This window comes from Nilaparvata lugens, chromosome 1 (assembly GCF_014356525.2).
Source record: "Nilaparvata lugens isolate BPH chromosome 1, ASM1435652v1, whole genome shotgun sequence".
Classification (NCBI taxonomy): Eukaryota; Metazoa; Arthropoda; class Insecta; order Hemiptera; family Delphacidae; genus Nilaparvata; species Nilaparvata lugens.
Genome location: NC_052504.1, coordinates 13,930,632 through 14,074,810, shown reverse-complemented (window position 1 = coordinate 14,074,810; position 144,179 = coordinate 13,930,632). Strand labels below are relative to the sequence as shown.

The following is a 144,179-nucleotide window of genomic DNA, read 5'->3' as shown; positions in this document are numbered from 1 at the left end:
TGAATAGCTATCCATGGTATAAATTTGAAGAAAATCGTTAGAGCCGTTTTTGAGAAAATCGTGAAAAACATGGTTTTTTAGTAATTATCCTCCTTTTTTTCCGCCATCTTGAATTGAATTTCTTATTGTCGGATCCTCATGGTATAAGGACCTTAAGTTTAAAATTTCAAGTCAATTGGTTAATTAGGAATGGAGTTATCGTGTTCACAGACATACACACACACAGACCAACACCCAAAAATCATGTTTTTGGACTCAGGGGACCTTGAAACGTATAGAAAACTTGAAATTGGGGTACCTTATTTTTTTTGGAAAGCAATACTTTCCTTACCTATGGTAGTAGGGAAAGGAAAGTTGAAAAACTAATGTATCATCCCTTTTATAATCATTTAATTTTGCAAAATAGCACTTTATGAAAAGCATAAAAGGCTTTCGTCCAAATGTGCTACTCTACCAATTTAAAATTAAAACATTCGAAATGTATGTTGTGATCTATGTTATTATAGTCTACTTTCACTAGATTACAAATCACTCTAAAACAAAGTTGAACTATTGTTTACTTTTATATTTTATGATACTAACTGATTGTTACACAGTGAATGATGTTCATAAGTAACTTCAACTATAAAAAATCGGTTTGATTCAGAACAGAGGTAAATTAGCTACTTGAAAAATTCCCTTGATTTCTAATGCAACTATTCATACTCGTCCGGCCGGGCTGGGTGGGAATGGTTCCATTAGAACTTATAGGAATACTAGGACACGTACACTGATACTGATATGATATGTGGAGATCCAGCCTTACAGTCTTGAATGATACTAATACTATTCGTTAAGATATAACGTAGATATAACTTAATAACATAGAATTTAATTAAATATAATGAAGGGGAAAATGACATATTTCATACCATGTTATTAGGTTTTTGTTTGCATTCGAAATCATGACTCTTTAATTTATATCAATCCAAGGTTTATAGCGATAATCTCTCGACTACTTTTCAATGTTTTTTCACCCTTTCATTCATTGAAACAAGAGAGATACGGTAACAAATAAGAGATAAGTATATCCAATAGCGCGGTCCACGTTATAATGGCATTATTTGATTAGCATTGGCTATAAGCTATTCTTTTTCAAGCTCAAATAATTATCTATTGATGATTGCAGTTTTAAGCCCTTCTTAGTCAAATTTAAAATATATTTATTAAAGTTCAAGTTTGACTTGAAATCAATGTTTAATTCTACATATTCAGACAGGGGCGGTCTGGCTCAGCTGGGGGCCCTCGGCTTTGGCTGATTGTGGGTCCACCACTGACGAGTCTGGGGGGTCTGGAATACCCCCTAGCAAGAGTAGGGGGGGGTCGCGGGTGCCCATCCCCAGAAAATTTTATATAAATTGATGCCTAATAACTGATTTTTACACAGTTTTGGAGTATATAATATGTCTAAAAATGAGTGGTACTTGGTAGCTTATTTTCAAAAAATTTATTTATTTTTATGAGAAAATACTTTTTTCAAATTGCAATTGGGAGTAACTAAAATTGAACTAGGTTTGATAATAGAAACAAAATTTTTAATGTATAGTTAAACAGATTTATTAGTACAATTAAAATTATTAAACGTGTTTGGAATACAACATGAAAATTCTAAATATAGCCAAAAAAGGGGGGCGCGACAGTCGAGACCGACGACATTCGAGGCCTACGATCGTAGATGACTGTTTTACAGTCCTCTACGGTCGGTCGTAGGCCTCGACTGTCGGGAGTGTACGAAAATTAGAGTGGCCTCAACTGTCGCCTAATGCAGGCGACATTTGAGGCCACTTTTTCAGGAGTCCTCTACCGTCGCTAGCCTCGACTGTCGGGCCTGTACAAAATTTAGAGACTTGCTTGCAGCAGGCGACAGTTGAGGACACATCCTACTGCGATTCCAGACAAAATACATTTTATAATGATTTAGTTTTTTGAGATTTTATATTTAGATTTTATAATGATTTAGTTTTTATGAGAAAAGCTCAATGTATATATAGATCAAGAAAATGTTAAATGTGAATGTGTAAAATTGATAAAAGTTATTGATTTGTAACAGGATATTGATTCATAGAATAATATCCTACATCTATCATGAACTGAGAATTTGACATCAAAGTATCAAAAAGGTATTTACGAGTTTGAAAATTTCGTTTTTTATGATGAAGCAACTAAGGTTTATTTACAGTTGTAAAGTTGCAATACTTATTCATAATATGGAAGGAATAATGGGTTATTATTCAATTGCTGGTAAATCCATACAAATTAAATGATAATATTCTTTTGGTGCTGTCTACCATTCTGGAGAGCCTAGCGCAGGCGACAGTTGAGGCCTCTTTTTCAGGAGTCCTCTACGGTCTCTCGACTGTCGGGAGTGTACAGAAATTAGAGTGGCCTCAACTGTCGCCTAACGCAGGGCGACATTTGAGGCCTCTTTTTCAGGAGTCCTCTGCCGTCGCAGGTCTCGACTGTCGGGGCTGTACAAAACTTAGAGTGGCCTCAACTGTCGCCTAACGCAGGCGACATTTGAGGCCACTTTTTCAGGAGTCCTCTACCGTCGCTGGCCTCGAATGTCGCCGGTGTCTACCGTCGCTGGTCTCTTCTGTCGTTTGCCTCGTTTGACATCGACCCCAAAAAAGGATAAAAATTGAACTCATTTGAACATAATTATCAAATTTTACATTGATGTCAATGACTGTTAAGATTACACAGAATGGAAAAATTACACTAAAAGTGCTTTAGACATTTCTTGGCTAGATTTGGCGAGCTCGTCAAAAATATGGTCTTTGACAACAGTGTGAAATAAATCCCTCTTAACGGTCATTAATGGTTGAAGCCAGGTCCTGTCTGTGCTTCACTCTCAAATGCGTTTTCAGCTTAGAAAAAACTCGCGCGCATGTAACTTGTGTGCATGAAATTGTCAATATAAATTTGTAGGCCACAAGTTAACATGCACTGCTCGCAATTTTGCCATCGTCACAATTTTAAGCTTCGTCAGGAGAAGCTTCCTCTGACTCGGAGTCTAATGTAAGATCTGATTCTTCTAGCTTTTTTTGGAATGTCATCTTTATCCTTGGTGTTAGCTCCATTTAAAAACTTAACTAAAGATAACTTATTAACTTAACTTTTAATTTATTCCTACTTTGGCCAGTTTAGGGATAGCGCAAAGTACGTCTGCAGGAAAACTGTCAAGTGTTTTCATTTCTTTAAACTTTTTTCGGAGTAAGCTAGAAACAGTCTCAAAATATCTTGGTTCGGAAGAAATCGTTCTTTAATACTAACCAAGGCACAATTCATAAGATGAAAATATGATAATGTATTGTTTGGTAATGAGATTCGGTTACACTTTTCATGGTTTATGCGCACAAAAGCCTTTGCTTTGGTTGCTCAGAATTGAATATCTTTTTGTTACCTTGTAGTCCAGTCAACGAAAGATTATAGAGGGAAAAGTTTGGAACACAATTTTCAACTCCACAGCTCTTTTAAGGATAGCAAGCAGAGGATTGACATATCAAAAGTCCTCACCCATAACCCCTGTGCTAAAGGGGTGGGGGTGGTTTGAAAGTACCATTTTTTCATTTTCCCCATATATCTCGGAAACTATGCATCTTATAAACATTTGTATTCTGTGCAAACTTGAAGTTTACAAAATTACAAACAAGTTTTGTCCTTTACATTTTTTCCATATCTCTCATAGTTTCTGAGATATCCGCTCTTGAAGGTGAGACATATTTGAAAAACACTTCTGTCTCCATTTTTTTCATAATTTCGGCCTTATAATTTTTGAACGATTAATGAAACAATTTATTTCTGATTATAAGCTGATAGAGCATCAAATTATCTCCAATTTGATGTATATTTTAACTATTTTACGCATTTCCCTATGACTGTTGCAGCAGTTTTAGTGTTGAGAGTGAAATTTTCTGTTCAGCAACAATAGATCAGTTAACAATGAAATTTGGAGGGAATGTTTGGAACACAATTTTCGACTTTGCAACTTTGTTGACACTAGTTTGGATGTAAGCATATAAAAATCCCAACCCCTACATCATGTGCTGAAGGGATGAGGGTGGTTTGAAAGTTGCATTTTCTACTTATTACTTACATGCTTACCTATATCTTGGAAAAAAAGTGTTCTATTGACATAATCAACTACATAATAATAAAGCTTAATAAATTTCCTAAAAGTTTTATTTGGTGGAGGTTTTCGATGAATGTTAAAACTCAATTTGCATCATCCTTGATTTTTGAACTTAGCGCGTTGCCAGTATAGCCAACGTTTGGCAGATTTAGTCTGCATTGTTTTCAATATTTGTATCTTTGTAATAATTTCAATTTGTTGTCTAGTATTATTTGATTAATTTCAAATTTGTCCTTTTTCACTTGCTTTTGAATAATATTTGTGTTTTGTATCTCTATTCTTGCATTTCTCACTTGCGGAAATCGTTGTAGGTAGGTTTTGCTCCACTCGGCTTGCCGTGGCGCTGGTGTGCTGCTTCTTTGTTTCAACTTGATTCCAAAATGTAAAAATTGGCCAACTCTTGTTTTCAATTTTCGAATTTGAATTTATTCCAGCTGAATATTCAATACTTTCATGTTTCATTGGCATATTTGCGATAAATATTGGCCTAATTCAATCAAACAACTTGTATGTCTTCACGGATTGTGTTTGAATCTCAAACTTCTGGTAGGTGTAACCTCACTTTCCATTTGAACACGCTTTTCTGAACTCAATTTTTAGAATTTAGTTTAAAGCTCTTTCCAATTTTACATCCCAGGTAGCACACCTACGTGTTTCCAACGTTGAAATTTGGTTGTTGAGGTTGAATAACCGTTAGCGGTTGAATTTTTCAACGTTTTAAATGCAACGTTGTTTTCAACGGTTGATCTATCGTTGAAAACACGTTGAAAACGAGCTTCCAATTCCACCACTCACAGCGCTACAGTAGTCCTTACACAAAAACGGATCTATCAACGACGATCGACTGATCAACGCCATTCTTGTTTGAATTCTCATCACGTTGATGAAAGCTGTGAACTCTTTTAGAAGAGTCTACCTATTCCACTTTGACTTGGTAAGTTTATTTAATTTATTATTCTTATTTAAAAGATGAGATTGTTTGGTGATTTATTGTCTAAACTTCAAAACAAATATTGTGTGTTGAACATATAATTATGTTTACGTTTGAGGTTAGGGTTAGGTAAGTTATATTATGTTTTAAATTAGAGGGCTCTAATTTAATATAATTATTAAAATTAATATAATACAATAAGCTTGGTTTTAAGTATTTTACATGTAGCCTACTACTTAACTTCCAATAAATTACTATTACTTTGATTCCTCCACAAATATTTTCATTATGCTATCTATGTATTGTTTTTGTCACAGGACTGCTTGTGTTGAGAAATTCCATCGAACTTAATATAATAACACTGAACTTAATATAATATAAATCACTTAACATCAAAGTGATTGCTTTTAACAAGTTCAGTAATTAACTCGGTGATCCAAGAAATTGAAAACGGGTGTCCGGAGTTCAGCTCATAAATATTAACATTTTCCAAATATTGTCATTCCATGGTGACGAAATTTAGCTTTAACTTGTTCATTTTAAAATTAAATTTTCAATTAATTTATGCATGTTTACAACCCATATATGTCAAGGATATTTTTGATTAATTTCATTGTGATTTTAAACTTTTGGTCTAGGTTTACAAAATTTAGTAGGCCAATAAAAAATGGTTGAAATATCGGGATACAACTGTTTTTTTCATAAAACTAAGTATGTACCTACAGTAACTATTAAATTTTACTCATAAATCTAAAAAATAAATTTTATATAGAGCCTTATTTGTTTACTTCTATAGGCCTAATGAAAGAGGAGTATTTCAAGTTAAAATTCGTCTATGCTACAAAATTTGGAAACCCAATATTCTTACTTTATTCTTAGTTCTTTTGAATATTTGAACGAACAGCTGGCGTGACTTTCTTGTCTGACTATTGTATAGTAATGGACTATTTTTATCTAAAAAACAGTCATCACCTCGCACATTATTAGATGTGCACTTGAGAAAAATTTCTGTACTTGTTGTTAAAAGCAATTCCCTTTTAACCATGCAACATCTGTATCAAATAATAACTCCATGTGGTGGCAAAATTTCATCTGCCTTCATATTATAGAATTTCTTATTAAAATATATATTACCTTATGTTTCAGATTCTATCAAAAAATCTTGTGGGTCGACTGTGGGCATTGAGACCCAAATTGAAGACGCTATTAAGGATTGGCTAAAATATGCGACAGTCAGAGTATTTTCAGTGGAGATAAAAACAATCTAATTTCGTCGGTAATTAAAAAGTATTATGAAATGAAAGTGGAAAGTTATTTTGAAAGTCCCTTTCTATTGAAACACTGTAATAAAATATTTGTTTCTCTATTGCATAAATCACAAACTATCATCATACCTGAAAACTAAAATGTAGGCGGGTTTATATGATGCCAATTGACAAGACAATAATATTGTCATCTGAAATTTATAGCTGGTGTAAAGTATCAATTGAATCTTTTAATTCTAGAACCATCATCTAGGCATAGCTAAATAAAAACTCATTGACAATTATTATTGTTCTGCCAATTGGCATAGTTTAAACCTGGCATAAATGTCAAGTAAAAATTTAGATGATCTATATTATTTGCTAGAAAGAATTGAGCTATTTTTGCTCGCCACAGATAAAATTATCATACTAAAAATTCAAGATTTTTAAACAACTGCTGAATTCTTGAAATAATGGTTTTAATTTATGTTTCTTACAGACATAAAATGTTTTTGAGCTTGGCAGAGTATATTAAATTACCATGGTAATTTGGTTGTAACCATCTTAGTTCTTTAAACAACCTTTCATCATACTATTTTTGTGGATCAAAATTGAAGTAATATGGAAATAGAAAGAAAAATAAAAATCTCAGTATCCTTTTTGAATCATTCAAATAATGATTAATAATAGTGATTAAATAATTCAAAAAGGATACTGAGATTTTCATTTTCCTTTCTATTTCTATAAAAAGTAGCCCTATACAGAAAAGAGATGAAGTAATATGGTTTTTATTGTGTGTTTTTAATGTCAACTTACCAATGTACCGCATTGCAGGGTAATATTTCTGTTACATGAAATCATATGTAAATAAATGGAAATATGATTTCGTATTTTCATCTCTTTTCAAATGATTTTAGAAATATTGCCATGTAATTGATAAGGTACCGGTTCATAAGTATGGCTAATTCAACGTCTATTTATAGTTGAAAATAATGGTTGTCACAACGTGCTTTCAACGTCTATTTATGGTTGAAAATAATGGTTGTCTCGACGTGCTTTCAACGTCTATTTATAGTTGAAAATAATGGTTGTTACAATGTTTTTTCAACTATTATTCAACGTTGAAAATAATGTGGAAACGGCGGACATTTTCTCGTGTTTTCAACGTTGAATTTAAACGTCTTTTCAACGTTAAGGTATTACGTGTTTCTAACGTTATTTCAACGTTTCTGTGCTACCTGGGATTGTTCATCTATTTCAATCTTTTTTAAAAAATGTCAATTTAGTATTTTGATTCCATTGCATTTCTGCAAAATTCCAAGATCATCAAGATTGCTTGATGTTTCTACAAATCTTTATTTCATATTCTTGTTTTCAAACTCTTTGTACTCTGAACTCTGTGTAGTTCAGAGCGCTGTTGCTACAGTCAACATATTTTCTTACCGTACGGTATTTTCTTTTCCTCTGTCCACAGTTTGGATTTTGGGAAACTCAATCAATCTCTCTACATCTCTCGAATCAATCTGCTACCGAATCTGTTCTACAATTCTACCTACGATCGAATCTACCGATAAAGGTCTGCAGTCTCTATTGACAGTCGAAATTGCATCCACTTTGGGGTTCCATATACCCTCCCACTCACTTGGTCGACTGTGCAATTTAGCATTCCACTTTGGGGTTACGTATACCCTCCCACTCTCTGGCCGGTATGGTGATGATGATTTCCATTGCCGGAGCATTTCTTACAAATGCCTACAATCTTCGACAGCTTTCAACATCCTCAAGATACTCAGGTTGAGTAATTGTATATTCATCATAAATTTGTAATATCATCCATTCCTTTTCATTCATTTATCTATTTTCATTCATTCATTATCATTCATACTGCTATTGTTCATTTACTTATATAGATTTATCTTACTTATGAGCTGTGCCTACAAAGGCAATCAAAGAGTTTGTCATTTCAGGACATTGAATAATATTCAAAATTTTGAATACAAAATCATTTTATTTTTTTGAATATTGTTTCTTTACAATTCGTTTCTTTACGTTTCTTTACAATTTGAAAGTCTTTACAATTGGCATCACATTCAACTTATGTATTTTGAAACTTACATCACAATTAATTCAACAATAAAAATAACAATTATTCACTACTTGATTTTGCAATTATTCGCATTACCTATTGTTTTGGTAGGACGAGTTGTATTCAGGACTCAGCCTACCTGGTCCTCTATTAATTTTGCTACCAGAAAAGTTATTTTGATAGATATCAGGCGCATATTTATCAATAAATCTTATACTTTTTGAGATATTTATGTTCTAAAGTAATGCATTTTCGAAAAAGCAGTTTTTTACATTTTTCACTCTTTCAAGCATTATAACTTTTCAACAATTAATGAAACAAGAATGTGCCAATCACGAGATTGTAGAGCATTAAATTATCTTCAATTTCATGTATAATTTGACTATTTCATGCATTCCCATACGATTGTTGGAGCAGTTTTAACATGAAATTGCAGCTAATTTAAAAAGCTGTGATACACCAATCTGAATTTCAAAACAACAGAAATTAAGTTATTTGGTAGGTATTCTATTCCAAAATTTCTTTAAAAAATAATAGAAAAATAGAAATCCTATTAAAAATAAAAAAATTAAATGGAAATAGTTCTGAAATAACCTTTCCATTAATTCTGAAATAACCTTATTTTTACCGGTATGAGTAGGTCTAACCTATACATGTAGGATAACTGAAGCATTGATGGTTAGTTATCAACTTTTTACTTTCCTTGCCCTATTACCATAGGTAAGGAAAGTATTGCTTTCCAAAAAAAAATTAAGGTACCCCAATTTCTAAATTTCTATACGTTTCAAGGTCCCCTGAGTCCAAAAAAGTCGTTTTTGGGTATTGGTCTGTATGTGTGTGTGTGTGTGTGTATGAGTGTATGTGCATCTGTGTACATGATATCTCATCTCCCAAATAACGGAATGACTTGAAATTTGGAACTTGAGGTCCTTTCACTATAAGGATCCGACACGAACAATTTCGATCAAATGCAATTCAAGATGGCGGCTAAAATGGCGAAAATGTTGTCAAAAACAGGGTTTTTCGTGATTTTCTCGGGCTCCAACGATTTTGATCAAATTCATACCTAAAATAGTCATCGATAAGCTCCAGTGTAAGAGGAGGTCGAACATTTTCAATTGAGGTATTGTTCCAATTTTCAATATGCCTCCTAAAGGCAAACGAAACAGCCTTCTCACTGTGAGAAGTGGCATCATTAAAAATCTATCTTGGCTTTATACTGAATATTCCAATTTTAAAATCAATGATGAAAATGATTTTCAAAAACTACTAGCAGTCAAAACTAAATTGCTCAACTTTGAGCAGCGTTATGAAGAGATAAGCCTGGAATTTGATTCAGATGACATTGATGACAATGAACATCGAATTGTCACAGAAAAAATTTTAATGTTAATTGCTAATGTAAATACAATTTTGAAAAATTATGATTCACAGCAGCAAGTTGCTACATTTCAAGCACCGGCAATGGAACATCAGTCACCAAACTCCTCTCCAGTTCCCAAATCACCGGGGTCTGTAGATCATAATAGTGTAATCAACACAAATCAATCGCCATCTGCTTCAGTGACTGCTAATAATGTCAATTCTCTGCCTTTGCAACCCACTATGCCTATTTATCAAGGTCTACAATTACCAATGGTACCGTTACCAGAATTTTCAGGTTCCTTTGATTCATGGCTTGAATTCCGTGATACCTTTTCCAATATGGTTATTGAAAACCAAACTTTGGCTCCAGCTACAAAGCTGTATTATTTGCGCAAAGCTCTCAGTGGTGAAGCCCTTGCACGCATTCAGAATATTCCTCCAGGGAATGGAAACTTTGAGCTTGCATGGAATCTGCTTACACAGAGGTACAATAACCCCAGATTAATTGCAAGTACCCACATTCAAGGTATTGAATCACCCCCAGCACTCAAGAAAAATTGTTCCAAATCTCTTAGAGCTTTCATTGATCACTGTAAATGTCACATTAATGCTTTAGAAGCGCTCAAATTGGATGTTCAAATTAAAGATTTACTTTACATGCAAAAAATTACTTCTCAACTTGACTCTAACATCTTGCACAAATGGGAAAAACGCATTGAAATAAATGAAATCCCTACTATGGATAAACTGTGGGAATTTCTTGAAAATCAATGTAAGGTAATGGATGCTATTTCATCTCATAGCCCCTCAAATCCACCAACTAATCAAAAGGTTTTTACTCAAGCTACTTCAAATGCACCCAATATTAGGCAAAATACTCGTCCTTTTGCTCAAAATAATACTCTGAATAATTTTCAGCCATCAGTATCCTGTCAATTTTGCAATGATCGATCTCATGGGATTTTCAAATGTGTCAATTTTTCAAAGATTCCCATCAATCAACGTTATGATGCAATCAAAAGGAAAGGGTTGTGTTTCAATTGCCTTAATCCTTACACTGACAATCACAACTGCTCTTCAAAGAGATGCCAAAAATGTGATAAGCGACATCACACTGTTCTACATGATTCCTTTACTAGCAATTCAGGAGGTAAGAATGTTGTTTCTAATGTGATTCAGTCTCAGAATGAGTGCACCGTTTCTAGTGCCCATTCATCTTCAGCATCAAATTCAGTTAGTTCACAATCTGATAATTCAGAAACAACAGTTGTTTCACATGCTGCTTCATCCATCATTTCTAATAATAAGTCATCAGTTCAAGTATTACCTACCGCAGAGGTTCTGGTTGTTAGTTCAAATGGTGAATTAATTGCATATAATGCTTTAATGGACACAGGAAGTGATTGTTCACTCATCACTCAAGAGTTGGCTGATAGATTAGCTCTTCCTTCTCGTAATGTAACTAATCTGATTAATGGAGTGTCCAGTATGCAAGCCAAATCTACAGTTGTTCACTCAGTACCTATTAATAAAATCATCTGATCATACTTGGTCAACGCAACAAGAATGTATTGTTGTTGAGAAATTTGCCTCATGTATTCCTCGTGTCACAATTGATCTTAACTATTACAAGATTCCAAGCAATATTCGACTTGCAGATCCAAATTTTCATAAATCTAAGAAAATTGATATCCTATTGGGTATTGACGTTTATGCCGCAATCATGACTGGCAATCAAATTATTGTGTCACCTGATGTTCCAATCCTACAAAATACAAAACTTGGCTGGATTGTTTTTGGCTCTTGTCAATTACCTAAATCAGTGTCACTCAAAAAATCATCTAATCAATTTGTTACCAATTTTGTCTCCACAGCTGAAGTCTCCAATCAGTTGGAAATCTTCTGGAAGCTGGAAGAAGTCTCTTCAGTTATTCCTGTCTCTCCTGAGTGTGCTAGGGTTGAAGCACACTACAAAGAAAATACCATCAGGCATGAAGATGGTCGTTTCCAAGTGTCCTTACCTCGCAAGGATTCATTTGCCACCCTTGGTCATTCAAGGACTCAAGCTATGAAACGTTTCCATTCATTGGAAAAAAGATTTCTTAAAGAACCTGAGCTCAAACCTCAATATGTTGAATTTATGCAGGAATATGAAGATTTAGGTCACATGCACCCTGTACCGCCACCAGCCCCTGAGGAACAAGTCTATTATATTCCACATCACGCTGTCTTCAAGCCCAACTCCACTACAACCAAAACAAGAGTTGTGTTTGATGCTAGCGCCAAAACATCAACCGGAATTTCTCTCAATGATGTTATCTTCAAGGGTCCTGTTGTTCAGTCAGACCTTTTTGACATTGTCCTACGATTTCGTATGCGACCATTTGCTTTCATCGTGGACATAACTAAAATGTACTGCCAAATTCTTTTAGATCCTTCTGATCGTAATTTGCATCGTATTTTTTGGAGAGATGATACTTCAAAACCTCTTCAAGAATACCAATTGGCCACAGTTACTTATGGGACAGCTTGTGCATCTTATCTCAGCACTAGAACCTTGAATTTACTTGCTGAACTTGAATCAACACCTGATTCTCCATTGTATCATTCAATTCATCAAGAATTTTATGTTGATGACCTAATCTCTGGTGCATCTACATTGGAACAAGCCATGGAATTGTCACATCAATTGCTCACCACTTTGAATAAAGGATGTTTTGAATTAAGGAAGTGGATGTCCAATTCCCCTGAGTTACTGAATTCACTACCATCCAATTTGCTAGAAACTTCCATTGTTAAACCAATTTCAGATCCTGATAATGGAATAACCAAAGCTCTAGGTTTACTGTGGAATTCCAATTCTGATAGTCTATCCATCTGTTCTAACATTGATAAAATTTCTGAAAAGACTTCATTCACAAAGTGTGAGTTTCTGTCAGTTATTGCTTCAACTTTTGATCCACTTGGAATCATTAGTCCCATCATAATCCTTACCATAGGTAAGGAAAGTATTGCTTTCCAAAAAAAATTAAGGTACCCCAATTTCTAAATTTCTATATGTTTCAAGGTCCCCTGAGTCCAAGAAAGTCGTTTTTGGGTATTGGTCTGTATGTGTATGTGTGTGTGTGTGTGTGTGTGTGTGTGTGTGTGGTGTGTGTGTGTGTGTGTGTGTGGTGTGTGTGTGTGTGTGTGTGGTGTGTGTGTGTGGTGTGTGTGTGTGTATGAGTGTATGAGCGTCTGTGTACACAATATCTCATCTCCCAAATAACGGAATGACTTGAAATTTGGAACTTGAGGTCCTTTCACTATAAGGATCCGACACGAACAATTACGATCAAATGCAATTCAAGATGGCGGCTAAAATGGCGAAAATGTTGTCAAAAACAGGGTTTTTCGTGATTTTCTCGGGCTCCAACGATTTTGATCAAATTCATACCTAAAATAGTCATCGATAAGCTCCATCAACTGCCACGAGTCCCATATCTGTAAAAATTTCAGGAGCTCTGCCCCATCAATGCAGATAGATTCCCAATTATCAGGATTCAGATACAATTGAAACAAAAAAAAAGTGGAGTAGATTGAGCATGAAAATCTCTACAATTAATGTTCAGTAACATTTTCACCTAAAATTGAAAATAAGCTTTAAATTCGAGAAAATGTGATTATTCAATTGCTAATTATTGTTGATTCTATTAAATGATTCACTATGAAGAGATAGCAGACCTCGTGTGTCTCCAGCGTTATTGCCTTGTCACCAGCTGGCTCAAATCTTTGAATAGTAGACTTGAGATGCGCAGGAACACTAGCGTCAGGTGTTCAATTTTCATAACGCAAGGAAAGTTGTGTGAGTGCGCCACACCAGATTTTTAAATGTCATTTCAAGTATTTTAATTTGTGTTTCTCATATGGTATCTGTTTTGTTGTATGATAGAAAAGGACAACAACAGTATTGTCAATCCTTCACTGCCATTATAACGTGGACCTCACTATAGTAATCTCATACCACTGGTGGGCGTGGCCCATCGTCTACTTTTGAGCTCAGTTTGCCAAGCGTCTGCAGCAACGAGCTAAAATATAGTAAACTATAGAGTGGCTGAGTGGCCGCTGTTCCTGTTACAAATTGAACATGGGCTTCCATGACAGAGAGAGGCAAGAAGTGGCGGAAAAGTTGAATGGCCCTATTGATATAATGGGAACTTGCATAAAATGCAAGGCACAAATTAGTTATATTTAATAAATACTACATTGAATTTTTATCGAGCATTTCAAATATATGTATTACAGTTGTTTTGCATCCATAAAATTAACTGTTTGAAATGCTTTACTTGAAGCCTTGGTGAAATTAATGTAGCCTAAGTTACAGTGTTAATGCTGCTTAGCCGTACAAGTGCTCTAATAAGTTGAAATGCCATACCGTAACTGCAAAATTATTATTTTAGAGATTTGATTATTTTTTATGTTATTTTGAGTAAGGAAATCAAAAAAGTAGTTTATGAAGACATTTCTTTGATATCAGCCTACAGTACTTATCCACATAACTCTAAGTTCATAACAAGAAGGCAAAATATGATAGTCAAAAAAAATAACAAACTAAGGCCGGTATTGGATGGTAATATTTCTGTCATATGCAGATCATATGAAATAAGTTGTATGAAATCATATTTTTTCATATCATAGAACTAATCTAGAACTAACATAGAGCTATTATCACAGAATAAGCATACATAGTGCTTCTTTCCTCTGGGCTATTATGATCATGTTAGGCCGGTTTTGTTTAATGTTAGGCCGGTAATAGTTCTATGATATGAAAAAATATGATTTTGTACAACTTATTTCATATGATCTGCATATGACAGAAATATTACCGTCTAATACCGGCCTTAGTTTGTTATTTTTTTGACTATCATACTTTCCCTTCTTGTTTTGAACTTAGAGCTAATGTAAATAAGTACAGTAAGCTGGTATCAAAGAAACGTCTTCATAAACTAGTTTTTTTGAATTCCCTACTCAAAATAGCATAAAAGATAATCCAATTTTCTAAAATCATAATTTTGCAGTTACGGTATGGCATTTTTCAACTTAAAGCACTTGTACGGCTAAGCAGTATTAACACTGTAACTTAAGCTACATTAATTTCACCAAGGCTTCAAGTAAAGCAATTCTAACAATTAATTTTACGGATGCATAACAACTGTAATACATATATTTAAAATGCTCAATAAAAATTCAATGTAGTATTTATTAAATATAACTGATTTGCACCTTGTCTTCTAAGCCTTGTACACACGTCCGTACAGATTCGCGCGAACAAACGTATGTACACATGCCTCGGCATTCACTTAACATCCTTGTGGACGCGTTCCACGTATGCCTCGGCATTCAAAAAGCTATCTGATTTGCAGACGACACGAACACATGGCAGTGAACTCTATACTACATTGTTAGTATAGAGTTCACTGAGACATGGTAGATGTAAACTTTCCACATCATGACAACAATGGCATCATTCCATCATTGAAGATAATTATAACAAAATGCAGCTGTATCATTTATTTCAACGACTTGTATAATAAAATCGAAAATAAAACTTAACAAACTATGTTGGTGGGTTGAACGATTGTAGGTTGAAGTAAGGAAATAAATTGCAACATGACATAAGATATGAGATTGTCAATTCAAACTCTATTAGGATGTCAAAACATCATTTTGTTAATTTATACTGAATTTAATTCAACTGGTTATCCAAACAAATGATACCATCATGAGGGAAGCAATAACTTTACAAGAACGATTGACCCTAACTTTGAGATTCTTGGCATTAGGCGATTCATTTGTTGATTTCCAATATCTATTCTGAATCTCAAAAAAATTCTACAATAATTCCAGAAGTTTTGATGACCTAATCAAAGCAGTTAACATGTCCTACAAAATTGACAGTCTTCCTTAACGAAATTAGTGATAAATTGAATCAAATACTGAATTTCTGCCCATTTTAAACTAACTCTGCTCATACACATGACAAAACAAGATTCTCCGAAAGATTAGCTTCAAGATTTACCTTTAAGGGATACTAGTTATGACGCCATCAATGTTTACGTTTTGCCTCACCCTTATAGCAAAATCGCGTCCACACGTACATTCAATGCTCGCCCGAGGCGCCTTTGAGCACGCCAAAATACCGACAGGGTTACGGTTCGCCCACATGCCTCAGCGAACAGTGTCCAGACGTGCGAATGCAAGCCCATACACGTATGCTCACCCGAGGCAAACGTACGTGTGTAGTGTACACCGTTTTATGCAAGTTTCATTATATCAATAGGGCCATTCAAATTTTCCGCCGCTTCTTGCCTCTCTCTGTCATGGCTGCCCATGTTCAATTCGTAACAGGAATAGCGGCCACTCAGCCACTCTATAGTTCACTATATTTTAGCTCGTTGGTGTGTACTGGTGTGTGACGTCATCTTGTGGCACAACTTTGGTATTTCATTATTATTTATATTTTTGTCTACATTATTTAAGTTACTAAACGTCATGCTAATGTTTAACCACAAACTTTACTAAGTCTTATTTTCAATTAAAATGGTTATTTCGTGTGCTGCATATAATTGTACTGAAAGGTACAGAAAAGGAAGTGGGATTTCATTTCATTCGTAAGTTTTTACTCGGTTGTTTTGGATGACTATTAGTTACCTATTTGTGACTATTATGTAGGCTATTTTACCATGCATGCCTTAATAATAAATTACATCTTACCAATACCTCCAATATCCTATAAAAAATTAAAAATCTCAATTGATATCCTCATGTCTTGTTTAGTCTACCGGTACGCTGTTAACAGAACATAAATATATTAAATTTGACGACTTTTATGTTGTACATTGCTATGTTGACAGAGGACCAATGAATTAGAAGTGTTGGCTACTAAATGGCTTTTACAATATTCATATTTAATAGATCATTGAATCTAATAAATTTATAGGTTAGGTGCTCCAACCAAGCGTCTGGAGAAGCAGCTTCGCTTTGTCTCAGATACAGAGTAACGGCCAGCAACAGTCACAGTTATCACATAGTTATTCAAAAGTATTCTTTGAGTATCTATAGTGAGGTCCACGTTATAATGGCAGTGTGTGATTTGCAATGGTGTTGCTATCCTTGTGTATCATTTAACATAGCAAATGGCGCTATCTCTTTCACGCATTGCAAGGTTGCCACATTGTTTATCAACAATGTAGAAATTCAACTAATTGACAAAGCAATTGCTTTAAAATCCAAAGTATTGAATGTGAAAGGGTTAGAGGTTAGGTTTTTTCAAGTTATATTTAATAATGAATGACGGCTCCAGTTACGGTGCTCGGTAACCATCATCACAAAGAACGTTACATTCAAAGTACTGACTGAATGGAACGGGAAAAAACCGTTACTAACGCATGCGCGATACGGTGCTGTCTGAGACTGAGAGTGGTTTGTTCTGGAGATGCCCGATCAAGCGTTTTGACACGCCTGCTTATAGCCGCGCGTCTCGAGTCGCCTCTAATGAATTGCACCTTAAGCTACCCATTGAAACATCATTATTGGCTGCACATTAGTATATCAGCCGATGAATCCAGCATTGCTATGCTTCTAATATACAGAGTGGTGCAGAGAAAACGCATGTTTTTTGAACTTCTATTACTCGACGACGTAAGGGGGTAATGCCCTGGAACAAATGTTGTCATTTACCCATGTTAGCAGACGGCCCCTACCATGTCATTTCAGTCGCTATGGAGCGTTGGAACGTACAACATCGTGTGTTTGCGGTCGAGCAGTTTTTCTTTTTAGAATCAATGAATCTGTAGTCACAGTGCAACATCTTTTCTGTCAATATTTTAGAGTTGGATGTCGAAGTGCAGTGCCTGATCGAAATACTGTACTCTGATTGTTTGCAGCGTTTAGAAGTACTGGTTATGTGATGAAAAAGAAATCACCTGGTCTTCCCTGTTTAGTTCGTATTCCGGAAAATGTAGATCGAGTCAGAATATTGATGGAAAAGACGTTGCACTGTGACTACAGATTCACTGTTTCTAAAAAAGAAACTGCTCAACAGTTATCACTCGATGATGTACTTTCCAATGCTCCATAGTGACTGAAAAGGCATAGTATGAGCCGTCTGCTAACATTGGTTCCAGGTCAATACCCCCTCCTGTCGCCGGGGACTAGCGGTTCAAAAAATTGCGTTTTCTCTGCACCACTATGTATATGAGGAGGTCACGATGAGTTCAATCAAGAATGACATAATATACTATAGACAAGACACCCACGTTTTAAGCAAAACATTTCCACTTTTTTGAAATATTAAAAAAAAAACATTGAAAATACATCTTTGAAACTGATTTCATTGGATTTCTCATCACATTTTACACAGGCCCATGTTTCTACTATATAACTCGTGTTATCAAACCCGATGTTATATTGCTTCTGAATATGTGGTCCCAAAACTCCCAAATTTAAAATATCAGAAGTTACCAGCACATATCTATTCTCTTTTGCTTGTTGTTCCTAGTTAGTATCAGTCATACATAAAAACTAACCCATAAAAATAACTACAAAATAACAATTGTAGTACGCGATATAATTCACATTTTTACAATATTTTGTGTAGAATAAATTTCTTGATACTTTCTTATACTGAATACTCAATTTCAGATTTCCAAATGATGCTGTCCTCAGAAAGAAATGGATTGTGGCAATGCGCAGGGATGGTTTCAATCCGTCCAAAGTAACTAAAATCTGTTCAAACCATTTTACATCAGATTGCTTCTCGTGAAATTAATCACGGTTGAAATTTAACCGGCTGTTGTGCAACTGGGACAAAGACAGACACATTCATAAGGCACTGTTCACCTTTTCTAGTATTTTCTATTCTGTATCGTATTTGATTCAACAATATAAAGTGTTCAATAAAGATCATTGAAATAATTCTTCTGAGAGTTCTTATTCTTTCAAAAATACACAACAGAACTCTTGAATCAAGTCAAATAATTACTAAGCTGAACAAGTATGACCAAAGCTTACTGAGCCTGGGCCAAGACCAAATCTCTCCTAACTAAGCTTTTTCTAATCTGAGATTTTCCTAACCTAAGCTTTTCCTAAAATATGCTTCACCTAACTTGAGTTTTTCCCAACCTAAGCTTTTCCTAACCTAAGCTTTCACTAACCAAAGCTTTCCCTAACTAAAGCTTTTCCTAACCTAAGCTTCACCTAACCTTAGCTTCTCCTAACCTTAGCTTCTCCTAACCTAAGCTTTCCCTAACACTTGACTTTTTCCTGACCTAAGCTTCTCCTAACCTTTGCTTCTCCTAACCTAAGTTTCTCCTAACTCAAAGCTTTTCCTAACCTAAGCTTTCACTAACCAAAGCTTTCCCTAACCCAAGCTTTTCCTAACCTAAGCTTTACCTAACGTTAGCTTCTCCTAACCTAAGTTTTACCTAACCCAAGCTTTATCTAACCTTAACTTTTCCCAACCAAAGCTTTTCCCAACCTAAGCTTTTCCTTACCAGAGCTTTTTCCCAACATAAGCTTTTCCTAACCTTAGCTTCTCCTAACCTAAGTTCCTCCTAACTCAAAGGTTTTCCTCAACTAAGCCTTCACTAACCAAAGCTTTTCCCAACCTAAGCTTTTACAAACCAAAGCTTTCCCTAACTAAAGCTTTTCCTAACCTAAGCTTCCTCTAACCCAATCTTTTCCTAACCCAACAGTTTCCTGAACTAAGTTTCTCCTAACCCAAGCTTCTCCTAACCTAAGTTTCTCCTAACTCAAAGCTTTTCCTAACCTAAGCTTTCACTAACCAAAGCTTTCTCTAATCAAAGCTTTTCCTTTCCTGAGCTTCCACTAACCAAAGCTTTTCCTAACCTAAGCTTTACTTAACCTTAGATTCTCCTAACGTAAGCTTCTCCTAACCTAATCTTCCCCCAATTTTAACTTTTCCTAACCAAAGCTTTTCCTAACTCATGCTTTTCCCAACCTAAGCTTTTCCTAACCTAAGCTTTTCCTAACCTTAGCTTCACCTAACCTAAGTTTCTCTTAACTCAAAGCTTTTCCTCACCTAAGCTTTCACTAACCAAAGCTTTTCCTAACCTAAGCTTTACTCAACCTTAGATTCTCCCAAACTTAGCTTCTCCTAACCTAAGCTTTCCTAACCAAAGCTTTTCCCAAACCTAAGCTTATTCCTCACCCAAGCTTTTCTCAACCTAAGCTTTTCCTAACCAAAGCTTTTCCTAACTTTAGCTTCTCCTAACCTGAGCTTTTCCTAACATAGGCTTTCCCTAACCTTAGATTTTCTCAACCTTAGCTTTTCCTAACCAATTTTTCCCCAAACTAAGCTTTCCCCAACTTGTGCTTTTCTTAACCTAAGCATTTCCTAATCGAAGCTTTCCCCAACCAAAGCTTTTTCTAACCTAAGTTTCTCCTAACCTAAGCTTTTCCCAACCTAAGATTTTCTCAACCTAAGTGTTTCTAAGCTAAGACTTCCTAACCAAATCCTTTCTATGCAAAATCTTTCCAACCCAACCTCCCCTAACCAAAACTCTCCTAAACTAACCTTTTTCAACCCAAACCTTTGTAACCTGAGTTTTTTATTATCCCCAACCTAACAAAGCCTAACTCAAACTAACAAATGCAGTCCAGCCCAACCATTGAGCTCCCCTCTAACCAAGCATTTTCCAACCTAATATAACAAAGCCTTACCAGATAAAGACTGAGCAACCCTCAGACTTGCTCAGTCTTCATCACTTAAGGTTTGATAGTCACATCAAACTTTGGTAGGTAGGGTTTCATCAATATCGTTAGATACAGGAAAAAATGTGGCCAGCAGTAATGGTTAGCTCCATTTAAAAATATTCTCAACATTTTTCAGGCAAACAACCGGCACATTTTTGATATTTTCCAGATTTCCTATCAACTTCATCAATAGCATTAAATACAGGAGAAAATGTGGTCAGCATTATTGGTTAGCTCTTTGATGGATTAGAATATTTTTTTTCAAATTTGATACATTTGAGTTCTAATTAAAATGATTTTTTCCCAAAATTGGAATTTTTGAAAAAATTGAAGATAGTGAAAATTATAACTGGAACCGTTTTAATCATAAGTTAGCCTGTGGTACTTTTCTGTAAGTTGTATAATTCTGAATGATTGGATAAATAAATAAAATTTAATTATTAATACCCAAATGAGACTTCATAAATTTAGTTGCTTCACCCATTAGGGTTACCAATTTTTTCAAAAAAAAAGTATTCCAATTATGGGAAAAAATGTAGATCAAATTATAATTTAAATATATCAAATTGAAGTTTGTAAAACAATAACAATAAAATAAATATTGAACTCTTGAATCATTAATCAACAAGTTGAAATCAGAATCTTCCTTATCGAGCAATTTCAAAACCGATGACAACTCTATTTAGCATGCTTCAAATTTGTGACCTCTAGAGAATATAGCAGCAACTCCATAACTCTACAACTCTATGGTGCTAGTAAAACATGATAGGATTATAGGTTGGACAAAATTCAAAATTTGCTGTTAATATTAATAACATTAAATTTCATTGATTAGAATTGTTATTCAGTTACCAACACGTATTTTTTCTTCTTCTTTCATTAAAAAAATTGCGTCTTATAATATCTTTAATAATAGTTGATACAAATCATTGTATTTAGAATAGCCCTTTCTTCAGAATAAGGTTCGTTTTGGGCAAAATTCTAGCCGGCATGCTCCCCCTGTTATCTCAGTTATTATTGAAGATATCGACTCAAATTTTTTTTTAATAAAAGAGGAGGAAAAAATAAAGCGTGCTAGCCTATTTTTATACAATTTAGTTAGATTTTAATATTAGAAATAGCTGTTTCAAAACTAACCTTATTTTGAAGAATGGACGATTCTAAATATATTATTATCTCAACTATTTTTGAAGGTATCAACTCAATTTTTTTTTGATGAAAGAAGAAGGAAAAATAGGTGTTGCTTCTATGAATTTTATTTTGAAAGACTTTTTAAAACATTAAAAAAAAAACAGTTTGAATTTCTGAAGTGAGACTCAACAATGAAGAATGATGTTATGTAAACAATGAAGAATGAACTGTGATTAATGAAGCCAATAGCACAGCTGACTCATATTTTAGGCCGAATTAAAGATTTCAAAATAAGCGATTGCTCGAATGAATGTTCGCATCAATTCAACTTCTTCGAAAGTGATTGAAGAGGTAACTACAGGCAAGCATGGACATTGGAATACAATATAATTGATTAATCGATGAATTAAATAGAAATTAGATATTATTCTGGGGAGTTTTTCATTAAATTAACATTAACTTTCTAAAGCTGACCCTGAAACAGAACAGAAATTGGTAATTTTTGGTTTATGTGACTAACAATAATTGTATCTCACAATAAATTGTATCTCAACTATTTTTTAAGATATCAATCAATTTTTTTTAAATTGAAGAGGAAGAAAAAATAGGTGTCGGTAATATAAATTCTATCCTAAAATACTAATTTAAACATTAAAAAACAATTAGGTTCTGGTCAATTTATGTCAGGTTCAAGTCATTTATATTTATAGTAATTAAGATGTTGAATAGAACAATTGAACATTGAGATAGGATTCAAGAGTTAAGATAAAGAGATTTTTCAATAGTGGAGACTCTTTGAGTATGGAAAGAACTATAATGTTAAGAACTAGGAGTTGAAGAAGTGGTGGACAATGTACAAACCTTTACTCTTAATCACATTTTCTTATGACAATGATACATTTTAATTGAATGAACTTGTTATATATATATTTGAACTACCGCCTAAACAGAGTAGTCAACATAAAATATTGCACAGAAATGAAGAAAACACTGATTCAATTTATTACTAACAACATTTATTTTACATGAATATGATATGAATATTACAAACATTTGCATTATAATCTAAATTATTATCCATTGTACATTTCTACACTACAACATTCAAAAAGATCAGACAGGCATTGAATTTGAAACACAAAGACAGACACATTCATAAGGCACTGTTCACCTGTTCTAGTATTTTCTATTCTGTATCGTATTCGACTTAACAATAATATAAAGTGTTCAATAATGATCATTGAAATAATTCTACTGAGAGTTCTTATTCTTTCAAAAATACACAACAGAACTCTTGAATCAAGTCAAATAATTACTAACCTGAACAAGTATAACCAAAGCTTACTGAGCCTGGGCCAAGAACAGATCTCTCCTAAACTAAACTTTTTCTAATCTGAGATTTTCCTAAAATTAGCTTCACCTAACTAGAGTTTTTCCCAACCTAAAGCTTTTCCTAACCTAAGCTTTAACTAACCAAAGCTTTTCCTAACATAAGCTTTACCTAACCTTAGCTTCTCCTAACCTTAGCTTCTTCTAACCTAAGCTTTCCCTAACACTTGACTTTTTCCTGACCTAAGCTTATCCTAACCTTTGCTTCTCCTAACCTAAGTTTTTCCCAACTCAAAGCTTTCCCTAACCTAAAGCTTTTCCTAACCTAAGCTTTCACTAACCAAAGCTTTCCCCAACCCTAGCTTTTCCTAACCTAAGCTTTACCTAACGTTAGCTTCTCCTAACCTAAGTTTTACCTAACCCAAGCTTTACCTAACCTTAACTTTTCCCAACCAAAGCTTTTCCCAACCTAAGCTTTTCCTAACCTGAGCTTTTTCCCAACCTAAGCTTTTCCTAACCTTAGCTTCTCCTTACCTAAGTTTCTCCTAACTCAAGGATTTCCTCAACTAAGCCTTCACTAACCAAAGCTTTCCCCAACCAAAGCTTTTCCCAACCTAAGCTTTCACAAACCAAAGCTTTTGCTAACTAAAGCTTTTCCTAACCTGAGCTTCCTCTAACCTAATCTTTTCCTAACCCAACAGTTTCCTAACCTAAGTTTCTCTCAACCCAAGCTTCTCCTAACCTAAGTTTCTCCTAACTCAAAGCTTTTCCTAACCTAAGCTTTCACTAACCAAAGCTTTCCCTAATCAAAGCTTTTCCAACCTAAGCTTTTCCTAACCTGAGCTTTCACTAACCAAGCTTTCCCTAACCTAAGCTTTTCCTAACCTAAGCTTTACCTAACCTTAGATTCTCCTAACCTAAGCTTCTCCTAACCTGAGGTTTCCCCAATTTTAACTTTTCCCAACCAAAGCTTTTCCTAACCCATGCTTTTCTCAACCTAAGCTTTTCCTAACCTAAGCTTTTCCTAACCTACCTAACCTACCTAACCTAACCTAACCTAAGATTTTCCTAACCTAACCTAACCTAACCTACCTAAGCTTTTCCTACCTAACCTAACCCAACCTAACTAACCTACCTAACCTAACTAAGCTTTTCCTAACCTACCTAACCTAACCTTACCTAACCTAACCCAACCTAACCTAACCTAACCTAACCTAAGCTTTTCCTAACCTAACCTAACCTAACCTAAGCTTTTCCTAACCTAACCTAACCTAACCTAACCTAACCTAACCTAACCTAACCTAACCTAAGCTTTTCCCAACCTAACCTAACTAACCTAACCCACCTAACCTAACCTAACCTAAGCTTTTCCTAACCTAACCTTACCTAACCTAACCTAACCTAAGCTTTTCCTAACCTAACCTACCTAACCTACCTAACCTAACCTACCTAACCTACCTAAGCTTTTCCTAACCTAACCTAACCCAACCTAACCTAACCTAACCTAAGCTTTTCCTAACCTAACCTAACCCAACCTAACCTAACCTAAGCTTTTCCTAACCTAACCTAACCTAACCCAACCTAACCTAAGTTTCTCCTAACTTAAAGCTTTTCCTCACCTAAGCTTTCACTAACCAAAGCTTTCCCTAACCTAAGCTTCACTCAACCTTAGATTCTCCCAACCTTAGCTTCTCCTAACCTAAGCTTTTCCTAACCAGAGCTTTTCCAACTTAAGCTTATTCCTCACCCAAGGTTTTCTAACCTAAGCTTTCTCCAACCAAAGCTTTTCCTTACCTTAGCTTCTCCTAACCTTATCTTTTCCTAACATAGGCTTTCCCTAACCTTAGATTTTTCCAACCTTAGCTTTTCCTCACCAATTTTTCCCCAACCTAAGCTTTCCCTAACTTGTGCTTTTTTAACCTAAGCATTTCCAATCGAAGCTTTCCCCAACCAAAGCTTTTCATAACCTAAGCTTTCACAAACCAAAGCTTTTTCTAACTTAATTTTTCCCAACCCAACAGTTTCCTAGCCTAAGTATCTCCTAACCTAAGATTTTCTCAACCTAAGTGTTTCTAAGCTAATGCCTCCTAACCAAATCCTTTCTATGCAAAATCTTTCCAACCTAACCTCCCCTAACCTAACCTTTTTCAACCCAAACCTTTGTAACCTGAGTTTTTTATTATCCCCAACCCAACAAAGCCTAACTCGAACTAACAAATGCAGTCCAGCCCAACCATTGAGCTCCCCTCTAACCAAGCATTTTCCAACCTAATATAACAAAGCCTTACCAGATAAAGACTGAGCAACCCTCAGACTTGCTCAGTCTTCATCACTTAAGGTTTGATAACCTAACCCAACCTAACCTAACTAACCTAAGCTTTCCTAACCTAACCAACCTAACCTAACCTAACCTAAGCTTCTCCTAACCTAAGCTTTCCTAACCTAAGCTTTCACTAACCAAAGCTTTCCCTAACCTAAGCTTCACTCAACCTTAGATTCTTCTAACCTTAGCTTCTCCTAACCTAAGCTTTCCTAACCAGAGCTTTTCCCAACTTAAGCTTATTCCTCACCCAAGGTTTTCTTAACCTAAGCTTTCCCCAACCAAAGCTTTTCCTTACCTTAGCTTCTCCTAACCTTATCTTTTCCTAACATAGGCTTTCCCTAACCTTAGATTTTTCCAACCTTAGCTTTTCCTCACCAATTTTTCCCCAACCTAAGCTTTCCCTAACTTGTGCTTTTTTAACCTAAGCATTTCCCAATCGAAGCTTTCCCCAACCAAAGCTTTTCATAACCTAAGCTTTCACAAACCAAAGCTTTTTCTAACCTAATTTTTCCCAACCCAACAGTTTCCTAGCCTAAGTATCTCCTAACCTAAGATTTTCTCAACCTAAGTGTTTCTAAGCTAATGCCTCCTAACCAAATCCTTTCTATGCAAAATCTTTCCAACCTAACCTCCCCTAACCTAACCTTTTTCAACCCAAACCTTTGTAACCTGAGTTTTTTATTATCCCCAACCCAACAAAGCCTAACTCGAACTAACAAATGCAGTCCAGCCCAACCATTGAGCTCCCCTCTAACCAAGCATTTTCCAACCTAATATAACAAAGCCTTACCAGATAAAGACTGAGCAACCCTCAGACTTGCTCAGTCTTCATCACTTAAGGTTTGATAGTCACATCAAACTTTGGTAGGTAGGGTTTCATCAATATCGTTAGATACAGGAGAAAATGTGGTCAGCAGTAATTATGGTTAGCTCCATTTAAAAATATTCTCAACATTTTTCAGGCAAACAACTGGCACATTTTTGATATTTTCCAGATTTCCTATCAACTTCATCAATAGCATTAAATACAGAAGAAAATGTGGTCAGCAGTAATGGTTAGCTCTTTGATGGAATTAGAATTTTTATTCAAATTTGATACATTTGAGTTCTAATTCAAAATTATTTTTTTCCCAAAATTGGATTTTTTTTTGAAAAAATTGAAGATAGGTAGTGAAAATTATAACTGGAACCGTTTTAAGCATAAGTTAGCCTGTGGTACTTTTCTGTAAGTTGTATAATTCTGAATGATTGAATAAATAAATAAACTTCAATTATTAATACCTAAATGAGACTTTACAAATTTAGTACCCATTGGGGTTTCCAATTTTTTCAAAAAAAATTTGAATTGGTTTGTTTTTTCAGATTGGTTTCTACAAGGATGCAGGTTTGATGCCTAGTGAGATCGGACTCCCCGATTATGTATTAAGTATTCCAATAATGGGAAAAAATGTAGAACAAATTATAATTTAAATATATCAAATTGAAGTTTGTAAAACAATAACAATAAAAAACAATAAAATAAATATTGAACTCTTGAATCATCAATCGAACAAGTTGAAATCGGAATCTTTCTTATCGAGCAATTTCAAAAACCGATGACAACTCTATTTAGCATGCTTCAAATTTGTGACCTGTAGAGAATAGAGCAGCAACTCTATAACTCTACAACTCTATGGTGCTAGTAAAAACATGATAGTATGGCTAAGCTCTAGCCGGCCTGCTCCCCCTGCTATCTCAGTTATTATTGAAGATATCGACTCAATTTTTTTTTTAATGAAAGAGGAAGACAAAATAAAGCGCGCTAGCATATTTTTATACCATTGATTTAATTTAATATTAGAAATAGCTGTTTCAAACTAATCTTATTCTATAGAATGGACGATTCTAAATTATAATGATTTGTATCAACTATTATTAAAGATATTATGGGACTAAATTTTTTTAATGAAAGAAGAAGAAAAAAAATACGTGTCGGTAACTGAATAACAATTCTAATCAATGAAATTTAATGTTATTAATATTAACAGCAAATTTTGAATTTTGTCCAACCTATAATACTATCGGCATAAAAATATGCTAGCGCGCTTATTTTGTCTTCCTCTTTCATTAAAAAAAAAATTGAGTCGATATCTTCAATAATAACTGAGATAGCAGGGGGAGCAGGCCGGCTAGAGCTTAGCCGGCTACTAAATGGCTTTTACAATATTCATATTTAATAGATCATTAAATCTAATAAATTTATAGGTTAGGTGCTCCAACCAAGCGTCTGGAGAAGCAGCTTCTCTTTGTCTCAGATACAGAGTAACGGCCAGCAACGGTCACAGTTATCACATAGTTATTCAAAAGTATTCTTTGAGTATCTATAATGAGGTCCACGTTATAATGGCAGTGTGTGATTTGCAATGGTGTTGCTATCCTTGTGTATCATTTAACATAGCAAATGGCGCTATCTCTTTCACGCATTGCAAGGTTGCCACATCGTTTATCAACAATGTAGAAATTCAACTAATTGACAAAGCAATTGCTTTGAAATCCAAAGTATTGAATGTAAAAGGGTTAGAAATTAGGTTTTTTCAAGTTATATTTAATAATGTTTCATGAGGCTAGGTTAGGTTTTTGCTTTAAAATTGCAATATGCTAGAAGGGGCTAGGGTCCAGGTATAGTTATGTTTTTTGTTGTTTCAAAGGTGAAAGGATAGGTTAGGGGGTTAAAAGTTTGTTTTTAAATCCAAAGTATTGAATGTGAAAGGGTTAGGGGTTGGGGTTTTTCAAGTTATATTTAATAATGTTTCATGAGGCTAGGTTAGGTTTTTGTTTTAAAATTTCAATATGCTAGAAAGGGCAAGGGTACAGGTAGAATTATTGTTTTTGATATTTCAAAGGTGAAAAGATGGGTTAGGGGGTTAGGATTTTGCTTTGAAATTGCAATATGCTAGAAGGTATTACGGGTTTTTATCAAGATTTATGTTTATTAATGTTTTAAATATAAAAGGCGAGGTTAAGGGGTTGGGTTTTTGCTTTGAAATGACAATATGCTGACTTAGTTTTAGTGTTTTTTTTTTACATTAATTGAATAACAACCGTTATATTTAATTGATTATATTATTGAAAAGTACTCTTTCTTTAATTAAATGAAATGATGATAATATGTTGAATATTATATCGAATTTAATGAAAGATCATCATTGGATAATAATATCATCATCAAAATGGAATGACGGCTCCAGTTACGGTGCTCGGTAACCATCATCACAAAGAACGTTACATTCAAAGAACTGACTGAATGGAACGGGGGAAAACCGTTACTAACGCATGCGCGATACGTTGCTGTCTGAGACAGAGTGGTTTGTTCTGGAGATGCCCGATCATGCGTTTTGACACGCCTGCTTATAGCCGCGCGTCTCGAGTCGCCTCTAAGGAATTGCACCTTAAGCTACCCATTGAAACATCATTATTGGCTGCACATTAGTATATCAGCCGATGAATCCAGCATTCTATGCTTCTAATATACAGAGTGGTGCAGAGAAAACGCATGTTTTTTGAACCTCTATTACTCGACGACATAAGAGGGTATTGCCCTGGAACAAATGTTGTCATTTACCCATGTTAGCAGACGGCCCCTACTATGTCATTTCAGTCGCTATGGAGCGTTGGAACGTACAACATCGTGTGTTTGCGGTCGAGCAGTTTTTCTTTTTAGAATCAATGAATCTGTAGTCACAGTGCAACATCTTTTCTGTCAATATTTTAGAGTTGGATGTCGAAGTGCAGTGCCTGATCGAAATACTGTACTCTGATTGTTTGCAGCGTTCAGAAGTACTGGTTATGTGATGAAAAAGAAATCACCTGGTCTTCCCTGTTTAGTTCGTATTCCGGAAAATGTAGATCGAGTCAGAATATTGATGGAAAAGACGTTGCACTGTGACTACAGATTCACTGTTTCTAAAAAAGAAACTGCTCAACAGTGATCACTCGATGATGTACTTTCCAATGCTCCATAGTGACTGAAAAGGCATAGTATGGGCCGTCTGCTAACATTGGTTCCAGGTCAATACCCCCTCCTGTCGCCGGGGACTAGCGGTTCAAAAAATTGCGTTTTCTCTGCACCACTATGTATATGAGGAGGTCACGATGAGTTCAATCAAGAATGACATAATATACTATAGACAAGACACCCACGTTTTAAGCAAAACATTTCCACTTTTTTGAAATATTTAAAAAAAAAACATTGAAAATACATCTTTGAAACTGATTTCATTGGATTTCTCGTCACATTTTACACAGGCCTATGTTTCTACTATATAACTCGTGTTATCAAACCCGATGTTATATTTCTTCTGAATATGTGGTCCCAAACTCCCAAATTTAAAATATCAGAAGTTACCAGCAAATATCTATTCTGTTTTGCTTGTTGTTCCTAGTTAGTATCAGTCATACATAAAAACTAACCCATAAAAATAACTACAAAATAACAATTGTAGTACGCGATATAATTCACATATTTTACAGTTTTTTGTGTAGAATAAATTTCTTGATACTTTCTTAAACTGAATACTCAATTTCAGATTTCCAAATGATGCTGTCCTCAGAAAGAAATGGACTGTGGCACTGCGCAGGGATGGTTTCAATCCGTCCAAAGTAACTAAAATCTGTTCAAACCATTTTACATCAGATTGCTTCCGTAATAGTGGATTGAGTTCTCTCCGAATTTTAAACGAAGATGCTGTCCCTACAATCTTCGACTTTTCTGATCATTCAAAATCTGGCAAAAGAGGGAAACGCCTAAAAAGATTGAATGTGTGAGTAATAAAAACATGAGTGTGTAACATTCATCTATGAGTGGATTTTTTTTTAATCAAAAATCAATCATGCGATATCCTATTATATTAAGCGAGCAATTTCTGTATTTATATAGCTGGTTATTTTTATATCTGGCTATTAACGGATCTCGAAAACGGCTCTAACGATTTTCACGAAATTTGGAACATAGTCGGTTTATGATATAAAGATTCGATTGCTCTAGGTCTCATCTTTGGGAAAACTCGCTGAACGACATTAAAAGGATAATTCATCCTTGGCTGAAACAGCTGTAGAGAATAAAAAAGTGAGTATATGAAAAATCAAAATATCGCATCCCCGAAATTCATATGATGACATAGCCAGCTGTGAAATATAAACACAATCATTTTAGAGAATTGTGTTCTGTTTTGTCATCATAGAAAATTTAATGGATTTGAACAACATAATCAGATTTGTTGACATGACATGATAATCCTCCTAAACTATAGTGTATCATAATTATTTTCAAAGTTGATAATTATTTGACAATTTTAAGTGATTAGTGAATGCTATTTTGTTATTCAATTTTGTTTGTATATAATCTAAATTATATATTTTTTTGTTTTCAAATGTTTGAACAGAAAATTGAACCTGAATTCAAGTGTATGGAACATAACCTACTTTCTGGACTATTTATAGTGTATAAATAAAAATACGGGAAAGAAACTGTTTTGGGCTGTGCATTTTAGTATTTCCCCAATCATTCTAAAGAATCGTGTTCGGTTTATCAAAAGTCAATAAATAAATAACAAGCAAAGCTCGGTGCCCCGATATTTATCGATAAGCTGACAATCTTCATTCAGGATCATCTCAAGTTATTTTGAAAAAAATACAGTTTGTGAATGGTTGAATCAGGACCTCCTATATACTACCTACTGTAAATTCCTACTGAGAAAAAATCACTAATCAGCTGTTTAGAGAGCATCTCAGTTTGTCGAAATCTCAGTTCGTCTACTTCCTGTTTAAAATATCAATGCCGGCCACCACTTAAGGACTCGCCACACCAAGCTCGCCAGTACCGCCGAGGTAGTACCGCTGGTGGTAGTTTTCTAGGCTGAGCACGCCACACCGAAAAACGTCCGCTAGCGGTAGTCTCCGAGTAGTGAGTCTAGTAGTGGGGGGAGGGGCGTGACTACAGCACTCAGCACTTCGCTACCTCTTCGAATCGCCTGCCAGGTATTCAGGTTGAGCGCGCCACACTGAGCTCGCTTTGTCCGCCGTACTACCTCTCAGCGAACTTTTGTTGAATCGCCTAGCAGGCGGTCGTAGGTGGTAGTGCGCCGTACTACCGCCGCGGTAGCGAACTCGGTGTGGCGCGCTCAACCTGAATACATGGCTAGCGATTTTTAAAACTTCGCTACCGCCGCGGTAGCGAGCTTGGTGTGGCGTGCCCTTTACGGCGGCCATTTTTTTGTAGACGCAGGTCCGGTATATAGGAAGTCCTGGTTGAAAATAATAATATTACAAGTTGCTGACTTTCTTTGTGTTTTTTAGGCTGTAACTAAAATAATACAAATGAGAAAATAACAATTTAAAATGAAGAATTATAAATTTATTTCAACAAATTTACTTCTTATAAGAAATAATTGAAACAGAAATTATGAATGGGATGATCAAATAATTGAAAGACAAAAACTTTACTAATAAAGCAGTAAGACTAGTAACAAACAAATACTTCTTATTGGGTGAAATTGTTGACAAATCAAGGAGGTCCGTTGCTTAGCACTCAACCTCTAAAAGACTCCCTAAGCGCAATTTTGAAAACATTCAACAATTAATTATTAATTAAGTTTTGTTTGCTTGCAGGCAATGTTGTGTTCTTGGATGCGAGGCGGTCAAGACAGACATTGACCACGGTTCTGGCTTACGCTTCTTCGTGTGAGTCTCTTTATGCCAGTTCAATGCAATATATTTATAACAAAACTTCATAACAATTTAAAGTGGCATTACTATAAAGAAAGTGCCTTTAACATTACTATAAGTGAAATGTTATCCCCTTAACTATTTTTTCTTGTATCCTCAATCATAGAACACTCGGTCTCTGCGCTCTGGTTTATTAAACTTTGCAGGGACCTCCCGTTATACATATTCATATTTCAGTTTTATTCAATGGTATTTTATATTGCATTTTACTAATATTCTTTTTCATAACCATTGTCATTATGTTTTTTGGAAAATTTATTTCATTCTGTATGAAATATTATTTTATTAAGGGTTCCTATTTTTATGGAATTTTATCTGTTGCAAGATTTTAATGAATGCTGTTGTAACGAGGATTCATTAGTTGTTGAGTTACAGTTTTATATTCAGTCAGTTACAAATTCAGGAGGAATGTCACAATATAACAAAGAAATGTTCAATTCTCATAACCTATTTTAAATTTATCTATAGTGAGATTCACGTTACAAGTCAGCACCTGATTTACATTGGTTTGCTATCCTTTTCTGCCATAAGACCAAGCAGATTGCTTTACCCCTTTATAGCTACGCACGGTTGTCAGTTGTTTACAGGCTATAATGAGTTACGGTACCGGAAAATTACATTTCAATATGAAAAATAATGTATTACTCAATCATGAAAAGATATATTTTATTGGTGAATATGATATATAATAATTGATCATTATTAACAAGAATCAACAATTAATATTGTATCAGTTATAACGAGATGACTTGAATCCAGCCATATTCTATAGAGGACGTTTGAAAAAGAGAATTGGCAAATCTGCCGTCCTATCATTCTCACTAACTTTTGCGGCGACCTGTAGATGGACTTCTAACATTACACTTTATAACATGGTACATGAATCTCACAACAGCTCATTACTTTTTTCCGATAGTCAATTACTCAAGAGTATACTTTCAACTGTACACTTACATAATAAATAATTTACTGTTCTATTGTAATATTTGATTTACAGATTTCCAGAGGAGAAAACTGTGAAAAATCGTTGGATTGAAGCCATCCAAAGAACGGACTTCGACCCTAATGTGCACAAAGCTGTTTGCAGTCAGCACTTTGTTGAAAGCGATTATGTTATCCAACAAGGCTCAGACGAAAAAAGATTAAAAGTGAGAGCTGTACCATCCATTTTCCCCTTACAACGCCAACCAAGAATGGGAGGAGCAGAAGACGATGTATTTAATATTATTTACGACATGAATCCAGCAGATTATGATACTTCCGATCAGGACCAAGATTTTGAAGTACCTGAGATAATAAGTGAGGACTATAGTATGTGTCAAGCACCAGAGACAAGAAGTCAAGACAATATTCAACTATCAAAAAATCAGTTCAAATTAGTCGGAAAGACCAGAGACCAGGGGACTCAAACTTCTCGCAAGGATCCGGCTAAATTAAAATTATACCGCAGTGAAGTGAAATTATTGCTTCAAAGTTTACGGAGAAAAGATAAAAGGATTAAACAAATGGGAGAAGAGTTTGCTCTTATGAAAGAGAAGATCAAATCCTTCAAACACAGTAATTTGAAATTGCAGGCATTAAATAATATGGAGTAACAAATATTTTTGGAGCTCTCCAGATTACATTCTAATAAAAAGCCTTGCTCGTTCAAGTAATCTACATTATATTTCCTGAAAAAATATCACAATCGATACTTTTATTCTGACAATCGACAAATAATGTGTTTTCGAAGGAAAATAATTAGTGCTACTTTTAATATTTTCTTTGTAAAACAACGTTTTTTAATACTCCCAAACTCCTTTTTATTCATAATTCCCAAGAGTTTGTAAGTATTTATGATTTCAAAATTAGTGAAACCTATATTTTTTACGTAAATTGTATTTATTTATACCTTTCCACAAATTTCGGCGTTGCTGGATACTGTGAAAATTAGAATGATCTTTCAAGCTCACCTGATGTGTGGCTTGGGGTGTCCAAAGTCTCAATAGTAAGGCTACCGCTCAATAATTTTTCAAATGTATCAAACTGAACTTTACACATTATCCCCATCCCGAATGATATTCATGGGTTTAAACTTGAAAATTTCAAATTTAAATCACCACTTTTTCTTTATTTAAATTTTTTCGGGGAAGAAAAACGTCACAAATTAGAAGATCATATTTTTTCTCATATTTTTTCCAAAATGGCAGCTGTTCAAAGATTTAAATTATTCACTGCCACGTTTACATGAGCATCCAAGACCTATCTTTACCATTTTTTTACTGACATTAGGTCCATGAGTGGAAGATGGCAATTTAAAAATCTATCCCCAATCACATGGAACCATAGAGAAAAAATAGCAATCATGCTATATTTCTTTGTGATGGAACGCACCTAAAAATTAGCAAGAAACTCATGTTTCATGGAAAGCCGCTTAATCACAAAACGTTGAATTACAATTTATTAAAACCGACTTGCTATCAAATCTTGATAATTTCGTGGAATACGAATTTAAACATTCTTAGAAATGCGACCCGTAAAATAGGCGATTATAGTGAGGTCCACGTTATAATGGCAGTGTTAAATTAGCAATGGTATTGCTATCCTTGATAACTATCATTCAAGAAAGAGGATAGCGCTATCTCTTTCTCGTTTTGCTCTGTTGCCAGATCGTCTTTTAACAATGTAGAATTGATAATTAATTAACAAAATATTCTATCTTATTTATGAAAATTCATTATTAAATTATTGAAAAATATAATTTATTATTTTAAACGAGAATGAACAGTTAATATTACATCAATAAACCTATATCAGCTACCGTCTATAGAGGGCATTGACGAGACAGAGGATCGGCAACGTTGATATCCCATCTTTCTCCACTGCCATTATAACGTAGACCTCACTATCTGATAATCTTGAAATTGCCATTCATTAGTAATGAACGACTTCCCTTTCCACCAAGTTGCTCAAAGCATCGAAGTCCGTGAAGTTTGAATCACAATAATCTAAACAAAGCTGAAATTTTGAATGTTAGTAATACTTTATTGCCAACAAAAAATCAACAAGTTGTGGTTTCTATGACGGAATGCACAATAATTTACTGGTTCCTAATAAAATAGTTTGGTGGAGAAATTTGATCAAGTCCGAAAGTTTGAATGCATGAGAAGATCAAATAGTCTGTGACTTTGTAATTATTTACAGAAGAATTGATAAATAAACTGCCTAAATTTAAGTTTGACAGAAGGAACTCATGAATAGACTAGACCGGATGCCGAAGCATGTGTGAGTAACACGTTGGCGGCCTGCAGTGTTTCCAGCATGATCTGAGTCTCTTTGATCCAGTCCTTTGCGATTGCGCGTGGAGCGCCCTTCAGCAGATTCATGTAGCGCAGAGTTTGAGCAAAGTCCCCGCGTTCCATCCAATACCTTTTAAAATATTAAACTCTTTTCAATATACTCATTACAAATCAATTGAATTAATTAAATGTGACAGGCTATACAACAGTAAGCATTAAAAACATAACATTCATATAAAAACTTAGTAACTTTTCAACATAGTCAAAATATAATGTACTGTAAAATTTAATGTACATGAAGAAAAACTCTAGTATATATAATATAAATGCTGATGTACATAATTATTCTACAAGAGGTAGGCATAACGTGAGACTTGGTTTTCACCAACTTGCAACTACTCAGAGAAATTTGCATTATATGTCTATAAAATTGTTTAATGAACTTTCTCTAGGGGTGAGTCTCAAGAACATCAAACGTTTCAAATCTTACATAGAGTTCTTTTAGAAAAATGACTGTATTCGGTTAGTGAATTTTTGTATAGAATTTGAGTGTGAATTGTTCAACATTTTTTTTCCACTTGCCAGAAAAACACACATAAATTTAGGTATCACCTGTTTATAATGACATTTGTAGGATAATACCATTATTATTGTGTTGTAATACTGTATTATATTAATTGCTCATAAATCCATTGTTATTTTAAATATGTGTAAATTGTAATGTGAAGGTGTGACTGATAGATGAGTTCTTCAACTTTGTAATTTTTTTTTAAATGAATAATGACGGTTGTCTAACATATTGTATGTATTATACAATAAACGATGATTTGATTTGATTAATATATTGCAACATAATACATATAAAATATTGCCGGCCAGGATAGCCGAGTCGACTAATAAGGCGTTGCACCCCTCAGTCTGTTAGTGCTACCTGGTAGCGGGTTCGAATCCCATCAAATAGGCATGGACGTTTGATCATCTCATCAAATCACCCTCGCACTTCCCATTAACCACGCACAAGCAAAAAACTCATGTAGGCATTATTCTCAATAAAAATAAAATAAATAATTTAAAAACTAATAAATAATATGTCAGTTACAGCTCAACAAGAGGCGAGAACAAAAAAAAACTAATGTATCATCCCTTTTATAATCATTTTATTTTGTAAAATAGCACTTTATGGAAAGCATAAAACGCTTTCGTCCAAATTTTCTGTAAAGTGTGAAGTTTTTAGCTCAAAAATTTCTAGTTTTATTCAAAATTCAGACTTTTTGAACAGTTATTAAGTTACTGTACAAGATTTTTTGATTCTAGACTCTAATAGTATCTATTTGATTCAAAATTTGCTCGTTTATCTGAGTATTGAAGAGCGTAAATTGAATTTTGAAAAGTGAAAGTGTCATAACCAATATTTTGATTTGGACAGTATAGTATAAATTGGAAATGGGACAGTTTTGGGCATGATCCTGTTGTGCCTTTCCTCATGTTAAGTATTTGTACATAATGTGATAAATGTGCTACTCTACCAATTTAAAATTAAAACATTCGAAATGTATGTTGTGATCTATGTTATTATACTTTCACTAGATTACAAATCACACTAAAACAAAGTTGAACTATTGTTTACTTTAATATCTTATGATACTAACTGATTGTTACACAGTGAATGATGTTCATAAGTAACTTCAACTTTAAAAAATTGGTTTGATCTAGGACAGAGGTAAATTAGCTACTTGAAAAATTCCCTTGATTTCTAATGCAACTATTCATACTCGTCCGACCGGGCTGGGTGGGATTAGTCCCACTATAACTTATGGGAATACTAGGTTCACTGTATCTGACACGTACACTCATACTTATATGTGGTAATCCAGCTTTACAGTCTCGGATGATGCAATACTAATCGTTCTTCACGTTATAATGTAGACAATTAGTTTGTATATTTCTGGACTCGGAATTTGATTCAAAGTGAAGCAACATAACCTACCTTTTAGACATTGACTTACTACTATCAAAATTCGGGAAGGGAGCAGTTTTGGGTTAGGCATGTTGATCCTTTTATAATCATGTATTTGATGTGTGTATTGTTGAATGTAAAAAATAAAATAAATATTACTTTATAACAAAGAATTGATTAAATATAATGATGGGGAAATGACATCTTTCATACAATGTTATATTAGTGTTTTGTTTGCATTTGAAATCATCCCCCTTTAATTTATATCGATCCAAGTTAATAGTGATAATCTCTCTACTACTTTTCAATGTGTTTTTAACACCCTTTCATTCATTAAAACAAGAGAGATAACAAATAATAGATAAGTATAGCAATAGTGAGGTCCACGTTATAATGGCATTATTTGATTGGCATTGGTGTTGCTATCCTTGTATATCATTCGACAAAGCAGAAAGCGCTACCCCGCAAAGTTGCTAGATCGTTTTTTAACAATGTAGAGATATAATCAACAAAATATTTAGAAATGTATAATTAAATAATTGAAAAATGATTTTTCTCAACGAATAAAATATTATTGATTATTTCAAAATAGAATGAACAGTTAATTTTATATCAGATATACCGGTATCAGCTATCCTCTATAGAAGGCAGTTACAAGGCAGACAATCGGAAACGCTATTCTTCTATCTGTTTCCACTGCTATTATAACGTGGACCTAACTATAGATAAGATATTCATTGAAGTTACCTTGCACGTTGTAGAATATCGTAAGTATTCAGTGCCGACGGATCGATTGGTTCATTTGCTAATTCGTAAGCGGGGATCGGAATTGGATTCTTGATGATGAAGAAATTTTGCAAATAAGAGAGCAGAATTAGAGGTAACGCAGCTCCTTGCTCTGGAACGAGGGCCACAGTCGAAGCCACTTTCTCCACCTTCAAAAAGCGCTCCCGCAGAGCATCCTGCGAGTAGACACCTCTGTCTAGCGCTTCTTTCGGAATTGAAACGATTACGGCATCCACGAGAGGATCTTTAGCTGAAAATTAAAGATAAAACAGATCATAGCTTTTAATGAACTGTAATATTATTGAATGTATTTCATAAGGGATATTACATCATATTTATTGATATGATACGAGGGTCAATTTTTCAACCTCGGATTTGCCAAAAATAAAAGACGAGTGCATATATAAAAGCATTAACTTTTCACCAAAGGTTACTTACACTGATTATTTTTCAACATTATTGCCATGAAGATTGAGACATTTGTCATACCAGTGGATCAGCCTACCAAAATAATCTTCATAAAATTCAATCAAACAAGTTTTATTGAACAAAATATTTACATTGGAGGTCCCACTAAATCCGAAGGTTTTTCAGTAGGTGTCTATATAAGTATACATAGTAAATTATAGAATCGTACATTACAAAGAAACAAAATTAAAAAATTTGGTAAGAGGAAGTGAAAAATTTTTTTTGCATGCAAAGGGAAGTTGGGAAGTAAGAAGAGGATGTGAACCTAGCGCCGCAGTGCAGGATGGTTTCTCACAGCTTGTCGTTGTTGTCATTTGAGATGGGTGTCTGGCTTGGAAGTGTTTCGGCCGCATTGCAAGATGACTGTTAACGGTTGCCGGAAGATCAACAGCTTGGTTTTATTCGTTATTTCTCGTGATAGAGAAATTCTGATTGCAGATTCGTTCTCAGCGACCCCAAGTTTAGCCTGAAGGCCATATTTTTGGAATGAATTGAATGATGATTATTGTAATGATAACTGTAAGTTGTATTTTAATTGGATTGGTGGGTTGCTGAGTAAGTAGCTGGTTTGGATGGTGGTGGGTAGCAGGTAGCACAAAAAGGATAGAGGAATGGTATTTAGCGGTAGCACCAAGGGGTGCTGATGGTGAAGCCCTCATGAGCTCTAGACTTGTACGTGGGTAATGAGGCTGATGATAATAAGATGACATACATTTTTAGGTAGGTTCCGTACCACCAAGAAGCGATTTTTCAACTTATGAATCATCTTGTGCGGAATTGTCATCAATCATGAGTTTCTTTTATGAATCATCAACATTCTCACTCTACACAGAAGATTTTTGGCTATTATTTTTGATAGAGAAATTCAAAAATACTAATTAACAAATCTTAATTGGGTTTTTCGATACCAAATATTTTAGTTACAAAGATGATTGACAACAAAATTTTAAAATACTTTCCAAAGTACCGGGTGAGCATAAATTATTGAACACATTTCATAGGTGAATAAAAAAATATCAAATAATAGTAGCGCGCCTATTTTTGTGGCAAACGTTGGTGTACCTGCTATAATTTGTGATGACCTTCATCGAAACACAGTCGGCTCAATGGTGGGGGTGACAGAGCCTCAGTTGAGCAATGGCTACCGTGCAGGAGAAAGCTATGTGCGTTCTGTGGTTTCACGAAAGCAAATCGGTTATTACTGTTCAAAGACGTTTTCGTTTATAGTATGGCCGTGATCCTCCTTCTAACAACTCCATTAAACGTTGGTATCAACAATTTAAAGACACAGGAAATGTTTTGCACATGAAAGGTGCTGGCAGGCCTACTGTATCCGAGGAAGTAGTCGATCGAGTAAGGGAAGCATTTCTGAGAAGCCCAAGTAAATCGACTCGTCGTGCGAGTTTAGAACTTGGCATACCGCAGTCGACAATTGTGAAAGTGCTACACAAACGCCTAAAATTGCATGCGTACAAAATACAATTGTTGCATAACATTAAAGAAGACGATAAACCACGCCGGTACAATTTCGCTGTCGAAATTCTGAACAAAGTTGAAGAAGATAATGATTTTTTAAGAAAGGTTATCTTCTCTGACGAAGCTACCTTCCATGTGAACGGTGTTGTTAACCGTCATAATTGTCGGATTTGGGGTGGCAAAACCCCTCATGTTGTTCAAGAGGTTGAACGTGATAGCCCCAAGGTTAATGTTTGGTGTGCGTTGGCTGCATATGGCGTTATCGGCCCGTTCTTTTTCGCCGAGCCTACCGTGACTAGTGCTTCGTATCTTGACATGCTACAAGAGTATGCAGTACCACAAATCGAATATCGACAGCCAAATGTTTACTACCAACAAGATGGGGCACCTCCACATTGGGGTCTACATGTTCGAAATTACCTGGATGAACAATTTCCTGAACGTTGGATTGGCCGCGATGGACCGATTTCCTGACCTCCTCGATCCCCTGATATTACACTACTCGATTTCTTCCTTTGGGGATTTGTCAAAAATAAGGTGTATGCAACGAAGCTACGTAATATTGACGAACTGAAAACACAAAACGAAAAGGTTGTGTAGAGGTGCTAAACGACAGGGTTGATTCGCTCGAACAGTACGGCCGTAGAAATATGATCGAAATACACGGGATTCCTGTTGTGAAGGGGGAAAAAACCAATGACGTTGTGCTGGCTACGTGTAAAGCAGTCGGTGTTGACCTGGGTCCGGAGGCGATAGACAGCTGCCACCGCCTGCCCAAGGGGGCAAACCAACACTCTCCCGGGATCATCGTGAAATTCGTACGACGCGATGACGCGCACAAGGTGCTTGATAAGAAGAAACAGGTGAGGAGACTTTCCACTCGCGACGTCGGATTTCAAACGGAGGAGCGCCCAGTGTTCATCAACTTGTCACTGACTGTGGTACGTAGAAGGATTCTGTCACAACTAAAGAAACTTCAAAAGGAGAAGGGATTCAAATATGTGTGGGTGGATAGAGCAGGCAACATCAAAGTAAGACCAGTGGATAAGGGGAAGGTGTCAATGATTAACAGTGATAAGGATCTGGAAGCTTTTATTACTGCTATGGTTTAAATTAATAATAGTTAAACCGGTTTCAAAGTGGCATTATCCTTTGTAGAAAGAAATAAATTCTCCCCATATAAAATAGTATAAAATGGACCCAACAGATCAATAATATTATAGTATATACATCATATTCATATACTTATGCATGAAACTCTTTTATGAAGAAACATATTGATATTAAAATTGAGAATCGGGGAATCTAACAATATTATCGGGCAGGTGTTGGAATGAATCACTCCGATGAGCGGCCTGTTGTCTATTGTGACTGCTGCAATATCAAATGGCTTTTAGTTGAAACAAACGATTCACAGTGCAGTTCAGAGATACCCTATACCCTGCAAATACAATACAGCTTATCAATGAATTCTCTTTTGCGTTCACTATCGTTTATTGTTATCTCTTTCTCTCGCTCTCAGTGAAGTCAAGAATGAAAAAGTTATGGCCTACACTGTGTAGTATCTTAACTGTTATACTAGTCTAGTGCAATGCTAATATAATAAGATTTCGTTTGTACGAATTCACTATCGCAAAATCGAAATCAACAATGGATAAAGCGGTGGATGCCCGAATAGCTGTCTGGTATTATCTGTGGCATTTCCCTGATATCAATTATAGCTATAACCTAGATACCAAACACTGGCCTTATCTTCGAAGTGATTCGGCTCAGTGAATGCATACAGTGTAACAGTTTCATAGCCATGTTTTCTGTTTTGGTATTCATTATTCTTCATCGCCTTATATGGATTGTAGGGGGTAATTTAGACAGTTTATTCATTATATTATTTATGGTCGTTATGTTTACAATATCAGCTTATTCTACTCCAAACTGTATTATCTCTGAGCTCGTATCTTTGTTAATTGGTTTTGCAGAAAATCCTACTTCTGTTTAAAATAATTTTTCCACTTAATTACTTTATTTTTTGAATTAAGTTTCTCGATCTTTCTATGTGACGGAAAGACTGTCTTTCTTGTATAAAAGAGGCGCGGCGGGAAGTCGCAGGATTGGTAATTTACCCACTTTTTTATTATTATTAAAAAATTTTTCTTTATCTTCTTGATCCTTAACTTACTTCATTTTCTTTCTTCATTGGAGTTTACATTATCATAAATTTCACAGAATAGTTTTATACTTTTATAGAATATTATATGTCAGTTCTTGAATGTGATGATGATCTAATAGGCTATCATGATACAAGTGAAATAGATGATTTATTCTCATTTGAACCTCAGAACTCAAGCAATAAAAACTTATTGAATTTTTTTCATACTAATATAAGAAGCCTGAATAAAAACTTTGAAGAATTGGTTCATTATTTGGGAAATATCAAATTTAAATTTCATATTATTGCCTTGTCAGAAACGTGGATTACGGATGATGCTCATTTCACTTACGGTCTTGAAGGGTATAATGTTGTACAGAACAAAAGTAAACATTCAAAGTGTGATGGGATATGTTTATTTGTTGACAAGAATTTTCATTTTGAAATTATCGATTTAGATATCGAAGAATCGAATTCCATCTGTATAACGTGTTTAATTGATAACATTAAATATACAGTAATTTTAATTTATCGCTCCCCAGCTACCAACATTAATAATTTCATATCAAGTCTAGACTCTTGTTTAAACAGAATAAAGGACACTACCAATGTAATTTTAATGGGCGATATAAATCTTAATATTTTAGATAACAATAATTTAACAAATGAGTACTTGAGTACTCTGCATATCAATGGATTTAAATCCTACATCAATAAGCCGACAAGGATGGTGAATGGAAATGGTACCTGCATAGACCACATATTTTTTAAGGAGGGGGCAAACAATAGAGACCTGCAACATGGCGTTATTATTAAAACTAATATAACAGATCACTACAGTATTTCACTACACTTGAGTGAAGCCTTGAAAAACAACGCGGTAGCAGGGGAATTATGGACCAAAACTGTAACTGATTTCGACGGATTAATAGCTGACTTACAGGTTGAAAGCTGGGCTGATGTTTACAACACCGACAATATCGATGCAATGGTTAGCAATTTCATAGAAAAATTAACACAACTTACAAATAAAAGAACAAAAACAATCAGACTAAGTAAAAAAAATAAACCAGTAAAAAAATGGATTACACCCAGTCTAGTCAATTCAATTCGAGAAAGAGACAAATTACACAGGAAACTCTCTCGGCAGCCAAACAATATTGAATTGCAAACCCGCTACAAGAACTACCGAAATACTTTGAATAATTTAATAAAAAAAGCGAAAATAGATTATTTTAATGAGAAGTTTGACGAAAATAGGAATAATGCCAAGAAAACTTGGGAATACATTCACGAGCTGCTTGAAATGAAGAAAAACACAAAAGAAATAAGCCTAGATGCAGATATACTTAACAATTACTTTGCTAATGTAGGTGTATCATTTGCCAAAAAAATATCAGGAAATGTTAACGATATCCCAGTTCCTTTATCATTATCAAATTCATGTCGACACAGTATCTTTCTGAACCCCACAAACACAAACGAAATAATTACAATTATAAATCAGTTGAAAAACAAATCTACACCAGGACCAGATAACTTCACAGGACCTTTCATAAAAAAAATCTCTCACTACATAACTGGACCCTTAGAACATATATTTAACAAATGTTTAAATGAAGGATATTTCCCAAAAAAATTCAGAGAAGCCAGAATCATCCCAATACCTAAATCCGGAGATTTGAATAAACCAGAAAATTATAGACCTATAAGCCTAATAAGCAACCTTTCAAAAATATTGGAAAAAATAATAAAAAACAGAATTATGTGTTTTTTGGAAAAAGAGGATATAATAAATGAAAAGCAATTTGGTTTTCAAAAAAATAAGTCTACTAAAGATGCAGTCATCCACCTGAACAAAATAATTTTTGACAATTTTAATAGCAATAGAAAAACTCTTGCAGTATTCATGGATCTATCAAAGGCTTTTGATACCATACCTCACAATATATTATTAAACAAATTAGACAGATCTGGAATTAGAGGCATAGCAAATGATTTATTTTCTTCGTACCTAACTGAACGGAAACAATTCCTAAATCTCCATGGTCGAACTGATATTAAATATACATCAGGGTTCGGCTTGCCCCAAGGTTCTGTGTTATCACCAATTCTTTTTCTGTTGTATGTGAATGACCTACTCGAACTAAACCTCCAAGATTGCACCACCCTGTCTTTTGCAGATGACACTGTATTGATCTTCAGTGGCAAAAGCTGGGAAGAAACATTCAATATGGCAAATAGAAACTTAATAATAGTAAAAAAATGGCTGCAAGATCATATCTTGACTTTAAATGCTGACAAAACTAAGTATATCACCTTTTCACCCAATATAACTGGACAACCAGCAACAGATTTAAATCTTACAATAGGAACAACAAATAATCGCTATGAAAACACTACGGATAATGCAGAAGTACATAAAACATTAGAAAGGGTGCACACAATTAAATATCTTGGTATACTCTTGGATCAACATATAAAATGGAACAAACACATAGACTATTTGTGCTCAAAGTTGAAATACCTCATTTACATTTTTTACAAAATAAATAAAATAAAAAACAAAGACATTATACGAAAAATTTACTTTGCGTATGCTCACTCATTATTTCAATACATTAATGAAGTATGGGGAGCTGCATATGATACACATTTAAAAAAATTATTTATCCTACAAAAACATATTATAAGAGCTGCATTAGGAAAGCCACGACTCTATCCTAGTAGGGAAATTTTTCTTGAATTTAAGGTCCCGACAATAAGACAGAATTATATGAAAAACATAATACTCTATATCAATAAGAATAAATCGAATTTTGCTACACATATTTCACCCCATAATACACGTCCTAACAATAGATTTAACACAGAACTCATCAAGCTAACCATATGCAGGCACCAATTTACATATTATTGTAACTACATTATAAATAAGATTCCAAACGATTTTATAGATAAAAAAATCTCACGTAATTTACTTAAAAGTATAGAATATTGGATTGAGCAGAATATATTCTTCAAAATAGTTGTATGAAGTATAGTATGGTACCCAACAAGCATTGTTACTAGAAACTGTGAACGATGGTATTTCGGTTTCAGGTTCTTGAACCAGGTATGTAATTGTCCCACGTATCTTGCAGGAGATTAGTTTTATTGTATTTATTTTCTCTTTTTGAAAGATTAACTGTCATGATGGCCTCAAGACGTCACAATAATTAATTGGATATCACTTTATCATATAATATGTAGTATTCTTAAGTTTTGTTTTTTTTTCAAGCTTTTGCGATTTTTGTAAATTACTGTAATACTTTCTTTATACATTATAAAATTTGAATTGTATATAAAGTACTTGAAGCAGAATAAGTGAACTGCAACTCACTGCCAACACACAAGGTTTCTTATGTTGGCAGTGCCAAATATTACATTGATAATATTGTTGTACTCAAGTTAAAATCAATGTCTATTTCGTATTGTATACTCTTGTGATTAATATTGTACAAATATGTATTTGTAATTTTGGCAATAAATTCAATTCAATTCAATTCAATTCAATTCAATTCAATTCAATTCAATTCAATTCAATTCAATTCAATTCAATTCAATTCAATTCAATTCAATTCAATTCAATTCAATTCAATTCAATTCAATTCAATTCAATTCAATTCAATTCAATTCAATTCAATTCAATTCAATTCAATTCAATTCAATTCAATTCAATTCAATTCAATTCAATTCAATTCAATTCAATTCAATTCAATTCAATTCAATTCAATTCAATTCAATTCAATTCAATTCAATTCAATTCAATTCAATTCAATTCAATTCAATTCAATTCAATTCAATTCAATTCAATTCAATTCAATTCAATTCAATTCAATTCAATTCAATTCAATTCAATTCAATTCAATTCAATTCAATTCAATTCAATTCAATTCAATTCAATTCAATTCAATTCAATTCAATTCAATTCAATTCAATTCAATTCAATTCAATTCAATTCAATTCAATTCAATTCAATTCAATTCAATTCAATTCAATTCAATTCAATTCAATTCAATTCAATTCAATTCAATTCAATTCAATTCAATTCAATTCAATTCAATTCAATTCAATTCAATTCAATTCAATTCAATTCAATTCAATTCAATTCAATTCAATTCAATTCAATTCAATTCAATTCAATTCAATTCAATTCAATTCAATTCAATTCAATTCAATTCAATTCAATTCAATTCAATTCAATTCAATTCAATTCAATTCAATTCAATTCAATTCAATTCAATTCAATTCAATTCAATTCAATTCAATTCAATTCAATTCAATTCAATTCAATTCAATTCAATTCAATTCAATTCAATTCAATTCAATTCAATTCAATTCAATTCAATTCAATTCAATTCAATTCAATTCAATTCAATTCAATTCAATTCAATTCAATTCAATTCAATTCAATTCAATTCAATTCAATTCAATTCAATTCAATTCAATTCAATTCAATTCAATTCAATTCAATTCAATTCAATTCAATTCAATTCAATTCAATTCAATTCAATTCAATTCAATTCAATTCAATTCAATTCAATTCAATTCAATTCAATTCAATTCAATTCAATTCAATTCAATTCAATTCAATTCAATTCAATTCAATTCAATTCAATTCAATTCAATTCAATTCAATTCAATTCAATTCAATTCAATTCAATTCAATTCAATTCAATTCAATTCAATTCAATTCAATTCAATTCAATTCAATTCAATTCAATTCAATTCAATTCAATTCAATTCAATTCAATTCAATTCAATTCAATATGATTAAAGGGAACTTGTCAATGAAAGAGAATGAATTGTAAATTATATATAGGCTACTATAACATTGGTTCGCAAAATTGCTCTTATGGAGTACAGTGCTGTCAGATTTCACAGAATCAAGAGAGTGAGCTAATTGTGCGAGAGAAAGAGAGCGTAGACCTTTTTGATAGAATCAGCACAAAAACGGCAAAAGTTTACTCCTATAGTTATATTGAAATATAGGCCATAAAGCCTCATGCTGCAGTTTTACACGGACTATAATACTGATAAACATTATTATTGAATAAGAATAAGAATTTTATTAGCCATCAATATTTACAAGGAATACATTGCCATCTTCAGGTAAATATAAACAATAAATACTCGGTGAGAATATAAGCTTTTTTTTGAATCAAACATAAAAGAGTCGTAACACAATAGAGGAAAGAATTTGAAAAAAAGAGAATATGAAAATTGAAAAAACTGAATTTGAAAAAAAGAGAATATGGCAGACAAACTACAACACAATTATCAATGAATTTTCACGCTTTCAATCAAAAGCTCTTCAGATAATAATAGTATAGAATGAATATTTATTCTGATTCTGTAATATACATTAGGTCACATCATATTTATAATAGGCTATATTAGAGTTATAAAAACCATGGGAGTTTTTAATTTCCAAGGTTGATATTTTCCACAAATTATAAAGAACGTGTGTAGTACATACAGATTCAATGTCAGAGGCCCTGAAATTGATTGAGTACTTTATTTATGTAGATTACAATATATCTGGCTTATACACTTATATACAATAGCTTACAATACAGCAAAATTATAGATGAATTTACATAATAAAGACTAAGAAAATAATTATTGAACTGTATATGATATGAAAAAAGCAATTTGTAATAACTATAGATAATCTACATAAACACAAATCTACATAACTACATCTACATAAATTGGCGGAGCTTTGGTCATATCAATTTCCATTTTTCGGAAAGAATATTCAAAATATCCTCCCCATTGATCAGGTGCGACCTGAAAACTGACACCGTACCAGAGTCAGCCAGGTCTCTCGATATCATAATTATTATTAGAGTTAATAACGAAGCAGCAATACTATATTTAAATACATAAAAGTGACTCACTTTTGATGGCTTCATCTAATCCTTTTAGCCGCCCGACCATGCCAGCCAGTTCCTCTTTAAACTTAGTCCTCTCTTCGATGATTTTCTCCTCTACTTTCCTATGCAGCCTTCGCTCAACCTCCTTCTCTTTGAGGGCCATTGCCTCTTGCAAATGATCGCTGTGTGCTTCAGCCTGTCTCTTCAGTTGAATTCTGATGTCTCGCTCACATTCTGCTCTCAGATTCAGCGTCTGAAATAAGCACACATTGCAAAAATACCCGAAAAATAAGAATGTTCAAGAAGAAGTGAAGAGAAGAGACTGTAAATTACAATGAAGTTAATGCCTTGTGCACACCACTCCGTTCGCATGATGGGACAGAAGCGGGAGAATTTTCTGGCCGTGGTTAAATGAATGTAATTTTCGCTGTCGCCGTCATGCGAATCACAGTAGTGTGCACTAGGCTTTGAAATAATGTGAATAAAACACTTGGAATAAGTGAAATATATAAAATATATGAAAAATCAAAGTGAATATATGAAGTTTGATTTCTCATTCATCTTTTTCGAACAAGATTCTACATTGTGCTTTTTTGATTTTTTAGAACTATCAAGATTAAGAATTAGTATTAGAAAGTAAAGAAAGATTTTGAGGTAGTGAAGTTTCCAAATAATTCTTCAGGCAGAGAAGATAATTTTATGAATTGATATTTCAATTCTATATTGTTAGTGTATTTAGTTACGGTTTCTACAATCATAGCTCTGGTTAATCAGAATTGATAATACCTGTTTCAATGATAAAGAATATTAGTTCTGTATGTGCAAGAGATTTCAATTCTATATTGTTACTGTATTTAGATATGGTTCCTACCTACAATAATAGCTCTGGTTGATCAGAATTGATAATACCTGTTTGAAATAATGAATATAGATACGGCATGAGTATCAATGAAAGATGAATGAGAAGGATAATGATTTTCAATTCTCAAAAAAAGTGTATGAATAGATAATTTATTTTGAGTAAGCAAGTTTCTTATTAGGCTACTAGTTTTAAATATGTGTGCTCATATTCTAACAGAATAAAATCAATACGTTATTAGGAAGGCTGGTTCCCAGATTCCACGGTATCATATGAATGAAACATGACATTGAAAAACATCTAGGAAAATGCATATTGACAGTTTGAGTTTCAACCCGACAAATCGACTGCAAACTTACTCTTTTCTGGAAATCTTCAACAATTTTTCTTCGTTCTTTTTCGATTTCAGCTTCCACAGCCGCCTTCACGATGTCAGGGTCACCCGATTTCGACTGCTCAACAGCCGATTTGATTCTCATTTCTCCCAGAGTCTAAAATCCAAAAAATGAAGACATTTCTAATTGAAAATACTTTAGATATTGTAGTTTCATAACAGGAAAATATTTGCATAATTTAACAACAACAATGAAAAACAGCTTTATCATAAAATGATTGGAAACGGAAAAACTGACTGCATATTAGTCCAAAAGAGGTTATGATTCAGAGTCATTATAGAAAATAATAAAAATGTCATGTCAATACATAAATATTGTGAATGGATCAAATTCTCCAGGAGGAAGAAAGAAAAAAAGATATAATTGAGTGCGGATGAAACTAATAATATTTAAGATGAAAGCACTAAGATCCTAGTAAAAGAGACAAAAATGAAAACGAAGATTAAAGCTTTAAAAAATACGGACTTACATCGAGTTTGGATAGCTCTTTTTGATAATACAATATGTTTTGGAAAGCATATAGAATGAAAAGATCGATTTCGCCTTCTGTCAACTTCAACTGCTTTTCACTCAACCGAACGTTCGGGAACAGAATTTCCAGCTCTTCCTGTAACAGTGAAAATTACAATCCAAATAAATTATTGAAGATGAAGAGTTTTCTTCATGATATAAAAAGCAAAATATGAACCATCCAATGTGAAAATAAATATAAAAATATATTATCATATTGAAAAACTTGGGATCTACATTACTTGAATCGGTTTAGGCATGCAGTATTTTCATTATAATTTTGAACTAAATGATTTCAAAATTAGTTGTTTTTAAATCGAAAATGTTGAAGTGTTGATAGTTCAGGCAATGAATGCTCAAAAAAGGGTATATAGAGAAATGTTTGGAAGACAATTTTTGACCCCACAGTTCTGTTCAGGGTAGTAAGGGGGTAATCATATAAAAAGTGCTCACCCCTATACCCTGTGTTAAGCACAGGTTTGATATGATTACTACTCCTTACTACTCTAAACAGAGCTGCGGGGTCAAAAATTGTCTTCCAAACTTTTCTCTCTACAACCCTTTGTTGACTGGACTTTGAGCCGATTGATAGCGTATAACGGTTTGGTACACCATTTTCCATGAATGTTAGGAATATTTGGTTATTCTGTGAGGTGAAACAACCTTTGATTCACTCCACCAAAGCAGCCATATAATAAATAGAATAGTTTTGTGAAGTGACTACAATAAAGTCTCTGAATTCCTGTGTTTCCATGTTTGTTACCCATTTGAAGATAAACAACATTTGATTAAAAAATTCTACAAAATTATTGAAATTTAGGCATTGAAACATAATAATTAATAGTGCTTGAACTTACGGAGAAATATTTTCGAGCCTCCTCTACTTTACCCCAGTATTTGTCGGTAACGGATGCATTCATTTTCTCTTTTTCGAAAACCTTTTTCGCCTCAGCAACATCCTTCAGAATTTTTTGCATATTTTTCTTGGCCTTTTCTTTCATTTCAGCTGGAGCTTGCAGTTTCGGATTCTCAATGGAAGCTTTCAGCTTATTTATTGTCTGCCTAAAAATAAAAGTTTCAATTGTAGTAGAACATAACCAACCAATAATTGAATAAATTATAGAATTGAATAGAATTCTATAGCACCTCTAGTTACACTATTACAGTAGGGTCCACGTTATAATTGCACTATTTGATTAGCATTGATGTTGCTATCCTTCTCTACAAAGAAGATAGCACAATACAAATAGCTCGTTAATACAAAAGAAACTTCTTGATAATAGTCTGCTGCTCTAATGAAAACTGTAATAGAAGTGAGGAAATCTTGAAACAGAAATTATCTTAACCAGACACATGAATCAGTCAAGGATGTTGTTTTACAATGATATTATTAATACTGATTCAATAAATAGTTAGAACTGATAATTTCTAGTGTAGAGTATAAAGAGTATGATTGTATCCACGAGCATGATAATTATGAAGCTACATTTAAAAAATGAATTGATATTTGACGATATTTAGATAATTTCTATGGAATGAATAATAAATAAGACTGGAAAATTACCTATAGTCTGTGCAAACCTTAGATTGCAGCATTGCTCTTATGAAGTACAGTGCTGCCAGATTTCACGGATGCCAGAAAGCCTGTGAGATAATTGTGTGAGAAAGAACAAAGTGAACGAAGAGAGAACAAAAAGAACATAGATCGTTTTGATAGAATCAGCATGAAAACAGCAGTGTGCTCCTATTCTCGTAAAGCAGGGAACCCACTATGGCGTCACCGTCAGGCGCCGTCCGGCACCGACCGTCACCGTCAGTCGCCACCTTCACCGTCATTTTTCCGGCGATAACCCACTTGCCCGTCTGGTTAGCTCCGTCAGAAACCGGAGCTAACCAGAAGAAATGCATCAGTTGCGATGGAGAGTTCATCAGACGAGGTATTGCTAGTAATAGCCGCAGCATGTGCTGAAGAAGAAGTTACTGAGTTACTGAAATCCCCAGTGAAACACAGTAACTTCCGTGAGGTCATTGGTCCTGAGGAGCGGCTGGCCTTGACACTGAAGTAAGTAAATTTATAAATGTCATGTTACTTTTTCATTTGATTTTTTTAGCGATTCCATTTACGTTTGAATAGTGAATTAAGTTGCATTATGAGAACAAATTGATGATATAATAATAATACTTGAGTTGGAATATAAATGGAAATAAGGAAACAATAGTAAAAACACTATTCTTAGCACTTTTGCAAGATTTAAATTGAATGTCGACTGGAAGAATGATAAAAAAACGGACCGGCTATCCGGCAAGAATGCCCCAAACAGCAATGGTGGCCGACGGTGACTGACGGACACGGTCGTGGCCGGTGACGGACGGGTATAGTGGGTTGCCGTTCTTTTAAAACAATGCAAAGCAATGTTGCCGGTACGCAACGGTGACGGTCGGTGCCGGACGGCGCCTGACGGTGACGGCATAGTGGGTTCCCTGCTTAAGAAATGATTTTTTCCATGAATGTTTGCACGACTATAGACAAGATAGGTTTTGAAACATCATTCTAATCACATTAATTTTAACTTCAAGGATATACATACTCAGCAATTCTGGCATTGACTTCAGCCTCCTTGACCAGCTTTTCTTTCTCAAGAGATTTCTCTTTGATCTGGGGCCATATTTTTGGGTCAACCTTTTCTACTGATTCTTCAACTAGCTTGTAAATATCTTCGGCCTGATCTGAAAATTTCATGAAAGAATTTGAAATTGGAACTCATAGAGAAAAATTACAATGTAAAAATACGCACTCAGTATGAAGAATTATTTGAAGTATAAACGTGAAAATATGAAATAACAAAACGATACAGGACAGATACCCATTGTAGATATCCACTAAAATAAGAGAAAAATTCTAAATGAAAATTCCTTCATTTACTCATCATGATACTTGTAAATTGCCCCGGGAAAAATGAAGCGATTTATAATCTTCTTGAAAAATAGTCTATTTTCCAACACACTGAAGAGAACAAACTGTCTTCAGGAATTATAAAAACTTATATTACATCTGGTAGAGATTGAACAAACAGTTCATAGAATAATATTAATGATATACTATTTTTTAGCTTATTCAATCAAGTCATACCTAATGATTCACAGAATGTTAATAGAAGACGTGAATTACTGGGACCAAATTGGAAGAACTTGTAGGATCTTATAAATCTAGCTGTTCATCCTCTACTGACAGTGCACACACAATAATGCTGTAGATGAAAAATTACTCTAATGCAATGACAGTTTTCTTTGCTGAAAAATCAAATTTACTAGAATTGATGTAGTCCCAGAAAGTGAGCAGTGTGTAAGAGTATAATGAGTAAATGATCACGCTGTAAATCAACCATTAACGTGTTTCACATTGGGCTTTGAGGGAAACAAACCAGAAATCATCATTAAAATACTGATGTAAATACCGCAAAAGCATAATATAAAAAATACTGATCATGTGATACTTATGTAAATACTGATTCTGGGAAATCTGTTGCTACATAGTCGAAAAGAAACATGAATCACACATTCTACAAACATGGACTTTGAATTATAGGTGACAGATAATTAAACGAGCAAAGTGAGGTCTAAGAATCAAGTCGACGGTTTTGCATTTCTCTTTATGTTTATAGGCCTATTTATGTTCAGCATTTACGGCGAAACGCAGCAATAGATTTTCATGAAATTTGACAGGTATGTTCCTTTTTGAATTTCGCGTCGACGTATGTATAAGGTTTTTTTTAATTTTGCATTTTAAGGATACCGGTAGGAGTCTCCTTTGAACGCCAATAATACCGTCAAAATCAGACCCTAGAATTATTCATCATAAATCTGCTGTCGAGTGGACTATTAATTGCAAGCAATGACGCATGCAATTAATATCTCAATGTAAACTTGGGAAAAATAAGCTGTCGTGTGGACTATTAATTGCATGCAATGAATAACTGAAAGTAACATAGTATTTTCTCTCGACCTTTCTCTGCTTTCAACTCGGGCTGATCTGTTGCCAGTATGTCTTGAAGGAGATTAGCTTTTGATGTTGGCATTTTTGATACACCAACCCCAACAGCCACTAGCCGTTTTCACACCGATATCTCGCGGACACGACATACAGACAGGATTTACTCTGATGGACAGTATAAGAAGAGGCTGTGGTTTATAACTGCGCGAGGTCTACTGTTCACAGAACTACTAGTAGCAGCTAGTTGCGGAAGTCAAAAATAAAGAGCAAATTTACCTCTAAGTACGCATATCGCATCGGTGTAAGCTTTTATCGCTACTTGGGCTGCGCTGCCCATCTTTTCTTCGAGTTCAACCAAGTTGTGAGGGTGGGTGGCGACTGCATCACTGGCTGCTTGCGACGATTCTTTGTCCTGTTTATCCACAGATTTGCTTTCCTTCTTCTCTACAGGTTTTGCTCCAGCAGTCACTAAAAAAATAACAATCGGACGTTTATAATTTCAAGGTCCAGTTCCTAAGACACTTATTAAACTTATAGATTTAATGATCCATTAGATTTAAAGTGTCCTAGAAACTGGGCCTACAAGTCAGAAAGGAATTGACAATCAACAAAAATGTAATGTTCTACTGCATCTCGTTACCGTGGTAAATCGGAATTCGGAATTTTATTCATTGTCAATAATTTGAAATCGGGTATAAGTTGCGCTTCATTCCTCGTAATTCATAATGAAATAAAAACACATATATCGTCAAATTCTACAGTTTTATTTGGTACAGGACCATGGTTTCGTAATTCGATTTATTAAATACTGTTTGCCCCAATAATGAACAAGTTTTATTAGTACAAAAATGTATATTTGCCTTAAGCAATCTCACTTAGTTTTGAAATTTTATTTTATGGCAATATTAATTTTCCCGTTCGATTATAAAGTTATTAGTGATTGCTTTGAGTACGGTTGTAGTAATTTGAACAAATCAATATATGTCAAATAATATGCTACTAGTGAAATGGATAAATACAATGTAAAAATGTTTTTCTAATAAAATTTATAATTGATTATTACATGACAGTTATCAATGTTTGTAAGACTTATATGTTTGTAAGTGTTAATCTTCAAAGTCTCACAAATGTGTCTCTTTGAAGAAATCAAAATACTTGAATTTGGTAACAGCGCTCAACTCGCTCAATTTGAGAGGTTTATTGTAACTGAAATGTAGATTAAGGTTAAGAAGTTTTCATTCTTACTTGTAGTAATCTTAGGTTCAGTTTCAGGTGGTTTTGGCGCTGTCAATTTCCTCCTTTCGGAATACTTAACAATGTCGTCTTTCTTCTCCTCATCTAGTAGAGGCTTGAATGCAGACCTGGGTGCTTCAAATACATGCAAATGCAAAATGTTAGGCACACACACACAATAGAAACAACTATGGAAAAACAATGAAGGAAGAGATAAAAATAATTTTCGCGGCGAATAATCCAACACAAACATTTAAGACAACACAAACCATAAGCACTAAAACATCAAAATCATAACTACATCTATTGAAAATCATAAACAATGTCTTAGCAATATTGAGTTATTCCGTTTGAGAAGACAATAATTAAAGATAAAAATATCTAATCTACCAATAAACAGTATTGTATTCAATTACCTGAAATATTAATTGTGTACGGAATTTGCTATGTAAGTAATGTCTGACACTTTATTTGATTTGAAATCTCACTGACTGTTTCTATTATATTCCTCAATTACATCATTTTGTAGGTCATCTCAGAAGTGAAGACCATTTTGTTGTAGAAGAATAATGATGTTCAAACGGTAACCAATAATTTACTTAATTATTTTTTTACAAAATTTTAAATTATCATTTCTGGACCGAAAATCAAGTGACGAAGCAGTGTGTGACTATATAACCTTATCGTTTGGACAACATTAACATTTTATCAAAATTTTTGGAGAGAAATATTATAGGCTTAGCCTAGTTTTTCCTCCAATGTCATAATTGTCTTATGATTATAGTATTTTATACAATAAATAAATAAAAATTTTTTTTTACTTGATTTATGGCATTTGTAATGAAGATTAACCAGCCAAAACACAAACTTCAACTCCACAGCCTCATCGAATTCGCGATAACCTGCGATTCACACACCGCCCTGAAATTCTTTCATTTTGATCTTGATAAAGAATTCTCTCAGCTTCTAAATTCGCAGTTGTAGTTTATGTAGAGTCATTCAACAGTGAACCATATCGATTGAAACATCGATCTCTAGCTTTTTTAAATACAGGGGCTTGAGCTCTATTGGTGTATGATGGAATCATTCACATGGATACAGTTTTCTAGATTTTCCTCTAATTTAGTTATGATTTTTTTGAGGTGATAAACAATTGGCAGGTTTGACCACAAACTTGTGGATGAATGGAAGGCGGTGACAAATAACAATCTAAATGGACTGATAGCCAAGTGAAATTTATCACGGAGTATATTGGAGCAAGTTAATCATGACAAAAATGTCTTAATCCAATCGGCAACTCTACAGAACATCTATATTAAGGTTTGCATGTTGATCCGTTCCCTCATTTATTTTTTTATTTTTAAAAATTATTGAAACAATACATCTTCACTTTCGAGGTAACCCTTGGTATCTACGTATTCGTAAATTAAATCTTGGTATCTTGGTATTCTACTAAATTGAACAAAATTGTTTTTTTTCAATTATTGATTTATACTTTTTTATCATATTACTTATTATTCTATTTAAGAGATTATTTCCTTATGTTGTGATGTAGATGCATTAGAATTGTATAGGAGGGTCAAGAGGGAGAGAGGGCCGGCTGCGTCCTAACTTAGCCCTCCAGGTTAAAATAAAGGCAAGCTATCTATCCATTCGCAAAATTTAGTTATTCAGTTTGATAATCTCCTAATCAATAATGATTAAATTTTATATTGAATAATATGGGCTTTATTAAACTGGTCTTAGAAATATTCTAGTAGGAAATGCAAACCGGAAACGCACTTCTTACCATGAATATATTATATCAACAAACTCAATAATACGTTTTTATTAGAAGAAAACAACTCCGTTATACGCAACCTTAACTGGATACAATCTTCCTGTGTTAGCGTTAGATTAACAAAGTTTAAGACCAAAAGAACACCATTAATAACTATTATGGATTTTGTGAGTAAGAATTAAGTTACAATTATTTTTTGTTTTTCCATTTATTCTCCTTAACGTTTCCTCCTCCACTTCTTCTGATACAATTTATGAATACGGTAAATACAGAATAACATGAAAGCTCTATCTATTGAAATGAGTAGGAACAAATTTTTCCAAGACTGCTTACGTTTGTACGGCTTTTGTTCTTCATCACAAGGAGGCAATGCAGCCACTCTCTTCTTCTCTTTCTCTTCGGGAGTACTAGTGCCACTGAACAGGGATGTCACCGAATCTAATACTCTGAAACAAGCGAAAAATAAAATTTAACGAATCGATTGTCAGAGTTTAAAGGGTTACAGCTATGCATTTCATGAAATAGTAGAGCATATAAATTATTGAACAATATCATAGAATAGGAAAACATTAATACTACAAGGTGCGCCAGAGAAACTTACTAATTTGAAAGGTCAATAAAAACAAAAGTACTTACGTCGCGAATGTTGTTCTTGAGGTGTGCTATGGTCCGAGGTCGATCGACATAAACCAGGGATTTCAAATAACCCTATAAAAATCACATTGAAGAAACGCATATGGAAATGAGCCTCGTCACTGAAAAAAAATGACCGCGTCTTTAGGCAGGTTGTCAATCAGCATATCACATGCATTTTGACGGGCAACAAAATCGCATTCAGCCAATTATTGAACAACAGCCAGTTTTTAGGGATGAAATCGAAGGTCTTTATGGAAAATTCGTCGAACAGTGGAATCAGGAATTGCCATAGCAGCTGCGTGTTTGCGAGCCAAACGCCGGGGAGAACGCACAACTGACTGCCTCACTCTTTCGATATTTTCTGGAGTTCTGATGGCTCGTTGAAATTAATTTCTGGGTTTAGCGACACTTCCACACTCCCGAAATGAGTTAACCCAAGAAAGAATTGAATTACGGCCAGGAAGGAGTCTGTGAGGAGGAATTTCAAATCGAGCGCGGAAGGCACGTTGCGTAGCAAGAACAAGTGACCGACCATTAGAAAAGACGCTCTCAACTGCGAAGGCCCGCTGCTCTCTAGACCAGAGCATGATGGCTACTTACTTGAGGGAGTATAAATTTCATAACTTCGCCCTCCAGATGCGCCCCCTCCTCTATGCGACCAATTCACCGCGCAGGATTTTCTTCAAATAAGTAAGTTTCTCTGACGCACCTTATATTATCATAATTGAGCAAACCACAAATGTATAAAATTTACTCACAATTTGATCTTACTAAATTATAAATCGAGAAATTTTTGAATATATTGGGAATATTGATTTGAAAAGGAAGATAAAACAAACATATTTGTACATCTGATTTATCGAGAAATTTTTGAATATATTGGGAATATTGATTTGAAAAGGAAGATAAAACAAACATATTTGTACATCTGATTTATTCAATACACATTGCATGGTAGGTTGCAATATTGATCAACACTCAAAGCCCTATCTGAGGTTTATTTCGAATTACGAGACAAGTAGTGCTGGAGGTTACATATTTGCTAATATTGTTATCCATAACAATCAAAGCTGCGGCGTATAACTTTTTCAAAGAAAACTATTTCAGATTTTTTAATGGATCGAACAGTTAAATGCGACTAATCAAAATGCACCTATCAAAATAATTGTATATATTATAAAAAAATCTATCTCTTCAAATTTATTTAATAGTTCGTTATGCTTGATAAAATAATTGCTGTATTCTAGACATTTAGGATTCTACTCAAATAATTTAAAGATTTTTGCTCTGTGATACTATTCAATACATTTGTATATGCAATGTATGAAGGCATTTTATAGTATGCTGTTGGGTTGAAGTATATGAAGGCATTATATAGTATGCTGTTGCGTTGAAGAAATTGATCATTATTCACATTCCACAATCACAATATCAGATTAACGATTGGGAGAGAATTAACAGGATAGAAACTATTATTCTAATACCTTAACGTATGCGAATTTAACTGTAATCTTACCCAAACGTGACACTATCCAATGCTTTGGATATGTAGTCTAGGAAAGAGGTTTTCTCCTGGAAGATGACCGCTATGGCGTCATCAGATCCTGGCACATACTCATTCAGCAGACCTCTGAATTCGGGATCATACTTGGCGTAACCGATGACAGCCGATGTAAGCAGGACAGTTCCAGCAAAAAAGTACTTCGCTTTTCCACGTCTGAAAGAAATAAATCAGTAAAGAGGAATACTGTACTTAATTTAAAACTGAAACAATAATTAATCCCCGCTAACATCTCAATCAATAATTAATTATCATTAAACGTAATCCAAATTTGAATGCTGTAAATATTGCTGAAATAATAAATTCTCTGATTTACGATTGCCCCAAACTGGTTCCATTATCTCAAAGTTTGGGAAATTTTGGCTCTAATGGATAAGAGCCAAAATGTCCATGTTGCAATTGGAATTGGTTGATCAACTTGTCATATGATTCATAGATTATCCCAAATTGTTTCCTAGTTCATTGATTTTATTTGAAAATAATCACCAACAACTACTTTCCATATGCTAAGCATTAGATGTTCGGATGTATCATTGCCGAAGATCCAGAAAAGTGTATGGTAATCGATCAATTCAATATACCAGAATGTATTCTAGGTACGTTTAATCAATCTACTTGGGAATATTTTTACTTTTTGGGAAATACCTCTTTTAGGACCGTTTGCACAGTAATATCTTAAACTGAATTAAATGAGCTGGTAGCTTACATTCAAAACAATATTATAACAAACGAGACTTGATATGGATCTAACACAGTTTAAAATTCCATTGTGGAAACGGCACTTAGGGCCGGTTGCACAAAAGCCGGTTAAAATTTAACCGTGATTAATTTCACGAGAGCCAGTCAAAAAGGTCTTCTCTGATTGGTTCTGGTGGAATTAATCACGATTAAAATTTAACCGGCTTTTGTGCAACCGGCACTATATGTGCTATTAAATTCATGTGACACTGAAGTCTGAAATTATGAAGACTAACTGTAATAAACTTACTTGGGAGGTGGACATTCGTCAGCATTCTTGTGAGCTCCTCTTCTCTGTTCATAGTAAAAATTATGATGATTGTATTTCACAGATGGTGTGAAACAACTCAAACTGGAGTATTTTTGATAATTTCTTAATACCTGGAAAATCATACAATAATCATAGTCATTATCACTTAAAAGCTACTTATAGAATCAAGAATGTTTTTGATTCTCAAAGTTGAATTAGACTCTTTTCTGTATTGGGCTACTTGTAATAAAAATAGAAATAAAAATAAAATATCAGTACCCTTTTAGAATTATTTAATCACAACATGTTTCGGACATTGATTTATGTCCAAAAAAAATTATTTATTTACTTCATATCACTTGAAAATGGCATCAATGTCCGAAACATGTTGTGAATAAATAATTCAAAAAGGGTACTGAGATTTTTATTTTTCTTTCTATTGAATTAGACTATTTAATAAGTAGCCTAGTTCAATGTAAGGTACCAGTTTCCAGTAATACTGAAACAGTTTTATGTGAAAATGTGGTTTGAATTTCTAGATTTTTTACTTAACTAAGTTATTAAACACTGATAAAAATGGGTTCTTTCTGCTTTCATGGAAGTTCGACATATTTATCAATAACGATTTATTGCCTATTTCACCAGCCGGCCGCCAAAATCTGGTGGCCGTCTAACTATAGTCAGGTCCACCTTATAATGGCAGTGTTTGATTAACAATGGTATTGCTATCCTTGTCTATCATTCAACAAAGCGGATAACGCTATCTCTTTCTCTCTTTGCTCTAATGCCAGATCGTCTTTTAACAATGTAGAAATAATAATTAACAAAATATTTTATCTTAATTATTACGTAAATTCATTATTGAAATATATAATTTATTGCTTAATAAAATATAATTGATTATTTTAAACAAGAATGAAAGAATGAACAGTTAATATTGAATTAATAAACCTGTATCAGCTACCGTCTATAGAAGGCATTGACAAGACAGAGGTTCGGAAACGTCGTTCTACTATCTTTCTCTACTGTCATTATAACGTGGACCTCACTATAGAATCTGGCGACCCGGCTGGCAATGCTAGTGTAATGAGCACTGGGTTGGACCCAGATTAGTTCCAGCAAAAGCAAGGATTAGTACCATGTGAGGTACCCCTACGTATTCTTTTAACCCAAAATTTAACCAAGATTAATGTAACGAGCATAAATCACACTTCAAACGTTTTCTCACTTGATAACTGCCAGATTATGAGTTTGTGATAATAAATAGTGATAAACCGAGACAGTGAATATATCGATATTAATAAACATGATGACCTTCTATGAAAGCAGAAAAAAAATGTCAGAGTGGACTAAAGTCCGTGCAAACCTTAGTTTGCAGCACAAGACTTTATGGCCAAAGCTTTTTCTATATAAAAATAGGAGCTCACTGATGCCGTTTTTAAGCTGATTCTATCAAAAAAGCCTTCGCTCCCTTTTTCGAACTTTCTCTCACACAATTAGCTCAAAGCCTACCTGGATTCTGTGAAAGCACTGTATCCCACAAGAGCAATGTGACAACCTAAGGTTTGCATAGACTATAGCTTGAAAATGTATTTTTCATAATATATATTTTTGTCAGTTTAAAAAGATTTTAATCCTAGATTTAGAAATTAGTCCAATGTTAACCGATTGAGTTGATTTAATGGTATCATAATTTCCAAAACTAATTATTTACATTGCAGGTTGTGTTTTTTAATAAATTAGGCTAACAAATAGAAATGCGAATACACAAAGAGCACTTTTGTATCATTTTCAGTCAAAAATGATGCAGTAAGGATGAGTACCTTGAGGTATTACCCCTACGTATTCTTATAATCAAAAATGTTTATGACTTCATTAAAAAAGAATCAAAATAAGTGTCTCACTATAATACTTACCCCTATACCGGTACCAGTAGGCTACTAAAGGGTAACCAGGATTGTGATTTTCAAGAATTAATAGAAAATATAAATATTTATATATATTCTACTTGATGGGAGCTTAGATTTTTAAAATGTTAAAAAGAGATAAATACCGGTATTTTGAGTTAAGTTTTTATAATCATGTTGTAAGTTTAATACGTAGTATAAGCTATTTACTAAAAATAAGAATATATTTTTCCAATTAAGTTTTAATTGAAATCTCAAATTCAATAATAGAAAACCCTATAAACTGAGTGTTGATAGGAAATAACATTGGGTAATATGGCGAGGCAGAACATCAAAAGGATCTCTCTGCCAATAAAAGCCATATGAATAAATAAATAAAATCATAAAAAAATTGTACCGTATAATGTCAAAAAATTCATGACCAGGTCAGATGATAATTTGAGGTTAGGGTTGCAGAAATATTAAATGATTACCTGTCATTGACAAGAATAATTTGGAATGTTGACAAAAGTGGTAATACAATAAAAAAGGAATATTCAGAGTTGTTTGATTATTCAAAACAGTTGATACAAACAAAATAAACAGTAAATATGGAGTGTTATGAATTTGAGAAGTTCCCAGTAATATATGACTGGAATCTCAGAAAATAGCCGAAAAAAAGAATAATTAAAATTAGAACTTACTCGATAACTATGCACTGTAAACTTCAAAGCGTTTGTAATCATTTTTATCTTTTAATTACAATCATGAAATAGCCCAAACCCCAAAAGAAATGACTTATTTGATCTTCTCAGCAACATCAACCTGCTGCCATGATAATATCATGTTGAATTGCAGAAATATCACATGAGCAGCTGCAGCACTGTAGTTTGACCGTAGCCCGCCATAGTTTAAATTAACTTCCTTTGAGTAGAAACACAGGCGGACTGACTTATTCTGTTTGGAAGTGCAACTAAGTCTTTGGTATGAGAAGAAGAATCATAATATTATTGATCTACTTATATTAAAACTTTGGTTGTTTTTTATTAATGAATAGCTATCTACAACAATATTGTGCAATTAAGTATATTTTGTAAGGTACCGTACCTAACTTTGGCCTATGGCATTTTGTTGGTAAGAGCTCAACCCACCACATCTAAAAAAATTAAAAACCGTCAATAGGCCTTACAAATTTCATAGATCAAACGATACCGACAATTCGACGTGCTTAACCAAAAAACACAGGAATTGTGCTAAGTAAGCTTAATTGTGCTAAAAATAAGATCACCCAGACCATAATAATTAGACTAATAGGCTAAATATAAACCTGAACATATTTATTTTTAATCTCCGTAAATCTTATTCCTTTCTCTCTCTCTCTCTCTCTCTCTCTCTCTCTCTCTCTCTCTCTCTGTCTATTAAGAGCACAATAAAGGCATATATTCCCTGATAAAGGCATATAATCAATCAGTCAATCTCCCTCTCTCGTTCTCTTGGTAGAGAGTTAATGGGAAATATATTCTGATTAGGTATATCCTTTCCCAAGAACAGTTACATCAGTTCAAACAAACATCCGCCAATTTATATAAATTCAAAACAATATTAAAAATGTGAAATTATATATTTTTCATATTATTAATAGTATTTCAATAATTATTCATTTCATGTTCTATAAATACATCAAAAAACATTGCTGTATTGTAAGTTATTAGATATAAGCCAGTATATTTTGTAATCTTCATTTTGCATAGGCCTAAATAATAAAGTAGGCCTACTCAATCAGCAATATGTCTCTAATTTACATTATCTCTTACTCACTCACAGATTCTCTTCATCCTCTTTTTATCTTCTTTTGAGAATGGCCAATTCCTCATTTTTTGAGGTCCCCAATTGAAAACATTTATAATACAATAGGTAATACACACATTACGATCCAATCAACTACACAAGCTAAATGAATAAACACAAATAATACTCATAAAATCACACCATAAACTCTTTTATTTCAAAAATCAAATGTTCATAACTATGATATATAATATGGAATGTATCAACATTAAATACATATTTGAATATTAACAATACAATTAATGATAAGGTTCTAGAAATAATTAATACTTTATCGAACATATTTGGCGAATCACATGTATTTGTTGCCGTTCCAGCTAATAGCTGCTCCTTTCCATTTGGTGAGAAGGCACAATTCGATTGGAGGAACATATTCACCATCACTCCTGGGCTTCAGGTACAAACCAGTTGTGTCTGCAAAATGATGGGTGCCAGTGGAATTAATAAATTATTTTTTCTGTAGCTAGAGATATTTATAAAAAAGCATACCGTAGTCCAATCATTCATAAATTTTATAAACATTATTTATATTACATTTATAAACCAGTCAAACAACCTGATTACCTGATTTATTCATGCATCAACTTTATGATCTATTATAAAATCTATGACATAATTATTTCTCTACTAGAGCCGAGAGGTGGCTTCAAAAATGTATTCTAATTGAAAATGATGAATTTTATGCTCAACTAATCTTTTTTACTTTTCCCAACGTGGAGTATTATATAATAATTAACTAGTGAACCACTTATTCCTCATACATATCTATACAGTAATATTGATTGTTAAATTGCTAATTTCATAATGGGGATTGTCTTTTGTATGAGATGAATAGTATACTACGACATTTTTGTAACTAATAGATTCAAATCAAATCAAATTTTTATTCACTCGAAATTCATACAAAAGTATAACACGACAAGTTACAAGTGAACAGCTATCTAAGTGAACAAGTGAGATTCTATCAAAATCATTGAAATATTATTGTACCTACAGTACATAGATACTTAATTATATAATTAAAGAGTTATGTGAGATTTATTAGATACCTAATACGATATAAAATAAAGATAGAGCTTTTTGGAAAAATTTAAAATTAGTTGAAAACTCTTATTTTTTTGTATATTCAAGTGGCTATTTCAAACAATATCTGTAATTTCTTTAAAGATAAAAGAATAAGTCTCTCAAGGATTTCTTTATTGCCTACTACTGAATGAAGTTATTCTAATTATATAGATAATAACATAAAACAATCCTCAAGTGACTGTAATAGTCACTGTCAATTCTCTCAATACCTAATAAGTGCCAAAACATAGTAGAGCGGTGGAGGTAGAGTTTACCACAAAAGGTAGCTAAAAGTGTTGAGAATAATACATGTAGGCCTAAAAGCATAAGTAGGTATCTTAATGTTTCCCCCGCTTCCTTCTACCTTCTACTCTATCTTCGCGTTCCACTATGTTTTGAATAATTTAAATACATGCATTATTTTCAACACTCTCAAGCTTGCAACTATATACCTTAGCCCCTCCACTATGTTCTCATCCTAACAAAAGTTCCTGGATTTCTTCCATAAATTAATATTATAGAAGATTACTAGTATGTTTTCATTCATATTTTTCATCCTATCCCGGTCTCTTGAAATCAAACGGGATCTGCTGGCTAGCTATAGTCCGAAAGATATTACTTCAACATGAAGAGGGGAAACCGATTTCACCTTCCACAGTTTGTAGCATGGACAGAGTAGTGGAGAGAAGTAAGCATGCTGCGCACAATTGGATGCTGAGACAGAAGTAGGGAGAATGCTGTTAGGTAGTGGGAGTGATTAGTGGAGGAGAGAGCATCAGGCCTCTCTGTCTTCGAGAAAGAACAGTGTAAAATTTTATCTCTTGAATTATATCTCTTGGATTATTTTTATTCACTTTACCTACCTATTGTTAGCTTGACTTCATCTTTTTGGTTACTCATGCTGTCATAGAGGTAAATGTTGAACTGACGTTCAGCTCGCCAATCCGATATCAATTTTTTATTCTCTGAATAGATAACTGTGAAGTGATTTTGGCAATTTACAACCCAAATAGGATATCTTGGCGTTTTCAAATTACTGCCAACCTGTGAAAATAGAACATGCATTTCAAGACAGGATAATACTTACATAGGTAGGCTAGGTACCGTGATATATTTTTACGAGATAATTTTACTGCCGTCTTCAAAATATATAGCCTACATGATGATTTAATACAATATATACAATATAACAATATTTATATACCGTATACTATTCGTAAACTATAGTAATTTTAAAAAATAATATAGGTGTATGATACACCGGTATATTATGCCCTACCAGAAAATCATTTATCTTTGATAAATATTTCAATAATCATCGGCTAGGGGATCTAATAACTCCTGGAAAGATGACAGCATTATAATTTGGGTTTCTTGAAGGCTGGCGATTTATATCAATACTGGAAAATATGACTTATGTTTTCATAAGTTTTCCAAAGATCGTATTAATAATGAGGTAGAGAGAAATATAACTGGGAAGTGAAAGCATAATGTCATGGATACCGCTTACTTGGAATATATTAGATGATGGTACCAAGTTTAAAAACTTCTCCAAGTGCTATCAATTCTAGACTTCTGTGTAATCTATCTTCATCGACCAATCTTAGGCCCGGTTGCACAAAAGCTGGTTGAATTTTAACCGTGATTAAATTGACGAGAACCAATCAGACAAGGTTTTACGGAAAGAAGGCTTCTCTGATTTATTCTCGTGAAACTAATCCCGATTAAAATTTAACCGGCTTTTGTGCAAACAGCACTTAGAATAGAATATTCGACATGCTTTGTTCATAGAAAATTGTAATGGATTAAACCTCTTAATTATGATTTTCTTACTAAAAACTGTGTTTTGATCAAATACAGTAGGGCTTATTCCATAATATGATAGATAATATTCGATTTTAAATCCAGATTAAGCGTTTATGATTGCTGGGGACGTGTAAAAGTGCAATAATGTTTTGGGGTGTTGATGGACTTCATTAATTGAGACGGAAAGAAAAGAATACGCAACTCAATAAAGCAATGTACCTTGACTGTGAATGGAATACACCAATCAATATTAATTAATTAATGGAAATCCAGTGATTATCACCTGACAGGTGTTTGTATGCTCGTAGATTGAGAGGAATCCGATATTGGATCGTTTTGATATGCCTTTGAGTAGACATGGGCCAATGTGCATGTTGTTGTCGAATACATTGGACACTGCATTGCCAGTCAATAGCAGGTTCACCAATTCCAACGAACAGGAACCACCGTTCACAATCAGGCTGCTCGAAGCTTCATCCATATCTGATAACACACTGAAATAAAAATTATTATTGTTTCAAATTTTCCACTCGTCAGTGTGAGTTGTAAAGTAATGGAAGTAGATCATTCATTCGATCACCATATATGACAATAAATTATTGTAGGTCTACATTTTGAAAATTTTCTTGAAAATTATATCATCAGGCTTGAAAACATTTATTAATTCAATTTCAGTTCTATAAATTGCACGACGATCTATCAATCGATTATCCATTTGATGTACAACTATAGACTACTTGATAAATATATTGATCACAAAAATGTATTCACAATATTTTCTCAATCCCATCAATACATATTCATTACCTACCTATATGATTTTCTTACTAGAAACCTTTTTTGATCAAATACAGTAGGCCCTATTCCAGATGAGAAATTTGATTTTAGATCCGGAGTATTCATATATCATGATTGCTGGGTGCGTGCAAAATTACAATGTTTTAGGGTATTTGGAGTATTGGACTTCATTGGGACATATTATCTAATTTGAAAAATTTATACCCTGTTCCATAAACAACCTGTAATATTCAAGTTCTGTTAAATGAAATTGAACTTATTTTCTTGGAAAGCCCATTCTCCTATTAAATGTATTTTTTCAACTTATTTCCCTGGACAGTCTATCATCCGCTTCAATAGAAATTCTCTTTCGGAATGATAGAAACCAGAATCTTTACTTCTAGCATTCATAAAGGAAAGCTGAGCTGGTTGCTCAACAGCATTATTTCAATATGGAAAACTCAAGAGCTTGAAACATAAGGAACAATTCATGCACAAAACAAGGTTGAAGTTCCATAAATAAATTAATATACATATTAATAATTATGATGTACCTCTGAATGCCGGATGACAAAATGGCTGATATGGCGACAAGGTAGCAGCCGTTCCCATCTGTTGATAAAAATTGGTTCAGCTCTTTCCTCACGGCCGACTGAAGCTCTTGAAGTTTAAAGAACTTTCGGCAAATGATGTTTTCCTTCTTCTTATCCTCATTTTTCCCCTCTTCTTCCTTTACGTCATCGTCATTATCTACTTCATCTCCAGCAGTTTTATACCTTCAACAGATAAGGAGATCGTAAGTATGGAAGATTAAAAATTGTGTTCCATAGATTTCCTATAATTTTTTTTTTGCCAACTTCATAACTACATTATTTGTCTATTGTTGCATAACTACAGATTTCAGAAATAAAATTTCCTTATAGGTCCTTAAATCTACCCTTTATATTAAATTTACTATCTCTATAAGTTATTTTTTACCATACCACATCATAGTTTCCATATCAGTACTAAAACTATTCTCTGTAATGGATGGGTTTTTAATTCCTATAATATATTATCATGAATATTAAAAAGAATCTTGAGGAAGGTTTGTTAGTCCTCATGTCTAAAGCGGGCAATTCACTATCAACAATTCTTGTCCAACAATATTGAACTGGTAGTAAAACCACTAGTCGGAACTTTCAACACCCACGCTCCGACTGGTTGTCCACAAGTTAGTCCAACACCCCCACTCACGTTCCAATTCGGCTCTGACTAGGCGGCTGATATTGGAAAGACGGGTGTTCAGTTTACCTGACTCGTCCAAATCATCCGGCAACATTCGAAATAACATCTACCCTATCCACGGTCCGACGTCGAATCCAACATTGAATATTGGACCTTAAGATGGACAAGAAATCGGATAGTGAATGGTCCGCTTAATTGGTGATGTCTACTAAGAAATACTAAGCTTTAATTATTCACGAAACGTTCTACTCAACGTCAGTGATCTTAATTGATTGAAGCTAAAATTAAACTCGTTACAACGCACTTACAATGCAAGTACAGCACTCTCTCCCTTGCCGGCTTGCCATAGAATTTCGGATATGGCCTGCACTAAGCCGGTTCTTAGCTCTACCTGAGTTGGTCTGAATGGGTCCTGACAGACGGCTTGCGTCTTGTCATCGAATAAGAGCGCCTTCAACAAAAATGCCTGCACCACTGCTATCACACCGCAAGGTCCGCCCTAAAAATCAGCAATCAAAATTACAGGATTAATGAGCAATAAATATAACAAAATTGATTATAATAATGTTATAATCAATCTTCTGTAGTCTAATAATATTTTATTTTTGAACCAACATAATAATTTTCCTCAATAGTCATCCATTATCAACATTCTGACAATAATTATATGTAGGCCTATTGTATTTTCCAATTTCATTTCGATTATTATAATTTTATTAATGATTTTATAGAAGCATTTTGCCACTGAGATTCATCTTATCCCAAATTGTTTGAGCTATTTTTATGAATCTCAAATATTTAGGTGGGCCTACCCCAACCCAAATAACCGAGAAGTTATTTTGAAGCTTATACTCTCTTGTTAGCAAAGCTTTTCTTGAGCTCCTCCTTTCTGATGAAGTTTGAAAGCATCGTGACAAGATATCGTGTGATTATGCTACTCTCTCATTGATACAAACATATTATTCATTATGAACTCTCTATTCAATATTAGGCATTCAATTCTGGAGGATAGGAGTTTCATACTTTGGAGTTCATTACTGTATTACGTTATGATGAATAACTTTCAGTCGTTATAAATAATAAGTTTTTCAATTTTTAATATAAAAAAATGTCAAAAACTTCTTTGTCTTGAAACTTTGTTGTTCAAATTCAAGAGCTATATGATGCTCCAAATCCTGCAAGAGTGGAAGAGTAGAAAGTTCAAAGAGTGGACCATGAATCTCAAGTGTATGATAGGAAATAAGAGAGTAGAATAAAACTCATATTGATCAAAGAGTTTCACAAAGTTGAAGGTAGGAATATGAGATGAAAATTTCATCGACGTACTAGCATAGGCTACATGTATAGGCTGAACAAAGGCTATTGTTCAGTGGGGATGGATTTATGAAGAGCTACGAAACGAAAGTGAGAACTCCCAAAAGCTATTAAGAGTGAGACGGTGGATGAAGAGTTAAGGCTGTTCGTTACACCTTTTTATTATTTTAATTGGGTAACCTTTTTCAATATAATTGTTAAGATCATTATAAGAGTGAGAAAAAGTGGCAACTGAAATTTTCAAGTGGTCTAATAAGTGAGTTATGGGTTGTTGAAGTGCTAAACTCCGTTTTCTTTCCAGATCATAACCGGTTTCGAATTTTCCATTGGAGTTTTTTCTTAAACATTCAGTATATTATTGGCTTTGTTCTAATATGCGTTTTTTCACGATTAATTCAGAAATAAACAAATTATCGAATTTACAAAAAATGTTACTTATTTATTTATGAACGATATGGTGAATAAAATGTTTTAGTTTGAAAAGATAATTTTTTTGAAATTTTAAGAGAATTTCTAATAATATAGTCGAAACCGTTTATGATCTGGAAAGAAAACGGAATCTGGAAAGTTAGCACTTCAACAACCCATAACTCGCTTATTGGACCACTTAAAAATTTCAGTTGCCACTTTTTCTCACTCTCATAATGATCTTAAAAATTATATTGATAAAGGTTATCCAATTTAAATAATAAAAATTTGGTGTGGCGCACTCACACAACTTTCCTTGCCGTTATGAAAATTGATCACCTGACGCTAGTGTACTCGCGCATCTCAAGTCTACTATTCACAGATATGAGACAGCTGGTGATAACACTGGAAACACACGAGGTCTGCTATCTCTTCGTAGTGAATGATTTAATAGAACCAACAGTGGCCAACAGTTTGCAATTTAATAATCACATTTTCTCGGATTTCAAGCTCATTTTCAATTTTAGGTGGAAATGTTACTTGACATTAATTGCAGAGATTTTCATGCTCAATCTTTTCCAGGTATAAATTTGATCAAAATCGTTGGAGCCGTTTTCGAGAAAATCGCGAAAAACCCTGTTTTTGACAACATTTTCGCCATTTTAGCCGCCATCTTGGATTGCATTTGATCGAAAATGTTCGTGTCGGATCCTTATAGTGTAAGGACCTTACGTTCCAAATTTCAAGTCATTCCGTTAACTGGGAGATGAGATATCGTGTACACAGACGCACATACACTCATACACACACACACACACACACCACACACACACACCACACACACACACACACACACACACACACACACACACACACACACACACACACACACACACATACAGACCAATACCTATTAACCACTTTTTCGGACTCAGGGGACCTTGAAACGTATAGAAATTTGTAAATTGGGGTACCTTAATTTTTTTCGGAAAGCAAAATACTCTCCTTACCTATGGTAATAGGGCAAGGAAAGTAAAAAGGTGTACCGAACAGCCTTAAGCATGCTTCAGAATCTATGAGATGAAAGAATTACTACATTTTTATCACTTTATAAGTGAAGTGATGAGTTATTATATAAATGTCTTCAGAATGATTGAAAAAGATCATAAAACTTCTCCTCACCTGTGATTGCATCAATCCATATTTTAACTTTGTGCTGTCATTAAAAACAAAGCTTTGACCTTTCCATCGTGAAGGTACGTCCAATGAACTCTCATTGCCCAGAAATAATTTTGTCAATCGTTTGGATAATTTTGTACTAATCGGTTCAAATGTAAGTAATCCAACCTGCTCGTAAACTAAATCTTCATAATCGCTAATACAGAAATTTTCTACTTTCTCTCCTTTTAAACTATTCGATGACTCACAATCCACTTCATCTGTATCATCTTCATCCTCTATTTCCAAAGAGTTGATTGAATTTTCAATTAACTCTTCTTTGTTCTCACTTGTATCTTTCCTAGGATATCCATTCTTCATTTTTTTCAAATTTGTATCTATTGGTATCTTTATACTATTACTTTCATCGGAACTATTTCTATTAATATCTGTTATTTCACTACTCTTCGACTGTTCAGATCCACTACTATCCAAATTCATATTTACTTCATCATTATAAGTGGACAAGTCTTCTTTATTTGTACATTCGTTACTGTCAGGAGCACATTTGTTTTCAGAATTATTTATCTCTTCAGAACTTTCCTGTTTTTCGGAAGAACTATTACAAGTTGTAAATCCTTCCTCAGGGTAAGGTGAAGTTGATCTATTATATTCTGTTGGTGACAAGAAATGTTTTGTACTTTCACAAGGAACCTCTTTCTCCTCATCGTTATCATGTAATGATTTTTCAATTGCGAGAGAGCTGTCGCTCAATCTCTTCGAAATTTTTGGCACTATTCTAGCGAATCTTTCGTATTTTTTCGCTGTCTCGTCGTTACTACTTCCAATATCAAAGTTAGTCTTTAGACATTGGAAGGTGTTGACTTTGTTTGGTCCCAGTCTGATACTGTTGTCATTCTTCAGGTAATCTGGTGGGCGTCTCAAGGAAGACATCAGAATTTCCTCGCGATCACGTAGACAGCTTTGCGAATGATGCTTGGGATAATCTCTAGGCTGATCGGCTCCATATCCTTGCAGAGGGCTTTCGTCACTAGTCAGACAATCTTCATCTCTACTCATGTATTTCGACTTGCCTGAAATAGGAGAAATTCGATCTATTCATTAAATTCTCAATTATATACGTTTTCATGTACCATAATTAATTTGATGCCATTACAGCTACAGACAGTGGCGTAGCCAGGAAAAAATTTCGGTGGGATAATAACATTTGGAATAGAAAGCATCTGAACTTTGAGGGAGACACCAGGGGTTGCGGGGGGTAAGGAATAACACCCCCTCACGAAAGGGGGGTCCTGGTGTTGCCCCCCGAAAAAATTTTGAAAATATACCTTCAATTTGGTGCAATTTCCACTTGAAAACAAACATTCCATTCAAGTATTTTTGGTGTTTTTGATTAAATAACAAATAGAATAGAATGGAGTAGAATTTTATGTCATTCAATTGTTTAAAAAACAGTGATTTTGTAGAAGGCCTACTCATTAGATAAAAAGCTAGAATGCTTAGATTTTGGCTCCAATAAAGTATTATTTCAACCAACTTTATAGGCTTAGTTAATATCAACTAGTCTATATAGACTAACTTGGCTAAAATTTTTTTCAAATTTACATGATTTTCACTTGATTGTTCAAACATTGTTTTGGGGCGGGAATAATTTTTTTTCAAATATTAGAGAGATGTGTCCCTCCTGTTCACGGTAGAAACCGTGCACGTTCATCATAACTCTGAAATTTTCGGGTGTACTCTCTAGAAGCAGCTGCTGGAGGCTGGAGCTTTGTTTAAGAATATGCATAAAACTGAATAAACTAGAGCAATATAAGCTATATTTAACTTCTTCATTATGATTGATGGTAAAAAGTGAACCAACTTTCAAGTGCTATCCTGTAGTTTTTCTATCCCTGCTATCTAGTCACTAGACCACTAGACCACTCACTGTCTGTAAGAAAATAGCTCATCATCATTATCATTGCTATTGCAGTGCTACTCTCTCATCCCTTATATATTTCTCGACTCACATAGTACAATATAACGAAAGTATGGCATTAGATGCTAATTTTTGTAGCTGATCCAGCCACAAAAAATTCAGGTTCCATTTCGAAGGGGATACATTCCCATATACATCCCCCCCTGGATACGCCACTGGCTACAGAAGAAGTTCGCACTGTCAGGACTCATTGATCCAGCAAAGAGCTCTATTGGGTTGAAGCATTTTCAAAAATGTGTAATCAAAAATAAAAAAGAATATTATTGTTGTTGACTGAATTCTATTGTCTCACTGCTGAACCTAGAAAGTATTCCATGCAAAGAATCAAATATATCTCCATCACTCCTACACATTACACTCTTCCGTGCATCTCGAATCATTCAAACCAAATCATTTTTTATTTTGACAAAAAACACAATATAATGATTGAAATAATATACTATCATCAACTCAGTGAAATGAAGATAAAACTACTATGAAGTTATATCCTGACAAGATGAAACTTTAATTCTGGCTAAAAAGAAAATGTATGGGAATCTATTAATAACAAGAACTTTTAAATTCCCTTTATTACCGGGTTATTCCAGGAATTAGTTGATAACTTGGTAATCATCACGATGCGTTTTGCTAAGCCCACGATATTTAAATATTCATTAATGTTGTCACCCTGGGAGATGGAATAGCTATATGAATCCATTAAGTAAATTGGTTCCATGACCAAGGGAGTGAGACAAAGTAGCTTCCATTAAAGAAATGACATTAGCTAAAAAATTCGATATTGGTGTTAGTCTGGCAGAAATCTTGTTAAGAAGTAGAGGTTTCTTGAAGAGAGGAAAATTTGAGGGTGACGGAAATCAAGGCAAATTACAGTGAATTTCAATCAATTGCTCAATCAATCAAATCGTAATAAATAAACAATCTTGTTTTATGGAATCTATCGATTACCAAGAAACAACTTTCTCCCGTAGCAAACTGTGAAAACATGATTGCGCCGCCCTAAAAATGCATGAATCCGGTATAAATATAGCAATGGAGTATCTTCACCCAAATGTTGGACATGCGAAAATCTAATTCTCAGTTGAAGCAACATCCTAGACTAGCGTCATTTCCCTGTCATTATGGGAAATTTTGCCCCACTGATGCGCCACTACTAATTAAAAGTTGATAGAAACACGCAATCCCTCCAGATCACGTGCTAGGTGCAACGATTTCATTCTCATAATATTGAGTCGTAGAAGTGGTGATAGGACTGTTTTTAATATAAGATTTTTTGGGACTGTTGTAAACTAAAAATAGTTGTTCTCGACTATAGCTTCTCAGTTCTAATCTTTGTATTATATTTCAAACGTTTGCACATTTTAGTCATATTGATTGAATTGAAAAACTCCAATTTAATGAGCCTGTAGGTAGAGGCCGCAAAGTATAAAATGGTACCCTCACTTGAACAATTTCTACACAGGCTTTATGCATACAAGTGAGAGGGGCTGATGTGTGAGAGAGACATTCCCATCAATTCATCCCTAACACCCCAGGCACCGTTTGATGGAAGGGTCATTTTATATCTCGCGGTCATCAATATTGTGCGATTATTTTAGTTTGATAATCGCTTTCTATTATATTTTTACAGTTAAATACACCCTACTAAAGAAAAATTTAGCTCTCCTCTTTATATAGGAGAAAAATTCTTCGAAGACCATAATTTATTAGAATAGCATGCATAATGAAAATTTCTATATAAACTCTACCTAGTCTGTGTTGAATTGAAGCTTGTAGAGTTGTAGGTTGAACTCTCAATATAAAATAAAACTGTCAGGCCTACTAGAATATTACATGCAAGAAATCAAATATTTCTCCATCAATTTCGTATTTAGGACTATTAATATGCTATGGCCTATTGTATAATACGTATACGTATACGTGTACGTATACGTTGTTCGCTCTTTTGCTATTTCGTTCAAGTCTCCTACAGGAAAATAAATATAATTTCATCGGTTTTTGAGTTCAAATCATCAACGCTATTCCTGCCTGAAATTTACTGATTTTTCCATATCGATTTCAAAAGTTTTCAAAATCAAATCAAACCAAATTTTATTTCCAATACTTACAGAAAAACACATAAATATGTGTGACAACAAAAAAATGTAAAGAAACCAACGAAATATAAAGCGTAATGAATAATCAATAATCGGTAGTCGCTGACACAATTATCAATAATTATAAAGTAGGGGAAACAAAAGAAAAACATCCCGTGGCTTAGCCTCTGGTGGGGGGGGGGGGGTGGAGTATCAGTTTAGTATATTTGCTTTCCTATTAATTAATTTGGTTACTTCTAAGCATTATCGGTTTTAAATCGCCATTCTTCTAAAAAGATATAATTCCTTAGCCATAATTCTGAATGATAATTCTATCTATTTAGAACAATAAAGATTATTCATTCTTTGTCATGATACTTAATTCACAATGAAGTATTCTACTGAACAATCCACTCATCTCTAACCAATTCTCAGCACGAATATCGCCCAACTCAACGCATCCTATTTATATGATAATAGAGCTCTACAAATCTGAATTTCAAATATTGAATTAGTTTCCAGTTCCCTCTCTCGAGAAAATCTAAGATCGATCTCAGATTTTTATCAGTGATTAATTCAAAAACCAGGCACATAAGAAATGTTTAGTAAAGACTTGAAACTTGATCAGTAAATGAGTAGGGGCGTGAGACCTTCCATGGATACAGATTAAGAATTCATCTGTTGATCAGTATTATGACGCACATAGATGAAAAACAAAAAAACAAACAAAGCCTACTATAGAACATGATACGCCATAGTGGAGTAGGTCAATTTCCACACAGAAAACACTTAACATCTAGAAGACACATTATAAGAAATTTCTGAAACTAACTATTGCATGTAATTGTAATTTGTAAACTATCTGATATTTTCTGTATTGATGTAGTAGTTTTATTTTTTGGGGAAATAAACATTAATTTATTTAGATAACAATAATTACAGAAAATATGGCAGCAAATGAATTTATCATTAGGTGTAAAGTAGAGCTTATTTATGTAACGATTTCAATCGATAAGGTATAATATAATGAAAGTTTAGAATAAGAAGGGGATCATAATTCAAACTCCAATTTTAGGGGATCACAATTAAAACTGGACCCAATATTCATATTTAATATTGGAGAAACATATTGTGTCGCACACAGATAACAGCATGATTAGGCCTACAATAAATATGGCAGGATATTAATTTATCATCACGTGATAAGTAGAGATTATTTATGTAACAATTCCAATTGATAAGGTACAATAATGATGAAAGTCTGAAATAAGAAGGGGATCATATGATTACTGCACACAATATTCATCTTTAATATTGGAGAAACATATTTTGACGTACATAAATTAGATTAGGCCTACAATAAATATGGCAGGATATTAATTTATCATCACGTGATAAGTAGAGATTATTTATGTAACAATTCCAATTGATAAGGTACAATATTATAAGAGTCTAGAATAAGAAGGGGATCATAAGATTACTGGACACAATATTCATCTTTAATATTAGAGAAACATATTGTGACGCACATAGATAACATGATAAGGTCTACAATAAATGTGGACGGATATGAATATTTACCATCACATGATAAGTAGAGCTTATTTATGTGAGGATTCTAATTGATAAGGTACAAAATATAATGAAAAATTAGAATAAGAAAGGGAACATAAGATCACTGGACACAATAATCATCTTCAATATTTGAGAAACATATTGTGACGCACATAGATAACATGATTAGGCCTACAATAAATATGACAGGATATCAATTTATCATCACGTAATAAGTAGAGCTTATTCATGTGAGGGTTCTAAATGATAAGGTACAATATAATATAATGACCATCTAGAATAAGAGGGGATCATAAGATCACTGGACAAAATATTCATCTTTAATATTGGAGAACATATTGTGACGCACATAGATAACATGATTAGGCCTACAATAAATATGAACGGATATTAATTTATGATCACTTGTTAAGTAGAGCTTATTTATGCATCAATTCTAATTGATAAGGTACAAAATATAATGAAAAATTAGAATGAGAAGGGGATCATAAGATCACTGGATACGGTACTCATCTTCAATGTTGGAGAATAATAAGAACAATACTGGGATTGAGGTTTTAAGTAGTCATTCAACAGGTGTTAAAGGTAGATATGTATGGAAAACTCACACTGTGTTGGTGACACACCTCGTGCCGTGCTAATAGAACCAGCATGTTTCCGATGAAACGGATGCATATTGTACCGTGAAAAGACAGACGCGGTTTGCCTTTTAGCTCTCAGGCCCGTTATATGGGAGAGTGTTGAGCGGGTTGCCTGCCAGCGAATTCACGGCGCTACAATGAAGAAGCGTTTGCAGGATTTGTGTGTGGCGCCGACGCGGGAATCGATTTAGGGCCTATCCTGACCCCTCCCCCTACCCATAACCCCCTTAACCCTCCTGTAGGGTGCCAAGACCCCCTCCTTCCACCCTACGATTGCCACCCTCGACGCCCACTTATTACGGCACCTGATCCACGTTTGGACAGCGCTACCACCTTTTAATCGCTCTTACAAGCTCTTCATCTCATCAATCAGCGGATCAGATTATGACAGTGGTCGCATTAGTATCCTCCATGAATACTCTGCGAGTTTAATCGCCATCAACCGCTCGGCCAGATTATCATCGTATTGCTGATTTCCTACGCGTTCTATTCACTTCTAATTTCCGTCATTATATTAAAGAATAAACGGGATTTATTTCAGTCGTACATTAGAATTATATTAAAATCGTAATATATGCATGCTAATGCAATTAGTAAGATATATTTTTTCTCTTTGTTTGTAATGTTTTTTTTCGAAAAATGAATTCCAAAATTTCAAATTAAAAATCAAATGTTTCATAATGAAAATTTTTCTTCTCTAATATGAAGTAACTGATTTGAGAAGAAATTATTCCGGGTTTTCTTCATAAAAAGTTGTAAAATTACTCAAAAACCTCGAACTGTATAAAGTACGTTAAATTTCTCGACTATCCTCCACTGAAGCTGTGGATTAGTGAGTGCAAGTGCAGTTTAAAATATTATTATAATTATTACTAAATGCAGTATACATTTTTTACATATTGTAACTCAAATTTTCCTGACTCTATAAAAATGATATTATCTGAGATGCTATTGACTGTCAATAAAGAAATTACGTCTCTATTTCCTTTTTTCACTCATTTCATCTTATTTTTAATGATTGTGAGCTTTAAAAGAATTTCTCCTACTGATTCTGATTGAAATAAATTTAAATTCAATAGCAAATTTCGGATTGTTATCAACTTGATATCAGATGCACAAGCATTGATCAAAAATTGATCGATGATCGCTGGTCAGAATTCTGATTCTATCTCTGTTTGACGTTTGTACAACCACTCAAATGTTAAAAAGGGTCAATCTTCTTCCAAGAATTGCTAATAATAATCCTATTAAAATCTTGAGCAAAGTGCAAGCTCTGAAACTTTGTGCAAGCATGTTAGTTTTCAATACCGGAAAATAGTGAAAAACTCACCTTGAATTGCAACAAAGTTGAGAAGTTTTTTCACATTTTTGAAGTCATCATTCTTCCTCAAGCTAATTGTTGTTTCCCTGCTAATTTGCAAAGATGGAGATCTATTTCTGGATTCGAGAACATTCTCTAGACTTATCGAGCTCCTCATTTTTGCCGATTCACATCTTGTGTTTGAAATATGAACCTCAGTTGTACTTTTTGGCACATTGAAATCATTCGAATCGAATTGTTGCAAAGAAGATTCGACGTTACCATAATTTGTTCTATCTTTAATAAAGTCCTTCATTATTATTTCCAGCATTGATTGACAAGAGTTCAAAGTTTCGGAGCACGTCGCGGAATCTTCTAGATTGAACATCCTAGATAGAAGTAGCCTCATATTGGAATGCTTTATCTTTAGTGGAAATTCAAGCTCCATGCAACGCAGTGTGGATACCAATCGCTTGATCAGAGGAAAAAGTGGGTTTTTAGACGTATAGTATGGTTGAAATAATATTATCATAGCTGTTAATTCAGCAAAAATAGAACTTTTACCTTTAATGACAGTGAACGTAGCAGCAGACAGTCGTCTTCAGATAGACTGAGTGAAATTCTCACCCCAGGTGTTCGAATGTTACAACTCATACGTCCGTCCGTCTGTCTACATAATTAACTCTGCTCATGTCATTATGCACACCTTTGATTTTTTCTCCGCCTGCCTGCTGCTGTGTCCGTTCGCCTTTAAGAGCCAAGCCACATGAAGCGTTTTTTCAGGCGTTTTTGCACTGGCGGCGGATGAGTCGGTAGGACAGTAAGCTCTCCGATTGACTGATTATCAGCTGATTCCTGATAGCCAATTAAATCAGCTGATAATCAACCAATTGGAGAGCTTCCTGCCTGCCTCGCCGTCAGTGCAAACAAACCTGAAAAAATGCTTCATGTGACTTGGCCCAAAGTCATTAGTAACAATTCTCAGTGTAACGATTATTTGAATCTTCTGAAATCCTATTTTTCTAGATATTTTTTAAGAGAACATCGTTCGGTAAGTTCGTGATTACAAACATAGACATGGTGGATTTCTCAGGAAAATTCCTCCTCTAAAATCCAAATTTTTCAATAACAATAAAAACGTCACATTTCTTACTATTTTAATAACAATCAAAATAGGCACCAAGTCTATACATTGTTTATTAGTTATATAGTATTTCAATGAATTTTTTTTAGTTATATAGTATAGAATTTTTTTATTTCTGAAAAAGATTCTCAAAGGTGACAATTCATAAGCTCACCAATAGAAAGAGATGGATATACTGTACAATAATTTATTCCACTGTTTTATTCGGTTCCATATAAAAACTTTCCAAATGTTAATCATTGAAAAATCGTCCATTTTTGAAACTGCCTTTCAAAAAATTCAATTATCTCTACCACTATTATAATGATTGCTCAGAAAAAGCATTTAACGTTCATTTTAATTTATGAAAACAATGTGGAACCTTTCTGACTTTACTGTGAAATTTTTAATACCATATCATGTTAGGGAAGGTCACCATAGGGCATACCGGTATCAATGGTAGGTTTCCATAAATTATTGTACGGTATATATAATACGGAGTGGAATTATTTAAAGCAATATAAAAAATATATATCTATGAATTTATTACTAACCTAAGAGATAGGATATCATATTTTAAGTAAATAGAATATAACATAAATTAGAATATGAAGTTCTATCTATTGTCATTTTTTGTGACCAAGAATAACTTGAACCCCATAAAATAGCTATTTTAAAAGTTACAAAAAGTTTTAAGTACAGTAGCTAGTCATCGTAATATCATTTACATAAATCCACTTACTTTAGCAGTTAGATATTCTCTCACTAACAAAATTCCAATATATTCTGTAAGTCCACTTGACATTTTCTCCATTGCAGCTATTCTACTTTTAGTGCATGGTACTGAATGGTTTCTAAAGAGATATTGATCTAAAAGAAAACAAGAAATCGTATTGTGATAAAAACTTCTCTGGTAACAGAAATAAAAATATACTATTGGATAAATCTTCCTTCCAAAGTGTTTTCAAGATCTTTCTACCTTTCTTGGCATGGAGAATGATGCGAAAAAAATTTAATAAATTATTAGATGTCAGGATTATTTCTAGCCGCTTGTTTTACTCCCGCCAATCATGTGTTTTATTGATGGCCGCAACATTAGCGCATACTGGCGGCACTATTTGGAAGTTGGTGCTATTCCTATGGTGCGGTGAGCAGTGAAGGTGTTGATAGTCGTTGTTTTTTGACATTTTTTCTGCATAATTGTAGTGGTTAAGTGGCTACAGCAATGTTAATTAGGAACATACAATTTCTCAAAACTGTAAACTTATAGCATTTCATGGACGCATGTTGCGATTTTGATTATTAATTGTAGTTGAACACGGCCTTCGTTCTGTGCGGTGTGACATCATGGCTTCATCGAACAGAGGTATCCAAATAGGTTCAGCGTGGTTTCAACGGAAAATGAACCTGAGGCCACAGCATAGAGGAGTGCATCTAGTTACCGAAGAAATTCTCAGGCAAATGCCTGAAATATGTCAATTTTCTGTGGGACTATTTCATGTACAAAGTAAGTACCAAGCAGGATGTTGTCATATTGGGTTTGGTTAGAAATGGGCTGGGAACAGTTTCATCGTCCTATTTTAGACAAATAATAAATTAATACCTCTTCCAAATTTAATTCTTTTCAATTTTTAATTTGTGTATTACTTCATTACTCTCCGGAAATAAATACAAAGGTGTTCAACTACCGTTTACAGCATCGACTCTAGGTAATAGGTTAGGTTAGTTGAATATTTGTTACCAATAATATTTATTTTGTACGCATCAATAATCAACAGTTTGGTATTTTCTATTCAGTTTTAATGTTCGTTTTTTCATAAATTGAATTTTAAAATGAAAATATTTAAATGTCATTTGCGAAAACTTGTAACTTTCATTAACTCAGTTACGGTAGGCCTTTAGTGTCAGGGAGCTGTAAGCTATTTTCAGCAGCTAGTTTATTTATCTACCGTAGTATACATTATTGGGGCTGTTTTTTTTTTATCATACGCTTATAAGCTTTTACATTTAAAATCTTTTTTAAAGGATTGTCTATAAAGGTTTTAAAGTGGAAAATTATTTCTAGAAGTGTATATTTAAACGTTTTTAAACCCAATAATATTTTTTATCAAGTTTTCCCTTTAAATATTAGATTAGCTTACAAAGGCCCGGTTGCACAACAGCCGGTTAAATTTCAACCGTGATTAATTTCACAAGAACCAATGGAGAAGGGGTTTTTAAAAAGACCACTTCTCTAATTGGTTCTTGTGGAATTAATCACGGTTAAAATTAAACCAGCTGTTGTGCAACCGGCACAAAGACTTACATCTTAACATATTAGCCTTTATACTTTTTGATTTATCAAGTAGAGTAGGCCTACATATTGAATAGGCTATTTTAAAATAATTAATTTAATCTCATAATACAGTTATTGGGAAAATCAAGCTATAAAATTCAATTATGAGACTTCAAATAATTATAATATCAAGTGACTTGGCTGTCTAAGGTCCTGTGTCAAAATTTTCAGGTTGTATCTAATCAATTTCAAGGCCTCTAAAATGACCTAACGACTGTTTTTAAAAGCCAGGACCGACGATTTAACGTGTCCATTCAAAACGTCAACTTCAATTGTTAGACGGAAGGGCACTTGGAAAGTCCATACCTACAAAGTCCTATCTTTTTTCCTTAATTAGGTAACCCAGGCCCTATATTTATTGTGACAGAGAGTCAAGTGTAAGAGAGGGCAGACTGTGCCCCAACTTCGCTCTCTAGGAAAAATGAAAAGATTTATTCTAAAACCTATGGAATGCTAACATTTTACATCTTTTCTCGAGAACCTTATGACCGATTCCCCTTTAAAGTTTATTATAGGTCATCAAGAAATTGAGACCAAATACATATTAAGGCCAGGATAGTCGAAACGACTTGTTGCACACATCAGTCTGCCGTCGCCTGGTCGTGAGTTCGAATCCCGCCGGTAGCATGGACGTTTTCATCTCATCAAATCACCCTCGCAGAAACAAAAACCTCATGCGGGCATAATCCGCAATAAATAAAAAAATAGTAGAATATTATAAGCACACAAAGTTTTAATGGAATAGGTCCATTGGTTCTCAAGGAAATGTGCATCATGTGTCAAAAATTATATTTTTTCAAATACCAATTGACCTACCAGATCTTAGATTAACATATCTCGATAGACAGCCTTGCTTGCCTGATCTTGTTGATTTTCTGGACTGCAACAATCACTTATTTCTCAGCAATATTCTTAGTCGATTTACAAAAAATAAAAACATTTTTTTTATTGCTCAGCGCTATAGCGCAAAAATTAAAATAAAAAACTGAAAAATTCGGGTTTCCACTTCCCTTGTGCCCTGAAATCCTGAATGGGTAAATATCATGTTTTATTTTTAAAATGATAGAATTAATTACAAAAATAAAGGACAAGGAGAATCAATCAGGCAAATAGAATTAAAATTTGATATTGATCAGAAAAAAAAAATTTTTTTTCTCAACTCAAAGTAAGTTTTCGAATCTACTTAGTTTAAATTTTGTGTGTCAGATTGGTTAATCCCAACGATTCCTCTCTCAAAAAATCAAATAATATAATAATAAAACAATGAATTTAGCGTTGGTTCGCACCTCTTTTCATTAATCTTTATTGCTCATTATCAAAAATATCAACTTATTCTCACTTTATTGGAGTACGGTAATTAATCAACATTTTTCACAGGGGTGGAATAAAGGATTTCTACTCTTGATGAAATTTTTTCAATTCAATAAGTTTGAAACCGTTCTTCATGTACGACAAGATTCTATAAAATCTTTGAGTTTGCTCTTGTAATTTTTCATAAAATCTTTCAGTTTGCTTTAATTCCATCTTGCTAAATTTCTTCTGATTAGAAAATATTTTCCAAAATTATTAATTTGATGACCGTAGATGTTGGTTTACTTGGTTAGTTTTTTGGAAGCTGTGTTATCAATCAAAATATCCCTCATAAAGAATACATTAATATATTTATTGAAGTGAGCATACTCCGTCAATTTAGAAAATATGCTATTTTACTTCTTAGGACCATTTGCACAGTGAAAGCTTAAACTGAATTCTATCAGCTGTTGGCTTAAAATCAAAATGAATCACATTATAACAAATTATACTTGATATAGATTTAATCCAGTGTAAGATGGAATTTAGTTTAAACTGGCACTGTGCAAATGGCCCTAATGTAGCAAACAGTAAAAACAATTATTCTCTGGAAAGATTGTTGTATGTGAGGTTCTAATTTCCTTCTCCAAATCTATTTTTAGTCATGAGGTCACAGATTCCATGTTTTAATAGGGACAATTGCTGTAGATTGGAAATAATTGAGCTCCTTCCTTGCCTGCTGGCATTGCATCATTTTCTCAGACTTGATATTCCGTAATAGTTTTCTTAATACCAATATTTATGTATCAGTTGTGGACACATTATTTGAAAAACGTTATGTTCAAAACCATGAAGTTACATTTGTTCCAATTGTCATGCTTATTTTTTATTTATAGAACGAAAATTAGAATGGTACTTTTTGAGTGTACACCGGTCAATGAATTTTTAAATTTCAATCAAACATGGAAAGAAGCCACTTGTGCGCTACTTAGTTTGGACCATAATAACTAGCCTACTTGTCCTTATTGGTCATGATGGAGAAGTCCTCCTGTTTTAGTATTCGAGTGATATTCCCTCCAACTGAATTTAATTATTCACCAAAAATGTTGGACCTTCTACTTTTGTGAGAATGCTGCAAGGAGTAGGCACTGACTTGGCAACGTCTCTAATGAAATTGAATTATAATGGAATGCTTGTTTCTCTTCTTGTTAATCTCAGTTAACTTCACTTCAGTCAACTTTCACTTCATCAGCGAAACATTTTTTTGTAAATTTGTAATACGGCTCATTGAAATTTTTATTGTCAATGAAAATTTGCTCATTATCAAAATTTAAAGCTCAGCTTCACCACATCTCAACACAAAACATTACATTCATTGATGTACAAGGAGGATAACATTTACGTAAATATTCTGATAAGTAGTTCGACTCTTTGCATTGTTCCTACAAACAGGAATATTATTCTTCAAGTAATATTCTTAATTGGAGATTTATTTTCTTCTATACATACCAAATTTTGATTAATCTAATTATATGTAGACCATTCAATTAATATTTGCTTTAAATTGTTAGTTTCTCAAGCTCCAATATATTTATAGCTTATTCTTAGTCTTTTATAAAAATTAAAAGTTTGTTTATTGTGTCTCACTTCCAATTTGTATATTCTCAATAGATTATTCTATTGTAAATTTTTCACTTTATTTCTTTCAAACAGAGTCATGATATGGCAAACATTGGGTCAAGTTGATGCAGACTGCTTAATAATTAAACAAAAAAATGTTCTATGTTCAATGAAATGAATATGGTGTTCATGGTTTTCTTTATTGAATGTTGTTTGATGATATGTGATGGTTGAATGCAATAAACGTTATCTCATGATTTATCTAAATGCACCGTATTGATTACGTTATCACTTGATTAATTGCATTAAATTATATTACAAGCATTACATTATATTACAGGCTATCATTTTATCTCTATTAATTTTTTATTCTTTTCCAGTTCTTCATACGTCTGCCAGTTTAGCTTTAAATGAAAGCTGGGATCCAGATGTTAGGTAAGTGGATTAACTGATTCATCAACATCAACTGATTAGAAACGGCTTTTATTGTTTTTATACAGAAACAAATTGGATACAATTATCTTTTTACTGTTAATGAACATTTTTTCCAGTAATTCCATTATTATAATACATTCAAGTCGATGTAGTCTTCAAGAGATTATATTATTAAAATAATATACCGATAAGAAGGCATAGTATTATTTATTTTGGAAACTTTGAATGCAAATTGATAAGAATTGATTATTCAATTGTGGCTCTCAAGCCGCGTTTACACCAGAGCTGTCAACTGAGTTTTCAGTGAATTACTATACTATTTCTAGACAACATTTTGTTGGCAAATTGGTGTAAATTTACCTTAATAGAAATGTAATTGATTGAAGAGAAATGTGCTTGCTTCAAGATTTTCCACTTTCTCCATAACTCACCTTGTTTCTCAGATTGTTGTGTTCACGTGCCCATCTTGTGGAGATCTCGAATTGGGTTTTGGGGTGGTCAACGACTGTGCATTTTCAAGGTCCCTCGTGACATGTAAAATTTTGATGAGTCAACTCGGCTATTCTTTTCGGTATTCTCTCACTCCTTCTATATATTGTATCTTTGTCAACCCTTCCCAATCTTTCACGGGCCTCCCTACATAGTTTATCAATAGAATAACTGTACCCTTAGACATTTTCATTATTATTATCATCACTACTTTATTTTTGAATTAGGCCTAATTCTTTATAAATTCCAAATTAGATTTCTGAGTATTTATTCTCAAGTAACTGAATTGTATTCAACGCAAAATTCAAAACTCACTTGAGTGATTTCAAGATTCAGTAACCTCTAATGATTATGATTACTAAAAAGGATTCAAATGAGAATTAATCCTTATACTATTTTATTGAATCATTCATATAATCTCTAAAGAGTGGTTCAAAATCTGATTAACTTTTAACTGATGCATACTTTTTCACTTATGACTAATAGTATTCAGTTGTGGGATAGATTTAGAAATCTAACTGGATTGGAAATTCATTTCCAAAATAAGGCTGTTTAGCATCAATTGTGAGACTGAAAAATATTCAAGTTGAAATATAGTGGTAGATGAAGACTTTTATGTGTGAACTGAGTGAAGAATACAGTATTTCTTAAGTATGCTCTATGTAAAATTATATGTTTCAACAATACATTGTATGATTATTGAATTATTACTGTATCTAATCTTTATTTTCGTATTTTTCAGAGATGATATGGAGATGATGTTAAATAAAATAGTGCCTGAGGGTTTGCCTTATAGACACTCCTGTGAAGGACCTGATGACATGGTTGGTATTCAATACTGTATTTATTTGGTATTTATTTTTTATTTTATTTGGTATTTATTTATTTATTGGTATTCTGTCTGTATTTATTTGATCGAGAAGAATATTCAAATATTCAATTCCAGCAATTTGCTATTTATCATAATCTTCTCTATTCATAAACTTCTGGTAATCTCTGATCGCAGCGACCAACTCCAATGCTGATTTGTTTTTTTGAAAGATTGGAAAATGAAAAGTTTAATATTAATTATTGGAAGATAAGTTCATGAATTTAAATAGTTTGTTGTGCTTCTAAAGAATGGTATCAGCAGTTTTTCTGTTTGTCTTGTTCAAGTTTTCTTAGTTTTATATAAAGAAATGTGTAATAATTCAACAAGGCTTTAAGATATATAGGAGAAATCAGGATTAAGATAATACAATAAGTGCTCTTACTCTAATAAATATCTTATAATAAATAAATGTTTATTTCCAAAAAAAACTAAAACTTCAACATCAATTACAGAAAATATTAAATAAATTATAATTATATACAATAGTTAGTTACAAAGAAACTCTTATAATGTGTCCTCTACATGTTTAGTTTTTTCTGTGTGGAAAGTTAAATAATGGTAGGTTAAATAATGTATAATCATGTATATCTTTGTAACTCTCTTGTTTTTTGTTCAAATAAATAATTTAAGATACTTTATCATCATTTTAATATAATATGTGTATTTGTTCTAAATTCTTTTCAATTTCTCTATGACTTACAATAATTTTCATTAAATATTCAACTTTTATTCATGTTGGGTAGTAGGCCTAATACACTCTGAACAACGGAATAAATTAATATTCAATTAATAATATCTCAATTCCAAATTCATACCATTCAAATTGAATCTAGATATATAAATTCGAATTTATTAGTTCCTAGTCATGTCAAAAACTCATATAGGCCTACACCATACCCAACAAAATTTAAGTTACAGTACAAAAGATCATGAAGATCACAAGACTCATTTCATCGTGAGCTTTTAATTCAAATTTAAGTTTTTTACTTCTTTCAAGAAGCCAACTCTGCATCTGTGTAGAAATTTCAACTTTATATCTAAACTTTCAAATAATAAAACTGCCAACTGTCACAACCACATTAAGTATATCATTCAGTGACAGCTCATAGAAATTTGACTGATCATATTTCATCCTATTATGTGAGTACAAGAACAATGATATAACTACAATACTTGGTTTACTATGTGTGTTGATATAAATACAATATTAAGTATATTATGTTGGTTGATTAATTTGCGTGAATTGTTATGTTAACAGCCAGCACACGTGAAGGCTTGTTTTCTTGGTTCGTCGTTGACTATTCCAATAACGGATGGCAAACTCAACCTAGGCACCTGGCAAGGAATTTGGCTCTGTGAGCACCGTGACCAAGCAGGATCAAGAAAGGTAAACTAATTTATCTCTTATTTCTCGCTATGGTACGGTTTAGTCATTATTCTAATACGTAATCACATCATACAAAAAGTTTTATAATTATTCATCACTGCGATTGCTTGGCTGCTTTTTGTCAATGATAACAATGATTAGATTGAAAATGTTTCAAATTTTCGTTTCAAGGCAATTCTTCAATAATACTATACATGGTGTCCCGCGTAAGGTGTAACAGCCGAAGACCATAGATTCTACCTGGAAAAAGACATAGAAAATTTCATGTAGAATCTAAGTTCTTCGGCTGTTACACCTTTTGTGGGACTCTGTATAGTATGTTGCATAAGTCTACTTGAAAAATTAATAATTGTTTTGTTATTTGTTGTGTACTCGAATATGTTCAAGCCTGGGAACTGTTATCTTGAGAGCTACATTATCTTTGATTCATCTAATGATTTGTGCATTATTTAATTCAATTAGGATTTTGAAATTTCTCTGAATTCCAAAATAGATAAGTGTATTTAAATCACTGTTTACAATGATAGCGATTTTTATTCTTCAATATATTTAATAAACGTTTTCCTTAAAGTTCTTACAATATAAATAAGCATACTAAAGCCCAAAGCGCGGCTAGTCTTGTTGAAAATTTTCACCGCCTTTCAAATACCCCGTCTAGCAAGTCCTAGCAGTTCTGTTAAAAGCCGCCATTTTCAGCTCAAATACCGCGATGTTTTCAAAATATAAAATTAACCTGCACCTGTCCTTTGTTTCGGTACAGATAATTTAGTCTTTTATTATGTAGATGTATCATTGTAATAAATTACAATTACTGTCATTAATTGTATCAAATGAATAAGGAAATTAAATAGATGTTTCAACTCTGTTGGTTGCTAGTGGATTTTGCTTGGTGATGATGAATTTTATTATCGACTTCTGTTTCTTTATCTTGATTTTTGGCAAAGAAGTAGCTTCCTACTATTAATACAGTATTGTATTCTAACTCCTTTCTGAATATTTCGTAATATTCTTACTTCAAAGGATTAGAATGTCCATCTTTGAATTTCTCACGATACCTGTTCCGAATTAGTTTCTAGAAATTTCTGAGCAAGTGAATGTTATTGTTATTAGTAAGGGTTTCAATGTAAATGATTATCATTTCACTCCTTAAAACATTTGATAATTTCAATTTCCTGGTTGAAGTGATAGGTGATTTGTTTAACATCTGCCTTTGTATTTTTTGTCTCCTTGAACCAACGCAAAATTTCCATTGATAAATAATAATTGTCATTCATGTGTCAAGCAGCAATCATGTTGTATCTTTTAAAGTAATCTTAACCCGCTTCACACAGAAAAGGGAAAAATCACAACGTGTGGATGAAGAATCCTCGAGTTCAGGTCCCTTAAGGACGGGAAATCGAATATTAAATCTGATATGTAAGGCCCGAAGGCGACTTGTGGGGGTTTGCCGATGGTAGCCATTGAAGCGACCAGTAAAATCAGTGTTTCTTCCGAATCATTTCTCAAATCTAATTTTCAAAAATAATTTCAAAAACATGTACTATTTTTTTATAATTTTTACCATGCGCCTTCGGGTTTCTCATAGTGTGTTGGGATACCCCCTATTTAATACCTATTTGATACCGATAAGGGTTGGCCTCTTGGCCGCTTTTTGGATTTTCCACAGTGTGTAGAGCCGTCTTAGGAGATAGAGAATGGTATGCGAGTTTGAGAGTTTCTTATTAATTAGATTTTTTAAATATCTACACCGAAAATCAAGTGCTCTCATCTCCTGCTAAACCATCTTTATAATACAATCTCACAACAAGCAATTATTAGGTGTCACGATTCTCTGAAATCACATTTTTACTTAATTTGCTTGTAATGATTCGTTGAAGCTTGTCTTAGGGTGAAACAGAATAACGGGAACTTTTACAAACGCCATAAAACATTAGTGGGAAGAGCAAAAATAATTTTATTCAAACTAATGTAAAGTTCAAGACTTGCCATTTGAGAATTATTAATAACATCTATCTTTTTGACAATTACTTCTTTAAGATGGCTTCCTCCTGCACGAATGCACTCTTGAAATCTGAGTTGACGATTCCTCATTGATCGCTGCAACATCTCATCTGGGATATTACGGAATTTATTTTGAATTCTGTTTTAATTTTTAATTAATTCAAAATTATTGATGAGATTGTGAGCGAAATCCACTCTGCACGGCATTCAATGGCAACTGTGCGAGCTAGTATTGTTAAGTAAACGTGTAATCTCACGATTAGGCTGCGTTTCCTGGTCCTATGATCTGTCCACCTGCGATTTTCTGTTTGTGGAGCTATCTCAAATCAAACGTTTTCACAACTTGACCAATAACTGTGGTTGAATCATAACAGACAATTCAAAATTAAACTAACAATATCCCAGCTGAAATGTTGCAGGAATCTCAACACAGATTTCAAGAGTGTAATCGTGCAGGAGGAAGCCATCTTAAAGAAGTAATTGTCAAAAAGTGATAGATGTTATTAATAATTCTCAAATGGCAAGTCTTGAACTTTACATTGGTTTAAATAAAATCATTTTTGCCCTTCCCACTAATGTTTTTTGGCGTTTTTAAAAGAACCCGTTATTCTGTATAAACGAAATCTTGATTGAATAATAATGAATGTGAATGAATCGGCAGGTGGTGGTAACAATCAACGGCTGCCTGCAGGATTCGAGCAGGTCTCCGCTAAGTCCCGTCTCTCCGATCGCATCGACCAGCAGTTAATACTGCTCATCAGTTGTGTCAAACAACAACAACATCAACCACCCTTTGTCGGCGTCAGACGTCAGCATGCCGTCACCTCCTCCTTCTCCCCCTTGACCCTCTCCTTCTCCTTCTCCTCCTCCCTAGCCCATCTATTTGTCGTGTATACTGATCGCCCTCGGCTTCTGCATAGGTCAGGTAGGCTGCAGTGCTTTCTTCATTTAATAAAACGCACAAAAAGTTATTTGTTATTAAAAACAAACTTTCCTTGTATTATTTTCAATCGATGTTATCACGAGACAGGAGTGGATTAATTTATAACGGTTTGTAAATTATTATAATCATTGTACAATGAAAGTTGTAAGATATTTAGTTATACTGACGTAAATTGTATTATCAGAGTTACCAAATGTAAAAATTAAATATCTATTGACTATGTTATATAATATTGTACAGCTATACTATAAATCAGTACGTAGTAGAAGAATAAAGTACTGTAAATTGTATGTGAATTATGGGGCGATAAGTATACAAAACAAACTTTGGCGAATCAACAGTTGAATGTGAACAAACTGAAGTGGTGTAATTGTAATTTTCCATTTAGCGTTGATAATAATAATTGAATAATATGATTATTACGATAACGATATATTCGGCACAGAACTAATTTACACACTACTGAAGGATATCCGAATGTGTAATAATTGAATTGAACTAGTAGGTAATTAACAAACAATTTGTACAATAGATGCGATGCACATTGGGATGTGCGACTTGGGCTAGCCGGTGTATTTGGTTACTGTGTACTGGGCTGGCTGGCTGGCTGCTGGCTGCTAATTTATATTCCTTATACTTTAAGGGGGGATCAATTCAATTTAGACAATAGACGTGCAAAACATTTTTGCAAATTTTAATGAATAAATGTATAATGTTTTCACTCGCTGCAAACTCGATTTTGTTTGCAATCGAACGACAGATCTCATCGCTGTGTCTCATTTCAATCATATTACTACAAACATAATACAATCAATAATACTAATAATAATGATGATAATGTTAATACGATTATAATAATAACGGTATTGTTGATTATTATTGACATTGAGTTTATTTGACGAGGGCCAAAGGCTTGAGAAGCACGTGGAGCAGCCATCACTCCCTCCAACCTGCCTTTTGCCGCCGCCGCCGCCTCTTTATTGGCTGTGCCTCTCATTACGCCTTCCACCTCCCTCCATTGTTTTTCTATTCTCATTGATCAAAGTCTCTCATACCGAATAAGTTTCCAGACTAAGATTTAAATAGAAGCCCTGTTTGACAATATTGTCTTATTTTTCATACTGCACTGATAAAAACGTTGGTTATATTCAAATTCGAATAGTACATCACAAGCCTTGTTGGTTTCCCATTCGTATAAAGAATTCTTCACCCTGTGATATAAAATAAGGCACACAATTCGAGACAACCTTTTTCGCAGTGTTTTGAAGTTGAATTTGAATGAATGATGAGTTTTGTAAACAGCAATGGTATAAATAAATCTATAATAAGTTCTGCTTGGTATATTGGATTAGGTGAGTGAAAGTGTTGTGAAATTATTTTGATGAATGTTGTAGAATTCAGCTTGTCGGGTTATTAACCGTCCATTATCATTATATTATTTGCTTTTGTCGATAGAATTTTGACGACCTCTACATTCCTCTCAATACAAGTTAGAATACATGAAAAGAGCTCTTAACTTCGCCAAATGGTATTATTTTCATAAACATTCATTATCAATATTTCTAAAAAAATATGAGCTCCATTACGAAGTGTTTGACCTCATCAGGTTATAATTTTTGAAAAAATTATTTTCACTATCTTACTAAACTAATAAGATCTGCAGACGATCGTTATTGAATTATTTATATATTTTGTAGCTCTTCATTAATAGAAGTATTGAAATCTGATTTATTTATTTGAAAATAAATTCGATTTTTATTAATTATTTTTCACCCAATGTTGATTGTTTTTTGAGATCTATGGAACGTTCAACATCCAAGGAAATAGTATTCTTCTACCCAAGTCTGAATCTGTCAATAATTGTTGCTCAAACAATGTTTGAATGTTTTTTCTTCAGCTATAAAAGCGTTTTGCTGCTCTGTTTTGACCTCATTATTTGCAAGTTGACATGCTTAAATTTTATTTTTTCAATCACTAGTCTCCCACACCATTTATCATATTTCATATCCGACATTATTGACTCAAATTAAAATCTATTTGATGCAAATGTCATGCAGCTAGAGGTTGGGAATTTTAAAGGGATGCTAAGGAACTGTCAAAACCTATAATAATGCGATTTTGTTATGAGATTCACGAGCTGAGCTAATCTTGATTTTGAAACAAATTACTTTTTTATCGTGCAAGGAAATTCACTATAATAGTTTTTCCTATTTCTGCTGTATAACTTATTTATGTTATATTGTCCTTGTTTTATTTTATGCTTTATAAGTTCCTAGGCTATTTAGATTTGTACTATCACAGCAAACTTCCTCCAATATTCTTATGTGCTATTCTTATATGATAATTCAAGTTCAAAGTATCTAGTCAGGGTTTTTTTACCCATTAAGCCATTTTAGATTTCAATATTTCATTTATTTTTGCAGTAACAAGCTTCGTCTCTTCTAATGCATCACAGTCATTTATTGTAATTGTAGCACTTTACTTGAAATCTCACAGATCTCATTCATACATAAATCGTATCTCATAGGATAAATATTGATTTGGAAAAGTTTACATCTCAGTTTAAATTCAAAAATCAATTATTCTTTTCTAGCCATTACATTAACATTTTTACAGATTCTTTTGTTCTGATAAATACCGACCCCCCCCCTCTCCAGATATGAATTCATTGGTCAGTTCTATTTGGGTTTGGGCTCGTCTACTAAATCTTCTATAGTAGCTAGTACTTAACGTTACCAAGCTGATTGCAAATTTGCTAGTTGCTTTTCACGTCTAAAATTTGTATTGTTCCACGGTTAATTTCACAAAAATTGGTAGTTTTCTATTGAATTGTCCGATTTTGCGAGCTTAATAACAGATAAATCTAAATCTTTTCTATTAATACTGTATATTTATGTAAGAATGTATTATTGTACTCTCTGCTACGACTATAATGCTCCTTTTTGGGCAAATTCCGGCCAACCGCGCTCTGCTATACATTCAAATTTCTAGCATTTTGTAGCATCACCACATTAATATTATGTACTCCATCACAACTTCCATTATAAACGTTTTCAAGCAGTTTCATTTCAATTTTTCATCTCTCTTGAAACAAAGTCTTTTCAGGAAATCATTCTTCACTCACACAAACATTTTGAGAATATGCTATGGTTCTTTCAAAAGAATCGCTTTTCGCCATGCCTGATTTTGAGTCAACTAGTTTTTCTTTAAGATAGTAATGAAAATGGATCAACTCAACAAAAATGTATTCATTTTCCATTCATGATGTAGATTTTTTTAACAAGTACTTTGAAAAACGTTACGGACTCTTTCATTAGAATTAACTTTGCAATACAATAAATATTATAACCGCATCTCTGAGCGTACCAACAACTACAGTATGTAGTCAAATCAAACCATTCATGTGGGGTTTTTTGAGTTTGATAAAATAGCTTTTTGCTAGAGGGTTCTAGTAGACGTTATCACATTTTTACTGAAATAGATTATCACCAGGTGATAACTAACAAAATGACTTCCAAGCTTGATACTTTCTACAAATAACTAAAGTTTCGTTTACACCAAAGTTATTGACAAAATGTTTACAACTTAATCTTTATAGATTCTATTAGATTGAACAAAGTTCGTCAAGTTCCGTTCAATATAATAGAATCTATAAGGATTAAGTTATTAACGTTTTGTTAATAACTTTGGTGTAAATCCAGCTTAAGATTGAATTATTCAAACTTGATTTTGTTTGATCAATACTGATACATTATTTTTGTTGACAACTTAAATTAGAATATTGAAGTGCTCTCTCACAAATGACTGTCTTATACCAATTCAACCTCATCTGAAAAAAATTGTTGAAAAGTGAGAGATTATAAATTGAATGCAGTATCTGAGATCTTATTCAATCATTAGATTTTTTTCGATGCAAATGTAGATTCCATAAAATTGACTTATAAGTATTGTTTGAATATTATAGATTGCAATTATTAAGTAGGTTAGTATTGGGTTGGCTTCATGACTTTTGTTGAATATTGTTGCGGTTGATTTCAAAGTCAGGCTGGCGAATGTTGTGTTAGGGGTTTGGCAAGGAACGACTCTTCACTGCCACAGCACAACTGCTAACTATATCTGTATATAATAGATTGATGAACCTGTTTGTTTATAAATCGATTTTGTGAAAATAAGTAATTGATACAGTTTATATCTATAATGACTATATAAAATATTAAGAAAGACTAATGTAATGATGAAACAGAAGATAATACTAATTATAAACGAATAGTAAGTTATAAGTGATGTATGTGTATAGTACGGTATAGTACTAATATGAAGTACCTCGAATAAGGGGAATAGTGTTAAAAGACGTTATTGTTATTATTGGCCATTTGTAAGCTGTCATTCAGTTGCAACATCACTAAACAAATTAATAAAATTGATCATAATTGTAGAATATTGTTAGTGAATTTAGTAAAGGCACGGTAAAGGCATCGCTTTAGGTATGAGGACTGCCCGAAGCTTCTCACGGTTTTCCATTATTGGGAATACATTTTTTATATTGGACAAATCATTAATAACTCACATGTCATTCCCAAGTATGTGCCAGACATTTTTCTCTTTGGAAGAATCTTTTATGGTAACATTATACACAGAATCAATATTTACTCTTACTTCAAAGGATTAGAATGTCCGTCTTTGAACTTCTTACGATATCTGTTCCGAATTTTGATATTAGTGTCTAGAACTTTCTCAGCAAGTGAATATTATTGTTATAAGTGGGGGTTTCAATGTAAATAATTTTCATTTTACTTTGTAAAACATTTGATATTTTCTGTGTTACTGGTTTAACTGATAGATGATTTGTTGAACATCTGCATTTCTATTTTCTGTCTCCCTAATAAACAAGACGTTTCATGTGTCGAGGTATCATTGTTTCAATCTTCTCTTCTCAAAATCGTAACTTGTTCATCTGATATTTACCTGAGCAATTGATGATTGCTCTTGGAAAACTGTTCCTATATTTTGAACAAGAAATTGAAATTATAAAATCCAAGTCTCAATTCATTCAACATTCCATTGTCTTTGATACTTTCTATTTAAATTTGAATTTTTACCCGGTGAACCATGTATGTGTTTGTATATTGTAGTTGAAGTCTGACAAGTTTGTGTTTGTTAATTTTTGTAAAATAGTTAGTGTAAATAAAAGATTATGTCGTAAATTATTATAAAATATTCTATTGGGTTATTCTGAACTTTATCCAGGATTACTCTCCTGCTATTCGCATAAAATCTCAATGAAATTGACTTGTAAGCATTAATTAGGTTGTGGCCTTTTGTCATGTAATAAAGGAGATTCATGAAGAGCAATCATCTATCAATCATTTTAATATTCAAAATTCAATTTTGCAACAAACAATAATAAAAATTGAAATATTTATGTATAATATTACTTACTTTAGTTATCTTTAAAACATTAGTAAGTTCGTCATCGTTAAGTAAATTATCAGTTGTTATCGAGTTATTCTAGTATATCTTCTTTTTAGTGACAGAAGCTTGACTGTGTTATTGGAATGTGACAAAATTTATTAGTTACAAGTTAATTTTTTGATTGATTCAATCTGGCTGAAATTGATGGCAATTGCTTCTCCGTTGTATCTAATATTACTCTAAATCAAAGGCAAAATGCTACATGACAAAAATTTGTTTTCCAGGGAGTTCTCTACGAAGATCTATCAATAATAAACAAGACATTGCTGTTTTGAAGAATTTTATTCTGTAAAATAGCACTAGTCTAATTCTAATAGCAACTTTCTGAAACGATAGTGAGAATTTGATCTTTGTTTTTTATTCTTTCCCGCCAGTAAACAAACTTGAATGGTTTTTATAAAATTAATTCAACCTTCCAATGACAATGTAAGGCTTCTGTCATTCTAACATAAGTTGGTTCAATACTGAATTAATACAGCGCACATATGTTCCTACATTTAAAAATTCTACTTAAACTGGAACCTTTTTTCATTATAGGATTAAATGTGACTTGTAGAATTATTGTGAGTTAGGAAAGCTCATGCACAATGCTTCAACAGTTATTGTCTTTTTAAACTTTCAAAATTGTTAAGTAATATTTACTGTGATTTATCTTATTGAATTCTCGAAGATCAAAAATCATTTACTTAGTAACTCATTAGTAATAATAATTTACCTTTTGGTAAAATTTGCAGTTAAAATTGCTTCATCATCTATTATCTAAAAACATTTCATAAAATAGATTCTGTGATTTAGATTTCAATGTAAGAAAGCACATCGTGCGTATTCACGTCTCAATCATATTTATAAATTTTTGTTGAAGAAATATTTCTCCTCCGGAAGCTGAATGTTTGAATTTCCTGAGATATAAGAAACCTAGAAAGTACAACATGGAGAAAAAGTAAACTATCCAGTACTGCTGCATTTTGTTAGTTGTTTCAGTTTTCGATTAAATGTTTGAATTTTTGACATGTCTGGCCAGTTGTGATTTCTATTCAAAGCATGTCTTTCAAGAAATTCTCATTGAATGATTTGGTTTCCATATTTATGCTTCTCAGTGTGGGAGGATAACAAACTCCAAATTGTAAAACTAAACGTGAAAAATGCTTTCGTATGGTATACTCAACTAACATTCTGGGCTTCAATATTACATGAACTTGAACTAATTCCTATCTTGGAAATGTCTATACCTTTTTTTAATTCAATGTTGATAGTCTCGTTTGTGCTTCCTTGAAAACCTGTGAAAATTTGCCTTGAAAACACAACAATCCACTCTAAGTAGAAAAATCAAAGGAAATTTATATATCAGCTTCTTGTACTGAATCCCAGCATGTTAATGAAAGTCTACCTGCAACTATCGACTGTCTTGTCTTATTATGTTCTCCCCTATTGTTGTTAACTGTCTTTTCAGTAGAAAGAAGGCATTGAATCACTTCCACACTAAAGTTGACAGCTACTGTGTTTTTCTGTAAAAATGTATCTCTTGAACTAATGTAAACAATTGAAAATGAGAAATATCCATTAAATGGATGAAATAATATTATGTATATATATTTAGAGAACAACATAATACCAAAGAGGATAAGAATAGAATATTCTATTTTATTCGCTAATATTGTATTGCATTTTTCAAAAATTCGTTTTCCGGAAGCTCAGAGTATAATAGGAATCGATGTATATAGGAACTGAGATAAATGATAAGAACCAAGTGATATAAAAATTAAGCAGTATTATTTATTCGTGTAGGCTCTTATAAAACATAGGTATTGCTACTCAGTAACTACATTAAAACTTGGAACATTCAAAGGAAATACTAACATTAAACTATAATATTTTATTCTAAATTATTGTTAATTATCATCTTTCTGTTCTTAATCCCTTATTTTTATTTCAATAAATAAAACTATAGATAGAACTTCAAAAACTGAATTGAATAAATTTTACAACATTCTCGACAAATTCAAGTATATTTTCTAGTTGAATGTTATTCATCATAGTTGGCTCGATATTCAATAAAGTTAAGCTTTAGTCTACTTCAGCTAAAGCCAGTAGTAGTAGAAATTGAAATACTACATACCGGTAAGTACAGTTTTGAATGAACTATAAATCATTCCCAAACTTTTTTTTGAAATTTTTTCATCTGAAAATTTGTAATTATCCTACTGTTGGAAATATTAGCGTTCAATTCTCGATCTCTTTCAAACTAGTAATATTATTAAAGAGTCATCAAGTTCAAACACTTGTTCAAAATGATGCATCTCTATCAATATTGTAGCTTGTCTTTTAAACGAAACATAGTTATTATCATAATAGTTCTGTAACTTACAGACAGTATTTCTGTATCTTACTACTGTTAATCAGTGTTTAATTGCTCTGGATACCATTAATCTCTACAGTTTTGAACTATCAATTACTTTTCAAATTTTTATTCTGACTCACAAATTGGACAGACCAGAGAAAATCTTATTTGAGGGGAGGAAAACTGTGTCTTGAAAAATGGACACATTGACTGTAACCATCACAACGCACGAAATTAGTCCGATGGAAATTGGAACATTTGAGTGCAACGTTGCAAAATAAGAGTTGACCAACATTGTTCACAGCTTATTAAAAATTATAATTTATTGACATTTTTATAATACACCTGACGAATTGGCAACGTCTATGTGTGCGGGGGGGATGAGAAGGTATTAAGCAGTTCCAATTTCCATCGGACTATTCTCGTGCAGTTTACTATAGTAAGTTGTGATGTGGGATTAGAGTTTGTTGTCGAGCTCAGTCCGGGCGGGGTCGAAATCGGTGTCAGAAGACTCGATGGGGTTTGGCCCGGGGCCGACATCCTTGACACGGCTTTGCACCTCCATGAAGCTGCTGCGAATGTTGTCGAGCGCCGCACCCAAGCCTGATTTGATCTGGTTGAACTCGTGCGTGACCAGCGACAGTCGGCCCAGCAGGTAGTTGAGGTTGTCGTCGACCTCGGTCATGCGGCCCGTGATCTGCCCGACCTTGCCCTCCATGCTGTCCATCGTCTGCAGACTGCCGTTCACGTACAACTCTGTCTGCTGCTGCAGCCGGTCCAGAGCCCCGGCCGATGCCGTCAGCTGCTGGTACATGATTCCGATCTGCCTCCACACCTGGCTGATCTCTGTCTCGATCTTCGTGCTCAGATTGTTGAAGCCGCCATTATGGTTCACCACAATTGTGTCCGAGATGTCGTCGAACCTTTTATTCACCGTCTCGTTCAAATCCTTCGCCTGGATTTTCACCAGATCTCCCACCTCCAACAGAATCTGATGAACTCCATACTCGATCCTCCTCTTAGTGTCCAAAACATTGTCAGCCGTCTGTATGAGCACTTGCTCCACCTTGTTGAGCGCCTTCACCTCATTCTGCAGCTGCTCGTAACTTTTCTGCACGTCCGCGTAGAATCCCTCAGCCAGCTCCCCGGCGTCGTTCAGCGTCTTGTAAATGTTGTCCTGGTTCTTGACAACATCCCCCTTCAAAACATCCAGTTTCATTTCCAACTTGGCAACTTCTTTCTCGTTTGCACTGATCAACTCGTACTTCAGCTCTTGATTTTCCTCCCTCGAACTATTCAAAAACTCCTGCAATTCCTGTTTAGTCGGTAGCGATTCGGAGTTTCGATTTATCGAATTGATAGAATCCTTCAAGTCGTTGATCATTCTTTCCTGTTTATTCAAACTGGATTGCAGTGAGGATGCCAAGTCATTTTGGTTATTACTCCTCAACTGAGATAATTTATCTTCGAACCTACTAATAACTCCCTCGTAATTAACGACATCTGTTACAGTTGGTTGTGGCCTCTGAATAAACATCTCCAAGCGGGCGAGGATCACCTCCATTTGGCTCATTATGTTGTTGAGTGAAGTGTTGACAGCTTCCATTCTGCCTTGATCGTTAGCGTTTGACTGATTTCGCCACAGTGCCTCCATATTCGACATCCAAGTTTGTATGGAATCATTCATAGTATCAACTGTGTATAAACCTTTCTCTTTTGCGTTGTCCTGAAACATGATAAAAAGAAAAAAGCTATTACCTATACTGCAAGACAGTAAATTAATAAATTATTCATTGTTTCTGATTAATTCAATAGTCAGTCTTGTATTTTTTTGGTAGGACTAATAAATGAATAAATCAGGGCGCTCACAGGAGGGGGGAGGGGTTTGGACGGAGACTGCATCCTTGAAATTGTAGTGGAAGGCTCAAAATGACAAAATCAGGGGCTCAAAATCGAATCTTGGGTGGGGCACCAAAAAAGATCAGCAGTGTTAAAATGACTACTGATGAAAAAGTTTTTTGTATGGGGGGGGGGTAGGAGGTGAAGTTTTCCTTAATTTAGGGGGGGGGCGTGTTCGTACAAAAAATTCTTATGGTTTGAGTTGAATAAATTCAAGAAGAGCTTAGATTTAAGCTACCTATCAGTAACTGACTCATAGCACCTTAATTTTAGGTATATGAAATTCCAAAGTTCTACTGACTTTAAGAGGCTCAATTTACTAGGATCTAGGATCTAGGAGCTGATAAAAAAGAAACGTTACAGTTGTCACATTTCCTTCTCAAAATTTTTTCATAGTATTGATCATGCATAAGTTGATCTATTCCCTATAGGTGATGCACTAAGCTATTCATGATAATAATCATATCATTGACTAGCCGTCAGGCCGCTTCGCTCGCCATATCCGTCTAGCCAGGGGGCTCCGCCCCCTGGACCACCGACTGGATCGTCCAAGAATGAGATCAGCAGGCTCGATTCGCTCGCCTGCATTTTTCATTTGAGCATTTTTATCATATGTTAGTACAAACCAGTCGGGGGTCCAGACTAAACGGATATGGCGAGCGAAGCGAGCCTGACGGCTAGTGATATAATATTCCCAGGATTGAAGTAGCAGTGCCCAATCAATTTTTCCGCGATAAATGCATTTAAATCTTCAACTTGGTGCCAACCTAACAAAATCAACTCAACTTAATGGCAACCTGACAAAATTATTAATTTAGTTGCCAGTTAACAACTGTTTCGAAGAGGTACTCTATCTAGATTATAGTTCTATAGTAACATATGATATGGAAATTTCAATTATAATGTTAAGAGATTGGGAGAAGAAGAATATACATGCTAAAAGACGAACTTTAAACCCTTAAAAACAACCCTTAGAGTTAAAATATTGCCAAAAGATTTCTTAGTACGCCTCTAAAGGGCCAACTGAACATACCTACCAAATTTGAACGTTTTTGGTCCGGTAGATTTTTAGTTATGCGAGTGAGTGAGTGAGTCAGTCAGTCAGTCAGTCAGTCAGTGAGTGCCATTTCGCTTTTATTTATATAGATTACTAGCCGTCAGGCTCGCTTCGCTCGCCGTATCCGTCTAGCCAGGGGGCTCCGCCCCCTGGACCCCCGACTGGATCGTCCAAGGATGAGATCAGCAGGCTCGCTTCGCTCGCCTGCATTTTTCGTTTGAGCATTTTTATCATATGTTGGGACGATCCAGTCGGGGGTCCAGACTAAACGGATATGGCGAGCGAAGCGAGCCTGACGGCTAGTAATATAATATTCCCAGGATTGAAGTAGCAGTGCCCAATCAATTTTTCCGCGATAAATGCATTTAAATCTTCAACTTGGTGCCAACCTAACAAAGTCAACTCAACTTAATGCCAACCTGACAAAATTATTAATTTAGTTGCCAGTTAACAACTGTTTTGAAGAGGTACTCTATCTAGGTTATAGTTCTATAGTAACATATGATATGGAAATTTCAATTATAATTAAGAGATTGGGAGAAGAAGAATATACATGCTAAAAGACGAACTTTAAACCATTAAAAACAACCCTTAGAGTTAAAATATTGCCAAAAGATTTCTTAGTGCGCCTCTAAAGGGCCAACTGAACATACCCACCAAATTTGAACGTATTTGGTCCGGTAGATTTTTAGTTCTGCGAGTGAGTGAGTGAGTGAGTGAGTGAGTGAGTGAGTGAGTGAGTGAGTGAGTGAGTGAGTGAGTGAGTGCCATTTCGCTTTTATATATATATATAGATAGATTATAATAATCATATCATCTATTCATGATCATAATATTTTTACTTTCCTTGCCCTATTACCATAGGTAAGGAAAGTATTGCTTTCCAAAAAAAATTAAGGTACCCTAATTTCATGTTTTCTATATGTTTCAAGGTCCCCTGAGTCCAAAAAAATGATTTTTTCATAATTGTTTCTTCAATCCATAACAAAACTCCGTTATTCACAGAACAAGAATTGAAGATATGAGATGAGTGACGTTGACAGCTATTTCAATAAACTGCATTTTTTGTTATCGACTATCGGTCGTTCAGAGCCTAAAAATGCGTACAGACTTGAGCGCCACGAACACGCGCAATCAGCTGATGCTATGGTAACTATATCTGTATCCTACTACTTTTCTGTACAAATACAGATATAATTAGCATATCATCTGCTGATGAAAAGTGAAATGCGCGTGTTCATGGCGCACAAGTCTGTACGCACCTTAAGAGAAAAGTATCAAATAAGAAAAATCAAATTGTGGTTTACATTGCTGATGCTGCTCTCAATCTTCTGCAATCTCTTGTCCATCCTGTTTAGAGTTTGCACGATTATTTCAAGTGTGCTGTCTTGTGAGCGTCCTCTCTTATCAGCTAGTGCCAGAATTGTCTTGAGTTCTTCTCCGAGCTGTTTCTCTCTCAACTCGTGTCGCTCCAGCTTATTGCCCACGTCTCGGAACATGTGCAGGAACGAAAGGATCGCATCCCTGATGTCTTCATTCCTGTAACAAACCATACAAAATCGCAATTCAGTTATTTATATCATCAATTTATTATTATTATCAGTGGCGTAGCGAAGTTCAGGTGCACCCCCTCACCATAAAAAAGAGGCCCAAAATCCAACATCTGAAATGCACTATATAAGAATGACCTCAAATAATTTCAATTCAACTACAATATTGTTTTCTGAACGTGGAAAACTATTGAACGCATCCAAATGATTTGCAATTTGCTACCAGTAATAACAATCTCATTGGAAGAAACAGTGTCGTTAATGCCTAAATATGTAATCCAAACAGCCATATAAAACACAACGTAAACAAAGTTAGATTACAAAACAAGCAAAAACAATAATTGCCTTCATTATTGTAGGGTATGGTGTAGAGAAGCTTTTTCTATCGCCAAGCCGATTACTGTCTACTTTCTGTCTATTACTGTATTACTGTTTTGGCCGGGTGAGAATGTTAGAATGGCACAGTATGAGGGACTACCAGTATGGCAAAGTATGAGAGGTTTATGCTACATTTTCTGTAAGATCATACTCAAACTTTGCTATAATGTGCCAAGTCTTACCTCGCTAAGTTATTTTAGAGTTACCTAGCACAAGTCTCAAATAAGCAATCATAAAATTTGAAATGTTTCCAGTAAATATTCACCAATATATTGTATACTCTTTCATAAATAACTAATACAAATTGGCATGACTTTTCATTAGCATTGTTGAATTTTGTTGTGAATGAAATATTTGGTTGGTAGGTACTCACGTTACAGTTCTACCAACAGCACTCTCCACGGAAACGGCAAGACTCAACACCAGTGCGGCTGCAACTAGAGTACTTCTTTGGAGCTGCATTTCACAGTATTTATCTGAAAAAATTAACATAATTATTGTTTGACTGTATTTAAACTGATCATATATTTCAATGGCTAACAAATACCCCAATACTTAACAATTCAATCATTGCGATTTCTCTTCAAAAATCAAAGATCAATGGCTGGAGAGATGAGAGATCAACCCTTTAATGCAACTTACGTGCTGTGTCCGGAAAGTAATGTCAATGATTTTTCCGACGCCATTGCACTTTTCAGAGTGCTGCGGCACTGAGAGACTAGTTAGTATAGTTTGGGGTGTTGTGAAAAAGCCGACTTTGCGTCAGTTGTTTTCCACCCTGCCGGAGAGTTTTTACATACATTTCCGTGAGAGACATTTATGTGACTCGTCAGAATACTAGAGTTCAAAATACAGGTCTCCCTTGAGCATCGCAGTGTGATGAGGTCCCAGACTTTTTAGGGAATTTTATCATTGGAGATGAGTCTTGGGTGTTCGTGAGTACTACCCATTTTCATTTTTCAGCAATGACGTTTCCTAAAAATTCCGAGTCCTCGTCACACTTCGTTCACGAGAGAGCGCTGCATTTTGAATGCTGGACCCTCACGAAAATGTCTTCTGTAAATTTCTGTAAAAACTGTCGGGCAGAGCGGAGACAACTGGCGCGAAGTCGGCTCTGCTCTCAAGACCCCTGTTCTCTGTTCAAACTTCTAAAGATTGAAAGATTTTCCGACTTGGAGGGATATGCGGAGTAGAGAAAAGTAGGAATACAGTGAGGGCGATGTTGCCGTGCTAGAGCGGAAGGGGTTCTGTGGTTTTTGGTGGGTGTTCAACACCTCATGATACACATACCTAGTTTTCTCTCTGGAAGCACTGTATCTACTGAGCCTGCTTTGTCAACTTGGCAACCGCGCTTGTCTCTATCACTCTAATTGGCTGAGCTGGTTCGCCATCTCACACTATATCTCTGCTTGCCGCAGATCCCTCCAAGTCGGAAGAACCTTTTAATTCAACTATAGTCTCCCAGTGGAAAGGTATTTCAATTTTTCTTAAAACTTTCAAGTAACTCAAGTTTTCGAATATGATTCAAAAATAAATTATTGTTACAAGGTAAGTATAATATCATTAAGAAGTTTGTTTTTTCTAGAGAAAGCTACACTATCACATTTCTCACTCTCTCACATTATTACTCTATAATCTTCATACTGAAAGATCTCTTGTAATCAAAACATCATGAAAGAAACGTGTTATTCGTGCCCTTGAACTTGACTAATGAAATATGAAAACATTATTAGATGTGGCTTAGTGGAAAGGAGGATTAAGGCTTGCGAGAGTCTATTGAATCATGGAAGTGCATCACTCAGAGAAATAGGATTAATTGGGCTTGAGGTCTCTTGGAACGGATGAATGATGCTCTATTGGGTGAATGCCTCGTAAAGTTGTTTTTCATCATTAATTTTTATTTTTTCATGCGTGCATATCTCTATATAGTAGGGCTACGGCCTGACAAATAGCAATGTTTACAATAATCAACTCGCTAGCACACCTTCTGCTGGTGCTGGTAAGAGCACTCTTTCTATCACTCAAATCAATGTAGATCATTCAATAGAATCTTTTCAAGTTGGAAAAGCCAGTATTGACTTTCTTAGCTGTTATCCTCTATTTAAATTATTTTTATTTCAGAGAAGTGATTATTTCATTTCTGGTTTGAAACAGATTGATTAGGCCTACTACTCGCATTAAAATGCAGACGCCTTTCATATCAATCTTGCGTGTTGTCTTATTAAAGAAAAATTGAAAAGCGTATGTTGGACTTACCCAATACGCAAATTTCCGTTGATCAAGCACTATCGAAATCAGTTCATTTACCTTAGGGTAGCCAAACCCTCCCCCACCTCTAAATCAAAGTTTAGTACTAGCCGTTCCACAAATAAGCACTTTTGCAAAAAAGGTTGTCAGTCGTTATTCTGAACACTATTGACTTCTTTGGAACCTCACTCACAAAAAATTGTTTTTCAACCCCCTCCCAAGAATTTCGAGGACGCAATATGCGTCCCCGCTCCCCCCCTGTAGCTCGCTTGATTTACTTGAAACGCTTTAGGGCTATATATAGATCTAGTTGAATAAACGTTCTCAATAGTTAATCAAATAACTCCAGATTCTGATTATTTTTCTTCTATTAGGCTAGCTTCACACGCATTCGGTTTGGTTCTTTTCGGTTCGGTTCGGTTCGTTGCCGAAAAGGAATGAGGCTTTCATACATATCAGGTTTTAATTCGTACCGTACGCTTCTAATTAGGTATTTTCTTCTCAAACACAGCTGAGTTTGGATTGTTACAATTCATGCTGGTAATAAAATATAAAAGCTGGTCTTCAAATAGTAAGATGTGATTTCTTGAACAACAAAATTTTCAATTCAATTAAAAATTGTGAACTATTTGAATAGTTTATTTTTGATTGAATTAATTTTGGACGTTCAGAGTGATTATTTTTTTAATTGAATTTTTTTTCAATTATGACACATGGTACATAACGTTCGACTTCTCTCCATTAATAAAATCATGTAATTTTCATGGAAAAAAATTCTCCCTGAGTCTTAATTTATCTTCATATTTCTTAGCAATACTCCAGAGAACTAACAGAAATGAATTGACCATAATGATTTTGACATAAAAGATTTTTAAACAGATAATCATGATATCAGGTTAAAATAAAAACAAAAAAAGCGAGCGACTTTGTTTTTATTTCCGGTTTCCTAGCAACGAATTCGAATATGATAAAACCTATTCGTGTCGAGGGGGCATTCGGTGCTATGCGGTTTCTATTCGGTACCGAATTCAAACCGAATTACCGTTTCACACTTATCGGAAATTGCCGAAAACGAAACGAACCGAATGTGTGTGAAACTAGCCTTAAACACACTTTTTAAATAAATAGTGTACGACATTCTTTCCAAACACATAGTAGGCCTACTATTAGGCCTATTGAATTATTTTCGACCAGAACTCCTTATTAAACAATCTTTCAGTTGAAAAACTACTCAACTCATGATAAAACCTTACACTCAGCTTTTTAATATTTTCCAATTTCAAATATAACTCTCAATCTAAGATTTGTGAGTTGAAGATTAAACTACGGTACGGAAGAATTCTCCTTTCCACATAAACAGAAGTGCCTACTTTATCGTTCAATAGGATGTGGGAAATTGATTTTATTAGTAGGACGATGATGAGTTTTATCAGAACGGTATCCGTAAATAATATTGAGACTGTAAGCATGGAGAAACAATAGCGTAAGTAGATATCCCATGGCATAGGGCTTTTATGTCACAAATTTTACTTTTATCACACGCCAATTACTGTCGATTTTTACTGTTTTGACCGGGTAAGTGTGTATGAACGGCACGATATTATGAGAGACTACCAGCGTCATAAAGCTTCACGGGAAAGAACTACCTGGACTATCGGCTTTGAGACAACAGTAAAAGTTGTCTTCTTATTTACTTATGCTATTGTTTCTCTATGCTGTAAGTTACCGGCAAGCGGTAACTAAACAATAATTTATCATAATGAATAGTTGTAGATCCGATGAGTAACCTACATGCTATTGCTTGAGATCTTGTTCAAATAATGAGGCCTGCCTTTGAAAATTAGTATCTTACTATATTTTGAGCTTTTACTTCCATTCGGAATTCAACAATATTCTCATTAATATCCTACGAGATTGATAAAGACAGTTCATAGCAAAAAAGGCTTCTTTTTTATGGAACAGTATGGGCTGGTTGGAAGCCACGTTCTCAGCTTTAATGCGGTGCCTGTTTATGAAGGGAGGAGTGACTCCACACGAACTATATTTTTATTTGGTTAAAAAAGTAGCCATCTGTCGTTTTGGGAGTCTTTGTCTGCCAGCTGATGGAAGCCTGGCCTAATCCGTTTCAGAGGAGGCGCTCCCTCAATCATCATAACTGCACCCTCCTTTCTACACTAAATCCTGTGCTTTGGTCTTGCACTATTGGTACAGTGGCTACTGAAAATAGGCCTAGTACTGGCGCATGGTGGTGTCATCCTACATTGGACTGTTTTTGATACTGAGTTCGTAGTGCCATAGAGTAAAGATACCGTTAATTTATTGCGGTAATCATTTGTCTCGCTCTCTGGTAATATGCATTCTTAGCTTAAGGCTTATCATAAGAAAGCCATTGAGATTGATTAAAGCAAGCCATACAAACCCCATTGAGATTGATTGAAGCAATCAACTATGTCCAAGAAGAAATGTAGGAGGAACTACATTTTCTCATTATCAATAGTACAGTCTTATTGTTGACAAACCACATACAATTTCGATGTAAGAAAATTGTGGACAATAACAAATGACGAACATGTAGTATGTTGTGTGGTATCAAATAGCCACAGCTAATACCACCTCTGTATTAGGTTGGCACTGTATTCTTTTCTAGTGATTATCGGAGGTCATTACTTATCATGCATCATTCCGATTCCATTCCGATCCGATCTCGGTTGTCAATGGTGCATACCACCATTCTAGGCCATATGCACTATTCTAGGCCATTTTATGTACCATATGCACCATTCTAGACCCTCCGATAATCACTAGAAAGGAATTCCATTAAGAAGTACTAAGTACCCCTATAAAAAATGACATCTCAACAGATTTTGGTTTCTGTTTGATTTGATTTGATTGATTTGATTCCTGTTTCTTCGCAATGGAACGATTTTCCCCTATTTTCGTTCTGATCAAAGTTCATTGATGGAGGACTGATGAAGATTTCATTATAAATATTTAGTTCCGGTTGCACAAAAGCCGGTTTAATTTTAATCGTGATTGATCCCATGAGAACCAATCAGAGAAGCCATCTCATCAACAAGGCCTTCTCTGATTGGTTCTCGTGAAATTAATCACGGTTAAAATTTAACCGGCTTTTGTGCAACTGGGCCTTAATCTTTCAGAACTAAAAATATCAAACTTCCTAACACAATGTCAAACAATATAATAGTAGGTTCATGTTTACAACAATAAGTAGTTTGCATGCCAGTTTTTCAATTAATATAGGATCAAAAAGCGAAGAATGCTTTCCATTTTTCGTACATTTGATAGGATTTTGATCCCCCTTGCTCAAATCTTCATCTACCTGGTGTTCAATATTCTTGTCGGTTGTGCTGAGCGATATGGGCCTCTCACCCGCACCTTGCCAATTAATCGCCAACTCACCCTAGAGCCCTGTATCTCCAGAGATCTCCTGTTCAATATTGCAGGCATGTACCTGCTCCCCTATATCCATCATCCTGTTTCTCCATGTGTTTTTGATTACCTCAAGAAGATAGGGATTTAGCCTATCCCAGAAAGAGATTTCTTTCAACATTCGAACAATTCCACAAACAATAAAACTGTTCTTGGTTATTCCCAAAGCGTTTCTTTTATTGATGCAATTGATAATAATGTAGAACACAGCACGATCTTGAGTCTAATCCAAAGGCGGACCCATATAGATGAAAAGATCCCAGATAAATTCGACAAATGCATGAATTTCAATTAATGTATGTATTCAAATATATAACTTAACGCTCTTTCAAATTTCAATTTTATGTCAAAATACCTGTTGAGTTATGAATCAATTCATGACAATTTTTATTTCGATATACGGTACTGCTTGAAATCATGAGAATGAGAATATACAGACTATGAACGTTGGTACACTTGTTAACAGAGGTCAGGTTGAATTCTACAGTTGTCTTGTCTCAAGAAAATAATGTGTAAAGAGAACTTGGAAATTAGGTCCTACTCCAAAGATTTACCCAAAATCTACTTTAAACCAGAGTTTGTTTCCATTCTTCCTTTTTTTCGAGAAATAATTCATGACATTGGTCAAAGAATAAATGGGCTAAGTCACACGAGGTGTTTATCAGACGAGTCGGTTGGGTAGGAAGCTCTACAATTGGCTGATTTTCGATCAGGTCAGCAGATCAGCTGATCTCCGAACGCCAATCCAATTTCAATCAATCGGAGAGCTTCCTGCCCTGCAGTCTGAAAAACGCCTAGTGTGGCTTGGCCCTATGCGTTCAAAACGTCGATTCGTCAAAGTTTTCTTTAGTTATCGTAAAATATACGGAAGAAAATAGTCTTAACTGGAACATTGTTCAATTAAGACCGAGATTTTACGTAATCTTTGAAAATCCATCAAAGTGAAATAGCTTTGAAGCAGGATATAAGGTAGATTTCCACCCAAAAATGAAATATATGACTGATGTCCTAAATATGGGACTGAATGACTGAATTCCTCACATATACATTGCATTCAGGAGCTTGTTGGGTATTGTTTGCAAGCTAATAAAGTCCACCCAGTTCATGAGCGATTAAGTTCAACTCAATAATTAATTGCAGTTCGCGCCAACTTGGCTGGAAATTAATTTCTCGACGGAGATTTCCGTTGCTCATGACAAGCACAAATACTATCTAATTTATGAGACTAATTGAAGTGACATTAAATGAACGAACGATTTCCTGTTGCTGTACACTACACTAAGAATAGGTCTACACACCAGATTTCTGAAATAGATTGGACTCATAACAGAATGAGTAATGGACACACATCAATCCAACTTGTGATAAATTCATTTCGATTTTTATATCCCTGATTACTTGATAACATACAAGTATGTACGCATTCTTCACGGAAGACATGGAAAATTCTTTTTCCAAGTATACCATAAAACGTTTACACGTTAATACTGATACACAGTGGAGATTTTCTTCTTTAGCAGCTACATTTAACAATTATTGGATACGGTTTCGTTCAATATTTTTCCAAGTATACCATAAAACTTTTACACGTTAATACTGATAAACAGTGGAGATTTTCTTCTTTAGCAGCTACATTTAACATTTATTGGATACGGTTTCGTTCAATAATACCTCAAGAACATCTCGATTTGGCATATTCTTCGATAAGAAGTTTGATTTAATATTCAATGATTCATTGAAATTCATATTTTTTATTTTTCCACTATTTATAAGTTCATTTTATCGTGATTTGATTTTTAAATCGCAAAGTACCATATGACATATGAAAAAATAGTCGTAGATGAATACGATGTTTACTATCCTTACTGATAATGAAACCGAAATGTCTGACGATTGAATCTCCTCTGAATTTTTTATCAACTCCTCTTTTTCCATCCTTTCTATAACTTGCACTCAGTAGCTTAAAGCTTCATCCGGCCATAATGTGGATAACCGAATTATCTTCGATATTTTCCATGAAAATGAATTATTCATCCTATCTGCCAAGGACCTGATGTAGAATCGTGCTAGCGGAGCCTCAGCTTCAACTTCATCATTCAATGACAAGCAATCTATCTTTCATCCTCTCCTTCGCTCATTCTGAAACTCTTCAATTTCTCTTCTTTTCCCTCTTCTTTCTCCTATTCGCCCTCCCCTACCAGACTACACTTTAGTCCTCCCCCTCCTCCTCTCGACAACGATTCTCGAATGGAATAACTTCGCGGTGAAGTTTCCATATCAAGAAGAACATAAAAAGCTTAGTAGATGGCAAAACTTCTCAGCCAGATATTTTTCAGTTTGCAAGTGGGTTTCTCAAAGTGTTAGCAAGCATCAAAAGTTATCCACTCTCTCCAGACAGATCAAGGCTGCTTAATATGCTTTTCACCCTAAAAGCTTCTCCGCACATTTCTTTGAATCAAAGTCTGTTAAATTCAACATATTTATTTATGATGTCTTTAATTTCACAATGCAATGGGTCAGTAAATAATATGCTCCACACAGGATGAGTTTTGATTCTGAACAATAAATCTCCCTTCAGACGTATTACATCAATATTGGAGTTGAAAGAATCTCATTTTTTCTGTTTCTGTATTCTATTAATTGAAGACCATATAGCAGCTAACCAGTGCTCCGCAAAAGGTCTAATTAAAAACTTGACCAACTGGAATCTTGAAGAATTTTAAATAGGCCTATAACCATCCTTGGTAAATAAAGAATCAATATGCAAAATTTCCAGTTAATCAGTCCAGTAGTTCAGACGTGATGATGCGTCATTCGTGAATTTCCCATCTCCTACGTGTAAAAGCCAATTATTTTATTTTTATAGATTCAAATTCATACCGTAATAGTTTTGATATATTATATGGCATTTGAAGCGTGAGTATTGCAATTTCCATTATATTCTTCCACTGTAGATAAAATAGATAACTGTTGAGAATTAATATATAGATACTGTCAAAAGTAGAGGCTTCATCTTATAATGGGAATTTTCTTTATAATGATAAATTATTCTTCAGTTTAAGTTGGAGGTTGTCTCTAATCTATCAATTTCGCTTTGAGGAATTATTTCTTGTAATTCAGTTTTGAAGGAATTTTAGCAAATTTGATTGCATCTCAGAATATTAGGAAGTAACTGATGTGTATATTGATATAATTCATGCGTATTCTATCATTGTATTGTCACTCAATTTTAATGACGATTTTTGTTTTTTCACAGCAAACAAAATAAAGGCCATGATCATCCAACACACTGTGATAACATTACAATATGACAATTAAAATTTGACATAGTTTAGCTATGCTTTTAATAAAGCATGTAGGAAGTATTTCATTGTCATTCGGAGCAAAATAGCTGAACTGGTCACTCGAACTCATGGATGATTGAAAGCATTCGCGATAAGATTTCAGGGGCAATAAAATCAAACTATGATTATATTGAGGTCTAGGAAGTAACCCGTGCTCCGCAATGGTCTTTTTCAAAACTGACGTAATGAAATTTTGAAGAATTTAAAATAGGCATATAACCATCCTTGAATGATTAAGAATTTATATGCAAAATTTCAAGTTAATCAGTCCAGTAATTCAGACGTGATGATGCGTCAAACGTAATTTTCCTATCCCGTACGTGTATAAGCCAGTCCTTTGCTTTATTATAGTATATTATTCTATATATTATTTATTCTTTTCAATGAAAACGAAATAGGAGGTAATACAACTGATTAGCGCCAGAGAAGCTGGAATATGCTTTTAGATTTCATAGTGCAGAAGTATTCTAATAAAACATTGTATTAATATCATGATGATTATTCAAGTATTGAGATATTTAAGACTATATACTAGACAATTTCATACATGAACTTAATTATTATTTACCAGAAACTAGGATGTTATATAGGCATCCATCACGGAAATTGAAATGGCTCCGATATTCCCAGGTTATTATTGTTTTCTACTTCAAGACATGAAAAAATTCATTAAATTTTATATTCATAGGATTGATTTTGATTTCTAAATAAACTTTCTTTCTATCGAGATTTTATCCGCCAATAGATTTGAGCTGTAATACCCATTTGTGATGAGAATTATTTTATTGAATCGAACTACTCTTTAATGATCCTTTTATATGGTAATTTGATTTTGAATTTATTATAATTTTAGAATCACAACTTCATACTCTGTAAACTTGTCTTGTTCACATCATATAATGTGAATATGAAAGTATGAATTTCTCATGTAGATTCGAAGTAAATAACAATGTTGCATTATTGCGATAGGCTAAATCTCATCTAACGGAAGTGAGATATACGAACAGTCATACATTTAACTAGTTTAATCTTTTATTTTTAATTTGGATGATTATATGATTTCAGCAGAAAGAAAGTCAATTTTCATTGCTATACTGGTGTTAACAAGTAATGATGAACTAATGGAAAATTGCTTTGCATAGGACTATATCATTCGAGCTTATAAGGACTATAAGGCCTATAAGGAGCTTATAATTCGTTAACAGTTTGAGCTTATAAGGACTGAAATTCAAAACAAAATTAATAATTTGCAGGTCCATTTAATTCGTTACCATTGCCAAAACTATGTTAACTTGGGATTTGCATTTAGGTGGAGCAGCCTCAACAGGGATCAATGAATATTCAAATTGCACTCAGAACATGCTGACTTAGTTAATTGTCTGGGAGAGATTCGGAGTAGGCTACTTCTGTTCAATAAGGAGCGATTTGTGAAGTTGCAAAATAAGGTCACTCATTTTTCGCATGTTCTTCTGTTCTAATTACAGATCATCTCTTCCAGCCTATATAATTTTCTCCAACTGTTTTACTCTTCCATTAATTACTAATAAACATCAACAGTTGAGCGGAAGAAAACTTAGGTAAGTCATGATAAATTTTGATTCTACACTAATTATGCTCACTAGCTCAGAAAAGGGACTGAAACATTTTCAGTTGAATAAGTTTGCAATGAGATTGATTTCCAATTAGCTTTATTTTTATCTATTCATCCAAGGTTTCTCTTTATTCCATGTGATGAAAGGGAGGGCACGATATTGTTACATGTACGCCTTGGTCACTTTGTCACGATTATTTGATCACCAATTTATCTTTGTTTACCTATTTCTTCTTTTGTCTCTGATGCATGTTTATTAATGTTTTGATAATTCCTTTACTCTTATAGTTTCTATACTCCGATAATTCCTATACCAGGGGTGCCTCCTCCCCCTTGATTGCCGTCAGTAGTTATTGAAACACTGCTGACCTTTTTAGCACCCCCCAAAATTTGAGTCTGAGTCCCCAAGAATTTCAAGGACGCAGTCTGCAGCCAAACTCCCCCCCCTGTGCCCCTGTGGGCACCCCTGCTATACACTGATAAGAGTAGGAAGCTATTATAAACAAACAAATAGGATTTCTAAATATGTAATTTTCTTTATAATTAATCTCTTGAAATGTAATATTGATAATAAAAAGAATATACTCTAACAATAATAATGCACAAATAATTTACTGAAAAATAATGGAGCTACACCAATTTCAATGAGTATCGTAGGATGATTTATTATTTGAAGTAAGTTTATCAGGAAACCAATTAAAAGTTCTGAGCTCTCATGCAGGGCAAATTCAAAGTATGGTTGCACACTGCCAGCAGCAATCATTTGTGCTTGGTAAACCCAATTATAACGCGGGTGGTGATTGCTAAAATTATATTGTCTCTCCTCTCATCATTCCCTACTAGCATATCGAGTTTTCAACTCCGAACTATCATTCCTGACTAGTTCGCAATCTACAGATGGAAATTGGATCGTGATTGCTATCTAGCAGTGAATAGAATGGACAGAAAATGAAAATGTGGAATAAAATGATCTATTATCGAGAGATCGCTTTTGACATCACACAATAAACTCTTTTTTCATATTATCATTATATTGTTGGTATTATTGATATTTTAACTGACTAATTATTACCTATCAGCTCGGAATTAATTACCTAATGTTGGGAATCATTTTATATTTTGGAATTATTGATGAACTATAATATAATTATTATTAAGAGATCATCCCGAAATACTTCATGTATTATGTATTCAAAATTAGTGAATATATTTATATCAAACTAGCAACCGTTTAAAAATGTATATAAATAATAATGAGTTTTTTAAGAATAATTAAATTCAATTTCTTTCATAGTTCATAATTAAAAATTCCTACTTGTGTTTTACATGATGGGCAACCGAAAAAACCGAAACAAGTGAAATATTCCTAAGTATTGTAAATATAATAATGACCATATATGATGAATAAATAAGTAAATATTGACACATTGCCAAAGGCGACAAGATTAATCAATTGGTTTGTTGAAACCCCTATTCAAATGATGCTAAATCAGACTGAATACAGTAAAGAGTTATGAAAATAATGCAACTCTGCAATCCATCACTGTGATAAATTATACTTTGGTAGCACGTACGGAATATCAAATAAATTAAAAAAAAAATCACTTACACTATTTTTCATGTCTCAATCGTAAGTTCATTGCCATTTGCATTATCAATTAGAGTCAGTCAGCCGTCATTTTTTCCCATTGATAATAATAGTTTTGTTATTAATGAATAATTTATCTCACTGAATTTCACTACTGGACCGTGCAAAGAAAATGCATTCTAATAGGCATCAAAACTCTTCCACTATTTGGTGGTTTTTTCTTCCAAGTTTTGTGATTTCTACACTCATTTGGTTCAGTCAACCGTGCAGTTTATCGATTTTGGTAGGAACGATTCCCTAGTTAACGAGGATTCGTGATTGGGTGGCAAAGTCCTAATTCCTTTGATGGGCTAATTGTATCTTAATTAGAGAGGCGGCTTTTAATCAAGAAAGTAATCTTGCCTATAGTGAGCGTACAAAAAAGATACCTAGGCTATTTGGAAATGGGGATGAAGACAGTCAAGAAAAAACGTTTGTTCTTGCAATATAAAGTTCAGTTATACAACACGTTATTCTCTTTGAATACCGAAAATCACTTTCAACAACACAATTTTGAATATTTGAATATGTTTAGGCTGATATTATTGAAATCCTACAACATTCCACTGTAACGTTTAGTAATTGATCTTTTTTCATTGAATACCTACTGTCAAACTACTGTAATAATCCGAATTCACATCCAAGATAGTCTTATAGTCTTCAATTTTGAATGAATGGGCAGAATCATTTTCGATCAATTCAATTAATCAAGTTGCATGCCGGAAATCAACGTGGGCTCCATGAAATAAGAAGAATTGTTACAAAGCATCCAATAAAACAAATTGAAAACACATAATCTTAGTTGCTAGGGCAAACGTTCAATTATAAATTATCATTACTCAGATAATAATTATTTATTGTGCTCACGAAAGTAGATCAAAAGTCAATTCATAATATTTTCAATGAAGCTTTAAAATATTGGAAGATTATTAGTTCATTATTTGAACTGGTGTAACAGTGGAATAACGTTGTTTTACTTGAAATAAGATAAACTCTATATAAACAGTTTCATTATAGGCAAGTGTGATGATGAAGTGCTAAACTCAATCAATTCCTCACTGTGTTATAAAATTAAAAATATGAAGTTATAATTCAAATGACTAAGGACGTTTATTACAAAATAAAAACAAAACGATTATCAAAGACTTTTTCGGTTTACTGCAATCACCTCTATTGCAAAAAAATATCTAACTGATATCATATATAATTTACATTATATTGTTCTCAGGTTTGTTTATGGGAATTGATAATTAATGAGTAGCCTAATGAAATATAGTTTATAGATTCTGAGACATGGATACCGGTTCATAACTTCATAACTTTAATTCAGTCATCCAATAAAATTTGATATCAATCATCTTACAGATTCGAAGATAAGAATTGATGCAACAACCACAAAACAGTTATCATTATTGCAAATCAAATTCTTCACCATGTAAATTACAGATGTGTATACTTTTCGAAACATGTTTAATATGAAATGAGATAGTAAATGACAATAATTAAAAAAAAATGTATGTGGCTTGGAGAATCATGCCTCTCCAAAGCAACAAAAAAACAGAGGAAAACAGCAGATAAGTTTTATTTTATTACTGGAATTAAATAATTTTGTTTAATTTAGAAATGAATATAGATATGTTTATGAAATGTTTTTTTTCAGAAAGGAATATTTTATATTCAATTATTGTTTGAAGTTCTGTTTTTTCATCACTATGGACTATTAATTCAACAATTGTATGAGTAGTTGAACAGTTAAGAAAATTGATTGTAATTCAATGAATGAAAGCTTTTTACCTCGCGGAAAAGTGTGAATAAAGGCAGGGGTGAAGTGTGAAGGCCACCAAGAGGTGGGCTACAGCTGCTGCGGAGTCAGTCCTACCCCTACTCAGCGTAGCGCACGCAGTAGACTGAACACTGAACCACTATAAACCACCGAACGACAGTCAGTCACTCAGTCACAGAGCGTCATCTGTAGGGGGCGAAGTGAACCACCACCCACCTCATCACGCTTCTCCGCAAGATAATGTAACTCCCACCACTCCCTGGTAGCACAACATACAACCACAGTGGTTCTCTTATTCACGGTCGGATTTCAGATCTCATTTATTATTTAGACAAACGTCTATCATCCAGTCTCCGAATGAGAGCTTACTCTTTCATAAAGAAAGAACCATAGAAACAAGAGCTTCAAAAAACTCTCAACAGAAAACTGTATCCAAAGAAAACAATCATGCTAGTCCCTCGTTTAGTAAATATGCGGTCCAATTATAAGTAAATAAGTATTTGTGAACTCTCATTAGTGGTGAGTTCCTCATTTCATCCCACAAGACAAACTTTCAAAAGGATTTTTGAATAATCTCCTAATTCTCTGTCGTAAATCTATAATCGAGTGATTATTATCGAGTGTCGAAAACCTATATTGAGAATTATTCTATAATTTTAATAGAATAATGAGAAATAATGTGTCAAACTAGGTAGTCAAAAATAGTCATTACAAAAAGACAATTAGACATATATTGGACTTTTTAAAACTGTGACATTGTATTCTATATTTTATTTATAATGAATTTTGTATGTGACGACCTGGCTTATGTACTGATGTACTCTGGCTCAAATAAAAATAATTGAATCATTAGTCGAAGATATCTGAATGTGTTGAGAAAATAATGTAAAATATATGTGGTTTTATTTCTTGAAATGTGTTTTCTATGAGGAAGATCAGTATGGTTTTCTGATGAATTGTCAAGAACTTCTTAGAATATATTTCCATTTATTTAATAGGTACAATTTATTTATGATACCGTAGTGAACAATAAGCTTATAAATTGATTTCACCATTTCGCCCAATTTACTATCTTATTTGTTCTAATCTAAATGTTGCTAATATCTCTTGATTATTTTTCTTCGATGGACCATTCTCAATAATTTTCAAGATAGATTGGTATCTGAAAAGTGTAGGCTACAAGTGTTTGAAGCAGAAGTCCCACCTACGAAAAAAATCAGAGCGTTTTACAAACTTCACATACGGTACACATAATTTTTATTCTACCTCTCTTTCAATTTCAGAAAATAAATTTCGACTACATAACTTAATTATTCGCCCATTTTTATTGATAGGATTCCAATGAAAATTGGATACTATAGGATCCTATTGAATATATGATACTATTGGAAAGTAACAATATCCTTTTCTATTCTAATAAAATTATAACTATTCAACTATTAAATTTTAATGTTTTGAAATATAATAATTATTCAAAATTTAATTATTATTATTATAATAATCCATTCTATTAGTGATTCATAAGTTTGATGTAGTGGTATTATTTGTCCTATTCCAGAAGATTCTAATAAAGTTTTACTTTTTTCAACATTTGCATTCAAGAAAATGAAGCAGCTTTCCCCAGAGTTTTCTAAAAAATTGAAAACAATGCCCAATGACCAATGAGAGAATAGAATAATATCCTTGTCATTTTCCCCTTAGTCCAGTCAAGGAAAGGTTATAGAGGGAAAAGTTTGGAAGACAATTTTTGACCCCGCAGTTCTGTTTAGGATAGTAAGGAGGTAGCGATAAAAGTCCCCATCCCTACCTAATTGTGCTAAGGAGGTGGGGGTGGTTCAAAGATACCACTTTTTGGTTTCTCGCATATAACTCGAAAACCATGTATCTTACGGACATAACTATTATATACAAAATGAAAGCTTACATAATTTCCTACAATATTCATCCTACAACTTTTTCGTCTTATGCTTATTTTTATTCTTATGCTTATCGTAGGTTTGTAGAGCATGAAATTTTCTTTAAAATATGATGTATTATTTCGCTATTTCAATTTTCAAGTTTTCGTTTCATTTTTATACGGTAGCAAATTTAATGTAGGGGATGAAATTTTCAATGCTGCAACAATTGATCATTAATTGACAATCAAATTTGAAGCGGGCATCTGTGACACAATTTTTGACTTTGCAGCTTAATTTGTACTAGTTAGTAGGTAAACAGAAAAAATGCGCATCTTTATCCTCTCTGTTGAAGGTGTGGAACCGCTGAGTTGACACTTTTGCAATATTGAAAATTTCACCCCATAGGCCTACATTAAAGTTGCTATAACATGTAACGAATTAAATTTTGATAAGCAAGCAAAATCGCTAATTGAAAGAATTTTATAGGTCTTGAGCAAACAGCTGCTCTATTATCGCCAAGTGCGATAGCAACAAATGGAAGATTAGATAATAACGGGTATCATGGCTAAAATTAGAACAGCCAAATAGAAAAGAATTATTTTTATTTGCTATTTATTATATTATATAAAGTATTGGAATTTTGAGGTTAGGCTATAATACCTACTGGTCGGCAACCTAATAATCGATCAAGCCGTGCCAGACACCTTGGCAAATTTTGTTGTAAACAAATAGTATTCAACTAGAGGATTTGGTAAGCACATGGCAACTTATTGTAGAGGGAAAAACAACTTATAAAATTCATAAAAATTTATTATCTGTAATGAGCATGAACAAAACGCATAAAATAAATAAAAATATTGAGGAAGTATGTTATTCAATAGGTGCATGGATACATTTATGAATTTTGCATGAACCAATCAAATTGCAGTAGTTAATGGGCGGCAATAGCGAGCCGATTCAAATTTATCTATAGATATTTATATAAATGATAAGAATTTATAAGTTATCACTACTCAGTTTATGTATCAGATGTAATCCGAGTAATTATAAAATATAATACATAAGATATAGGTGATAACTTAGCAGATTGGCATGGACTATTTGATCTTTTTAATGGCGTAGTAGTGGAATATTTAAATATATGCAAATTTGTAAGTCGGAAGTAAGATTGTAGAAAATAGGGGTAGGACAGAGCTCACTTGCCTGCCAGATGCTGCCATGGAACGCCACTAAATTTTATAGAGCACAAGTCCCTTTTTGTTAAATTGTACGTTTGAGAGATTTAAAGTTAAATTCATTAATTTGTATAAGACTTAGTGATGCTATATTAAAGCATAAGTCATTTAAATATTTATTTATTCCTTGGAGAAGATGACTTCGGCCACCAGAAAATCCAGGACGACAGGAAATCCGGATCGCCACCATCGTCTTGTGAAATTCAGCATGTGAGTGATAATTGTCGAAATATATAAATTTAGGGTGCCCTCAGACCTTTGAGTGAAATAAAAATATGAAAAGCTAGCTCGTCGAAAGGTTATAAATATTGAAGGTTATCATAAAACTTGTGCAAGTCTTAAAAAGTATAAAAACGTATTTTTAGTAACTAAGAACTATTTCTGATTCATATGTCTAAGGATACACAGATTAAAGAAACATTTAAATTTAATGTTGAATATAAATATGCTCACTCAATCATTGATTTATTAGCGAATTATAAAGATATAAATGTGGCTCATGTTCACTGGATAAATTAATTCATCTAATTCCACCAGAGGCCGAACCTTAAGCCCTTAGATATATATTGAGAAATATACTAAGAGATATACGAATTATAATATTTGAGATTTGTGATTTATCGATTGATTATTTTCATGTTATTTGAAAGAAGATATATATTGAGATTTTTAAATCGACAAGCAGCAGCAAGTTGATATCTGAGCTGCATAAAATAGATGCATACGATTAATGATTTAAAAGCACATGGTAACGTTTCATGCTAAAAAACTAGTGAGCTAATCTGTGATATTTTCTTTTTGATATATTTGTTCTTATATTTACTATTTTTGCATGTTGCTCTATATATTTCTATATTTATTTATTCGTTGATATTTTTCTGTGTAATATACATATCAAATTTTTTATGGTGTATCCTTTATTTGTCCCTCTACTTCCATGCATGACCAATCTCATTTTTATTTATCGAGTTACCAGTATTGAAGTATTAAGAAAATTACCATCCGACTTTATTCTTCACCAAATAAATTGGTTTAGACAGCAATATATAGCATTGATAATAAAATCTTTGGAAATAATACGGTCCAGAGATTTATATAAATTGTCCAAGAGTAGTGAATTGCGGGAGCTCCTGGGCGAGCCAGTAAGAGTTTGGTCTAATTTATATTCTAGGAACCACAACCAGAGTTGTATAATTCTTTACTCATGCTTTACCGACTGCAGCCAAGCCAGCAAACCGTTATTGACAAAAATAATGTCATAAACAATGAAACGAAAACTTCAAATAGTGAAATAATGCATTATTTTAAAGAGAATTCATAATGCTCTACAAACCTACGATACCTAAGCATCCATTTTTACCATGCATTGTTGGAGAGTTATAAGCTCTGAAAGCGCAAAAAATTGGATAAAACCCTGTTATTTCAACAATTACACACTTTCAAGAGCGAATATCTCGGGAACTGTTGGGCATATCACAAAATTCCACTGAACAAAAAATGTAAAGAACTTATCAAGCTTCATTTTTGAACAGTTAGTGTTGGAAGCATAGTTCTCAAGATATGAGCGTGGTAGCAAAAAGCTGAAAATGCAACTTTGAAACCACCCTCATCCCCTTAGCACATGAGTTAGGAATGGGGCCTTTTGATATGTTTTCCTCCCAACTAGTCTCAACAAAGTTGCGAAGTCAATAATAATTGTGCACAAAACATTCCCTCCAAATTCCTATGTCAATTGGTCTAATGTTAAAAAACTGGAAATTTCACACTCAACACTAAAGCTGCTGCAACAGTTCTAGGAAAATGCATAAAAGTGTAAAAATTATATACATCAACTTGAAGAGAATTTAATGCTCTATAAGCTCATAATCAGCATGGATTTTTCCCATCGATTTTTAAAATGTAATGAGCAAGAATATAAAAAATCGGAGGCAAACGTGTTTTTTCAAAAATGTCACACCCTCAGAAGCAGATACCTCTAAAACTAGAAAAGACAGGCCTATAGAAAAAGTTGTGAGCTGAATATTGAAACCAAAAAATTGTACCTTTGAAACATTCCAACCCTCTTATCACTAGGGGTAGGGGTGGGGACTTTTGATATGTTTACCTCCTTACTATTCTAAACAGAACTGCGCGGTCAAAAATTGTCTTACAAACTTTTCCCTTTATACACTCTTTTGAGCATTCATTGCCTGGACTACCTGGCAACAACTATATACCTACCTGGCAAGGTCTGTAGAAAGCTTGATATGGTACATAGATTTTATAGACCTTGATGCTTTATTGACCGAGCAAAGTGAGGTCTAAGGCGGGCTACACACTGGTGTCGTAGACATGATGTCTACGACAAATCTCATGTCCGAGGCATGTCGCATTATGAAACCAACCTGTGTTGTAAAATCAGAGCTTACTCACTGCTTGCGACAGATGTTTGAGACCTCGCCTAAGTATCAGACTGGTGTCGCACGGAACTGGTTAGCCGGTTCCATGCGACACATGTCGCGCGATATATCACTCCACGCATGCGCTCCAGCCACTGTCTACTGCCAGCACTGAACACTCTTTGTCTCTTCACAGAGAAGAGACAAATTCCTTCTACTTTGTGGTCTCTTCTCATGCTCAGTCTGTAATACAACCGAAAATCACGAGACCTGCGACAAGCAACAGAGACATGCATGTCTTATGAGATTTGATAAGACACAACACACATTTTAATACGCTTGTCTTGTGACACCAGTGTGTAGCCCGTCCAAGATTCAAGTCGACGATTCTGCATTTCTCTTTATGTTTATATGTTCTGCATTTACAGCGAAATGCAATAGATTTTCATGCAATTTGACAGGTATGTTCCTTTTTAAATTGCGCGTCGACTTATATGTGAGGTTTTTGGAAATTTTGCATTTGAAGGATAATATAAAAGGAAATAGGAGCCTCCTTCATACGTCAATATCAGAGTGAAAATCAGACTATAGAATAATTATTCATCATAAATCAGCTGTCGAGTTGACTATAAATCGCATGCAATTCAATATCTCAATGTAACTTGGTAAAAAATTAGCAGTTGTGTAGACTATAAATTGCATGTCTCATTGAATGCAATTTTTATGCACTATTAAATAGGATGGGAAGAACTTATAACAGCTCGTCTGGGCGCCTAGATGTCTTCTGGTTTTCTCGCGCTAAATTCCCGAAAGCGTTATATGATAATTAAATCTTGTGTAAGCATGATCTGATCAAATAAATAGTTAGTGAATCAGTGTGGATGTGCTTATGGTTTGGGACGTCGTTATTACTGCGCGAGGTCTACTGTTCACAGAGCTATAGTGAGGTCCACGTTATAATGGCAGTGGATAAAGATAAGAGAACAACGTTGTCGATTCCCTGCCTTAATTAATTATATTTCTGCATTGTCAAAAACAGATTTGGCATTGTTGCGCAGCTAGAAAAGGATAGTACTACCTGCTTTGTCGAATGATAGACAAGAATAGCAACATCAAAGTTAATCAAATACTGTCATTATAACGTGGACCTCACTATACTAGTTTACATCCTCCTGAAATAGACACAATCTGAAGGGTCGCATGAATTGGGAATATCTGGAACTCAAAACATCTCGTGGCCCCAATCTGAAAGTTTTCTATCCGATGATGACGTAATGATTCGGCGATTTGGCAGTAGATGTTGGCTTCAGAGGCTAGACTTCCCAGTGTGTCTATTCTATAACTGGTCTAAGATTGCAACAGCTGTTTTATTTTTGTTTTGTTTGTCTCTTTTGTTTCGTTTGTTGAGTTGGAACTTGGATATTGGATTGGATTGGAAGCTGCTGAGCTGTGGCATTTAGAGGTTAACAAAATTGTCATAATGATTCCTCAATATTTTTGTTTTGTGATGCGTTTAATTGTGACAGACTCTATTGTTTTCTATTCACGTGAAGTTTCTCCTGAATTTTCTTCGTAGCGTAGATTTGAAAACCTCCATCATGGCGTGACAAAATTTGGTGAAAAATGGCTTTTATTTAGACTTTCAAAATTTTAGGTTAAGCCGTTTTCATCGTACCAAATCAACTTGAAATAATATTTTCATAATGCCTCAAGGTAATCATTTGCTGCCAAAACCGGATTGCACAAATGCATGTCAATCGCTAATCCATGGTTCTACAATTAATGCTGTGATAACCAAACGAGCTGTCACTGACAAGCAATTGGCATCTTACATCAGCAGTTTGTGCTGCAATTTTAGTCGAGTGAGTACCGTAATATTTTATTCTATTTCATGTCAATTTTTCAAATATTCATACCTTTTTATTTCATGTTGTAAACAAATGTCAGTGATAGTAATAATATGGTGATATGGCAAAAGTCAATACCGGTATCACTCTTCTATTGGATTACTTGGATCAAAATTTTTTTTATGTGAAGGATCAACGTCAAGAGTATGGGGACAAGAGGGCCTCTCAGGAAAGTTTGAGACAGGTGCAGGTGTGAAACAGGGCTGTTTGTTGAGCCCCCTACTATTCTCATTGTTTATTAATGATCTGGAGGAGTATTTAGATGGAGGAATCAGTGTGGGTGGCATTTGCATTAAACTCTTAGCTTACGCTGATGATATTGTTCTTCTGGCCCCAGATAGAGTATCAATGAGAAGGATGATAGCCAACCTGGAAACATATTGTGAGAGGTGGAATCTTCAGATGAATCTTCAGTAGTCCGAAATCATGATATTTAAAAGAGGTGGTAGGATTAGTAGGCATGATGCTTGGAGATATAATAATGAGCCAATCAAAGTTGTTGGAAGCTATAAGTACTTAGGTGTGAATTTGTCATCTCAACTCTCATTGAGTCGGCACTTTAAGGAGAAAGCCTCTGCTGCAAAAATTTCTTTGAACGTGTTTAACGGGCTCCTAGCACAGAATAATATACAATTCAAGCAGAAACTTGATGTTTTTGAAGCTGTATCAAGATCCATCATATGCTATGGAGCACAAGTTTGGGGAGGAAGGATGGTTGATGTGATGGAAAAAGTGCAACGGCTCTTCCTGAAAAAAGTCTTCAACCTGCCATTGTGGGCCCCTGACTATTGTTTATTCCTTGAAACTGGAGTTAGCCCACTGCTAGTCCACACTTTGAAGCTGCATCTCAAGTACGTACACCGATGTCTGAGCCTACCCGATCACAGATACCCCTGCATACTAATGAAGAAGGTGATAGAGAAGAAGATCTTCATATATAACGACTGGCTGGAGCTACAAACTGTCTTCGGCATCCCTGCTTCTAGCATTCCATCGTGCAACGTGCTGGCGGTGGTGAACAGGGTCAAGGAGGGGCTCAGCGAGAGCTTCGGAAGGAGAAGGATGCGCAGCCAGAGATGTTCAATCTACCCTGAATTGGCAAACTTCACGGATTACATTCATCATCAGGGTGACTTCACACTGGTGAAGTGGTTCCTGAGGGCTAGAACTGAGCTCATCCGACTGAACAAATACTCGTTTAGCCAGGCAGTGAAGATTTGTTCATTATGCAACATGAAAGAAGAAGAAGACGTACCACACTTCATTGCAAGATGTCCCATCCTTTCTGAAATCCGGAGAAGACAACTGAACAACAGTATCCTCACAACTCAGGAGCTGAGGTTAAGACTAAACGGGCAGGACTGGGAAGCTGTAGGCCGGTACTGCAAAGAAGCGTGGCAGTACAGATACTCTCTTGTGCAGGAATACAACTTTTGAAAAAAAACACATTAATATTGTATAATTGAAAAAAAAGTTAATTTATTGCATGTATGTCAATTCCAATAACTCCTCCTGACGGCACTTTGCCATGGAGATCTGCCGACAATCAAATATACAATAATATTATGTAATGATTTCTTTGAAATGTTCAATAAAGGCCTTTATTTATTTTATTTTATTTAATTTTTTTTGATGACTACAAATGCATTGGGCTTACTTTTTAGCCTTGAGATTAAGAAAAGGATCTAGTCATAAAGAAAATGCTTCAGTCTGCTTATTGTATACTCTTTATATGGAGTACAGATAGTCTGCATCCTTTTACCTTTGTAAGCCAGTAGAATAGAATAGATTTTATTCCTTTAAGCATATAGATTACACAATCGGAAACGTCACAATGTTCAAAACATACAATAATAAAAAAACAATCAAAAACAATGACTATCATATCAGTATGAAGAAGAAGTGTCCCTCTTCCTCCTCCCTATAAGGCTGCATAATATCGAAGACAACTGATACAAGTTACTGCTATCTTTTCTCTATGATAATATCAAACCCTTCAACGTCATTGCCCCTTAAGCTCCCCGACCCGTTTTAAATTTCTGGGTTGTTGTAGAGATCTCTTGAAAAGTAATTAGCTTGATTAATAACATCTCTTCGTGGTTTTCACATCGGATCTTTTCTCCTAGAAATTGTGTATAGATGGCAATTCACTATCCGATATTTTGTCCACTATAAATTCGACGTCGGACCGTGATTGGGGTTTTTGTGGGCATGGCAAATGCTGCCAGAGTCTCACAAGTCTTGTGAACTGTTCACCTGACTTGACCGAACTCGCAAGGTCAGCTGCCTAGTCAGGATCGATTTGGAACGTGAGTGCGGATGTTGGAATAACCAGCCAGAGCGTGAATAGATCCAACGAAGTTGGACCAAATAGTCGGATAGTGAATGGTCCGCTTATGGCTTTGTCTCCTACATTTACTGAAACCCACGTTTCAGTACCGTATAGCTCACGTAGTCTTATGCAAACATATATAGTAAGGTTCACGTTATAATGGCAGTGGAGAAAAATAGGAGCACAACGTTGCCGATCTTCTGTCTTGTCGTGTGTATGTCTATCCAATCGGCTGTTTTGTTGCAAAGGTCCCCAACTGGCGATGACCGCGACGAAATATTTATTGAATTCTACAATTGGCGAAACTGAACCGTTTGTTGTCAGCAATTGAAAAGTTTGCTTGCAAATTGCTGAATAGGACTTGTTGGAAATAATTTGATAAGCAATCTCGTTTAAAATAATTATATTTTATTAAGCAAGAATTTATATTTTTCAATAATTTTATAATGAATTAAGATGAAATATTTTGTTAATAAATTATTAATTCTACATTGTTAAAAGACGATCTGGCAACATAGTAATGCGAAAAAGAGATAGCGCTTTCCGCTTTGTCGAATGATAGACAAGGATAGCAATACCATTGCTAATCAAACACTGACCTTATAACGTGGACCTCACTATAGTTGTCTTGAATTTCTGTACTGTACTAAGTTTTATATATTTGTGTGATTTGCTAAAGGTGCGAGATGAGACGGGAAGGACTGCACTTCACATGGCAGCCTCGTGCGGCAGACTGGGTCTGTGCCGGTGGCTGGTCAAGTACTGCCAAGCTGATCTGAACGCTCGTGACAAGGAGAACGCAGCAACGCCTCTGCATCGCAGCATTTTCTATGGACAGATCCATGTGGCTGTCTTCCTCATCAAGGTATATTGTACAAACTCTTCCAGTGAAACGTGAATATTTCAATAAGTGATTAATTATTCAAGAAAAACAAAAATTGTTTTGAACTACTTAATACTTGACCTAGTATTAAAAATTCATGCTCTTAGTGTATGCATAGATTCGATAAACCTACTCAAATAACTACTCGGTTCTTTTAATCTCTATGATTCCATTTTGAAATTCTATACTTGAACAAAGCAGGATGTAAAATTTATGCACTTGTGTAGATTTGTTTCTCAAACTCATATATGATTGTAGGTTTTGTAAATCTCGATCTATTATTCTAGCTTAGGGCTGATCACTAACAATAGGACATGCATGATAAGCATGTGTGTACATGCATATTTATTATTCTCACACACATGCTCATCTTGCATGTTTTGTCATCAGCAAGAGGTTTTCAACATAGAATCATAGAGAAACAATAGCGTAAGTAGATAACCCATGGTATAGGGCGTTTATGTCGCAACTTTTACTGTTATCTCAAGTCGATTATCGGCGATTTTTACTGTTTTGACCGGGTAAGAGTGTATGAACGACACAATATGAGAGACTACCAGCGTTATAAAGCTTCACGCGAAAGAACTACGTGGAATATCAGCTTGAGATAACAGTAAAAGTTGCGACATAAACGCCCTATACCATGGGTTATCTACTTACGCTATTGATTCTCTATGATAGAATGTACAACCCCAATAACAATAAATAAACCACTGGAAAATTAAAAATTATAATGATACAAAAATAATTTAACCTAAAAAAATAAACGACAAAAAATCAAAGAAATAAAAACCTAACCTTGAAAACTTTTGCTAAAACCCTTTTGCTGTCATGACACAGCAATTTATGACGATATTTGTACATAGGCTACATGTTCACCATGTATGTTCTATCATTAGTGGTCAGCCCGAAATGATGCACTCGTGTGGTTGCAGGTTGGTGCAAGCACCTCACTGTTCGATGAAGATGACCTGTTGTGCTTTGATGTGGTGAATAGCGGTAGGGTTGTGGGGCCTGGGGGCGGAGGAAGTGGGAGCGGTCAGGCGTATGTGTGGGGCGGCAACAGCAACTACACGCATGGCTCGGGAAGCCAGCAGGCGCGAGCCAATCCTGAGCTTGTTGACTACTTTCGCCGAAATAATATCGCCATCAGTCAGGTTGGTCACTTGCTTAATCTCAACTTCTTCACACTCTTGTCACTTGTGTTTGGTTTTTCTTCAAACAGAAAAAACTGTGTTTTATTATTCAGCCACAACTTAAGGTAAAAGTAGGCTAATCGATGGTACAGAACTGTAGAAGAATAATGGTTGGTTATTGGTTTCTACAGAGATCATCTCTTCTCATTCCGCATAATGTGACCTAAGTACTGTAACTTTTGAACAGTGTTCATGATTTCCGTTTCTTCATTGAAGCGACGCAGGACCTCTCCTTGGTTCCCACTGAGAGGTCCTGCGTCGCATGAATAAGGAAACGGAAATCATGAACACCGTAAAAAGTCGCAAGTTATAGTACTTAGGTCACATTATGCGGAATGAGAAGAGATACACACTGCTGCAGCAGATACTCCAAGGCGAAATTAACACCAAGTGAGGCCGAGGAAGGAGAAGAACATCATGGCTGGCAAACCTGAGGCACTGGTATGAAAAATCATCCGCAGAGCTGTTACGCATCGCAACCAACAAAGTCAACATTGCACTGATGGTCGCCAACATCCCGATAGGCACCCTAAGAAGAAGAAGAAATGGTAGTTTATCATAAAGAACCATTAGGGTGTGATCATATTGAATATGTGCAAGTGGACGCTTTGTTATGCATGACCAACCGTGCAGATGAAACTCAAAAGAGACACAAAAACTGGAAAGAACAACAGGAACACTTGCTAGTTGTGTTCAATGTGAGCAGCTACATGCAAGTCACAACGTGTTTCAATGGCACATTCCAGATTTTCGGCTCATGCATGATCTGACGTGTACTGGCACATATACGAATTCAATGTGATTTCACCCTAAGCCAGATCATTGTGATTTTTTTAAACTGAAAAATTATGTTTAATTCAGCACATCGTACTTAGGGAGGAAGTTTGATATTAATTCAGATGTACCTTTCTTGGATAATTATTCCCCAATATTGTTCAATTCATTTTCTGAACTATTGAATTTTAGGCTATGTTATCTAAGGCTATCAAGCTATAGACTTATCTGAACATTAACTTGATGTAATTTGCAAGTTGATTATAAGGCTAGTCGCATATTGAGACGCAACGCGACGTAACATGATGTGACCCGAGTCTTCTAGATGAATTAATATCATATATGGTCTTCTATAATATTATACATCAGAGAATTGACTTATACATGTACGTGATAGGGAATACACGAATGACGCATCATCACGTCTGAACTATTGAACTGATCAACTTAAAGTTTTGCAGAAAGATTCTTAACTAACCGAGGATGGTTCAAGGCATATTTTCAATTTAGATGGCTGTGTTTTAGTACAGTATGCGGCAAAAAGGAGTCAAATATGGAGAATCGGCAACCCTGTTTTCCCATATTTCTTTACTGCCATTATTACGTGGACCTCACTATATGGGCCCTTACCAGGATTTCCTATATACCGGACCTGCGCCTACAAAAAAAAAATGGCCGCCGTATGTGGTGGCCGGCATTGATATTTTAAACTGGAACTAGACGAACTCAGATTTTGACAAACTGAGACGCTCTCTAATAGCTGATTAGTGATTTTTTCTCAGTAGGAATTTCTATAAGGCCACCGCATAGGTGTTTACGGAGGTAGTGATACGGCGGCCATTTTCTTTTAGGCTCAGGTCCGATAGTATATAGGAGGTCCTGACCCTTACTCACGTTTGTTTTCAAGTCACCAGCTGATTTAATTCAGTTGAAGCTCTTACTGTGAAACAGTCTAGAGTATGATAATAAAATATTCACTTTTATTTTTAGGACAACTGATTATTGAAACACAATAAAAATTATCAAGTAACATTCATTTTATTACTACACAACCAGTTTTAACTCTCCAAGAGCCATTTTCAAGTGTAAGTGTATTTACACTTGAAAATTACCCTTGAAGAGTTGAAACTAGTAGCTGTGTTGTAATAAAATAAAGTGAACTTGACAATTTTTATTGTGTGTTTCAATGATGATACAAATATGATAGAATTCCTCACTATTAAGCAATATTGATGACGTTGCAGATCTGTATGGACAAGTTCCACACAGTGTTCCGGAGCGAGGAGGGGCGCTTATGGGCGTGCGGACACGGACAGGGGGGTCGCCTGGGCGTCGACTCGGAGGCCACCTTCATCATCCCCCAGCCAATGCGCATGCGCAGTCCCCCCGACCCTATCACCTTCGTCGCCATCGGTCGCGATCACACCGTACTACTCACCGAAAACGGAGCTGTAAGTCACGCTATTATCAACTATTTATTTGTAATGTGAGATTGTAACTTTGAACCTATCATAGACATTTATTTTTTATGTGAATTTGTGTTTAAGAATGATTTTTATTCATTTTGGACTTAATCAAATGAAAAATCAGAAGGTTAAAGTTGAGGTGAAAATTTTTAATGATAAAACTTCTATCCATGGTATAATAAATTTATAATAATAATACTGAGGGTGATGCCCACATAAGCTCTTAGGCTTGTGCGTGGGTAATGAGTGAAAGGGATAATGATGAGAGATGACGTCTATTGTTTAGGTAGACGGGACCGACGGCTTATCGTCTCCTCTGAAAGACTACAGGCTAATAATTTGTTCTGTCGGTCTCATTAAATGTGATCAATGGCTCATTTTGGGACCAGATATAATTTCAACTACCATAATCATTGAAAATCGAAAGTTCCTTAAGAAAGTAAGAATTATAATAGATCTCATACATTACTTTTGAATAATCTTTTCAATTGGGACTTTTAGCATAATTCGGACGAAGAACTGATCGAGTCTCTTGATTCGTATATATTGATTGAATAGATTGTATTATTTGCAGTCTCTTATGTATCTTTATGTTCCTTCTAAATTCAAGCTTCTGTAAAATAATAAATTTACCTCCACTACAAATTATTTCTATAGTCTGTGCAAATCTTAGATTAGAGCATTTCTCTTATAGAGTGCAGTGCTAACAGAATTCACAGAATCCAGAGAGCCTGTGAGCTAATTGTGTGAGAGAAAGAGCAAAAAAAGAGGCTTATTGATATAATCAGCATAAAAACGGCAACAGTGTGCTCCTATTCCTATTATTATGTTGAAATAACATTGGCTATAAATACCCGTGCTGCAGACTAAGGTTTTCACGGACTATTGCTACAAGCTTTCAAGGTTTCTTGTGTCAAGTTTCTGTGAATTGAAGTATTAATGCTAATTAGATAAATAAATAATCATTTTATTTGTTCACTACCTATTAATGCTAATTATAAAAATGATTAGGAGAGACAAGGTACCTAGAATAGAATAGAATACCAATGTATTCTAGGTACACTGAGGAGAAATGAAATAAGGCTATAACCTTGAGATAGTATATTAATATTTAACATTTACTGATTTACTACAAATAATTGTTACTTTTAATAACAATACAATCTGTTTCTATGACAGGTATTGACGTGCGGTTTGAACACTCATCATCAGCTGGGTCATTCGCCTCCGCCAGCCAAGCTCCTCGTTCCACGGCCAATCCATCTGCGCAGTCTGAGGGTGTCCAATGTGATTGGGGTCTCGGCGGCTCGCTTCCACTCTGTCTTCTGGACCAAGGATGCCGTCTGCACTTTCGGCCTGCACGCCGGTCAACTGGGTCATCCGAACCTCGAAGAGTCGAAAGAGTTGACAGTTATTGTTCCACGTGTGGTAAGTGATCGAAATTGGATCTTAATAATTATTATCAAACGAAAATCCCAATATTAAATGCTGTAAATCACCCCATAGATTAAATCAGATCAGATGCAAATTACCAACTGTAGAAATTGGATCTGTTATTGTATTCATGACCATGGAAATAAAATTCCTTATTTAAGGTTCCATTGGGAGTTCCTCAGATCTGCTAGTTCTCAAATTGTCTAGTGTATGAAATAAGATGAACATAACCTTAAAGATTCTATTAAATTACGTTTTAAATACAAAAGAAAAGGTTAGAGAGATTAGGTTTTGGTTTTCAAGTGGCAATATGTTAATAATTTTTTGAACATTTTTGATAATTTTAGGTAATAAACACGAATAACGAACAGGTGAAATACTTGCACATTTGCAACACCAGACAATATGAAAGACTTTTCAATCAAGGAATAAGTGAAATTAACGTTGTGAAGTCAGCAACTGATTAGCATTGGTTTACTATCCTTGTCTGTCTTTAGACAAATCATAATATCCCTATACTCTTCTAGCTCCGCACCTTTGCCAAATCCGTTGGAGGCTATGGATAAATATAATAATTAATTAACTAATACGATAATACTATACTGATTAAATTTCAATCACGAAAATGCATTATTAAATCATTATATATATATATATATATATATATTATATATATATATATATATATATATATATTCTTGGTGGATATAATGTATTAAGGTGTAGCCTAATTAATCATCATTAAGAAGAAGCAACAATTTATACTATATCAGATGTACCGGGATGACTTGAATCACAGCTATCTACTATTGAAGGCCGTGGAAAAAGAAATTTGTCAACTTTTTGCAACGCTCCTTACCACTAGACCAACCCGGCCGGCCACTACAGGGTCAGTCATATTGAACTTTCAGGTTTTGGAAGGGCCTTGAACGAAGAAGGGAAGGAGCAGAAGGGTGGGGATGGTGTCATTAGACGCGTCATGACATGCAGTTTTAGTGTGAGCAATGGCTTGTTTGGGACAACATCGTGCATTCGTAGTTGAAGAGTTTATTAAAAACGGCGGCTCCGTGATCACAACACAGCGTGTGTTCCGTTTAAATGTATAACTTCCTTTCATTTCCACTCCTTCATAACCTTTATGTCACTACAGGCACTCATTCATAAACCTCATTTTTTATTTATTTATACATTGAGAATACATTGTCAATACATTGACAATATAATTCTCAACTATAAATAATTGGGAAAGGAACAACAGGCTTTAAGCCCAAAACTCTTCCTTTCCCAAATTCACTGCTCTGGAGAGGTATTTCTCATATTATTTGTAATCCATTGACCATTATAAGACATATGAAGCCTGAGCCTGAATTTATGATCTAAAGAGTTTCACACCAAAGTTGTACCAGCATCGTAAAACATCAATCTTCTATTCTTATCTAGTTATTAAAATAATTGATATCAATGTGATAATTACAGGTTCCATGTTTGGATAAGGATGTGACAGTGAAGTGTGCGGCAGCAAGTGATGGAGCCACGGTTGTCGTTGGAGAGAGAGGGCTGATCAATATCATTTACGTGCTGCATCGTTATCAAACTAAACGATTAGTGTCCAAGTAAGTCAAGCATTCCATTCACGTGTTCCTTCTAATAATTGCTCTCACTATAGCCCGTGCAAACCTTGGTTTGCAGCACTGAGCTATATGACCAATCCTTTTTCAATAGAATAATAGGAGCATACGATTGCCTTTTTTATGCTGATTCTACCAAAAAGACCTACACTCTCTTTTTTGGCCTACGCTCTGTTCACACAATTATTTCACAGGCTCTCTGAATTCTGTGAAATCTGGCAGCTCTGTAGTCCATAAGACAAATGCTGCAAGCTAGGTTTGTAAAAACTATAGTATTCTTTTAAATGAAAGGTTCTCTTACTTTTTCTGCTCAAGTTGACTCTCTATTTAACCTCAGAATAAAGGAAAAGATGTAACATAAATTAACTTATTATAGGCATTTGAATTGTTTGATAATTTTTCATTCTTAAATTATAAATATTTAGAAATTTGAGTTTGAACCAACAAAGAATAACTATAAAAAATGCAATAATCAAGTATTTGTAGAGCCGTAATTGTTAAGTTTTAGCTTTAATCACTGATACATTAATTATTGAAATACTGGTCGGCTAAACAGTTGAACTGATTGAACGGATGGCGGTTCAAGAGCGGCTTGAGATTTAAGAAGTTTTTAGCCTTATTTAAAAGAGACAAACCTGGATTTCTCTGTTCAAGAAATTTATAAGATTTGAGTGTCGCATTTATGTTCAGATTTCCATGCTTTTTTTGTTATTTTAATGAAGCAGAAAATAAAGCTTTGAATATTGATAAAAAATATTTTTTACAGAGTAATGATGTTTTTCTGTAGAATTAAAAAATCTATTTTCTATTTCCTTTTTTTTCTATTTCAGACTGTCCATAGAAAGAGTTTGCGTAGTTGGCGGCACTCTGAATGCTCGTTCTGATACAAAGTCTCTAATAGAGCAAGGCGGAGAAACGTTGAAATTATTGACTCTAACTTCAGATGGCAAGATTCATGTATGGCAGGAAACATCAACACAGCTCGAACAGTAATATTAGCCTTTCAATACATAATTATTTAATATTTATTGTATGTTTATTCAAACCTTACTTACGGTATCAAAATTCAAGTTACATGGTAAATTCCATGTTCTATATGACTATATAATTTATGTTTCGTTGATGATCCATTACAGAATGATGTTATATATTTACACCAATATAATGTAACAAAAGCACTCTCTTTTAAGCAACATGATGTCTTTGAAAAAATGCTATTCAAATCTATTCTATCAACGTTGGAAAAGTAAATGTTACATCAACTCAGCTTAAATACAGTTATGTACAGATTGCTGTTCACACAGTTTCTATAGACCTAGGGCCGTTTGCACAGTAACAGTTGAAAGTAAATTTTATTTTAAACTGGATTAAATCCGTATCAAGTCTCGTTTGTTATAATATGATTCATTTTGAGTTTAAGCCACCAGCTGATTAAATTCAGCTTTGACTGTGCAAACGGCCTTTAAAGTATAATTTATACCAAGATTTATTAAATTTTCTAATAGTAATTGAATCTACACTCAAATTGAATCACACGTCTTTTGATGCGTTTTGTGAACAATGCATAATCCCAAATCGTTGCTGATGAGTTGTTGATTTGTTGAGAAGTGAATCAATTTGAAAGTTCAAAAATAATCTGCATGCGTTTTGTTTCATGTATTTGATTCATCGTTATTTCATCTCGAAAAAGTGTGGTCATTCATTGAATACCGTAATTGATAATTTACTATGCTTCACAGTTATGAAACTCATTTCAAATTAATTTCATTTTATACAAAAAACCTGTCTCTTATTTTCTCAATATTTTCTTTGAACGAAAACTTGTTAAGTTCTGTAGCCTATAGAAATAAATTTAGCTGTACAAATATTGTTATAAGTCTATTCCTCACTGCAATTTATAATCTCTGTATCACGATAGTTTTAATACTTCATAAAAAGGATAAACTATAATATAAAGTTCCGGTTATATACTTGGATTTATATGTGTTTTTTTCCTATAGGTGCACATTCAATCTCCAAAGACGACTAATTATAAAAGATGTTTGTCTATCACGTAATATAATTTTATTTTCTACGGACGATGGAAACGGCTTTATCGGAAATTTTACCACAAATAACAAATTGAAAGGTTCAGGTAATTACAATTTTGAATGTCTCATTAACAGCATATCGATGTTTTTTATAGGATACTAATTTACTTTAGTAAATTTTGAGTTGTATTGTGACATAAAAAACTAATTGTTGAAAATTGAATCGCACTATTCTTTCAATAGTTACTTTGGAACATAGCACAACTTCCTGAAATATACTATAGTCATACTTGAGGAGCAGCTTCATCATCAAAATTCATTGTTCACCCCTAGAACGAACCAATGAAGAAGTTTTTTATTTAGACGCTGTTCAAAATGGTTTTGTTTAGACGCTGTTTTGTTTTTTATTTCTGCTATTTCTTATAATATAGTATTAGTTATTTTTATTCTATTTCGTATGAATCCGTATATATTTCATACAATTTGAATTTGAAAACTGCCTTTTTTTTGTTTACAGATACACCCTATATTGAAATACAACGTCTACCACATCTTCATAGAACCACCTCGATCACTTGTGACCCAAAAGGCCGCAATTTTGCTGCTGTTCAGGTGAACAATTGATTTATAGAAACATTTCATAAGAACATGAACATGTATTCATGGATAGGGTAAGTAATCGAATGATGAGTTCGAGATAAAAATGATTCTACAATTCTCATCTTCACCAAAAATGAATAAAATAGATATGTATAGGTAGTGCTTATTTCGAAAATACACCAATTTTTTATTGAATTTTAATACAATTTATTGAAATATTATATACAATTAATCTTATTTTATTTCACAGTCCTCATGAGAATAAAAATACTCAGTGAACTTCTTCTTAATATAATACCTTTGAATTCAGCTTACCTATGGTCGCTATTGAGGTTGTCATATAATGAATTCCCTTTATAATGTATCTATTCTAAATCCCATTGAAAGCACATAACACTATGTAAAACTCACGACCCCTGTATCAAATTAAGTAGTGCTTCTAACCTTTCAATACTCTTATTTCTCACACTAACCCCCAGATGAAACGAATATTTGAAGAAAAGGACCACTACATAGCATATTTGACCCCTTCATATTTCTCAAGCTACATACCTCATTCAATTAATATGAATATTGTACTTAAGTTGACTAGACAATAGTTGGGACAGGAGCAACATCAATATCACTCGCAGGTACCAGCATTAATGTTAATTTTGAGGTAACAAAAATAAAATTACTGTTTAAATTAACAGTATTGCATCAATTTGTATTCAGCTTTGAATTTTTTGTATATTTACTAAGCTGTAATTTTCTAATATAACACAAAAATTCAATGTAGTGAGAGTAATTACTCTATTCCAGTACTTGACTATTCTTTACTTGGTGGAATTTTCAAATTATTGAGAGCACCTATTTAGCAATTATTTATCACTCGATATTACGAATTTTGTTTTTAAAAATTCTCAGATGCAATGAGTTACTCCATAGCCACCTCTAATACCTCTAATCTCCTGGTTACTCTCTTTGTGCTCTTAGCTAAATTATATCAAGATTCGAATCACAACACAATCTCAGTCTGTAGACTATTCAAAAATATTTCATCCATACTATTTATTTGTAAAGCTTTTGTAGATTGCAGTTTTTTTCAATGCATAAAACTTCATTGTTTTAATTGTTAAAATATTCTAATTTGTATTGTAATTGTTTTTTTACGAATAAACTTTGATTTGATTTGATTATCAGTTAGTAGTGAGTACCTTACAGGGAGGACCCACCTAGCCTGATACATATTTAAGCCTTCAAGCGGTTTTTATTACATCATCCATTGTATGTGAATTTTTTTTCAGATACACCCAAGGTCTCTGATCACCCCGCAAGTTAGTGAAAGAGAACTTAGTCATGACTTGGCATCTTTACTGGTGGACGCGTCTGAGACTGATTCTTTACACGACATTACATTCGAGGTAATGTCTATAATACATCTTTTGGGAAGAGTTAATACCACTACAAAAGTGTTTTCAATCACTGATACAATTTAATGTAATGAGCAATCCAATGAAAATGGGGGAGATTCATTCTTCCGCAATATGTTCATAAATGAATACACTTAGGCTAGCCCAATGTACCTACACTACAGTTATTCTAGATACATTGAGCTAGCCGCTTATGTAGCATTTCATCGTACATTTACTAGATTCATTCTTCCGCAATATGTTCATAAATGAATACACTTAGGCTAGCCCAATGTACCTACACTACAGTTATTCAAAAATATGCCGGATGAATTAACGGAGAAAGTTTGTCGTTTATTTGATCACATATTGCAGAATGCGGTTGTACCGGCAAACTTCAGAGAGGCTGTAATATTCCCCATTCATAAAAAAGGTGACACTTCAAAGGTTCAAAATTATAGGGGGATATCATTTGTTAATGCTTTTGCGAAGTGGTTTGCTACAATTTTACTGGCTAGACTAGAAAAATGGGTTCAGTTAAATGATATTTTGTGTGAATACCAGGCTGGTTTTAGAAGGGGTTATTCTACACTCGATAATGTTTTCAATCTCTCTAGCATAATTAGTTTAAAATTGAGGAGGAGGGGTGGGAAGGTATATTGTTTCTTCGTGGATTTAAGGGCCGCGTTTGATAAGGTGGATCGAAATGCCCTTATCCATAAACTGTATGATTTGGGTGTGTCCAATCAGTTTATAAGTATAATTCAGCAATTGTACAAGTCTACAAAAGCTAGTATATGGTGTAGTACCGGTACGAAAATGACTAGTTATTTTGAGACACTTAGCGGTTTAAAGCAAGGATGCGTTTTATCCCCACTTCTGTTTTCTTTGTTTATAAACGATTTATGTGATAATATGGTGGAGGGAGTGTGGTTAGACGAGCTTAATGTGAAGGCCCTGCTGTACGCCGACGACCTGGTACTATTCGCCACAACGCCAAAAGCTTTACAAAGGATGATAGATAATTTGAGCGAATATTGCGATAGATGGGGATTAGAGATCAATACTGAGAAGTCTAAAATTATAGTATTCAGGAGAGGGGGTCGCTTGGCTAGTCATGAGAAATGGTTTTTGAATGGGAATAGTATTGAGGTGGTTAATAGGTATAAGTACCTGGGTGTCATACTCACGCCGAAGCTGTCGTTTTCAGAGCATGTGAAAGAACGTGTATCTGTCGCTAAGTTCGCAATTAATGGAGTCTGGAGACGTTTTATTGTAAAAAATGAGTTTGGAATGAAAGCGAAATGGAAGGTGTATGAAGCTGTAATGAAGGCGGTGGCGGTGTATGGTGCACAGGTATGGGGATACAGGAATTGTGACGTGCTGGAATCTTTACCTAGATTTTTCGCGAAAAAGATGCTATCATTGCCGCAATCAACACCCAACTATATATTGCAGATGGAACTTGACATGGAACCAGCATTTCCAAAAGTTTTTAGGATGCATGTTGAATATATGTTCAAGGCACTAAATATGGCTGGAAATAGATTGCCGAGGAAACTGGCTGAAAGAATAATAGAGCATAAGACTTCTTGGTTTAAGGAATGGATGCGTTTGGATGTGAAGTATGGATGTAGGTTGGCAGGATGTGTGATTGATAATAGGATTGAATGGAAGCGTGAGTTCGAATGTATGTATGAGAAAATGAAAGAGGAAAATGTTATGTGTAGTTTTCAGAGTGCGGCTTCGACACAATTTCATGATACTTATATCCTATTGGACAAGGAAAGAGGTAAAAGTTATTTGAATTTAAATTTGGATAAGAAGACAGTGGGTTTCATCTTCAAGGCACGTGGAGCTCTTTAAAATTTAAATTTTGGGCGCGGGAGGGAAGAATCTCAATGGCTCTGCTCTATGTGTAATTTGAGGCAAAGAGAAGACATAAAGCATTTCCTAGGAGTATGTCCTGTTTTAGTGGGGTTACGTAAAATGTTTCTGGGGAAGAATGTATTAAATGATATAGAGATGATGGAGTGGTTAAATGGAATAGAGTGGAGTCTCTTGGCGCGATATGTGGAAAGGGCAGTTAGTATTAGAAATGAAATGATTAGGGAGTTTAATTATTAAATATAAAAAGGAAAATTACTGAGGCATTATAGTAGTATTTATTTCATTTTGTTCAGCTTTATTGATTTATTTGTTCTTTATGTAGCAGGTTCTTTATTTATTCTATTTATTTTTTTCTTATTTATTCTATTTATTTTTTTTCTTTATTTGGTTTCCAATGATAATTGTTTTCACAAAATTTCGAATTTCTTTTGTTTTTGTAGAATAGGCCTACCAACTCTGGCAGACAACCTTTATGGTTATGTCAAGTTTTTTGTCTCATGTTTTTTATTTAGCACTATCATTATCTTAATTATATAATTTTTAATTGTTTATTTTGTAACATGATTGTAGTCTTATTATTTTTATTTATATTGAATAAAGGCATTTTCTATCTTCTATCTATCTATCATCGTACATTTTCGACCGAACAGTGTTATGTAACACACCTGCATGATCACACAAACTACTGCACACCTGTGTCGGGAGTGACTGCCGCTAACGTCCAGTTTGTCGACTGTACGGTGATACAGTACGTTAGTGACTGGCCTCACGTAGAGTAGTATAGAATGATTTTGCTTTTTTATTTGATAAAGTTTGGAAATCGATGTCCACCCTTGACCAGAAGAAGTTTGTGTGAATGGAATAAATTTCATCAAAAAGTATAAAAGTAAGTTGCATTTTTAAATTTCTTACAGATTGAAATCTCTTCCCAAGCAATTGGTTAGCTGTTTTTAATGAAGTTTGAATAAGTTGAAATTTGTGGGCCAGTCATTTTTTTACGTTATACCATGAGCATTAAGCTGTATAAATATTCTTCTTCTTCCTTCTTTTCACCTGTTTTCAAATTATGTTATTTTGTTCATTTCGTTCTTCTCTTCGTAGGTTGGCGGTGAGAGGTTCCCAGCACACAAATACATTCTGAGCTTGAATAGCTCCCTGGGCGAGAAAAATGAATGCCTGAAAGAGCATGGCTCTGTAGCCAAAGTGGACAACGTGCATCCTCTCATTTTTCATCAGCTGCTTCTCTTTATATATTCTGGAGACTGTGATCTCATCCATCCTGGACCATGTCGAATCAAGTAATTATATTCACTAATATTGTTTCCTCTTGAACAATACTGTTTATTCTTCAAATGCATTATCTAATAATAATATACCGAGTGTCACTCTATATTATACATGTAATGTTATTCCAGAACCTAGGTTCTGGAGAATCCTAACCTGCTTATCGTCCACGCTTACAGTTTTGTTATCATAGTGAATATTGTATTATTCCCAAGTATATAAGTGTTTCTCTAAAAATGTAATGTTATTATTCGTAATGAGTGGCCGTAGTCGAGTGGTTTATATGGTGGATTTGTAAACTAGAGACCCGTGCTCGAATCCCTACACGGGCAAGATATTTTTCTCGGGCCACTCCCGTTTTTTGGATGGACACGTGAAATCGTCGTTCCCGGCTGCCTAAAAGCAGTCGTTAAGTCATGTCAAAGGCTCTGAAATTTATCAGGTGGGACCTGAAAACTCTTGACACCTGACCTGAGCCAGACAGGTCTCTCGGCATTATTATTATTCGTTTATAGAATGTTGCTTATTCTATCACTGCATATTGAATCCTAGATGGTCGTTGTTTTTCTGATTTGATGTTCTTGAACAGCTCTTGAATAATGCTGGGTTCCAACATATTAGTATCAATGTACTTGTCCGGTGAAAATATTCTTACTATGAGCTCTAATGGGGCTATTACACTTAACCCGGCCGAGTGAGTAGGGTATGAATAGTCCCATAGTCCAATTAGAACTCATGCGATAAATATTTTCATTGTACCGGGCACTTGAACTGACTGACTGATATGTGGCAATTGGCCCTTAATAAATACACAGTTTTTTGAAGGGATAGTTTCAAGGAAGTTGGTTTCAAGAATTTATATAATTTACTTGAAATTTGCAAGTTATGTTTATTTTTCTAAACTCTGTATTTTATCATTGATTATGTTTTTTCGTGCTATATAATTGATTTGATTTTCTTTTGAAATTCAGGATAATGAATAACGCAAAGAGAGAGGATCCTATCAGACTTCTAGCTGCCGCAGCAACGGAATTTAAAGTCCATGCTCTCAACAAAATACTGCATTTATTAAGGTAGACTAGAATATTGTTATTCAATATAACAAAATATCTTGATTCATATTCTAGATTGCAATAATTAAGGATGTAAGTAATCCTTGTAGTATGATGTCCATAAAAGTTTATCTTGTGCAAGAATGATTAGATTAGATGATTAGATTATTATAAAACTATCAGTCTATGGTTGTTATATGATCATTCATATAATTCATTATTCAAGTTAGTCAAGACAAGACAAGACACGTTTAGTCTCAATACTTCACATAGTTGCTTATGAAGACATGTCTAATTGCAATGACTAATTGGTGTGTGTTGCTTCATAAGCAACTATGTGAAGTATTGTGACTAATTGTGACTAGTCTTGTCTTGTCTAACAGGTGTGTGCCTATCCTTATAAAGAATGT

The 144,179-nt window shown here is 34.1% G+C and overlaps 5 protein-coding genes and 1 long non-coding RNA gene across 7 annotated transcripts in view; 3 read left to right on the top strand and 3 right to left on the bottom strand.

The window, feature by feature from the left end:
* The first annotated feature begins 25,019 nt into the window (after positions 1–25,019).
* On the top strand, positions 25,020–26,235 carry LOC120351957. The gene is made up of 2 exons (XR_005571659.1): positions 25,020–25,350; positions 26,176–26,235. It is a non-coding gene; the product is annotated as an uncharacterized LOC120351957 (long non-coding RNA).
* Positions 26,236–35,095: 8,860 nt separating this feature from the next.
* Positions 35,096–62,917, bottom strand: LOC111061765 (MICOS complex subunit Mic60-like). The gene is made up of 13 exons (XM_039419882.1): positions 62,673–62,917; positions 60,083–60,213; positions 59,050–59,250; positions 57,231–57,343; positions 55,130–55,252; positions 54,161–54,352; positions 52,482–52,620; positions 50,751–50,955; positions 49,853–49,990; positions 49,348–49,479; positions 48,139–48,382; positions 38,080–38,374; positions 35,096–35,505 (listed from the first exon to the last, which is right to left on the bottom strand). Exons 1-13 carry the CDS (start codon positions 62,712–62,714, stop codon positions 35,328–35,330), a joined length of 2,133 nt encoding a protein of 710 aa, XP_039275816.1. The 5' UTR covers positions 62,715–62,917; the 3' UTR covers positions 35,096–35,327.
* Positions 62,918–63,943: 1,026 nt separating this feature from the next.
* Positions 63,944–79,627, bottom strand: LOC111049213 (probable ubiquitin carboxyl-terminal hydrolase MINDY-4). 2 transcript variants are annotated; one of them, XM_039430959.1, is made up of 7 exons: positions 79,192–79,627; positions 71,596–72,665; positions 69,000–69,190; positions 68,019–68,240; positions 66,971–67,181; positions 65,745–65,925; positions 63,944–64,230 (listed from the first exon to the last, which is right to left on the bottom strand). In XM_039430959.1, exons 1-7 carry the CDS (start codon positions 79,607–79,609, stop codon positions 64,109–64,111), a joined length of 2,415 nt encoding a protein of 804 aa, XP_039286893.1. In that variant the 5' UTR covers positions 79,610–79,627; the 3' UTR covers positions 63,944–64,108. The 2 variants fall into 2 exon arrangements, with proteins under 2 accessions (XP_039286893.1, XP_022190926.2); XM_022335234.2 differs by lacking the exon at positions 79,192–79,627 and adding an exon at positions 77,829–78,008.
* A 1,777-nt stretch (positions 79,628–81,404) lies between these two features.
* Positions 81,405–94,691, top strand: LOC111049216 (UPF0047 protein YjbQ). The gene is made up of 5 exons (XM_039430948.1): positions 81,405–81,791; positions 85,910–85,964; positions 87,196–87,277; positions 88,583–88,711; positions 91,374–94,691. The coding sequence occupies exons 1-5, from the start codon at positions 81,632–81,634 to the stop codon at positions 91,458–91,460; spliced, it is 513 nt and encodes a 170-aa protein (XP_039286882.1). The 5' UTR covers positions 81,405–81,631; the 3' UTR covers positions 91,461–94,691.
* A 4,184-nt stretch (positions 94,692–98,875) lies between these two features.
* LOC111049215 lies at positions 98,876–118,564 on the bottom strand. The gene is made up of 4 exons (XM_022335236.2): positions 118,403–118,564; positions 104,723–104,825; positions 103,729–103,960; positions 98,876–101,191 (listed from the first exon to the last, which is right to left on the bottom strand). Exons 2-4 carry the CDS (start codon positions 104,809–104,811, stop codon positions 99,923–99,925), a joined length of 1,590 nt encoding a protein of 529 aa, XP_022190928.2. The 5' UTR covers positions 104,812–104,825; positions 118,403–118,564; the 3' UTR covers positions 98,876–99,922.
* A 6,708-nt stretch (positions 118,565–125,272) lies between these two features.
* The window catches only part of LOC111044427 (inhibitor of Bruton tyrosine kinase), a 38,416-nt gene continuing 19,509 nt past the window's right edge, over positions 125,273–144,179 (top strand). Inside the window, exons 1-12 of the mRNA XM_039419881.1 lie at positions 125,273–125,764; positions 128,821–129,006; positions 129,960–130,181; positions 132,239–132,445; positions 133,640–133,888; positions 135,371–135,507; positions 136,353–136,511; positions 137,523–137,656; positions 138,070–138,164; positions 139,439–139,555; positions 142,535–142,731; positions 143,689–143,790. Coding sequence (XP_039275815.1) covers positions 125,606–125,764; positions 128,821–129,006; positions 129,960–130,181; positions 132,239–132,445; positions 133,640–133,888; positions 135,371–135,507; positions 136,353–136,511; positions 137,523–137,656; positions 138,070–138,164; positions 139,439–139,555; positions 142,535–142,731; positions 143,689–143,790 — 1,964 coding nt within the window. The 5' untranslated portion in view covers positions 125,273–125,605. The remainder of the gene's footprint in view (positions 125,765–128,820; positions 129,007–129,959; positions 130,182–132,238; positions 132,446–133,639; positions 133,889–135,370; positions 135,508–136,352; positions 136,512–137,522; positions 137,657–138,069; positions 138,165–139,438; positions 139,556–142,534; positions 142,732–143,688; positions 143,791–144,179) is intronic.

Coding starts and splice junctions, on each gene's coding strand:
- LOC111049216 (XM_039430948.1), top strand. CDS start 81,632: ATGGCTTCATCGAACAGAGGTATCCAAATAGGTTCAGCGTGGTTTCAA. Junction 85,965..87,195: donor AGCTGGGATCCAGATGTTAG/GTAAGTGGATTA, acceptor CGTATTTTTCAG/AGATGATATGGAGATGATGT. Junction 88,712..91,373: donor ACCAAGCAGGATCAAGAAAG/GTAAACTAATTT, acceptor ATGAATCGGCAG/GTGGTGGTAACAATCAACGG.
- LOC111049215 (XM_022335236.2), bottom strand. CDS start 104,811: ATGCAGCTCCAAAGAAGTACTCTAGTTGCAGCCGCACTGGTGTTGAGT. Junction 103,961..104,722: donor GCTGTTGGTAGAACTGTAAC/GTGAGTACCTAC, acceptor GGTTTGTTACAG/GAATGAAGACATCAGGGATG. Junction 101,192..103,728: donor TTGAGAGCAGCATCAGCAAT/GTAAACCACAAT, acceptor ATCATGTTTCAG/GACAACGCAAAAGAGAAAGG.
- LOC111049213 (XM_039430959.1), bottom strand. CDS start 79,609: ATGGAGCTTGAATTTCCACTAAAGATAAAGCATTCCAATATGAGGCTA. Junction 67,182..68,018: donor TTGTCATCCGGCATTCAGAG/GTACATCATAAT, acceptor TTTTTATTTCAG/TGTGTTATCAGATATGGATG. Junction 65,926..66,970: donor AGCATACAAACACCTGTCAG/GTGATAATCACT, acceptor CTATTTTCACAG/GTTGGCAGTAATTTGAAAAC.
- LOC111061765 (XM_039419882.1), bottom strand. CDS start 62,714: ATGATTACAAACGCTTTGAAGTTTACAGTGCATAGTTATCGA. Junction 55,253..57,230: donor AGAACAAAAGCCGTACAAAC/GTAAGCAGTCTT, acceptor ATGTATTTGAAG/CACCCAGGTCTGCATTCAAG. Junction 54,353..55,129: donor TGAACCTAAGATTACTACAA/GTAAGAATGAAA, acceptor TTATTTTTTTAG/TGACTGCTGGAGCAAAACCT.